This window comes from Mauremys mutica, chromosome 5 (assembly GCF_020497125.1).
Source record: "Mauremys mutica isolate MM-2020 ecotype Southern chromosome 5, ASM2049712v1, whole genome shotgun sequence".
In the NCBI taxonomy this organism is placed as follows: Eukaryota; Metazoa; Chordata; order Testudines; family Geoemydidae; genus Mauremys; species Mauremys mutica.
Window position 1 is genome coordinate 129,667,383 of NC_059076.1, and position 131,252 is coordinate 129,798,634.

General features: G+C 43.0%; 2 protein-coding genes across 6 annotated transcripts; both read right to left on the minus strand.

The window, feature by feature from the left end:
* Positions 1–37,673: 37,673 nt before the first annotated feature.
* Positions 37,674–71,538, minus strand: CD8B (CD8b molecule). 4 transcript variants are annotated; one of them, XM_045017569.1, is made up of 7 exons: positions 70,874–70,993; positions 45,957–46,030; positions 45,671–45,848; positions 41,824–41,913; positions 40,997–41,089; positions 40,271–40,307; positions 37,674–38,104 (listed from the first exon to the last, which is right to left on the minus strand). In XM_045017569.1, exons 1-7 carry the CDS (start codon positions 70,878–70,880, stop codon positions 38,092–38,094), a joined length of 492 nt encoding a protein of 163 aa, XP_044873504.1. In that variant the 5' UTR covers positions 70,881–70,993; the 3' UTR covers positions 37,674–38,091. The 4 variants fall into 4 exon arrangements, with proteins under 4 accessions (XP_044873504.1, XP_044873503.1, XP_044873502.1 ...); XM_045017568.1 differs by lacking the exon at positions 70,874–70,993 and adding an exon at positions 71,495–71,538 and having other exon boundaries at positions 45,671–46,030; XM_045017567.1 differs by having other exon boundaries at positions 45,671–46,030.
* Positions 71,539–83,128: 11,590 nt separating this feature from the next.
* KRCC1 (lysine rich coiled-coil 1) lies at positions 83,129–121,175 on the minus strand. 2 transcript variants are annotated; one of them, XM_045019742.1, is made up of 7 exons: positions 121,016–121,175; positions 93,877–93,983; positions 89,411–89,518; positions 89,147–89,321; positions 88,115–88,393; positions 86,858–86,957; positions 83,129–85,707 (listed from the first exon to the last, which is right to left on the minus strand). In XM_045019742.1, exons 1-7 carry the CDS (start codon positions 121,158–121,160, stop codon positions 84,903–84,905), a joined length of 1,719 nt encoding a protein of 572 aa, XP_044875677.1. In that variant the 5' UTR covers positions 121,161–121,175; the 3' UTR covers positions 83,129–84,902. The 2 variants fall into 2 exon arrangements, with proteins under 2 accessions (XP_044875677.1, XP_044875678.1); XM_045019743.1 differs by lacking the exons at positions 93,877–93,983; positions 121,016–121,175 and adding an exon at positions 93,588–93,710 and having other exon boundaries at positions 83,130–85,707.
* Positions 121,176–131,252: the final 10,077 nt, after the last annotated feature.

The following is a 131,252-nucleotide window of genomic DNA, read 5'->3' on the forward strand; positions in this document are numbered from 1 at the left end:
ACTGGCTTGAGAGGCCTGGATTCTGTGCTTAGCTCCGCTGCTAGCTCACATTGTGATGTTGGTCAAATTACTGAGCAGCTGTGGGCCTTACTTTCCACATGGATAAAGCGAGAGTAATGACAGTCGGTGCCTTTCATAAAAGGCTGGTATAGCCCACTGGTGAGTGTGCATTACAGGTCCCCTCTCTGCCTGTCTGTGACAGCCTGGCTCTTTAGCTCAACCTTTGCCTGGCTGCACCAAGGGTCGCACTGATACAGCTACACCGACAGCTGTAACACGGGCAAATCCCGGGTTAGATGAGGGCTGGTCAAATTTATGCAAATTTATATAGATTGATGCAAACTGAAAATCTGCTGGGTGTTTTTGCCTGCAGATGTTGGCAGGTATGCATTGTCTGCATACTAATATAACAGGCTTTCTCCAGTTCTTATAGTCTCGTGGGGCTTTAGGAATATTAGTAAATTAAGCCTCAAAGTATTATCTCCATTTTACAGATGATGAAACAGAGACAGAGAGAAAGAGAAAGAAAGAGAGAGAGATCAGTGCGGCCTCAGGTTAGAATTGTGTTAAGCTTTGCAAGATTTGTGTCTTAGCCTTTGTTTTAAGCAAAATTATTATTTTATTGACATTCTGTGCTGCAGTGCTATCTTAAAAAATAACATTTTGTTTGTAAAACAATCCCATATCCAGAGCCACAGACTCTGCTGAAAGGGAGCTAATCTGAATTAATCATGCTGAGTCCTGACCTCCCTGCTCTGTGCCAGCTGCCTGAAGCTAATTTCCTGGGGAGGCCAGAGCAGTGAAACAGCTCAGAAAAGAATTGATTGTGTTGTTTCATCTGTCTCTGGAAAAGTCAAGTATCATATTCCCAACAATGGCACTCAGTTATTATGGCCATGGGAGCCATATTAGCACCTGGCTAGATGAACAACTGCCTCCCAATGGGAGTAGGTGGTATTGCACCCTGCAGTATGGAGCACATGCTGTAGATATTGCAGGGTGGCGTGGTTGGCAGCTGGGGCACTATTGGTGACGCATAGCCCCATCATCCTCTAATGACCATCTGCTTCTGGGGTGAGTATGCAGAAAACACAAGGCATCACATTGTCAAGCTATATGTACTACAGAGGTGACGTGATGGTGGAGCGTGTGCGGGGTCACGTCCCCCCCGAATTTGCTGCTTGGCTTGTACTGAGCATGCTCACATGAACTGAGCATGCTCAGTAACACTGCTGAAGCCAGCTGCCCTCACTCTGCCCCTCCACTATTGGCAGACGTGTCGTTTTGGGTGTTATCCCGTGGTAGCTATAGTTTTGATGGTCAGTATTACCATACTAAATCAGACCATTTGGTTCATCCTGCCACTGACAGTGCCCCAACCTAGCGCTTTTGAAGGCGATTCCCTCTTCTCTGTCTAGTCAACTGTATAATGTTGAACATGAGTAAAAATTCCTTCCTTACTGCTCTAAATGATCATCCTATGCCCTGCAGCATGAGACATGACTGTCCTTATTTCAGCACTCCTAACTATTGCTATTCTTGGTTATTAAAATCACCCATCAGGAACTCAGAGATTAAAAAGAAATTGAAGATTTTGATATATTATTTCCAAATTTAGCGAAGTCTCAGGTCACAAGCTTTATGCTTGGAACAGAGAAAAACAAACCCAATTGCTAAGACCACAATTGTTTGACTTTTCCGGTGTCAAATGTAATAAAACTGTGGTTTATGCGCTAGCTAGCTTGCTGCTCCCTTTCCTTTGCAAACTGCAGCACTAAAGAGGTCTTGAGAACGTCAAATGTGCCACTACCTCACTAGCTCTTTACTTTAATCTGTAACAGGCAAGTCATTTCTTCAAGGCAACCTCCTCTCATCAGGCTTCTCTTCCCGATGAGTGGGCTCCTATCTGTTTGACACGCACCTCAATTAACTTTCCCTCTTCAGTAGCACTTGTCTTTTGCTATTAATAATGTGGACATGGTGTGTTTTTCTGAGTTATTTTTATTTGGGACTTCTACAGGTGTCATTGCCAGAGGAAGCTGTGTGGTCTGAACTGCTAATCACTAGCCCAGGAGCCAGAAACTCTTGAGTTCTAACCTACCATGTGTTATTGACTTGTCTTGGACAAGTAACATCCGGCTAGATTCACAAAGGGACTTAGGTTGTTTGTATAGGGCCTAGCGCAACGAGGTCCTGGTCCATGAGTAGGGCTCCTAGGTATACAGTAATAGAAATAATAAGTCTAACATTTGACATTCATACAGCCACTCCTCATCTGTCACCTAACTCCAGTGGGTGAGCATGAAGCAACCTCAGTCCTGACCCTACCCTACAGGTAGCGAGCTGCTTGGAGCCCTTGTTCACAGCTAACCCCTGTGGGAGTCTCAATCTAGGTCTTGTCTCGGCAGTGGGGCCCAGTCTGGTAGGCAGGTGCTGAGCATGCCTAACCTGCACAAAGGCAGCCAGGAATTTGTGTGTGTCCCACCATAGGCCAGTGATTATGGCACTCACCAATGGGACAGACCCAGATTTAAATCCCTCCTCTGCCTGATTCAGAGCAGGGGTTGAATTTGGGTGCCCCACATTCCAGGCGAGTGGCTGCATCAGCTGGCTCTAGACTCAGTCTCCCATTGTTTCTCTCTGGCCCAATGCATATTTAATTATGTAGTAAAAGTGGAACAGCTTCAACAGGAGAGACTGAGAGAGCCCTACGGACCAGAACAATGGGAGTCAGGCATTGTGGATCTGGGCTCCATGCGTTGCCCCTTTCCTCTGCATTTCACTGCTGGCTAGCATAGGTGGCTCCCTGATCAGCATGCTGGCTTCTGTGACTCCCTTTCTTAGGTGCCTAACTCACCCTATTCAATGCATGGAGCTGCAGATTCCACTGGGTGGCAGGACTCCTAGGAGTTAGCGTGCCTGTAGCAAGGCGGTGGGATCCCCCACCGCCCTGTGGAGGGACGAGCCTCCCCTAGCACCAACGTGGGCGGAGCCTGTGGGTCCTGCACCTGCCCCCCAGAGGGCAGGGCGCAGGACAGGAAGTAGAAAAGAGCAACTGCAGAGCTCACTTGAAGGCCAGTCGCCAGAGAGGCCAGACGCCTGTGGCCTAGCTCCGGGCTGGGACACACCGGCAGGCTGCGGCTGACATGAGGACTGGCCAGGCCAGCCCAGCCTACCCCTGGCCAGCTACCCCGAGGAACAGCCCAGCCTACCCCTTGCCACCTACCCTATAGATTTCTGTAATCTTATGACCCGGGTTACTAACCACAAACACACCCTCTCTCCCACCCACTGCTTAGTCCTGTCACCTGATCACGAGATCACAGCTCATTTATCCTAATGCATCTAGCTAGCCCAGCTGGTTAATTTCAGTGAGGAGAAAGGCATACAGTAAAGGTGAAATTCACCCCTGTGCACAGGACTCCTGCTGGCTCTCTGCACGGAGATGAATTTCACCCTTAATTATCAATATTGCAGAGCTGAAAATCAGCAGGCTGGGTGGTGATTTGCTAACTAGCCCATCTTTTTGGTAGTGGTGGATTTTTAATACTGAAAGCAAGGGACTGCCAGCACAGCTGGAGCCAGGCAAAGTGAAGGTAGATGCTTTTCAGCCTTCATCCTCTAGGGGGCGCTGGTGACTTTGGACTGGGTAAAGAATCACTTGAAGAGTGAGTTTCTTCTGGCACTGAACAAGGACCTTTATTAGAAGAAGGGAAACAGCATAATCTGTCAATCTACTCTCTAGCGCCCTGTAGAGCTTTCACACAGAACCTTCCCCAGCCCCCTTAGGCGTGACTCACTGCGACAGATTTAAAGAAACAGTGCACATTATCCTCTCAGAGTTAGGAGCTGAGTTCTTCAGTCTCTACAGGTTTGGAGTCTCACATTCCCTTGATGGCCCCATAACTTTGACCCCAAAGACCTTAGAAGGAAACTCTGGAAGGTGACCCTATGGAGTTTCTGGATCCCTTTGTGGATCTGGTGTGTTTATTTTTCCATGGGGGGTTTGTTATGAACTTCAGTTATTGTTAGTGAGGATTGGGAGGCTGCTTTGAGTTTAGACTGGATCATTATTTCTAGGGGAACTGGTATGAAAGATAAAAAAAATACATTCAGGAGCTTGAACTAAGAAATTGCTGATGTGTTTCCAGTACTTATACCAGTGTGCTGCTCTGTATCACCAGACCCATCTATTTTCCAGTATTATTAGTGACTTCAGACTGACTTGTGGAAATATAACATAAGAACGGCTGTACCGGGTCAGACCAAAGGTCCATCTAGCCCAGTATCTGTCTACCGACAGTGGCCAATGCCAGGTGCCCCAGAGGGAGTGAACCTAACAGGCAATGATCAAGTGATCTTTCTTCTGCCATCCATCTCCATCCTCTGACAAACAGAGGCTAGGGACACCATTCTTACCCAACCTGGCTAATAGCCATTTATGGACTCAGCCACCATGAATTTATCCAGTTCCCTTTTAAATATTGTTATAGTCCTAGCCTTCATGCTATTCCATCCTCTTTTCACATTTTCTTGAAGAAACGTGTAGAATTATCTCAATAATAATAATAGTCTCCTGGGGCCGGAGAATATTAATGATCTGGATGCTGGGATGGATTGCACCCTCAGCAAGTTTGTGGATGACATTAAGCTGGGAGGAGAGGTAGATACGCTGGAGGGTAGGGATAGGGTCCAGAGAGACCTAGACAAATTGGAGGACTGGACCAAAAGAAATCTGATGAGGTTCAACAAGGAGAAGTGCAGAGTCCTGCACTTAGGATGGAAGGCACTGCTACAGGCTGGGGACCGACTGGCTAAGCGGCAGTTCTGCAGAAAAGGACCTGGGGATCACAGTGAACAAGAAGCTGGATATGAGTCAACAGTGTGCCCTTTTTGCCAAGAAGGCTAACAGCACATTCGGGCTGCATTAGTAGGAGGATTGCCAGCAGATTGAGGGAAGTGATTATTTCCCTCTATTTGGCACTGGTGAGGCCACATCTATAGTATTTCATCCAGTTTTGGGGCCCCCACTACCGAAAGGAAGTGGACAAATTGGAGAGAATCCAGTGGCGGGAAACAAAATTGATTAGGGGGCTGGGGAACATGACTTACAAGGAGAGGCTGAGAGAACTGGGTTTATTTAGTCTGCAGACGAGAAGAGTGAGGGGGGATTTGATAGCAGCCTTCAACGGGGTTCCAAAGAAGATGGAGCTCAGCTATTCTCAGTGGTGGCAGATGACAGAACAAGGAGCGATGGTCTCAAATTGCAGTCAGGGAGGTCTAGGTTGGATATTAGGAAAAACTATTTCACTAGGAGGGTGGTGAAGTCCTTGAAAGGGTTACCTAGAGAGATGGTGGAATCTCCATCCTTAGAGGTTTTTAGTCAAAGCCCTGGCTGGGATGATTTAGTTGGGGTTGGTCCTGCTTTGAGCAGGGGGTTGGACTAGATGACCTCCTGAGGTCTCTTCCAACCCTGATATTCTATGATTCTATGAAATACACTCTTAGAAATAATATCTTCTTTCAAAAATACAGAGGAGATTTTGTCTTGAAGCAGCAGTGAATGGAACATTTCCAGTGCTAGTGACAAACCCCCTTAACTCAATATTAAAAATAGTTTCAGTTTTAGCAATCTGAACATCATTATTATTATTAATAACAATAATGATCACTGTAATAAATCCTTCTGTAAGAAAACCTCAACTGAACAAAGACCTAAATCTAATAATCTCTCACACACATGGGAGGGGAGGGATAGCTCAGTGGTTTGAGCATTGGCCTGCTAAACCCAGGGTTGTAAGTTCAATCCTTGAGGAGGCCACTTAGGGATCTGGGGCAAAAATTGGTCCTGCTAGTGAAGGCAGGGGGCTGGACTCAATGACCTTTCAAGGTCTCTTCCAGTTCTAGGAGATTGGTATATGTCCAATTATTGCCTTTATTACATCTATTGTTACCCCTTTTGACCTGAGTGACTAGTCAAAGTTTGGGACCTCGGTGGTTGTTTCCACTAGAAGGAGAAATTAATGACAGAGCCAGGTATTTGATGCAATCTTGTATATTTACGGAAGATGTATATAAAGTCCTGTTTGCCTGAACACAGTAGGAATAACTCAGCAGGAGCCTTTTCCTTTGCTTGTTGTTCCAAAACTGCCTTTCCAGCCAGCACTCTGTGCCTACAAAGTGTTCTCTCCTTGCTTTCTCTCAGGGCAACCTTATTAGCACTTCTGTTACTGTCTATTTGGCTTTCTGGCCACTTCTGTTTCTTTCTCACATACACAGAGGCCTAGTCTGCACCTACAGTGCTACAGCAGTGCAGTTGCACTGCTGCTGTACTTTAGTGAAGACATCACTGCACCAATGGGAGAACATCTCCCATCAGTGTAGTTAATCCATCTCTGCGAGAGGCAGTAGCTATGTCAGTGGGAGAAACTCTCCTGTTGACATAGTGCTGTCTACATCAGGGGTTAGGTCGATATAACTATGTCACTCAGGGGTGTGGATTTTTCACACCCCTGAGCGAAGTCGTTATACTGATGTAAGTTTGTAGTTTAGACCTGGGCACAGACAAAAACAGGTCCACCAATCAAAGCCCTAGCTCCGGCATTTGAACTCCTTTTGCCACATGATTCAGCTTCTCTACTCAAGTTTTTCCATATGCCTATGTTTTCAGTACTACTGTTATTGTTCCAGCCACGTGTTTACAATTATCCTGAATGAAAGGCAGTGGTTATGCCCAACCCACAACAACATGGTGTAGCCCAACCCAAAACACTGTATAAACATACTGTGACACTCTATACCTTGGGGGAGCGCCCTGTAACCCCCATATTCCTCATCTATGTATAACTGTGATATTGCATATAAAGCATGCCATGTGAGGTATCAGGGGAAAGGTTATGATCCACTGAAACCCACTGTTCCATCTAAATATGCATATCATTAATGCATATGAAGTTATGAGTACGTGTTGTATGGTTGTCACTATAATATGCTGTGAGTTGGGGAATTGCCCAAATATTAGATCCCCAGAGACGAGGACAAGGAAGCTAACCAACACCTGAGTGGGTGTCAAACAACCATCAACAGCCATTGTCCTGCAAGAGAGCTACAATTCAATGACTCACTTGCACAAGGCCACACCAGCGGAATTGCTAAACCTTGCCTAATGACTCAGCAATGCTCCTCAGACATGCCTGGACTTATGTTCTCCAAACACATGGACTAAGGGTATGAAACAGAACACAATGGCCCCATCGTTATGGGCCTTTTCTCCTCCCCGCTCACCTATGCTGCAAGCAACAAGGACACTGAGAAGACTGAAGACTCCAACAGAGGAGACTGGCCCGGGTCTCAAGGGTGAAACCTGTGTACTATGAACTGTAATATCCAGTGGGGTAAGAAAATCTGCTTAATCTAGATGTTGCCCAGTCTAATAGGCTTGAGAGTTTAGACTGCGTGATTATATTTTATTTTATTTTGGTAATCACTCTGACTTCTTGCATATCATTTATAATCACTTAAAATCTATCTTTTGTAATCAATAAACTTGTTTTACTGTTTATCTTTACCAATAAGTTTGTCTGAAGTGCTTGGTAAATCTGCTCAGGTTTACAAAGGCTGGTGTATATCCACTTTCCATTAAGGAAGTGGGGAACCAATTAATAAACTTGCATTGCTCAAGAAAGGGTCTTGAATGGTACAAGCCAATATATTCCTGAGGTACAAGGCTGGCAGCTAGGAGGATTTGGCTGGTGCCTGTGTGATTGATGAGTGGCTCTGGGAGCATGCATGCAATCTAGCTGGGTGTGGGGCTCCACAAGTGGTTGTGCGTGCTGAGTGATAACAACACCTGGAGGGATTTGCTGCTTGTCACTAGGAAAGCATTTTGAGAGACAGCAGGGATGCTCCCAGCTAGGCTTTAGTTGGCCTCCGTAATATTCCCCCTTTCAGGATAGTGTGTCGGCCTTTTCAACCGTGGCCCTTGTGTGGTAAGTGATGGTAAAATCAAAGCAGGAGCAGAACATCGCCCACCTGAACTGCCTCTGGTTCAGTCCCTGGGTCTTCAGTCCATATAGACCAGTACTGGGCACTGGTCTCCTTCAAGGTAGTGACGCCACTCTTCAAAAGTGGCTTTGGTTGATGGGAGGTCCTTATCCAAGCTCTCATAACTTTGTTCCATGGAGGTGAGTTTCCTGGAGTCGTAGGCATAGGGGTGTGATAACTGTTGGGGACCGTGTCACTGAGAGAACAGTGCCCTGGTTGCCATGTTGGACGCATCGGCCTCCACAATAAAAGCCCACTTAGGGTCAGATGTGCCAGGCAGTGGGTCGTGATGAAGGCGAGTTTGAGTCATTTAAATGCATTTTGGGCTTTTGGGGATGAAATAAAGCTGGCATTTTTTGTGGAGGCGGGCAGTTGTAGGTGCCATTTGCCCTGAGAAGTATGAAATAAAACACTGATAAAGATTGGCAAAGCCTAAGAAGTGTAGTTTCAAGGCCTGATAGTTCACACAAAGGCCTAGGTTCCCATCTTTCTTTTTGCCAAAAAGGACTGGAGCCCTGGCAGGGGATGTAGCTTGAGAAATAAACACTTTGGCAGGGTTTTCTTGGAGTTATAGCTGCAGGGCAGATAACTCTGGTTCAGCCATTATGCAGACTCGACCATAAGTGGCCTTTGTCCTATGTCACGGATCTATAAGGCAGTCCCAGTGTGGAGGTAGGGTGTCTGCATTCTTTTTCTTAAAAAATGTCTTCGTAAGTGACAGGGAGGTTGGGGATCAATCCTGAATGGGGGCGACATCTGCCCCACCATCAGAGCTCAGGTTACCTTTAAGGTTGGTGTTGCTTCATAGTGAAAGGGTCTGCCGGGTCTGAAGACCTGGTGCTGGTCGCTGCAGGTAGCTCTGCTGGCAGAATTCAGAGTGAAGCTGATTTTTTTGTTCCTGCCAGAGGATGTGGGGGTTGTGGAGAACCAGTCACGCGACACTGAGAATCAGGGGGAAATGCAGGGAATGGATTATGCCAAACTGCAGCGTCTCTCCGTGTTCTTGGATGGTGAGTTCTGGGGGGCCTGGTCTCTCCTGTCCTCAAGTCTCCATGAGGTCTGGGGCTTCCACCGGATATTTTTCTTGCTGCTGTATTGAAGATTGGAGATGACCAAAATTAGAGAAACTACAAGCAGTATGGGACTGATGATACTGAGCAGAGGCATATAAAAGTAGGCCATGTCTGGTCAGAGATCAGAGCACATATAAAGGGCAAAATAGCACACTGGAAGGCATAACCAGGGTGCTTGTGGGAATGGACTAGTGGACCAACCTCTATCTATTGTTGTGATTTGGCTATGGTCATGTGTTTTCATTGCAGTTAGCAACATGCAGGATAAGCTCATTCAGAAAGCATGGTGGCTGCGTCACTGTATGGTGCAACTACGACATGGCTGAGGCATGCTGAGATATGGATACAGAGTGTGTTAAGGAGAAAAACGTATAGTTGAACCTGAGTTAAATCTCCAGTGAAGACGCACACACAGAAAGCTGCTGTTTAAAAACAAGAGAAAAATTAGGCAAACCGCCAACCAGCCAGAGAAATATTTCCTTCTTTGCCTCAAATGTGGAGTGTCTCCCTTGAAATTACATTGGCCCAAGGCTTAGGATGATCACTACTAGTGACAGGTTGTACGATGCTGCTGGGCTATAAATGTGAAGTTTATATCACTGAGAAGGAGAGATTCCTAGTTTCCAATGGGATGCACAACAGGTGCTTCTAAATCTGGTGTGTCCAAAGGTTACCCAACCTTTCAATAACAAGAATATTATGCATGGAAAAATTATTATACATAAATTTTAGAGGTTTATAAAATATTTTAGTTAATTTTTTTCTTCCTCTGAGACCTGTACCATTGGACTCATGATATCAGGGCAGTTGGTGGGAATTGGGGACTAGTATGAATTGAACATTGAAAACTCTCTGAGATATTTCTAAAATATTGTCCCCACAAAATACATGGCATTAGGATGAAATTTATTAATATTAGTTTGTGATGACCTGCATACGTCTTCCCCTCCCCAACCATTTCCTCACTCTCTCTCTCCAATAAAACCTTTATACCACCCCATCATATATTGTGTGTGCCCCATGACAATGTTTTAGAGAAAAGTTTGATTACTACTATTTTTGATATCTGTCCTCCTATAATAACTATGAGCATCATAGTCATCAATATCATCACACATAGTACTTGTATAGTGCTTTATAGTTTAAAAGATTCTTACAAACGTTGTCTAATATATATAAATACATGTAGACCATCAGACATTCAGAATTGCTTTGAGATCACCCAGCTTAAAAGATGATACATAAGATTTTATTACAATGATAATCTTGAACAAACAGTTCATTGAAAATCTCCACCTCCGTTCCCTATAATAAATGAGAATACTCTGAAAGACAATTTATTTTTGAGTTTACATGTTCACATCACATCTTGCTATCATGCACTGCAATGAAACTCTGGTTGTTGGTTGGACACAAAGAAATTTCCCTTTCACAGAATTAATCTTGAAATTTTGCCAGGTTACTCCACCATCTGATTCTCCATCCTCCAAACCACAAAAGCTGAACAAAAAATGGCAGAGAAAGAAAATGTTCCTAATTCTTTAATGTGGTTTCTGTTGCTTAGAGAAAGAAACCACTTCCTGGGTATTTACATATTCAGTATGCAGTACCTGCGTAGCATCACTTGGATGGTATGCGGTTTTCAAACCTTAATTGTTGGTCGTGGAATCAGAAAACAAAATGCAGGGAGAAAATGGATCAGCTTCCAGGGAAATTTATTTTCGAAGGCACAAAACTATTTTCTCCCGGCCACAGGCCAGGCAAGAGGTACTGGTTAGGTATTTAAGAAATGCTTTATCTAATGAAGGATAAATGTTCTCAATAGCTTTGCAGCTTTTCTTTCTATTTCACTGGATTTTCCCTCAGTTTCTTTCTGTCTCTTGTTATTGCTGGTGGTATATAGAATTTCCAGCCCCCCGGGATACTTTTAGGAACTGGGTGAGGAAATGTTTTATTTTAGCAAGGAATCCCTTGCTGTTTTGATTTGTTTCTTATGCTAGGCAATTCGGGGCCAAAGGAATCCCTGGTTTTGCTTACTCCATTACAGTTGATAGCATTATATCAGCCGTGAGTCTGACCCATTTTGTTACTTACATTATTGTCACAAAAGCCAGCTCCAGCAGTCAGACAATGAAGTCCACTGACAATGCAACTGCTTTTATCCTCTCCCGCAATGGAATCCTCCAGATCACTTCTGAAACACAGAGGAGGCCAAAACCTTGAGTCTGGTGGTCTCTAAAACAGGGTAAGTGATGTTGGCATGTGAAAGTGAATGATCAAAGCCACTTGGCGGCAGCAGGTAAGGATCATGAAGTACCTGATTGAGAAGAGGACACTATCTACTCTTTCCTGTCCTGAAAACCAGCCAGTGGAAGATGCAGCTGTATTATATGTAAGTTTAGGGCAACAGTCTGCCTTGGGCTGTTACCTGGAGTTTTCAAAACCCAACGCAGTGGTAACTTAACTGTTTTTCTCCAGGCGGTGTCAGGAATAAATCAGTGGGGACACAGCTCCTCTGTTTGATAAATGATTGATACAAACCTGAGTGCCTGTACCTAAAACTACTCTGTTATTAGGTCTCAAGCACACACACACACACACATGCTATAGCAATAGGGTCAGAGCACCCCAAACATTATAGCTGACTAAAGTCTGAGATGGTTTCGAGTGATCACCAGCCGGGCTTCAAGGTGAGATTAGATGTCAGCTCTTTGCCCTAAAAGAAAAGCTCCCTTGGACTGCTCCAAAATGTATTCTTTTGCTGTATCTTTATAGCTAACTTGAACAAAGCACATAACTCATAGTGACGCCTAGTGGGTCACCGTAGTAACTCCTAACGGATCACCAGTTCTTCTAGTTTCAACAAATTGCTCGTGATCTCTTATCATCAAAGCATTTCTAGTATTTCTAGTCATAACAACAATAAAATGTATATGTCAGGGGCACTTAAACCCATCTGGTGGTCCAAACATTCCTTCCATTCTCATGGTATAGTCACTGTCTGTCCCATCCTCCTGTTCTAATTAGCAAAACTGCAATCATGCAGCTGTTTGGCCTTGCCTCTCAGAGCCCTAATGATTATTTCTAGCTCTGCGGTATTTGGCTTTCAGCTAGCAGTAGCTGGACACACAAAATGGCTGACTGCAGTTTGGTCAAGTTCTGTGGTTACAGGGAAACTTTGGGAATGCTGAGGGACTGTGCCAGGACTGCATTGTGGCTGGAGCATGTTTTACACTCTCTGTCCAGCCTTTTTTGCTGGCTATAACCCCAACTTTTCTAGTTCCCTTCCAGCATCTAACACCAGTGAAGGTGCTGATCAAAAAGCAGGGACTATGCTCCCAACAAAATTCTAGCCAGTTCCTGACAGGGCAAAAACTGGGTAGAGGGATGGGTTTGAAAACCATTCAGCAATGTGGTTGTGCTGGACGGTGCTGTCTGGTGGGACATGGCATTTTAACAACAGGTTTTGAAGTTCACTCTGGAACCTGACTAGGTTCAGGAACGAGCAGCAAAAACATTACAAAATGTTACTCAAGATACAACTGAGATGCAAAATTTGGGTCTAGGTTTGGGTCTGGATTTTGAATTCTCGGCAAAGCACAAGGGTGTTTGGATTCAGGTCTCTGGCCTGTCTGTATGTGTTACACCTGAATGTTTTTCAAGATTGGCTATTGGAAGGTGCTTCAGGACCTGGTCCATCTGGAGGTATAGGCCAGAGAACAAGGACTGTTCAGTTTGTTGGCAACTCTGAAATGCTGAAAAAGATTCACATCGGGTTGGACCGAAAACAAATTTTCAAAAATTTTGGCAAATTGAATTGTTGAAAAAAAAAAAGTTTTGTTTCATTTCAATGAAATGAAAAGAAAGTCCTGGGAGGGGGGCCCTGCAGCAGGAGATGGGCTATTGTTGCTACTGGCAGCGTTGCGCTGAGTTCAGTCAGCTCATTGTACATGGTCCATTCCTTGTGTACTAACCACAGCAAGCAGAGCAGCCTACTTTAAGCGCCCTGTAGCTCTTAGGGTATGTCTACACTGCACTGTAAACCTGGGTCCGTAAGACCCGGGCATCTGAACTCAGGTGCTTCCAAGCTAGTGTTTGAGCATCCACACTACAATGTAAACCTGGGCTTACAATTGCTGGGTCTCACAGCCATGTTTACGCAGCCATACTGCACTATGCAGACCTTCTGATTCAGGTCTGTGGCTTGAGCTGCGTCCACACTGCAAAAATGACAGGGCTTGGACCCAAGTCACAGCAGGACTCAAACTCTGACCTACCTACCCCTAGTAGGGTCCTAGGATCCAGATCCTGAGTGCTTGCTGACCTGAATCCAACTCATTTGTGTGTGGATGGAAGCGGGGCTTGGGCTCAAACCTGAGTCAGAGCCTGGGCTTTAAGTGCAGTGTAGACATACCCTTAAGGTCCTATGTCACAACCACCATCCTTTCAGCAAAAGGAGAGAAATTGGGCAAGACTCCTCTCAAAGCCTGTGAGTGCTGCCCCTTCCCTAGCTGGAAGCGGTGTGGCTCTGCTAGCTCTCCTTCCTCAGAGCAGAGTGAGCTGACTGCAGAGCTGCCAGTCCTTACTGGCCCCAAGAGCCGTGAAAAGGCTCAAGACTCCTACAGGACACAGCACATCATCAGCACCACTTGGCTGGTGGTCGGCGACATATTTTATCCAGCTTGATTCTTTTCTCCAAACCTCTTTTGTTTAAACATTAAACTGGTTTAGTTTTGTATGTCGTATGGCTCTTTCGCTGGGGATCACACCCAGAGGGGTAGCCTTCAGGTCCTACTTGTTTCCTTGTAGCGGAGCAGACCTATAGCACTCTGGTTTGCATTTTTCCGTAGAATCGAGGAGGCTCACAGAATTTAGCTCTTAGGAAAGAAGAGTGGCTGGGGAAAGCTAGTCCACCCGTTGGGTGAGTGGGTCAGCGTGTGCTAGGCCGTGCCTTGGACATTCTAGCCTGACTTTTAAAAAAAGGTAGGAATTTTAGTGCCTGGGCAAGGGGTTGTACAGAGGGCCCAGGAGATTGAAGTCTTGCCTTTCTACAGAACGGGTCCAGCATGGGAACTGGCAGTACAAGCTTCTCCCCATAGCCCTGCCAGTGTGCTTCAACTCTGATCAGAGGCGGATCAAGGTTTCCCCGTCCCTTTTGCCTGCAGCCCCGCCCACAGCCCCACCCCTTTCTGTCCCTTTCCTGGCCCCCCCCCCTTCCACCATGGGTCTCCCTCATTCCGCTCCCACACTTTGACCCTGCAATCTGCTTGCTTTCTCCCCCCACCCCACTGCTGCCCCAGGACCGGAGAAGCTTTGTCCCCCTGCCCCAGGACCACAGTGGGGAGGGAGAGCTCCCCCAGCCCTGAGGCCACGATAGGTAGTGAGAGCTCGTCCAGTCCTGGGGCTGCAGCTTCCTCCCCCCACCCCTTGCACTTCTGCGGGGCCTGGGCCCTGTTGGCCCAGTGGCTAATCCATCAATGACTCTGACCTGGATGCACCAGCCCTATGATAACAGCGGAGTGCAGTGTCCATGACCCACACAATCTTTGGCTTCTGTGCTCATCCTGCCAACATGTGTGGAAATGCCTGTCTATTGCACAAGCGTGGGAACCAGGAACTTCTCTGTTCTGATTCTCGCTCTGGTGCTAACTTCTCTTGTGGCCTTGGGCAAGGCACTTCGCCTCTCAGAATCCATTTGTGCAATGGGGATACTGCTATTTACTTACCTAATGCACAGGGCAGGAGATTGATTAGCTGGCACTAGATTCTGCCACCCTTACTCCCGCTGACTTGTAATTTACTCCCAGGATAATCTCAGGGCTTCACTTGCCAAGCAGCCTCCCCTAGTTCCTTCTCCCTTTCTGATGGGAGCATCTCAACAGCAGTCCCTAGTCTGCTGGGGCCGTGATTCGGAGCAGCCCTAATATAGGCCATGTGAGAGGAGGACGGCTTCTTACTCACAGTTCACGCTATGCAACAGTGTAAGGGGTGGGGCAAAATCTGGTTCCAATGATTAGTTATTATCAGAGCTGGCTCTGAAGGCTTCTTACAGTTTAGATTCCCCCCCCTGCAGATAAGTTTCGCCGTGTGCTGACCAGCGTACAACGTGGCCAACGTTCTTCAAAAATTCAAAATCGGGAAGAGAAACGTTCATGGAAAATGTTGAAACATTTCTGCAAAGAATTGTTCGGCATTCTCTGACCAGCTCTGGCGATAGCTATTGTTGTGGCAGTGGTAGGTATTGTGAGGTGGACACCTGCGTACTGGGAACAATTCCTCTGCTTCTGTTTGTCATGTACAACATTCCCATCCTTTGTAGTTCGGGGAATATAGGTAGGCAGCTGGTGTGCTGAGATCATTGCCTGTCATGCTGACCAGTGTTGTCTCCTTCGTCCTCCCTGTATGTTTGGCTCCATCTGTTGTCTCTTGTTTTATGCACAGATTGTAAGCTCCTTGGGGCAGGGACTGTTTTGTGTTTGTACAGCACCTAGCACGATGGGGTCTTGGGCTAGCCCTAGGCCTCCTAGGTGCTATGGTGCTACTACTAATATAAAATAACCTAATAATCCTTCCCTTTTGTTATTCTTAAATCGTTGTGGCACTTGCCAGACTAATGACACCACTTAGTGCTAACAGGGATATTTTCTATGACAAACACAGTTACTATACAGTGGAATTTAAATAGCTGAGTACAATGCTCTGGGCTGTATGGGATATTTTCACTCACTGGGGTGAATGACAATCTGTGATGAAAAATTCATGTCTTTTATCTCTTATTAAAATAAAATGGCTCTGGCTGTGCGGTCGCAGGGGCAGAGACATGCAGTGGATAAAGTGACTGATTATTGTTGTTTTTCTTTGGAGCTTAGCAAACCAAAATCCTTTCATCAGCTGCCTTTAAACACATTTTGGAGACAGCTTGCTTGCACCGAACCAACATAATAGAAGAGACAGTTTCTAAGAACACAAGAAGTGGCAGATTAAGATGTAGCAGCAGCTGCTGTGCGGTGTGTCCTACATAGCACTGACCACATTAAAGCATGCAGTCAGGTGTGCAGTGCACACTGATATTGTAGGTAATAGCTGGCAAGGCATATCTGGTCATGTTGTGACGCTCAAGAGGCCTTCCCGGTGCAAGTCCTTCAAAGGTCAGAACTTCTGTAATACAGCTGAAAAAATATTTTTATTCATTATTGTTTAGTTTTTGGGCCTTGCCTGTATAATAGTCTCATCTGTTGCACCGATGCAGCCATTAACTGTCACAAAACCCCCAGGCACGCGTGGTAGATGTCTGTGGTTAGATTGTGGTTCCTTTGTGATCGCAGCAGAGCAAAATGGAGGATTTGAGAAAGTCAAGTGAATTCTAAACTCAGGAGACACTCAGCACAATGGTATCAACAAAACCCCGTGTTATTGAAGGAAAGGAGAACGGCTCTTCGTGCACTGAAACCCCACTTGAAAAAAATGGATCCGTTATGTAACTTTCTTGGCTGGAGAACATAGCTGTTTGGGTTCAGTAATTACTGGGTGAAGTGTGTTTGGATAGGAAGCTGCTTAAAAGGTTGGACTCTAATGCGGATGTTAACAGTGAGCTCATTGCTTTTATATCAATAGATCAGCACAGCTGACTGTCACACATTCCATACCTCTGCCTTAACTCTTCTGAGGTCACTGTTAAGGTCTCCTTTTTCCCAGCGGAGGGAACTTTCCCTTAGGAACAGGTATTTGATGAGTTGTTTTCGTGCCCCAGAAGTGGGTGATGGCGTTTGTGCCCCAGCTGACTATTTGGTGGGTTTACCTTGGTGCATGTTTTCTTTTATGGCTAAAATAGTAGGAAATGCTCTATAGACCAACATTCCTGATGTATCACTATCATCTTAGGAATCAGTGTATGAGCAGCAACAGTTTGGCCAAAGGGCTGATCCCAGAGTATTGTAGATTTCTTGCAAAAGTGGTACAAAGAAACGTGAGACAATCCAGTGAGAAATTACCAAAAGGGCTGATTTTCTGAACTCTTGTTCTCTCTGTGTCAATTCATTTTTCAATAATCACCATGAGAAACTCAAACCGGGCTCAGTTTATATACTATGGTTTGGTTCTTGCTGTTTCGTTGAGATCTTTACAGAAGAAAGATTTAAAGCTCCTGTTAAACTGAACTGTGTAATGCTATTAAAACCTGGTTACGCTACCAATGCACCATAATTAGGGCCCTAGCAAATTCACAAGCCATGCGCGTCACAGACCGTGAAATCTGGTCTCCCGCCATGATATCTGGTCTTTTTTGTGCTTTTACCCTGTACTATACAGATTTAATGGGGGAGACCAGCATTTCTCAAACCGGGGGTCCTGACCAAAAAGGGAGTTGCGGGGGGTCACGAGGTTATTTTAGGAGGGTTGCGGTATTGCCGCCCTTACATCTGCGCTGCCTTCAGACCTGGGCAGCTGAAGAGCGACATCTGTTGGCCAGGAGCCCAGCTGTAAAGGCATCGCCTGGCCAGCAGCAGCGCAGAAGTAAAGGTGGCAATACCATACCATGCCACCCTTACTTCTGTGCTGCTGCCTTCAGAGCTGGGTGGCCAGAGAGCGGCGGCTGCTGACTGAGGGCCCAGCTCTGTAGGCAGCAGTGCAGAACTAAGGGTGGCAATACCATACCGTGACATCCTAACATCTGTGCTGCTGCTGGCAGCAGCTCTGCCTTCAGAGCTGGGCTCCCGGCCAGCGGCCACCGCTCTCCAGCTGCCCAGCTCTGAGGGCAGCGCAACCAGCAGCAGCAGCACAGAAGTAAGAGTAGCAGTACCGCCCCCACCAACTCCTTTTGGGGTCAGGACCCCTATAATTACACCACCACGAAATTTCAGATTGGAAGAGCTGAAATAATGAAATTTACCATTTTAAAACTCTTATGACCGTGAAATTGAACAAAATGGACCGTGAATTTGGTAGGACCCTACCCATCATCATAAAAAATCTTTGTACCAACATTCAAACCAAAGCTTGTGTTTTAAATAAAGGCCCAATACTGCTCCATTGGGAATCAATGGCAAACTCCTAATGACTTTCTTTGATAGGATGGTAACTAGGTTCTCCGTTTACATGCTTGTTTCCTTCTAAGAGCGCCCAGTCCTGCGGAGTGCTCAGAATCTCCAGGAGAGGCCCAGCCCCTGGCAGGATCAGGCCCCAAATATTTCAATTTCTGAGTGATACTTGCCAATGATACAGATGTTTTCCTTTTTGTGTCCAGGTCATTAATTGTTCATTAGATACAACTAATTGGTCAAGCAAAGCAAAGTCTAATAATTCTCCATTTATAATAATAATAATTCTCCATTTGTGTGCACAGGATTCACATGCTGGGTACATTGCACCTACTAGTTTGATGGTTCTCAGGCCATTGCTTGGTTTTTTTCCCCTTCTTGCCTGATGTGGGCACCCGTGGAGTCAGCATGTTTAAGGAGTAGGATTCTTTCCGACAAGACATTCGCACAGTTAGTTTTGTATTTATGTTCTATGATAGACCTGGTGGTGGTTCGGCGTAGGGACATTTTAGCAAAACAAAAGTACAGGGTCTGTCCATCCGTGTTTGTGTCTGTAGGGTTGGCTATTGTAGATATATGGACAGTTCCCCGTCTGGGACCATGTGAAGTGTGCTGGATGTTGTTGGTTTATGGCAGGTGTTTTTTAAAGGGCGACACGAGTGATTCATTTACTGGAGTTTTCACTAAGAGACATGGGTGGTGCGTGGCTAGGGCTTAAGTGGGCACAGACCACCCAAATCTATTTTGGGAGCCCCCCACCACATTGTGCGCATGGCCAGGTTGGCAAGCAGAGCCCCATGTTTGGTGGTGCCGGAGCTGGAATGGGGTCAGGGTGTCACTGGGGGAAGGCCCTGCCTGCGCACTGGATTCCCTGTAGATGGAACTAGATTCTTCAGTCCATACAGGGAGGTGCTGGCTCCTGAGTGGTGCTACCAGGGAAGGATCTCTGCGACTGGATGAGGGTCCCAGGGAAGGGGGAGATCCAGAGAGGATTGGGAAGGGGAGGAGACCTGGGGGAAGGATCTTGAAGAGATTGCAGGGAGGACAGGTGATGTTGAGGGAATTGGGGAGAAAGCAGAGTCCTGGGGAAAGAAGAGTGATCTTGAAGGGTTGGGTGGGGGCGGGGGGCAGGAGTCTCCAGTGGAGAAGGGGAGATCCAGGTCCAGGAAGAGGGTGGGGCGGGGGTGTCACCTATGTATGGACCTGTGCATCAAGTGATGCTGTGGCGGGCTCCTCCCAATCTGCCAGCAGTGAGAACCAACGGGCTAGAGCAGGGAGTCAGGCCCAGCCCCGTGGGACAGGAGCTACTGCTGCAGGGTGAGCATGGAGTGGGCTCCGTCTCCCCAAGGAACATTTTCACCAGCTGCTTGTGCTAAGAGAAGACCCCCGCCCCAACAGTTAGGGCCTGCTACTTTAATTGGGTCCAGCTTGAAGGATCTTGCTACTATAGGTTTGGGGGAGCCCTGGTTAACATTTGGGTGTCCATATGTACCCTGTGCATGTTGTTTTCTATATACTATATTTTGTTGGAGGTTGCAAAATGGCCTTTCTGTCTGGTACAATCTGTATTTTACCTATAATCTATATATTACATCCATGGCATACCCATCAAGAAGTTAGATAGCAACATTAAGTACTCGTGCTGCAGTGTAGCACAACTTCATTTCTTCCAATTCTGAACAATAACACACAAGAGCCCCAAAACAGAGAGAGAAAAAGCAGGCTGCTCCCTGAGGCAGCGAGGCACAATTCACCCCACCTTGCTTTTAGCTGGCTCTTTCCAGATGGACTCCCACACTTTGGTACAGAGCCCCAACACCTGCAAACAGTGATAGCTTCTGGTTCCCACAGGCCTCAATACACAACACTGTATATGTGTCAACTTTGGCAGGAAGCCTGCCCTCTTGTTTCCCCTTTGGTTTGTGAAGTGTTAATCCTGTCAGAGTTTCTGTAAAGAGAAGAGGGGAAGGGAAGGAAGGTTGCTCTGCAAAACCTGCGTACATTGCCGACAGCTTGGGGGCCAAAACTGTCTCTCTGACTCATTGTCAGTAGGCAAAAAGTATCACAAAGGCTAGAGACAGCTTTTACTCTCAGGTCTTGTGGTAACACTGAGGAGGAGAGACGGACAACCAGCTCTTTCTGAAGTGACAGCTTGGGAGCATTTTAACATCTGGTATTTGCTGGTCTTCTTTTTAGGTTAACCATCAGCCACTATGTATTTTCATTGTGTGTGTCTGTGTGCGGGTTGCATGATACAGTTATGTATATAGATCTGTATTTTGCTAAATGACCTAAATAAGTTAGTGCAAAATATTTACTGCTAAAGCATTTAAGATATGGTGAACCTTAAGGAAAACAGCTTGGGTTTGATTACTGTAAAGTGCAGCTGTAGCTTTGCCTAATGTTTCAAAGTGGTTTACATTTTATTTATTAAATAAAAAGTTGACCATCTTCATACATTGATATTCCATTATTTAAAGGCACAGTAAAATAGAGTACCTGCCTATACTCCCGTGTACCTTAAATTCTGAGAGTTACAGGTTTAATTTACCGAAAGGGCATAATCTGTGGTAAGACTAATAAAAAATGTGCTCAACTCCTTTACATAGAATAGCTTGGCCAAGAGAGAACAACTAATGTTTTAGTTAACTTTACTCAAAGGTTAGATCAGGGGTAGGCATCCTATGGCACGGGTGCCGAAGGCGGCACGCAAGCTGATTTTCAGTGGCACTCACACTGCCTGGGTCCTGGTCTCCGGTCTGGGGGGGCTCTGCATTTTAATTTAATTTTAAATGAAGCTTCTTAAACATTTAAAAAACCTTATTTACTTTACATACAACAATAGTTTAGTTATATATTATAGACTTATAGAAAGAGACCTTCTAAAAATGTTAAAATGTATTACTGGCACGCGAAACCTTAAATTAGAGTGAATAAATGAAGACTCGGCACACCACTTCTGAAAGGTTGCCGACCCCTGGGTTAGATAATTTGTAGCTTTGATAGCAACTTAGCAGATAATAAAAATATGGTTTTGTATATTTCTAACACAGGTTTCTTTTAAGCTAGGCTGTGTGTTTTCTATAAAATATTGCTAAAAAAAGGATGATTGTGTTTGTGTACTTTGGGGTTTAACTATGCAGGTACGGGATTTATACAGGATAATTTATATAGCTTTTGTATATGAGATAGCCTGATTTTCTCTAAAATTGTTATAAATCCCTGGGTATAGGCAGTGCTGTGGCTGTCTGAAAGTGTTCCTCTGCATGTGTATGTTGTTTCTGTACTGATTGCACTTGGTGTTCAGATGTGTCCTCTGTGTGCGTATATTTTTCTAAAACACTGAAATATTACTGAAATATTGGAGAGGAGCTAAAATTGGTAAAGCCTGTCTGTTACGTAAAATCTTTATACACATTAACTTTTGCACAGAGACTGCCCTGCACCGTTCCCCATTATTGTGAGGCGTTAAGCCTATCAGAGAGGGGGGAGAAGGAAGGTGACCATGATGGAGTGGCAAGTCCTTGCAGGTCTGGCTTCAGAGAGTAATTTGCACCTTTCCTTTGTGTTTTATACAAACTAGGTTCCTGTATTATGAAGAGGGTTGGAGCCTTGTAAAACAACATTGCTGCCCTGAAGGTCAGACAGAAACCAACTTTTTCCTCAAGGAACTTTTCTTAGGAGTTTGGGACGGCTTAATATCTGCTGCTTGCAGTTCTACGGTTAATTTGTTAGGCAGCACAACCAAGATTATTTTTTCTAATATTTTCAATGTGTGTCTGTGGGTGACATATCTGTAAATATACAAGTTCGTTTGTAAGTAGGTTTAAAGAAGTGTATCTATAAAATTGCATCTATAAACTGGTTCAGATGTGTGTGTGCTGTGGATGAGGTGTTGCGGGGTTGTTTGTGTTATATGCTTTGCTGCTGAAAGAATGTTAAAAGAAACTTGACTATATGTCGGGGTGTTTGCCTCTGTGTGTGTGTTCGTGGGTTTAGAAGTAAGTTAGATTGCACTATGTGAAAACGTGGACATTTTACCCAATTCCATCTCCCTTGAGAATAGATAAATACATTTTTTTCTCAATTTTTGTCCTGCTTGCATGACCTTCAGTTTTAATAATGTAAGTTCTAGAACATTACAAGTGCTTTTTCCATTCACTGGTACAAATATACCAAAAAGGCATATGTTTATGAGCTTGCACATATTTTCTGTGTGGCTTTAAAATCAGATATGGCTTGTGTGTGGATGTTAGAAAATACATGGAAGGGTTATTTGAGGGGCCAATCCCCCAGGACCTGTGGTCATGGTGCTAGGCACACATCCTGTTGTGCTGATGATACATAAGGAGAGATGTTTGTTTGGAATGTTTGTGACTACACCCAGTTTGCATCTTGTCACTTTGATTGCAAAAATAAAAAAAAAAATCATCCATGGAAACGGGATTGAATAATGAATGTGAATAAAAGAAATACAAAAAATGGAGCAATTTACTGCCTGTATTAGATTAACAGTTGAGTTATTTGGGGGGGGGGATGTGGGCCAAATGGGATGAATTGATTTTTTAAACACTTTACAAAAGCAATATAAATACCTGTTGCAAATATAGCTTATAACGTCTCTGCTCTGCTATATTTCCTTGCCTTTTACACTTACATCCTCTCTTTTAATACCTAAGTAAGGAAATTACATGTGCTATCAGCAATTCTGTTTGTTTTTAAATAAAAAGTCTAATATTAGTTTTCTAACAAAAATGTTTAATAAAAATATATAACTCATTACAAATATATAACTCAGATTATTGTGCAATTATCACTATAAATACCTGGGTCTTTTCTCGCCAGGTATTCACATAGGAAAATGCAGTGGGGTATTTTAGTTCATATATAGATTTATGAATGTCAGTTTTTCCTTAACAGGTGTCTCTGCACATTTTTTAAACACCGCTTCCTCAACATTCTAGCTGATCTTTTTTCATACTTTTAGCCATGTTTCTTTATCACTTTTAAGGGTGGTGCTACTTACTAGTAATTGGTTTAAGAGTTCTGGGCTATACACCTAAACCCATTAACTTCCCTCCCTAGATAAGGGGGACCTTGCTAGTAAAGATCAGCTGGTGGAAGGGGGCATGTCAGGCTGAAGAAGGGAAAGGGTTTAGGACACAACATCACATCCAACACAATGTCATGTGCAGCATGGCACGAGGTCTGGCGACGTCGTCACTCTGAGCCATCAGTCTTATTTTGATATTTACTATGTGTATAGTACTCCTAGCAGAGTCCCATGATAGATGTTGTTCCATTAAACTATGTGAGCAAAGTACCCTTTTCCTGTGCATACTGGAAACATGGCACCTCGGACTTTCAATGTGATTGTTCTTGAGGTTGCTACTTTGAGCGGAGTATGAGAAAAGAAACTGAAAATATCTGGGCACAAGGCTAGTTTCATCAAATGTCCTCTGTGTGTGTGGTTTCTTTGTTTGTGTGTTTTCCAGGAAGAGTCTATGAGAAAGAAGGTGAAACTTGCTGCCAAAGTCTGCCTTGCTTTAGCAGATCTTTGCAGTATTCAAAGAAAATGTGCTGCATTGATAAAAAGTAATGGTTACATGTGTAATCAGCACTCAAATATTCATAATTTCTATTAAAATACATACACGTGTGTCGCCAAACTAGATGTAGGATTCTGGAGTTTTGTTGTCCAGCTCAGCCAGCACTGCAACCATTATACTGAATGGAGACGAAAACCCTTTTTCTAAAAATCGCAACAAAGCAACATTATATTATTCAGGGAAGTTTGTTAACATAGTGCCCCTTGTTACTACAATAGATCAGCATCAGTTTGGAAGATGGTAGAGAAATAAATGCACGGCAATTCAGCCCTTAAATAACAAAGAGGATGGAGCTAGTCTGTCCTCTGTGGTGGCAGATGACAGAACGAGGAGCAATGATCTCAAGTTGCAGTGTGGGAGGTCTAGGTTGGATATTAGGAAACACTATTTCACTAGGAGGGTGGTGAAGCACTGGAATGTGTTACCAAGGGAGGTGGTGGAATCTCCATCCTTAGGGATTTTTAAGGCCCAGCTTGACAAAGCCCTGGCTGGGATGATTTAGTGGGTGTTGGTCCTGCTTTGAGCAGGGGGTTGGACTAGATGACCTCCTGAGGTCTTTTCTAATCCTGATATTCTATGATTCTATGATGCTATGAAATAGTTGCTTCAATATTCAGTTACCATGGTGATGGGCACGATGTAAGAACCTGACTAGAATAAAGGATGAAGCAGTAAGAACTACAGTGGTCCCTAAAAGGAAAATACCAAGTGTTTGCCCTTTTCATTTAACAAATCTGCTTCATTTTAAAACCGACCAGTAATCTTCTGACATCAAGGCAGTTGCTCGATGAAGACTTCAATGAAATATCATTTAATATCCCTATGCTACAGACTTTCCCCACCCAGAGGAATGAGGGAGGACGTATTTTTATGGGAGTGATTGACAAGTGTAGCAACTTTTCAGAAGTAATATATCTCTAATATGGCCTGATCCTGAAGGGAACTATTGAGCGCACTCAGTGCCTGTGGAAGTCACTGAGAGCTCAGGGGAATCATGACTTCACAGTGTTGTGCCAACAGAGGTGCTGAGCACCTGAAACTCTCACAAAGGTCAATAAGTCAAACCATGAGGTACTAACTCAGCTTTCCTTCAGTCAACACGGAGGTAAATTTCCTTGGCAATCAGCGGGGGCTTGTGTAAGACAGGAATTCTCGACTTGGCCCAATGGAACCTGCAGGTGCTCATCGCCTGTCAAGATCTGGCACAGCGACAATGTACTGTTTGGCACAAAGGGTGTGATCCTGTGCTGACCACCTCCTGGAAGGTGATGAGCACTCGCAACTCTCATTGAAGCCAGGGGCGCTCAGCACCTTGCAGGATTAAGACCCTTTATCGTTGTTAAGGAATGGAGTAACAGAAATAGGGCCTGATCCTGTAAATTCTGACTTTGGGCCATACTACGGGTGTCAAAGTCAATGGGAACTGAGGATGCTCAGCCCCTTTCAGGAGGTGAAGTCAGAGACACCACGGTGGCAAGCACTGCCCCTAGTAGTACGTATGTACAGGATTGAGCTCAGATTAATACAGATCTGTATGCCACAAAACATATAGACCTTCTTAACAGTAAGAGTTCTGGGAACTAGGAATCTGAGTCCTAAATCTTGTGTTGACAAATGTTCTCTGTGGCCTTGGACACATTTTTTAAACTCTGCATTATTTTCCCCATCTATAAAATGGAGCTAATGATATTGATTTACCCCTCTCCCAGGATGCTCTGAGGATTCACTGACATTTGCAAAGTGCTCTGAACATTTGTTAGTGAAATAAAGGCTCAATATTCTTTTCTCAGGCCAGCAGTAGCACAGATAGTAGTTAAGAGATCTGCCCTAGTAGGTATTTGATCACAGATGCTTTCTCTCTCTCAATGCAAAGAATCGTTGAGAATAGATATTATTATTATGTTACAGTCGTGTCCAAAGCCTGCAGTCAAGACTGGGACCCCATTGTGCTCGGTGCTGTACAAAGTCCTAGGACGATACGGTCTAGGACCAGCGTGCCCTTTAAATCAGGGGTTCTCAAATTAGGGGTGGGGACCCCTTCGGGGGTCATGAGGTTATTACATGGGGGGTTGCGAGCTGTCAGCCTCCACCCCAAAACCCCCTTTGCCTCCAGCATTTATAATGGTGTTAAATATATTAAAAAGGGTTCATAATTTGTAAGAGGGGGTCACACTCAGAGGCTTGCTATGTGAAAGGAGTCACCAATACAAAAGTTTGAGAACCACCCGACTGCCCAAGCAATTCCATTGTGCTTACAAAACTTTCCCTGTTCATTCTGGGAGCCTTAATTGCTATGTACGAACACAAGATCTTTGTTCGAGGAGTTGCGTGGGATATTAATAGCTACGACCAGTGGGGAGTTGAGCTTGGAAAATTGAACCAGAACTGGATTCTGATGCTCCAGTGACATCTCATGAGAGGTCAATAAATGGGCTCATTAACTTCATCAAGACGCATAAAGCTTGACCTGAAAGATTCAGAGGACACCACCAGTCTAACTGCTGAACACCTAGATCGATGTTGTAGTAATTGCTTTTTAGCTACTTTTAACCAAAATAGCACTTTACACGTTCTTTCTGAAAGTGGTTCTTTCTGAATGCGGCCCTGCTTGTCAGTGGAGAGAGCTCTTCAGATGCCTTTTGTGTTTTCTTTTCATCCTTATTTTTTGAAATACTTTGTGTCTTGCCATGTCATCTCTGGTCACATCTTTAAGAATTACATTGGGCTGTAACTGGTACAAACCCTGTGTTTAGTCAAAGTGTGATGGGGGGTGGGGGGGTTACCTCACACAAGGCCTGAGGAAGTCAAAAGGGCCAGTTCTTGCCAGCAAGTTAAAGAAGTATGGGCTAGATGAATGGATGATAATGTGGATAGAAAGCTGGCTAGATCGTCAGGCTCAACAGGTAGTGACCAATGGCTCCATGTCTAGTTGGCAGCTGGTATTAAGCGGAGTGCCTCAAGGGTCTGTCCTGGGGCAACGTGCCACTTTCTCTGTAACAAAGGAATCTACAGGCAGTACAGGCTAAAAGAAGAAACTACCAATCATAGTCAGTGATCACTGAAAACCAGCAGTGGTGGAAAATAAACCCTAAAGTTGTTAGTGCTGGTCCTTGGGCCCATTCCTGAAATGTTTTGTGAGGAGACCTGGATCAGGTGCATTGTCCCCCAAACTTCCAAAGATCAGTTATAATTCAAGCCAGCTGAATTATTTGCCTGAGTGAGGGTTTACAGGATCAGGGCCTTAATAATCATAGTATCTCACACATAAACATTATTCACTGACACAAATGCAAAGGCTGAAACTCCTAAGATTGCAGTAAATAAATAAAAAAGTACTTTCACTTGCTTTTCAAATGCTTAGAAGTTTCTCAAAAATATTCTTCTGGCTGGGAACGGCCCAGTTTTTGGTCTTAGCCCAAAAATGAATTCTGGGAAAGTTTGATATCTAGATGTGTGTGTGTGTGTCTGCGCGCACGCGAGTGTGTTCTCCATTACTTCCATGGTTTCTCTTTCCCTACAAATAACGCATTCCAAAATTTGGTTTAAAAAAAAATACACGTAATGAAAACATCAGTTTTAATGCACATTCAATAAAATTATCTATTACATATTTAGCTGTATTATACATCTACTACAGGGTTAGTGTTGCTATTGCCTATGCATTAATTAAAGTACTTCTGTGGCATGCAATATGATTTACTGTTCAACAAGCTGTGCAAGAAGTTGTTGAACTACAATTTGGGAGCTCAGGTTGAGTTGCTTGTCCACTTTGACTCCTGAATCCTTTCCAGGATAGGGTCCCCCGACATTTCTTGTTCCTAGATATATTAAATTGCATTTTGTTTGAATGTGCCCAGTTTACCAAGTGATCCAGATCGCCTCTGTATGGTTGCCCTGCCCTCATCATTATTTACAACGCCACTAATCTTTGTGTTATCTGCAAATTTTATCAGCAGTGATTTTATATTTACTTGAATGTCATTTATGAACATGTTGAATAGTGCTGGGCCTAGGACCAATCCCTAGTGAAAGGCCTGCTTCAGTGATGATTCCCCACTGATGACTACTTTTTGAGATCTGTCATTTAGTCAGTTCTTATTTAACGTGTTCATTTACTATTGTACAGTGCTAGCATTTTAATCAGAAAGTCGAGCGGTACTAAGTGCTTACAAAAGTCTAAGTATATTACATCTGTGAAGTTACCTTTATCAGCCAAACTTGTATTCGCATCAAAGAATGAAATCAAGTTTGTGTGACGTTCAATAAAATCATGTGACCGGCATTAATTCTATTCCTAGCCTTTAGGTCTTTGTCAACTGAATCATGTGTGAATCCTTTGCTTGCAAAATATTTCATTTATCAAACACTGTGTTGTCAGTAAACAAAAAAAGTTGATAATGATTTCAATAAAAAATTTGGTCTAAAAATAGTAAATTTTTGCATAAAATGGAAAATGTAGATAATGGCAACAGTTTTCCATGAAACATATTGTTTTAAACATCTGCATTTTTGACAAAAAAGTGTTTAATGCAAAAAAATTTCAATAAGTTTAATTTACATCTAACAGATAAGGTTGACCATGGAATCTTAATCTGGCCCCCTTGTGTGTGTATGTTACAATGGTCTTTAATTACATGCTCGTGTATTATTTTTTCCATGGGACCCCCTGCCTCAATCAGTGCAAAGGATGGACAATGTGCAGGGAATGAGGAACTGTCCCAATATATCTTTTTAACTTCCTCATTCAGTGTGTGGCCCCAGGCCTTAGTTACTGCTTGTCATCAAACTCTGGACAGAATAAGGGATAATGAAATTTTCTGTGTTGCTCATCACTATAATACCTGAGCCTAACAAACTTTAGTAAATTTATCCTCAGCCCTGGGGAAGTGCTATTAGCCCCACATTTGTAAAATAGGAATGAGGTACAGAGAGCCCACATGGACAGCTCTCCCCCCTTCACTTCTCTATGGCTTCGCCCAGCTGGGACCACCACAAGGATCCAAAGAGCCACAAAGTCCCTGAACTCCTACTGAGAATGGGGAGGGAGGAGAGGAAAGTGACCAGAAATCAATTACCTCTTCAGTCTTTGAAGGGGAAAATTTAAAAAGGAGCACCAAGAACCTGAGAACCTCACTCACTCACTCAGCAGGGACGCCAAGCACCTGGCAATACAGACAGTGAATGGAAGTGGAGGGGATTCAGAGATGGAAGGTGAGGCAGGTGCCAGGAGTTGGCCGGGCTGAGTCATTCAGGGGAAGAAAGCCAGTGAGAGACACGGACCCCTACCATCCATCTGCACACCCCTCCTCTTGGGCAGGCATTGGGGACTGGGTCTGCAGGGTGATGGACATGGTGCTGAGTTGGCATGGAATGCTGGGGCTCCAGCCCAGGCGAGGGGGCTGAGATGGGGTGAGGTTGGTGCTAACCTGGCAGGTGGAGTGGGAGGCTGGAGTTGAAGTGCAGCATCCAGTTGCAGTTGATGATGCAGTAATAATTGCCCTGCTCCTGCTCCTGCGCCTGGAGGGACGTCATGGTCAGTCGATAGTTGCTGGATTCTTTCCTCACCTTAAAGTGTGCGGATGATTTTCCATTCCCCATTGGTGCTGCCCAGGACAGGGAGGAAATGAACAAGATGAACTGGGGGGCAGAGTCCCTGCTGGTGCATCCAGGACACGCCGCTGTCGGACAGGCTGTGGTCTGAGATCACACACTCCAGCTCCACTCAGGCTCCCAGGGCTAGGGGGCTGCTTCTGCAGATCCTCACTCATTTTGCTTCTCTGGCCCTGGGATCTGCAACAGCCTGAGGGAGAGAAATCCACCCAGCATGGTCATCAGCACAGTCACACCCATCCACAGAGAGTGTCCTCAGCACCATCCCAAGCTGTATTCTCCTTACTGGGGTCTCAGACCTCACTCAACACTCCATCCATGGAGACACTCAGAGTAGTGAACTAAGAACATTGCACAGGGCTAAGGGATTAACATGCTCTCAGGCAGATTCGGATGATCAATTTCAGCTAGGATTCAGGTCTACAGTGTGCTCAGTGAGCGCCCTGCTGCCCAAGCTCAGTGGATCACCTCAGCCAGAAAAGCCATCTGGGTGAAAGATCAGGTTATGCCCACGCTTATCAACTAAAAATGATGTAGTATTTCCATCATCATTGGGTCAGATTCTGATTACAATTACACCGGTGTGTATCCAGAATATCTCAAATGATTATACTGGTGCAGAATCTGCTGCATTTGTTCTCATTTTTGGTTCCTCCATTTGGCTAGATCTCCACGCAAGGCATCCTACATTTCCAGTACTAGTTACTGTTCTAAAAGGAAACATTGCCATGGTTTAATAGTCATGAGAAAAAACCACAAAGGAAATGAGGCTGGTCAGCTTCTCTCAGTATGGCATGTCCTCAAAGGCAGTGCGGATGAATAACAGCAATCTTGCTGAGTTGACCCAAGATATTATATGTGTTGGTTTCACCCATGCATCCAACGATATGATCCTATGCTGGCAAGCTCTTTGCAAAAGCTATATTATCCAGGACCAATGACTTGTGTTGTGTGAAATCCACCAAGAAAGTCCCATGACTCTACTGATAGTTTTGTAAATCTTGTGGTTTTTTTTCTCTTAATAATTGGTTTCCACCCTCCAAAATAGGAGCTGAGCACTGTTATGAGCAAGTCTTTGGCTTTCTGCACCTGGCTTATTACGCAGAAGGAGAGGATGAAATTCTGGGATGTCTTGTGTTGCTCAGCAACAGTTCCCAAGACCTAAAGGACACTGATTTTCGACATAGTTCATTTTCTTGGCTGTTATTGATTTCCATTTCCTTGAACGTTGACAGATCTCAGGCCATAGTTACATGAGAGGCGTTTTTTCCATTTGACGTTGTGATCAGACACCCATTTTCCAGTTCATGCTGGGAAAAGAGCATCTTTGACCTTTGAGGCAGCATGTAGTTGTTATTGTGGCTGCTGCTTTGGAGAGCTGATTACAAGAAAAGAAACTGAAAATGTCTATAGCAGTTGGGCGAATTCCACCAGGCATGAAAGGATGTTAATAGTGTGCATCTTGTTTTGTTTAATTAGTCTTGTAGCTCTAGTGCTAGAAGTCTGAACGGAAATGCAGAAGGTCCATAGATCAAACCATCTTGATGATGGGGAGACTGATAGTTACAGATCATAGAATTTGTTTTCTTTGAAAATAAAACAACGGATTTTACATACCAAAAATTACCTTAAATAAATGTATTCAAGTTGCTGAGTCAAATACTCAAAAATTAAGAAATACCAGATGTAGAGTTGCTTTGCAACCTTAATTTAGCCCCCTTGTGTGTTTGCGTTTATAGTCTCACACTTTTAGACTTTAAGTATATGATCACATACTAGCTTTTCCACAGTACCTCTGGTTCATTCAATGCACAGGATGGACCTGACCTGGGGATGAATCAGAGTTGTGTAGTGAAGGCGGCTGTTGTCTGTAGGACCCCTGCCTCATTTGTGAGTATTGCAGAAGGTGGAAGGTGTGAAGTGAATGAGGCAGGACACTGCAGGAGGTGAAAAGATAGTCTCATGATTAAGGAAGTTGAATGATGCCCTGGAGAACTGGATTCTACCCCTGCCTCTGCCATAGAGTGCCTATGTGATGCTGGGCAAGTCTCGTAAAACAAAATGTTCACAGCTGGCAACTAATTGTGTCTTCTTCTGGCTGCCTGCTTTGAGACACCGGAGATCTGATTTGCAGACGTGCTGAGTGCTCGTGTCTGCATGTGAAGTCAACTGGAGCTGTGCTTTGAACATGTACCGCACTATTAAATTGCTAAATACTTTGGAAAATCAGGTCTTAGGTTATCTCAAATCGGGCACCCAAAATTAGTGGAGGATTTGACAATTTTATCCTTACTCGCTCCCTGCCCAGTTTCCCCACTGTAAAATGGGGCTAATAACACAGGAGTGTGGTGCAGAGAAATTCAGTCTTCATGAAGCAGGAAGGTGCTACGATGAGAGCACCAGCAAAATGCCTAGGAGCAGATTAAGAATTGTGCATTCAAAGCAGCCTTTGGATGCTATGCAGTCAATTCGCGCTGGACCTCACACTGAATGAGGAGAGAAAAAGAAATAATAAAAAAATGACCCAGTCACTGAATGTGGCAGGGGTCTTATGAAAACCTATTGTGATCATGTAATTAATGACGGTATCATCATGCACATAGCCAAGGGGAGAGAATTATGGTTGGACAGCCAGTCTTAATGTGGGTATTTCCTAACTTTTAGAGCTTGACTTTGAAACCTCAATAATGTTATTTTAATGTAGTTTTGCAAATGTAATTTTATATCGCCTCAAAAATAAAATGGCTCCGGCTGGGCAGTCACAGGGGCAGGGCTGGGCAGTAGATAAAGTGACATGATTATTATTGTTTTCTTACAGAGCTTAGCAAATCAAAATCCTTTCATCAGCTGCCTTTAAACACATTTTGGAGCGAGCTCACTTGCACCAAACCAACATAATAGAAGAGACAGTTTCTAAGAATGTAAAAAGTGGCAGATGCAGATGTAGCAGCAGCTGCTGCGCAGTGTGTCCTACATAGAGTTTACCACATTAAAGTATAAAGACAGGTGTGCAGCACACACTGATATTGTAGGTAATATCCAGCAAGGCATAACTGGTTACCAGCTTACCCTGAAAAGCCCTTCCCGGTGCAAGTCCTTCAAAGGTAAGTATTTCTGTACTGTAGCGGAAAACAATATTTGTATTTGTTATTGTTTAGATTTGGTCCCTGTCTGTAAAAAAGACTCACCTGTTGCACCGATGCAGCCATTAACTGTCACAAAACCCCCAGGCACGCGTGGTAGATGTCTGTGGTTAGATTGTGGTTCCTTTGTGATCACAGCAGAGCAAAATGGAGGATTTGAGAAAGTCAAGTGAATTCTAAACCCAGGAGTCACTCGGCACAACAGTATCAACAAAACCCCATGTTATTGAAGGAAAGGAGAATGGCTCATCATACACTGTAACCCAACTTGAAAAAAAATGGATCAGTTATGTAACTTTCTTGGCTGGAGAACATAGCTAGTTCAATAGATTTTTCCGTGGAGTCTTTGGATGGCAAACACAGAGTGTATGGGTCTGACCCTGAAGTCCATAGGCAAAATTCCAATTGAAACAAATGAGAGTTTTGCTTAAGTAAGGACTTGGGCCGTGTATTTGAAGGCAGGGTTGGGCCCTATATTTTAAGGTCCCATTTGGCCTATGGAGCTGCAACCGTGAATAGTTAGGTGTGAATTTCTCCATAGAGATGAAATGGAAGAGAATATTTTGAATGAAGCAATAAATGATCTTTAATGTGGGGAGCATCTAGTGTTCAAGGACCCAGATCTTTGTTGCGTTGTGACAGAGAACTTTGTTCCTCAAAATATTTTTTTGCAATTTCTTTGGGTTTCAAGTGACAGTTGTCAGAACTGCATGCAGTGTGTAATAGCATCTTCTTGTGCTCTGCTCTTTAGCTAGGTGGATTTTTGCATTCCTACGCAGCAAATTTTGTGAGAGCACGCCCGTGCGCGTGCGTGAGAGAGCACACTTAATTGTTAAAAACTCATTAAGTCACATTGTTAGTGGGGAGACCAACTGCAAATGACTTAATGTTGCAAACTACTGTTAAAGTGTACATGTGCAATACAAAAGGAAGGACAATGTATCACCAAATGCTTTGCTCATTCAGGGCCTGAACTAAAATCTGCTGGCTCCCTTTGGCATCAGTGATCAAACCCAACGATAGTTTAGTATAATAACTCTTCATAAGGCACGAGCTGAACATAAGGTAGCATAAGTATAATGAAAGCTAAGTAGTATGAGACCTCATGTCAGCATCGGCTGTTGAAGCACGGTGGGAGGTAGAAAGGGTTCACATGGGGATTAGGACGTGTGCAGCGGAGTGAAATGTGACAGTGACGTTCTACTGGATGTTACTGCTAAAACAATGACATGGGTCAGGTGAAGGAGGAGTGTGTGAAATCACAGCTGGAGCCTATACTGCCTGTACTCCATCACCTCCGGTGGCTTCCAATTCCTCACCATAAAGGCTGCAAGAAGATGGAGTTCTTCAAATGGAAGACAAATAGTGAGACTCCAGCAGAAGGGAGATTGATTCTGAGCTTTCTTCTCTAGGTAACACTTTGTGAGGAGAAGTGCTGCAGAGAGGAGAAACTAGACCGGATTGGACCTGTCCTAAATGGCGCCAGATCAGACTTGAGAACCTACAATCTCTGCTCACATAAAAAGTTTTGTATCTACAACCTTAAAAAAGGAGAGGGGCAGTTCTGCTGCCTTTGAAATCAATGGCAAAACTCCCCTTGATTTCCCATGCCATTGATGGATGCTGTTCCTCTTTTTTGTTTTAAGATTCAAGGGCCCAATCCTGTGAGAGGCAGAAAATCTCCAGGAGATGCCCAGCCCCTGACAGAATCAGGCCCCAAGTGTTTCGATTTCTGAGTGATACTTGAAAACAATACTTTTCAAGGCATTTTGTAGATGCCACTACAGGTCAAGCTGGCATTCAGCAAAAATGGCCAGATCCTGCCAAGTGCTCAGTCACAACGTGCATCCGAGTCAATGGGAACTACAGGTGCTCAGCACCATCAGGATTTAGCCTAATGTTTATGTTAAAAAAAAAGCAGTCCTGACAGGTAGTCTCCATGCACCTGGCTCCGAGCCAGGAGCTGCTGCATTATGTGCAGCATCTGCTTGTTTATGGCATTAACAAGAAGCCACTGAGCTGGTGCTGCTGACCTCACCCTGAAACTACCAGCTGTGCTTGAGGAATGCAGGCAGCCCAGGTAGCAATGATGGGAAAATACCCTGCCTGGTTAGTGGTGATTCATCTGAGTAGCTTGCGAGTCTTCTTGGAGGAAACTCTGAAAAACTGTGTAGGATTTTAAACACCATCAGGAGGTTCTAGTTTGACTAAGGCTATGTCTGCACTGCAGCCTATGTGGGCATAACTTATGTCGCTCAGGGGTGTGAATAAACCACCCGCCTGAGTGACATACGTTACACTGACACCTGTGTGCACAGCGCTATGTCGGTGGGAGAGCTCTCGCCCGTCGGCATAGAGCGTCTTCAACAGACAGGCTGCACCGGTATAGCTGCTTCTCTACTGTGCTCTGCATGGCCCAGGAGCTGGCTTGTAGAAGCCAGTCTCTTCTCAAATCCTGCTGTAACAGTGCAGTAGGACTTCTCTGCAGTTTGCCTATGAACTGCTCTCCAGCTCAGCCTCAGATGTTGGGGGCCTGTGATGTACTGTGCACCACCTGCATTACATTACCTTCCTTCAACTTCAGTGCTTCCCAGGGTCAGACCCATCTGTTAACAGAACCTTTAGCAGTGTAGGTTAGAGAGCCGGGTGCCTCAGAGGGTTTCTCTGCCATCCTGCCAGAACAGAGACGCTGGCTGCGCTTCCATTGAAGTGTGTCAATAAAGATTTAGGCCAAGCTTTTCAAAGTGACTAGGAATTTTTTGGATGTCTGACTTGAAATGCCTTAAAAGAGCTTAATTTTCAGAGAGTGGATTCTCTGCACTTTCTAATAATTGGGGCCCTTTATGGTGTCTCAGGTTGGGCACCCAAAATCACTGGGCTCTTTAGAAAATCTCCACCTTAATTTGGATGTAAAAGCAGGACTGTTTATGCTAACTAAATATTAATGTACTTAAATACTGCTAGTCACCATGCTAAAAGATACCTATTGCAGAGCTTCGACACTGCAATCTCTCAGCAATGGCCCCTATTTCAATATCTTCGATAACAACTGCGACTAGCTGCAACTCTTCTGAGTCAATAAAAGAAGCATTGCAGAGTATTAGGACCTGATCCCAAACACAACATGGGTGCAGGGCTTACTAGTGCATACATTTCCAATGGGCTAACTCATGGTAGGAAGCAGGAAAGGTGGCAATCAGTGGTTTTCAGAATCAGGCCTTAGATTGTCAAGTCGCAGGGACTTTTCTTTTAAAGTCCTTGGCTGTAAAGTAACGTATTGTGGTGCTTTAGAAAGAAGAATAAATATGATGTCAGTTAATTATGTCAAACATTTAATAGGCTTTTAACAATAGTGTGATGAGATATTCATAGAATCTCAGGGTTGGAAGGGACCTGAGGAGATCATCTAGTCTAGCCCCCTGCTCAAAGCAGGACCAATCCCCAGGCAGATTTCTGCCCCAGCTCCCTATATGGCACCCTCAAGGATTGAGCTCACAAAACCCTGGGTTTAGTAGACTAATGCTCAAACCACTGAGCTATCCCTCCCAGCCTCAGTAAATATGCTCTTTGGCAAATTGGCATTTATTTAACAGAACTCGTGCTCACATACTATGGTGATCAGCACTATGGGAATCCCTGAGCTAGTGAGATGATGGGGTAGGTCTATCCAATACACTCAGAAGAAAGTGAAATATCTTACGTAGGTTTTTCCCTACCCACCAATACAAGTATGAGTCTTTCCTTTCCACCCACAATGTGGAAATGAGGTTTACTGGCTCCCTTTCTGTTTGACTAAATGCAGGTTAAAACATCGGTGGCTACTGCCTGCATTGGAGAAGAATTACCCTAGGCACAGCTCTGGGGATTACTTCCTGAAAAACAACCACCCACCCACTACGTGTAAGAAGTAAGTATGAAAGCTATTGTGCATACTTCATTGAGGAGGCGGTTGGTGGTGATGGTGTGTGGAGGAGAGAACCGCCATGTTCTAATAGGCCAGAAGAGTATTGCTAACAGGTTTGGAGCATAGAATCCATGGGCACATGTGAAACTAGAGACCATTTCTGGAGGGAGGCAGTGTAGCTTAGTAAACAGGGGGGCACTAGACTAGCAGGCAGGAAACATGGGTTCTATTTTGGGCTCTGCTATTAACCTGCAGTGTGATCTGCCCTCTGTATCTGTCTTGTCTATTAGACTGGAAGCTCTTCAGGGCAGGGACTTTGTCTTAAGCCTCGTGTACACCATTTTTATTCCGCTTAAAATTTTTCATTGAGGGATGTGATTTGTGACAGAATGAGTACAATACCCTGCATTTACAGGAGTACTCTGATGCCAATATTATTGCATCCACGCTAAGGGGTTGGACCACTTTAACTAGACCAGTTTGGACCTTATTTAATTAAAACGGCAGAAAACTGTGTTTAGAGAAGCTCTTGCTATATTTTTATAGTGTCAAATAGCAGGGTCCCCAATCTCAGCTGGGGACACTTGATGCTACAGTAAGACCAATAGCAATTTATTCTCCAAGCAACATCAGAGAATAGATGGTCCTAGGCCTAGATTGATAAAGTCTTTTTATAACAGCACTCTTGGTCATGAAGTACATAGAACTCAACAAATAATTGTTGTTGGTTTTTTTAGTTCGGCAGCTGAAATGAAAACTTTGAAAAAAATTACATTTCATTTTGGGTTGAACTTTTTGTTTGACCTGCAATTTTTTTCATTTTGTTTCATTTTTCAGTTTTTTTTAACCTCTTGTTTTTTCTTTTTCAAATAAATCTACCTAAACTTCTAAATGAAATCTTTCCGAAGAAAAACTCAAAACATTTCATTTTGAAAATATCAAAATGAAACCTTTGGACTTTAAAAAACAACATTTTTTCCCCTGTTGAAACTGTTTGCCAAATTTGATCCACATTTGTGAATAGTTTTGGTTGGTCTGAAGCTGCTTTTTTCAGTGAATAAACTATTCATCCATAAAATTTTGCCGAGCTCTATAAATATATTGAGAACCACTCAACCTCCTAGATAAGTGAATTACTGATTCTGTCAAAAGGCTGTTCTGAAAGTGACCTGCACATTCAATAAAATTCTAATCAATTGGCTTTAAGAGAAAAAAAGAATCTAAAATCCGCTCAAACGCTAGTTTATTAGGTGGAATTGAATGTATAGAGTGCCATGAAGCTCTGCAGAAGAATTTTTCAGTACATTGTACAAAAACACTATTTACACACTATTGTACATGACAACACATACAGCAAACTAGCGGTTATTCCTGTAAGGTGCTGAGCAGCCCCAAAGCCTGATGACTTTAGAAGGAATTGAAGGCATGCAGCAGGAGGCAGCTCAGCTGGCATTTTGCGGGACCTGACCCTACAATTTGTAAGCTGTAGTAAGTGAGAGAATACTAAATATAGCTGTGGTAAATCCCAGAGAACAAATATCTACTCTGCATTTCAAGTCTCAGATTGTTTTCCATAACATTCCTCCTGGCTCATGTGTTCCAGGTGTTGATCTCGTGTGGCATTTACAGTAGCCATCTGATGTGCAACACGGAAGAATCCTCCAGGTATTCATCTTACTTAAAAACCCTAAAGTACCGGGAGATACAAAGATGTTAATCCTCTTGGCAAAGAGTACATGCTGCAAAGCACAGAGGTCCAGATCCTCCAGGTATTTGGGTGCCTGACTCTCATTGGTTCCAGTGGGATTTACATGCCTAAATACTTGGAGGGTCTGGGCCAAAGTCCAGGAACAAAATACTGCCCTTTTCAGACTCTGCATTACTAGAGTCCTAGTAATAATGAACAAAAAACAGCCTGGCAAAGGGGAAACTGAGAACAATGAACAATCAAACATGATGGTGCTAAGCTAGCAAGTCAATTGTGACCCAGAACAACAGTATGTGCTGATCCTACATCAACAAGGGCTGGACAAGCAAAGCTACCTGAGGAAGCCTTTCTATGGCTTGGTTTCTCTGTAGCACAGAGTCTACATCCCACTGGCCTTACTGACATGAGAAATCCCACGACGACAATGTCCTGCGGGCCCTGTATGGAACTGGGTGGTTTTCTCCCTGAGCCTCAAGGCGGAGCACAAGATGGCTGCTTTCCCAAGCAGGCTGTCTGGGGGCTGCCCAGTACTGGTTGCTGCCTCCCATTTCATAAGTGGCATCGTGGGCATGGAGCAGGATGCGCTCAGCCCTTCCCACTCAATAACAGAGGCAGTGTGTGTGTGTGGTTGTGGCAGAGACACTCTCCTAAGCTGCAAGGTCTGGGGAGCACGTTCTGGGGCACTACCAGCTCCTGAGCTGAGTCTAGCAGTCCCTGGAGTGGGAGATGGTGTTCCTTCTGTCACTGCCCTACTGTGTACCCTGTCCACCCAGCAGACTCCTATGGACTGGGGGCTGCAAGAATTGGAAGAAGGGAGGCAGCCACCTGGACAGGCTAGCAGGGCAGGGCAGAGAAGGTGCCCAGGCCCCTGGAGCTCAATGGGGCTACATGCAGCTCTCAGAGCTGGAGTGAGAGTCCGACTTTCAGGAGGAGGAAGTTCATAGATTTTTTTCTGCTTTGTGAACAACCTCTGTTCAGGTTCACCAAGGGCCCATGGGAACATTTTCACATGGCTCTGCTATCATGGAAAGACTGTCACTGTGGTTCATCATTCTAGCCTACCCCCCTGCCACTCTGTTATCCCAGGCTTATCAAGGGTAGCGTTAAATAGCCAGATTTCTGGGGCTTCCTTTCCCCTTCCCTTAGGAGACCATTCCTCAGCTTAACAGATCTCCCGGGTAGGAGCCATCTTTGGACAACCCAGCTCTTCCTTTTTGACTTTCATTCAGTGGCTGCCAGTCATGCCTCCTTCGCACTCAGTAATCCCTTGCTGGTTGAGAAGGGGAGCAGCTGTAGATTAACATCATTTTTGGGTGGATAAACTGTGCTGAGTTTTGCCCACATGCCACACCTCACTTCCTGTCACGTACAGGGGAGGAAACCACATCCAGAGCAGCTCTCGGGATATCCGCTCGGGTAGGATTTAAAATGTGGCCAAGGCATAGAGAGACTCCAGCTAAGTTTGCACCGGCTGGATCTTGTTTGCCAGTGGCACAACTTGGGAACTGGTCTGTAGCCACGTGATGTGTCCTACGTCTCTATGGACCATTTAGTGCTACCTGCAGATGGGCCTGAGTTGAAAGTTCTGATTCAGATCTGAGTCCCTTCGAGCTTGGGAGTAGTTGAGGCTCTGGCTGTAATATTCTGTCCAGAGGCCCGAAGCTGTGGCGAGTTCTGCCCTGAGAGTTTGCTTTCAGCTCCTCTCTAGTGATAACCGGCCCATGCTTAAGCTTTCGGCACATGAAACAGCCAACACTTGGGGAGAAAACAAAGAGAAAATGCCTTTTCTGGGCCTAGCAATAATGGGGTGAAAACTACCCCACGCTGCAGGAGACAGCCAGAGGGGAAAACATACAGACTGCTCCCCTTTCCTATGGGATGCCTTCATTATCAGAGTCGAAGGAGTTGCACAGACACACTCGATTCTGTGCGGTGCTGAGTGCTTCCTGTTAGGTGCTGAGAGTCCTCAATTCCCACTTACTTTAACAGGAGCTGAGGACACACAGCAGCAAACAGGAGGTGCTCAGCACCTCGTGGGATCGTTCCCCCGCATTCGTTTTCGTTAGCACTAGCTCACGCATGAGAAAAGCGCAGCTGTGCTCTTTGCAGCGTACGGGGCTGCAGAACGCAACCAAGAGCACTTACTGTTTGTTGAAATGAAGCCGCAGTCTCCTGCGCAGGCCTGAAAGGAGACAGGCAACAGCTTAGGTCAGGAGAACAGTTCCTTGGCTCCTAGCGCTCTCACCCCACAAGGGTCTCTCCTGAACTCCTGATATTCCCTGCTCCCACTCCCAGACATCTCTGCCTCCTCAAGACCCCCTCCCCTTTCCCCCACTGGAGCTGTCCCGCCAGGGATTCCCAGCCTGCAGCTGCTCCTTGAGGCCCTGTCTGAAGGGTGCGGATGCTCCTCTATGCTGAGATGAGGAGCAGAAATGTGGGAGGGCTGCCATCTTGGCTGATGCACCTGGTGTTGAACTGGGGACCTCCAGAGCTAAAAACGTGAGCAGTTGAAGCGCCGTAGCTGGGGGTTGTAACAGACACATATTCTCCATGGATCAGCGGAGAGAGGGGCCTGTAACACATTCACCACTGGGATATGTGTGCACACAGCCCCAGCCTGCATGCATTTGGGGGGGATCCCTGTGGGATTTGGGGTGGATGATGGATTTCCTGCGAGACCTGTCTCCCAATCCTCTGCTTCTTTCCCAAACGGATCTTTGGACCCACAAGAAGCTCTCTGCAGGGTGCTGGGGCAGGGGAGAGTGCCCCCTTCTGAGCAGGAAAGGTGAGTTCCACGCATGGAGAAACCCCCCTCAGAGGCGTGAAGAGATCCGGGAGCAGCGCGACCCATTTGCTGTGCCCAGCACTTACGCTGAAAGCGACGGATGGCAGCAACCAGAGACAGCAGTAAAATAACAGCACATGCCACTAATGGGGCCCAGATGAAGCCGCTGCAGGAAGAACCTAGAAACCAAAAGAAACATACAGTGCATATTACAGATAACAGTAGCAGCTGGCAGACTGTGCCGGCTACACACAGTACCTCTGACAGAAACTCTCCTGGGGCGTGGGAGGGGGCATTGTGCCTCCAGATCCACACACAGATCTGTCCCCTTTCACGCAGAAGGGGGCTCAGATTCCTCAGGGATACAGTCCTGCCCTTCTCCTCCACCCCCATGGGGCCCCTCCACTTCTCCATAGATCCAGGGGTGGGGGTTGGGCAGGGACTGAGTGGGCTGTGTGCAGAAGTGGACAGGCCAGGGTAGGGGTAGCCCTGAGCTGTATTCTCTTTTCCTTAGACTCCTCCCTGGAGAGGAGGATCCCCCTTTGAAGCAGGCCCCTAGGGCCAGGGGCAGTCCCAGGTATTGAGGCTCTGTCAGACACAGACATGAACATAACTGCTATTAGCATCAGTGGGAGTCACGTGCCTGTATCAAGGGGAGAGACCGGATCCCTGTGTTTTTCTGTACCTTGCATGTTTCAGTGAAGTGTTTCATGACTCTATGCCAGGGCCCAGAGAGTGCCCTCCACTTCAGTGGAGTCACCCCAGAGTTACATCGGGGCAGCTAAGGAAATGGAATATATTGAGGCAGCTTCATTCCTAGTGTGACTCCGTTGGTTTAAACCGAATTGCACTCAGGATCGATTTGGCCCATGCTACTTTTTGCAAAGATGCCCAGCGAAAGACAGTGCCCTACCTTTCATTTTAGCAGGAATTATGCACCTCACAGGTTTCGTCGGGGGCGGCGTATTCTCTGTAGGTTTTTCAGTGGAAGGCAAAGAGTCGACTGAAATGATTAAAATAGGATTAATGTGACATAGCACAGAAGACATTTAAACAACACATTAAGAGTAATGAGGAAAAATCTTTGACAATCTTTAGAGCTAAAAGGACCCCTCCCCCCCAAATGAACAGAATTGTTGTAAAATCCCAAAATGAACGGAACTGTTACACTCTTGTATCTCTCAATAACTTCGTATAGAAAAGGTTGAGGCTTGGCAAGTGGTTAGGTCATAATATGGGACAAGGAGTTTTGACATTTAGGCCAAGATTTTCAAAAGTGACCCCTGATTTTGAGTGTCCAGATTGAGACACCTTAAAGGATCCTGATTTTCAAAACAATACTAAGAATTTACTCTCTGAACAGCAAGGCCCTTTAATGTGTCTCATGGATTATTATTAGCATCTGTACCTTGGAGCCCCCGTCATGGACCAGGACCATGTTGTGTTAGGGGCTGTACAAACACAGAACAAAAAGATGGCTCCTGACACACAGCTTATAATGTCAGTCCAAAACAAGCATCGTCAGATGGATACAGACAGGTTGACTGAGGCGTACAAGGCAGCAGATATTATAAGGCTCTGGTAGCCATAATTGTTTACAGGATCTGGTCCTAAGATTGGGTTAACACATTTTCTGCTATATTTCCAAACCATATCTTTTTAATATGGAGATATACCTATCTCATAGAGCTGGAAGGGACCCCAAAAGGTCCTTGAATCCAGCCCCCTGCCTTCACTAGCAGGACCAAGTACTGATTTTGCCCCAGATCCCTAAGTAGCCCCCTCAGAGATTGAACTCACAAGTCTAGAGTTAGCAGGCCAATGCTCAAACCACTGAGCTATCGCTCCCTCTTGCATTTTACAGTATCACAGGTTATTATTTTCCACGATAGTTGAGAAAGTGGGGGAGCTACCAGAAATATATTTCTGCACAAAGCCCTATACTGGGGCTTGATCCTGCAAAATTCTCTAGTCTACCTTTAGCTCATATTGTCTTCAGTCTAATATGGACTGAATATTTTCCACATGTCTATCATAAGATTTTGGCCTGAAATCCATCATGATAGTATACAGAGGCATATCACATCAAACCGATAGAACGCAACATTCCAAGGGGATGTCAAAGCATCTCTGACTCTGGTCCCTTGTCAGCATATAGAAAGCTCTGCTTGGAGTAGTTTTTTGCTGATTATAACAGTGATTAAATAAGGCCCATGGCTTATTATTGACTATATGAGTTATAATTTAACATATTTATCTCTCTAAGAAGTCATACCAGAAAAACCTCTAATGACAAAAAACAACCAATCACCCAAACAACCCCCCGCCCCATTATACAAATACAGATAAAATCTGATCATTCAAACACCAGTTAACCAAAAGTCTGGGCTATGCAAAGTTCATTTCTTTCCCTCTGGAACTGAAATTCATATAGAAACTACAATTTATTTTAATGACACGGACAAGCCAAAAGTGCCAGATGTCCCATGAGGCATCTGGATCATTGGGATTTACCAGTATAACTCCTTTCCTATTTTTGTTAAACTACTTAACAATAAAGAATCCTGTGGCACGTTATAGACTAACTGACTTGCATCTGACGAAGTGGGTATTCACCCACGAAAGCTCATGCTGCAAAACGTCAGTTAGTCTATGAGGTGCCACAGGATTCTTTGCTGCTTTTACAGATCCAGACTAACACGGCTACCCCTCTGAAACTTAACAATAGACATTAAAAAAGTGAAATCAAAGAGTATTTTGTCATGGATGCCAAAGGAAAAAAGAAAAAAAACTCCCAGTGAAGCGTGATTTTGCTTACATATGATAAGGGAAGCCCTGTTTCTTTAACTCAATCTATTGGGGCTCAGCTTTAAATCTGAATGTTTTCATTCTGACTGGACAACAGCAGCAAGTTTTCGAAAGCACTGTTTTTGTGTAGGGCACATTACTCTGGCTGCTCAGGTAATTCTCCTCTGTCTTCAAAGAGCTTTTCTTTCAAGTAAGCAAGGAGAGAAAAGGGACACACTTAGCCAACGCAATGAGAGTAAATACCAGTGTATTTATTTGCAACAAGAAAAGGATTGGAGATTCTTCAAGATGGAAGACTGTGAACATTTTAAAGCCAATGGCCATAATTATATCTCTGCTAAACATACACTTTAGATTGAAGGTTATCACCACCTTAGGACATACATAGCTCCAAAGTGAAGCCATGAGGAAGGGTTTTAAACACATGATCATGTACTGTGATGAAAGTGCTGTGCTTTTTCTACCCTTTGCTACATAGTGGAAAAGCTGTGGATTGAAGAGTATTGCTGAATGTCTGAGAATTTCAAAGAGATTCTTTAAGGCCCTACAATAGGATCCTATAGCTCAAATCCTTAAGCCCACATAAAGTCCCACTGATTTCAATTTAGAGCTCATAAAAGGTTTTGGTCTGATGGCCCTGAGGACGGAAATTCTCTGTTTATGCACAGAACAGGCACAGGCCGCATTGTCAAACCAGCAGTCAGAGCCATGCGGGTGGACCCTGTGCTTCTAAGGAGTGCCACAGATTTCATCAGCAGGGCATCAGGGTCCTGCTGGATCAGACTGCAGGAATCAGCAGTGCAAGCTTCCCCGCACAGATACACCAATGTGCCTCAACTCTGACCTAGCGGGACCAGCTCCAGGAATCAGAACGTAGGTCAGTCTCCATGGCCCCATCAGTTCTGAGCTGCTTTCCCCGCTGAGACTGCCAACCAAGTTGCCAGGGTGTGCCAGTTCACACGGGGTCCTAAACAGTCCCTGGATGGTGAGAGCTGTCGGCCGTTATCAGCCTGTCATGACTTGCCAGGGGAGAACTGGATATGAAAGGCTCAGTATCCCATCACCAGCCCTGTGAGATAGATGTCCAGCTCCCCTATGATTTAATGGGGGTGCTAGGATATCGGTAAATGCCAGGTGAGAAACAGAATCAGTGCGTGAGAATGAACTGTGAACTTAAGTGGGGAAATAATCCAGGTTAAGAGCAAAACCATCACTGGAATTAGAGAAAGATAATAAACGTGAATCTTCCAGGTCTAATAGGATTCCTTTGAAAGGCTCCTTTACACAACAACGATCAGAGCACAACAGTGCTCATGCTGTGATCAGGACTGAAAAATGGACAGTGGTGCAAGGTTACAACTTATTAGCAGCCTGATAACACTGGAAGCAGTTTCCCTACATTTTACAGTCATAGGTTCTAAGGCCAGAAGGGACTTGTGATCATCTAGTCTGACCTCCTGCATAACGCAGGCCATAGAACCTCCCTGAAATAATTCTTGTTTGAACTCGAGCAGATCTTTTAGAAAAACATCCAGTCTTGATTTAAACAATTCCCAGTGATGGAGAATCCACCACAACCCTGGGTAAATTGTTCCTATGGTTAATCTCCCTCCCTTTTGAAATTTCACTCCTTACTTCCAGTCTGAATTTGTCTAGCCTTGTATTCAAGCCAGTGGTTATTGCTATACCGTTTTCTGCCAGGTTTTCTGGCTAATATAGTCTCTAAGATCTCTTCAAACACATTCCAGGGTCCAAACCTTTCATGCCTTGCTCATGTGGATAGTCTCGACGAAAGCAGTGAGAAAGGCGAGCAGGATTTAGGCACCAATTTGTGCCCCGTTACCTTTTCTCTCAGGGTTATTTTTATTATTCTAACCTTTCTATTGTAGCAGCCTCTCGGCCAAGCCCTGTGAGATTTTGGAGTGGATGCGCCAATCTGAAACAGCACTTACCCACGCTAAGCTCCGTTCCATTGCCAAAGAGCAGCTCTGAGGAATGGGAGACAGCGCAGTAATATGTGCCAGCGTCCAAAGGCTGAAGCTTCCTGATCTTCAGAGTGTATGTGTGCCGAAAGCTTCCTTTGCTCACATTAAACCTGTCTTTGTCGATGTTGTTGGTGATGGTGTGTTTCTGAAAAACATTTGAAAATAGTACATACTGGAAGTCTTGGATCTCCTTGCTCCATCGGTACCAATAGATCCCTGATTGGGTAAACTGTTCACTTTTCAATGCACAGACCAATTCCATCGTACTGTTGTTCAGAGCTATAATACGTGGTGGAGTCTGAAATATAGGTGGGGTTTTCTGGCAACCTACAAGGAAGAAAATAACATGTTTATGGTCAAGATATTTATTTCTACACATGTTAAATAAAGGATTTCTTCGTGAGCTTAGTAGTTTCTCTGTTCATGGAATTATGGGGGTCACAAATTAGAGATATAAACAGACCTATTAGGAAATCTAGCCCCTATTTCATGCCAGTGGTGGATTGTTCCCTATTAATCTTCTTGCCATCCCAACATTTTGTAACCAGCACCTAGATACTACCATGGGTAGTGCTCTATTGATACCCATATAGACAGGTAGAGAAGATCACAGCTAGCTAGCTCTATTTCTAGTCCGTTGTCCAGTCCGCTTTTAAAAATCCCAATCAATGGGGATTCCACATCTGGCTTAGGGAAATTATTTTTTTTTGCCTTTCCTTCTCTTCGGTGCTTTGCCATTCTTTGGGCATGTTTCAATTTCTTTTGCCAGTTCTTTTCAAGCTTCTTAGCTTGTTCGTTGGATTTTCTCTGCCTGCAAAGGCAGCAAAGAGGCTGAAGATGACTCCAGATAAAGTATCAAAACATGTCAAAAGAAGAACTACAGCTCACTCAAGTGATAAATGCAGCAAGAAACACACATAAAAATAGAAAATATACTGAAGTATGGGAGCTGAAGGCACTTGGCTCCCCAGAGGATCCAACCCGCTATGGGTTTTTATGCATTAATATACATTTATTCATACTGACAATTCTACCATGGGCCAGATCCTCAGCTGGTGTTAAAACAGTGTAGCTCTACTGACATTAGTGGAGCTCTGCCAATTTATACCAGTTGATGATTTCTCCAGACTGCTGCTGTTATTTAATCATGGATGAATACAGCCAGAGACTTGGTGGTTGAGATGGGCAGTTATTTCGCTTATTCTCTCACCCGTTGCATTCGATAGACTGTGTGGATTTGGAGTTTTGCAAGCACCTGGAGCTTGGGAAGTCACAGAATTAAAATAAAATAGATAATAAATAAGGGCCAGATGTTGATCTCTTCACTCACATTGAGTAGCACCGTACTCTGTGAATGGTCTCTTAGAGGCAGATTCAGTAATACTCTTATGCTCAATGACTCCCACTGAGCTCAATGGAACTATTTAGGACTAGGGTGCTACTTAGTGGGACTATTGGTTTTCAGTCTTGCCCAGTGACTTCAATGGGAATATTTGTGGAGAAAGGTGCTCCCCTTCTTGAGTAAAAGTATCCTACTCTGGCCTTTTTACTTACTGTTCTTAGAATTTATTTTTGAGACAAGCAAATGATTCCATGTCGTGAATCTTCATAGCTGGAAACATGAGCAACAGCGGGATAGGATACTGAACAATAATATTAATGCAACGTTGCCAACTGTCATGATTTTATTGTGAGTCTCATGATATTTAGTTTCAGAGTGGTAGCCGTGTTAGTCTGTGTCAGCAAAAACAACAAGGAGTCCTTGTGGCACCTTAGAGACTAACAAATTTATTTTGGGCATAAGCTTTTGTGGGCAGCTCCCATCCTTTCATGTATTTATACCTGCTCCTGTATTTTCCACTTCATGCATCTGATGAAGTGGGTTCTAGCCCACGAAAGCTTATGCCTAAATAAATTTGTTAGTCTCTAAGGTGCCACAAGGACTCCTCAGTTTTTTTGATGATATTTTGTGTTTTTCTTAAAGCCCCAGTGCCTGGAGCCAAGAGATCATGTGAGAATCTCAGCTTTCATTACAAAAGTACCATTTTTAGCCTACACTATTGCTGAGGAAAGCTGGAAAATGTCACTCCACAGACTCAAAAACAAGCAGGAAAATAAAAAGGAAGCCAATTTCATTTTCTCATTAGTGAGCTTTATATCTACTTTGCGATTTGCAGGGCTTGACTCATGGTTTTTGAATGCTTAGGGTTGGCAATACTGAACTCAGCCTTTGGAAAATATTACCTCAGTTACAATTCTCTGCCTTGGTGTGCAGGTGTGTGTGTGTACAGGCTTCGGCGAGAATAATAGATGGGGACTCAGTTTTTCAGCAAACAAAACAACAAACTCTGGATATGATGCAACAGAGTAAAAACAACACTGAACAACCAAGAGCCACTTATTTCCTGTGCATGTTTTAAGGGCCTGCCCTTGGTAGTCTTGTCTCATATTTCTTGCCCCTTTACTTTAAAGTGCTCATGTTCCTTTAAAATCCTGGGCTCATTTACAGTAACTTTTGGTAATAATAATGCTTAGGCCCCTATCCCGCACACTAATCCACATATGTGCGCCTAAATGGTGCCCGACGGATCACAGTGGGTCTCCAGGTGGAACCTCATTAACGTGGGGCATCATGCGGATGAAGCAGGCTGCCTGCTTGGGCCAGCTTTCAGGATCAGTGTCTTGACTTTGATACAGGACTTTTGACCTTCCTAATGCTTTACAAATATTGGGAGCCAGACAGTTTTCAAATTGGTATAAGTGGCTACAAGTCCATTGACATTAACCAACTCTGTATTTGGTGTGCTGTATTGAGGAATTTAACATTCTAATTTTCGATTCTCTATCGTCTGGGTCTCTTAAGCCAGCATTGGCTTAGCAATATGCTTGCTTGATCTATGAATGCATCTGGAAGGAGCACCAAAACTATCCTTATGATAAACAAAAAGCCAAAGCCGGTTGTCCTTATCCAAGCAACATTTCCATTGGGTCACTGGGCATTTTACCTGAGCGGAGTATGGGCAATATTTACTAGCAGAGGAAATATTTCTTGCCTTCCTCATGTTAATAGTCCCATCGATGTCAATACACTGAGGAAGGCAAGCAGGATTTAGCCTATCATAAAGATGTGGCCTGTGACTTTGTAGTATGATTCCCGTTGTCTCTCTCAAAAATCTCTGACAATGATGAAGTAAAACCGAAGGGAAGGGACACAGACAGCCATGCTGTAAATATAACGTGATGGTGAACAGTATATTATATTTTCATGTATTGAAGCCCAACCTTGCAAACCCTTATTCTGGCAGATACTTCCTGTTCCTGCAAAGTCTATGGGACCACTTGCATAAAGGTTTTCAGGATCTGTCCCATAGAGAGCTTGCTGGGTAACCTTCTCGTTCATAGATCCCAAGGCCATAAAAGACCATGGTGATCATCTAGTCCAGCGAGTCTCAAACTGTGGGTCGGGACCCCAAAGCGAGTCGCGACTCTATTTTAATGGGGTGGCCAGGGCTGGCATTAGACTTGCTGGGGCCCAGGGCCGAAGCCAAAGCCCGAGGGCTTCAGCCCTGGGTGGCAGGGCTCAGGTTATAGGCCCCCTGCCTGGGGCTGAACCCCTGGGGCTTCGGCTTCCCTGGCCTGCACGGTGCCGCTCAGGCTTTGGCTTTTCCGTCCCCCACCACACACACACCCCCACACCCACACCCGGGGCAGTGGGGCTCAGGCTTTGGTCCCCTCTCCTGGGGTCATGCAGTATTTTTTGTTCTCAGAAGGGGGTCGCAGTGCAATGAAGTTTGAGAACCCCTGATCTAGTCTGACCTCCTGTTTAACACAATCCATGGAACTTCCCCAAAATAATTCCCACAGCAGAGCTTTTAGAAAAAACTTCGAATCTCAATAAAAAAATTTTAGTGATGGAGAATCCACCACAACCCTTGGTACATTGTTTCAGTGGTTAATTACCCTATTAAAAATCTACGCCTTATTTCCAGTCTGAATTTGTCTAGCTTCAACTTTCGGCCCTTGGATCATATTATCCCTTTCTCTGCTAGATGGAAGAGCCCATTATTAAATATTTTTTCACCACGTAGATACTTATAGACTTCTCTACTCGTGGTTGTTCTGTCCTTCTGAGTTATGTGGTTACCCCAACATTCATAAAAAGAAAAGGCCCATTTCATATTGCGGATGGGATTTTTCAGAAGCGCTTAGCATTAACCTATCTCTGCTCCCATTGAAGTCAATGGTAAAACTCACATTGACTTGAATGGGAGCGGAGTTAGAACAATGCTGAGTGGACTTGAAAATCCCCTCTGGAGTAGTCTATAATGGCGCACTTCTCTTTATAAATATTAATTTGCAGTCAAAGTCCATAATAAAAACCAGTCCATTTTCCTCCCCCACATTAGAGGTATTTAGCAGTTTCTAATGTGCACACTGATTGTTTGGAATTTCTCAAGATGTGCATGTGTCCAGATTCCATTCGTAACTTGTCTCTGTCATCTCATAATGTATTAATTATTCCTTTCATTGACTCCCCCCATTCTGTCCTAATTTACATCTATTGTGACCTCATTGTAATCAGTGGGATCGCAGACGCTGTAGAATAAAGTCAGGGGAGAATTTTGCCCTGTTTCTGTTCCTGGAAAGAATAAATAAAATGGTTTGTGGTGCCTGATCTGAAAAAAATGGGTGACATAATCTGCAAGCTTATGGTGTACTCAACATCTGTATCCTTATAATAAACCAAAAATAAAGCATTTTTATGCAGTATATAATGTAACTATAAATAATACTGTAATATAGGTATATAATATACCATCCTACTACGTACATATAATTGGTATTTCTATAGCTCCCAACACCTTGGTATCTAAATGCTGATAAAATGTATGCTATACTGTAGCTGTGATAGCCTATGACTATGATATAGTGTATATTTAATCAACACATCCTATATCTATGATAAAACATGACATCCTATATCAATATTTTCTGTGATTCTAGGGGGAAAATCCAACAGTTACACTGGTGTAAATCTAATCTATCTTTGTACTTATATGACCATATTATCTCGACACCTGAAGCTATATGCTGATTTAACTGATTACAGAATTTAACCTGATGATTCTTGAATATACTATATTCTAAACCAATAACATCCTATAATATGGCAATCCTAATAGCTCTGAAATAAAATAATCCCAAATTATGTCTAGAACATTAGTCTACAATATTACACATAAATATGTAATATTGTACATACATATGTAACATAAAATATATTACATCTATAACCTACTGTAATGTATCTACATTATAAACACCCCATGCTGTAGCTGTGATATAACATGATGGAGGGGAGAAGGTTACAGAGTTACTATAGCACTTTGCATCCTCCCAGTCTCCTGCACTTCGAGTTAAGCTCTAGTTAACACTCTACCAAGGCCTCGTCGTGTTCCTCTGTTACCTGTGATGTGTAGAGAGAGGTAGAGAAAGAGCCACGGCCACTCCATCTTGGACCTGAGGGCACCTGAGAGTTTGTGACTTTCAGCCTGGAACAAGAGCGCTTCTGAGTGTGCTGAAGCAGAAGGAGTGGTTGGGGCGGGCTGTGTGACACAGCCCACAGCCTGTGTTTGAGCTGCTTCTCATTAGCCTCATAGCAAGGCAGCAGGGAGGGGATGATGAGGGACACGTGGTTAATTGAGTTATTTGTTTGCTCCTTTAAGACATGTAAATTGTATATAACCCGCCTGGAAGTGGAAAACAGACCTATCTGACCCGTCCTGTGTTCAGACAATGACCTGGACAGTGGATGTCTCTGTAGCATGGGAATATGAAGTCCAATGCTATTTCCACATAGATTTGCATATATGGCACTTTCTTTGGCATGCAAAGTGTCTCATCCATCAGCTCCCTCTCCCCACACTTACGTGCTCCAGCTTCTAGCACTACAACCTATTGGCAGCAGGGTCTCTTGCTGTACCAGGGAATTCTGTAGCGACTCACTGACATCAATGGCATTCCACGGGTATAAATGAGATCAGAATCAAACTCTGCGTTACAGAGTCAGGGAGCTAGAGGCATCCTTCTGGCACTCTGGCCCCTGCTCCATCTCCAGTGCTGAGCTTGCCCACTTCCTCTTTCACACCCCAAACCTTCTGATACTTGTGAGAAAAGAATTGGTCACAGGTTTTAATCGGAAGGGGGCGGATGATTAATCATCTGGTGGTATCTTCCTTGGTGAGTCCCCAGAAACAACTGCCAGATGGATGGCAGAAGAGCTAGAACAAAGGAGAGGTCCAGATGGAAAGATGGTGAGCCTCTCTCCAGGCCTTGCACAGAGCTTGCCTGACAATCAAGGACCAAACCATGCCTCCAGAAAATCCCACAGAATCCTACCAAGCTTTTGGTCACAGACAGTGCTTAATTTGTGCCGGGGCTTGTCAGGGCTGAGCTCTGGCACCTCTAGGCTTTGCCATTCATAGCCCTGGCACCTCTGGGCTTGCCGTGTCAGTTATGATAGTAGAAAAATTGCTTGAGCCCTGCCACCTTTTTCATTACAAATTAAGCACTGGTCCTGGATATTTTTCCCTTGACAGCTTCTTTTTCTAAAGCACTGTGGGCCCCGTTCAAAGCCCACTGAAGTCAGGGGGAGACTTGTCAACTTCAGCAGGCTTTGGATTGGGCTTTGTATGAATAGGCTGGTCATTCTTTTAACCTTGTGCTCGCAACAGAACGGGTCAAAAAATGTTTTGTGGAAAATTTCCCATTTTCTCTCTTTTTTTCATTAAAAAATGTCCAGGTTTTTGAAGTAAAGAAACAAAAATGGACATGTTTTTGGTTTTTTTTCAATTATGGTTCCCTCCCGCCCCTTTTCTCCCCCCTCCCCTTTTTCCATTTTGCCACTGAAAAGAAAACAATAAATGAAAAATCAGCTTGGGGTTTTCAGTATCAAAAGATGCTGGCTTTATAGGGTTTCATTTTTAAATAAACAAAACATTTACTGCCATTTTTTCATTTTAAAACGTTGACTCGCTGTATGATTCACAAGGAGAATCTACCTACTCAAGCTTTGGTATGAGGTAAAAATAGCCTTTTAATTTTCTACAATGGGTATTTTTTCTGGACCTGGATAATGCTGAAGGTGAAGCTTACTCTCCATTATCCAGATACCAGAGGCATTAAAAGAATTACAGGAAGTTTTGACAACAAGAGCAAGAAACCTCAAATACATTTAGTGGCTGACAAACCCACAAAAGTAAGGAAATTCTGCTAAAGCTCCCCTCAGTGTGTCTGGGTGTTGCTGTGTTAGACATGCCACTACATGGCTTAGGTGCTGTAATATCAACCCATAAGAGATGGTCTGAAATTTTGGCAATATTTATGCTTTTAATAATGAAAGGTCCCCAGATGAAATCACTGTTTTACATGGGGGTTGGCGGGAGAGTTCAGCAGTAACCATCAAACTTCTGTATCTTCATGTTTACCAAAAAATAAAAAAAAACTAGTCATCATAATTTTATTTCTACAAATCCCATCCCTATCCCTTCTACTGGGGGCTGAGAAAGCTCCTTCTTAGAGCTGGCAGAAAAATGGGGAAATGATTTTACAAAAAAATTTCAAAGCTGTTTCTATTTTCTGGGTTCAAAATATACTTCACGTTCATAGATTCACCCAATACTTCCTTTTCCGTGAAATTTTAATTTTTTTTGGTTGAAATATTTTTGAAAATAAAACTGGATTTTTGGTAGATAAAAAGTACTGAAACAATTTTGTTAAATATTTTCTTAAAATTTTTAATACAAATGGAAATTGGAAAATTTTGATAAAAAGAATAATGGAAAGTTTCTATAATGTTGCCTTTTTTTTTTTTTAGGAAGAAACGTAGTGTGAAAAAATTCAACCAGCTATACTGCAACGAGTCTGACAGTCCTCCACACTAATCTGAAACATGAAGTGATGGATGAAAATGGTATTATTCTCCTGTCCTGCAATGAGTCAAAGTCTTCACTTGCAAGTCTCATCTTCATGGGTGGGAAGAGTAAACAAGGTCTTTGGTCCTTTTCGATCTTCCACTTTAGTCTGTCTGGTGTCAATGGGTCTTCCTTTTTGAGCAGGACGTACCACCTTCTGTTGGACACTAGCATTTCACTCTATCTAATGTCTCTCTCCTGTCTGGTGATTTACACAGTTACAAAGCAAATGCTCAGACATTATCTTACAATGTGGGATACAGAGGTTATGATTGAGATTAAGGCAGACATTCTAATTCTAATACCTATTTTAATAATACTAGCACACAGGTGACCCAGACTGGTTCCAGCCACGTATTGGTCAGTGTTCAGTGGAGACATGGGGATCTGAGCATGAGCTGGTACCTGGTCTACCAGCGTCACAGTTGGGTTTCTGTGACACTACCTTTGCACCTTGAGAAATCCTGAACCACCTGGAAACATGAGAAGAGGGAATCTTTCCCTTGATTTCTTGGCATGTGCTATCCAAGGAAATTTAGTGTCAATTAAAAAGATCCTCAATTTTTTGCTACAATGAAAGCAAAAATGGAATGAAATATTTCAGCACTGTAAACATTAACAAGACCTGTTTTCAATGACATTGTTTAATCTATGAGTGAATCCATTGCCGTAACAAGGAATTTTTGTGCCCGAGGCAAGGGCCGGCTCTAGGCTCTTTGACGGCAATTCAGCAGCGGGTCCCTGAGTCCCTCTCAGAGGGAAGGACCCGCTGTCATATTGCTGCCAAAGAAGCGGCGGCGGTAGAGCTGCCGCCGAAGTGCTGCCAATCACGGCTTTTTTTTTCCCCTCCGCCCGGCCTGGGCGGTAGAGCTGCGCCCCTCCTCTTTGCGCGCCCGAGGCAAGTGCCTCACTTGCCTCGCCCTTGTTACGACACTGAGTGAATGTTATACAATTCTGCAGCCTGTACATGGAGAGTCAATATAGGGGATTTAAAGATTCTTGAAGATTAATTTCCTTGGCTTGCAATCCCATTTTGTGGAACTCTTTATTGCATCAGTTGCAATGCTAGAGAGAACTAGTTCTACCAGACAAATCCTTTTAGTCTATTGTGCTATTAAACAGCACATTTGAGTTCCCCTACAGTGATCACAAAAAAGCTAGTCTAAGGCTGTTTTTTAAGCTAGTACTTTCCTACTTGTGTGGGTTTGGTTTTGTTAGAAGAAGTTTCTTTTCAAATTTGTGGCAAACATACTAGCTGCAGAACTAAATATGCTTTCAGAACCAGCTTGGAGATCTGAGCCAATGTGTAGGAAAAGCATTGAGTAACATCAAAAGCTTTGCTTCCCAATACACCAAATGCCAGATTCTCAGTGGCTGTAAATCAATGTAGTTCCATTGACTTCATGGAGCTATGCTAAGTTGCATCAGCTGAGGAACCTGGCCCTATATCTTATGGATATTTTCATTGTTGTATGCAGTGTTGTTGTAGCCATGTCAGTCCCACGATAGAAGAGAGACAAGGTGGGTGAAGTGATATCTTTTACTGGACCAACTTCCGTTGGTGCGATAGAGAAGCTTTGGAGCTTACACTGAGCAATTCTTCTGGTCTAGGAAGCGTATTCAGAGTGTCACAGTTAAATATAAGGTGGAACAGTATTTAGCTGTGACACTCTGAGTACATTTGCCAGACCTGCAGAAGAGCTCAGTGTAAGCTCCAAAGCTTGTCTCTCTCACCAATAGAAATTGTCCAATAAAATATATTACTTCACCCACTTTGTTCTGGCTATTTTCACACAGTTCAGTATCTTTTTGAGTTAAGTTGTTTCTTTTTGAGTTAAGTTGCATTTCAGCTGTACGGGGGAGTGTGCCCTTTAAAAATTCCATTTGTTTGTTTCCCTTCTCTGTTAATGGTAGAATGGTATTTCTTCTGTTGGGACACACTCCCCCTGTTAATACACACTGCATCGAGGCTTATTTGAAAAGAATGGTGTCCCCTGGGTACTTCTGCAGAATTTGGGTGACATTAATAACGTTCCTATAATGAAGGATTCCACCTGGTTATAAGTGCATTTCTCAGAACTCGCAGAGGACTGGTGCCCTTCCAAATTTTTTAATTTGTTTGTGAAGCTGAAATCAAGTGCTTTTCTAGCCAGGCTCAACTCAAGCATTCAGAATTTCATAGTGTGAAGGGGTAAAATGTTTAGAAGTTTCTAAGTGCTTTCAATGAGACTTCGAGTCTTAAGTCACTGAGGCATTTTTGAAAATCTTATCCAGTGTATTTACTCCCCCACCCACACCCACACCCACACCCACACCCACACCCACACCCTCTGGATGTCTTAGAATCAGTGCTTAATTTGTAATGACAGAGATGCTGGTGCTCAAGCAATTGGCTGCCAGGGCTCAAGCAATTTTTTTTTTTAACTTTCATAACTGACACGGGAAGCCCAGAGGGGCTGGGGCTATGAACTGCCAAGCCTAGAGCTGCAGTGGCTCCGCGCTGGCACAAATTAAGCACTGCTTAGAATAACGTATTACCATTACAGGATTGATTCCGGGATGAGTTTATCAAGAGATATTTGTAAAAATATCTAATACAATTGCACATCTGAGATTTTATTTAAAGACGGGCATGACATTTCATGGATATGGCAGCAGCAAAGACCCATTTTTGAATCTCCTACCACACTATGTGAAATCGAGAGCATTTCCAGTGCCATCAGGGCAGTGACACTATTGTAAATCTGCTGGAAACGAGAGCAGAATCAGCTCATTACCCTTTCCTGTCTTCTACCTTTCTATCCATTATAGTGTCTCTTTTCCCTTTTCAAGTGATACACTGGGGACGATTTAGTATTTAATCTCCATCACACATGACACTTTAAACATACCTAAGACAAGAGTCCCTGTCCAAGGACTTTATGCTTTAATTCAGACAAGAAAATATGATATAGAAGATAGTTCATGCCCTAATTGGCAAGGGGCAAGCTGTGGCAGCAAGATCAACATGGAAAGGTTATATAAAAGTAGTTTTAAAACCTAGCAATCCAACAGTCTTGGCGCTTACCAAGTGGATTGCTCTTCCAGGCACACAAGGTCTGTAGGGAGTGGGAGAAGCAGGTGAAAGAAGAATTTAGGGTTGGGATGAAGGAAGGGAAGGAAATAGGTGTGTAGAGAGAGGCACTAGAGGGAAGGCTAATGCACTGGACTGGGACTTACATAAGCTGGGTTCTAGTCCCTGAACTGCTGTTGGATAAGTTGGGTAAGTTGCTTTCCCCCTCTGTAAAAGGGGGTTAATGAATGATACTTACCTCCCTTGGTAAACAGGGCTGGATTACCCAATAGGCAGACTAAGCACATGCTTAGGACACCAGCAAAGCAGGGGGCACCAAAAAAAATGAGATTTAAAAAAAAAATTGATATTTCAAAAAAAGCATCAAAGTAGTCATCATGGGAAAAATCAGAACTTTGTTACACTTCCTTACACTCCACTGCACACACTTCCCCCGCTTTTCTGTTCTCTTTTTATTACTTATCCCCACCTAAACCAGGGGGGGCGTCCTACTAATGTAGATCGAAATTAATGCGAGGAAATCAGAGACTGTAACTGATCATCCTACTCCCGGTGGTAAAACAGACGTTGTTCTAGAAGGTGTGGATGTGTCAGAGACTGAACCTGCTCATGCTGTAAATAATAGGAGAAAAGATCCTGGTATGTGGGTTGATTTCAGTACCGATGATGTAGCTTACTGGATAGCTCATGGACCAAATGACTGTCAGCACCACACTGGGCCATTTGAGAAATCACGTCGGACTTTTACCAATGGCAAACAAACAAGATATTGTCCACAAAAAATATTTTTCGGCATGAAAGCGAATGGTGAGAAATACACTCAAGAATGGCTACTGTATTCACCATCAACAGGGGCTGCGTACTGTTTTGTTTGCAAGCTTTTTGCATATAAACCTTCAACATCCCGATTTGCTGCAGATGGATTTAGTGACTGGCGGAATACTGTTTTAATTGACCAACATGAAAATAGCACTGCTCACAGGGATTCAATGTTGACACGTTTAAATAGAAGACAGGGCTTTGGATTGACACAAAAATTGGAAGAACAAATTAAAGGGGAGCGTGAATACTGGCAACATATCTTGCAGCGTATTATAGCTGTTATTCAAACATTAGCTGAACGTGGTCTGCCTTTCCGGGGATCAAATGACACATTTGGATCATTGCAGCATGGAAATTTCTTGGGACTGTTGGAGCTTGTGGCTCAGTTTGACCCATTTTTAGCAGGCCATATCTCAAAATATGGGAATGCTGGCAAAGGTAACCCAACATACTTATCCAAGACAATATGTGATGAACTCATTGGTCTAACGAGTGACAAAGTTCGTTCAGCTATTGTGGATGAAATAAGTACTGCTGGGTACTTCAGTTTATCTGTCGACTCTACACCTGATCTTTCACATATTGATCAGTTGAGTATTGTACTAAGATATGTGTCTCCCACAGATAGAAAACCAATTGAACGATTTAGAACAGTCCTCAATTTGAAAAGCCACACTGGTGAAGAAATGGCAAATCAAGTACTGCATTATCTGCGCCAAGTTTGCAAAATAGATTTCTCAAAGTGCAGAGGTCAATCTTATGACAACGCTGCCAGCATGTCAGGGTGTTATCAAGGAATGCAGAAGAAGCTTTTAGAACAGAACAAATATGCCATAGTCATACCATGTGCTGCACACTCTCTCAATCTTGTTGGCCGCAGTGCTGTTGATTGTTGTCTGGTGGCACTAAGGTTTTTCTCAACAGTCCAGTTACTTTATACATTTTTCTCTGCCTCAATACACCGGTGGGCAGTTCTTAAAACATATTTGGCCAATGCTCGTGTGTTGAAATCTCTTTCTAATACTTGCTGGGAGGCACACGCAGTGGCAACAAGTGCAATTCTGGAGTCCAACTCAAAGATTGTGGATGCATTAGAAAGTATAGCTGAAGACCAATCACAAAAGGGAGAAACTATATGAGAGGCAGAAAACATTGCAAACAAGATGCAAGAACTAGAATTTGTATTCATGTTGACCATGTGGAATGAAATTTTACAACACTTTAACCACACAAGTCAAGCTCCCCAAGAAAAAGAATTGGATTTGAAAACATGTGCAGACCTCTGTCAATCATCAGCAGACCATTACACACTTTGAGGAATGATTTTGAAAGATCTGAAGACATATCAAAAGATATCTTGCCTGATACTAACTACAAAGAAACCAAGTCCTGCAAGCGAATCAGGAAAAAACAAGCAAATGATAGCAGTGCAACAGAAACAGCATTGAATCCTAGACACAAATTTTGCGTATCTACTTACTATGCTATAATTGATACACTTGAAGCTCATATGAAGAGGAGAGGTGAAGTGTATAAAGAAGTATCAAGTAGATTTTCTTTTCTAAACGATATGGACTTATCTGACAAACAATATTCACAAGGTTCCCAAAAGCTAGTTGACTCACACCCTGTTGACTTGAACGTGAATCTCTGTGGAGAAGTACAGCAGTTCCACTGTTATATGGGCACAAAGTTTAATGAAACAGGAAAAATGAAATTCAGTCACATTGATCTTCATGACACAATATTGAAAGACAGAATACAGTGTGTATTTCCAAATGTAGAGATCGCACTGCGTATTTTTCTAACATTGATGATTACTAACTGCTCCGCAGAACGCTCTTTCTCTCAGCTGAAAAGAATAAAAAACCCTCAGAGAACAACAATGTGTCAGGACAGACTTGATTCACTTTCCCTATTGTATATGGAAGCGGACATGCTTCATCGACTCAGCTTCGATGAACTTATCCAGAATTTTGCAATCAGAAAGTCTAGAAAGAAGGTATTTTAATTTCAGCATACATGTAAGTTTTGTGTCATTTCGAAAAATAAAATTTTATTTTACAGTATAGTATTGTTTTTAGTTTGAATTACATATGGGGGAGCACCATAATCTTTTCAGTGCTTAGGGCCTCTAAAGGTCTTAATCCGGTCCTGTTTGTAAATTGCTTTGAGATCTACTGATGAGAAGAGGTAGATATGATTGTTGATGTAAAATTGTGCACAATTGACCTGGAATTTGATGTAGTAAGAGTATTATATATTATTTGTATTACAATAGTGCCTGGAAGCCCTAACCGAGATCCGGGCCCCATTGTGCTAGGCACTGTACAGACACATGCTAAATGACGGGTCCTGCCTCAAAGCGCTTACAGTCTATATCCAGCCAAAGAGAGTGTGTGGGGAAGGAATGTGATCTCCATTTTACAGATGGAGAACTGAGGCACAGCGAGATCAGGTGACACCCAGAGTCACACAGCAAGTCTGTGATAGTAGAACCGACCGACCCTCCATCTCCTGGGACACCAGTGCAGTGCATTGTCACAAGAGAATTTTCTTCTTGGTAGGAGACAGGATTCAAGTGAGTGGATGCAAAGTCCAGCGACTGAGGACGAAGGAAGAAGAGGATGATCTTAACAATGGTTTTACAGAGAAGAAATACAAGAGAGCCAGAGACTGAGAGGTTGCCATCAGGGCTGATGAGAGGGGTGGGGAAGCCGGTACAAATTACTGGGGCCCGGTGGTCAGGAAGGGGGCCTGGGGCCCAGCTTCCCCGGCCCAGTTTATCTGGTCCGCCCTTGCTGGGTGGCCCGAAAAAAATTTTTCACCGGGGCCCGAACCTGCTCTTGACGGCCCTGATTGCCATGCTTAAAGCAAAAGATGACTAAGGTACTTATATAATAGGGAAGTAGAGGAAAGAATGGAGTCTAATGATATTATGGAGGAAAAAGTCCCAGAACTGAGTGACAGCCTGGATTTCGGGGGTTAGGGGAGAAGGATGCAACATGAGATCTGAAACTGCATGCACTGTCTCATGACTGCCATTTGCAATATTCACTTTTCACTCTACCAGTGACACGACTCTCCAGGCCTGGCGCTGAACAGAGAGGTACAATGAACACGTGGCTATTGAAGGAAGTGGTTTCTTTAGCGATGATAACTCTGTCGGCTCTCTCAGAACTTCCTGTCATGCTCTTGCAGCTTCGGCCCCCACCCCCACCAGCAGTTCAGTCAGGGTGGCTACAAGAATCTGAGACTAAATATCTGCCGGCAACGTTTTTCTTTTGGTGGCATGGCAAATGGGAACCCACACAAGAGATAAAGCTGCAGTGCTTGCGAACAGCTACAGCTAGCAGAGGGAATTTTGCCCCCCCCCGCCATTTCCATAGTATCTGAACACCTCAAAACCTCACCACAGCCTGGAAAGGGAGGGACGTGCTATATTTACACATGCAGTTGCCATGCCCGCGTGGGCACCTCCAAGAACTCAGGGCAGACCTGTGGTCAGCCTCACTTATGGAAATGAGTTCTTTACTACTGAAATGAGCTGGGTGAGGAAGCCCAAGGTCTCTTCTTCCCCACCATCAGCAGTTGAGGAGATTTGTAATGCTGAAGCCCTTTCCGCCTCTCAAGTGTCCTAGTGATCAGTTCACCAAGGTGGTTTGGAAACGAAACTTAGTTCAGGCTACTTGCATTAGCATTTGGTAAATATGGTATTAAAAGGCAAGAACACAATCTAGTTATTGGCCTAGAAGCAGGAATCATTGGGTGAAATTCTCCGGTCTGTGTTATGCAGGTCAGGTTGGATGATCGTTCTTGTCCCTTCTGGCCCTAAAATGAATGAATTTCAATGAAGTGAAAGCCGTTTCTACGCAAATCACAGAATAATGTCACTGGGGCTTATGCAACTGTTGCAACAATGAAGGGCATTAGATACAACTAAGCCATGGTACAATAAAAGGGAAGAATGAGTTAAATCTCTTAAACAAAGAAGACATTCTGAATTAATTATCCTACAAACTGAACTGAAGAATGTCCACTGGGATATCCATGTAAAAGTAGCAGTGAAGGGGTTAACCCCCCTCCCCCATTTCAGAGAGGCCATATTTGAATGCAGGAAGGTGTAACTATTATTTATTGTTAGTGTTGCAGTAACCCCTAGATGCCCCCACTCCGACCAGGAGCCCTTAGGGACAGCAGAATCCTTGCCCCAAAGAGCTGTCTCTTCTCCCCCTCATGCAGAATAGCTTAGCTACAGGGTTTGGTTTTGCTGCAAGCCATAGGTGCCGACTCAGTGGGTGCTCCGGGGCTGGAGCACCCACAGGGAAAAATTGGTGGGTGCTCTGCATCTACCAGCAGCTTCCTGCCCCAGCTCACCTCCGCTCCGCCTCCTCCCCTGAGCACGCTGCGGCTCCGCTTCTCTCCTCTCCCTCCCAGCGCTTCCCGCCGCAAAACAGCTGATTCGTGGTGGCAAGCGCTGGGGGGAGGGGGCAGGAGGGGAATGCGGCGCGCTCGGGGAAGAGGTGGGGCCGGGGCGGGGATTTGGGGAAGGGGTCCAATAGGGACAGGGAGGGGGCGGAGTTGGGGTGAGGACTTTGGGGAAGGGGTTGGGATGGGGGCGGGGCAGGGGCAGGAGTGGGCAGGGCCGGGGGCGAGCACCCACCGGCGCCTGGAAAAGTGGGTGCCTATGCTGCACGCCACAGGAGAGTGTAGATCTCACACAAGCAGGAGAAAGGAAAACAAATCTCGCTGTAACACATGGGCTCCATCCCATTGGTGGCAACTTTAACTAGGCTCTTTCCCATCCCCTCCATGCATCTGGTTACGACTCCTCTAGAATGCAGTTGTATGGGGAGTTTGCAATGTAAGGGTTTAACACAATAAACATGTACTAGAATATTACGTCCAATCAGTTTTTGGAACCTCCATGCATACATAGTTCAGCTGTTTACTGATGAGTGAACAATGCCGAGGCCTGAATGGCGTTACTACTAGAAAACATTTAGGAAGTGGACAACATGTTAACCTATTAGACAACCCATTACAAAGAAGTACTCCAGTATTCTACGGGATTGGTAAACTATCGCTTATAACAGTGTCACAACACTGTTTAAGGCTATTACTGTTGGGGTTTTCTGAAAGAGAAAACATGGGAGGGGGGAGAAACGTTTTAAGTGGGTCTGGTCAAATAGTTAAACAGACAAATCCGTGACACATTCATATTTTCATGACTAAAAGTGCCAAGCTTGGTTTGCCACATTTCGCAGGGTTCTGCGATTGGTTATTCAGGAGTATTTGGATGATCACGGTGCACGGGTGAAAATGTTTGTGAACTATGAACTTTTCAAGAGTTTTAGCATAAATGGTTACTGGTCTGAAAATTCATAGTGGGAGTTTATTGTTCTCCAGAAACTGGACTGTCATGGTTCCAGGGCTAGCTGCACCTCTACCGACCTTCTGATCTATTTGACTGTCCACTCCCTTTTGCCCATAGCAGTCTCACAATCATTGTACTCTCAGACCAGGACCCATTGTATCCCATGTACACCCACCATTTATCACCTTACAAGCCCATGTACACCCACCATTTATCACCTTACAAGCTGCTGTGTTTCCTCCCAGAGGTGACCAGTGACAGTGACCAACGACTTGCTTAAAACAAAGTATTTACGTTTAGTGATTGGAAAAAAGCATCAGAAGAAAAAAACATTTTAAAACTACAATGCTCACTAAGGAGAGCACCTGATCCAGGATGTTACTAGTGGAGTTCCTCAAGGTTCGGTCTTGGGACCTCATTTAATATTTTCATTAATGTCTTTGGCTCAAAAAGTGGGAATGTGCTAATAAAATTTGTGGATGACAAAAAGTTGGGAGGTGTATACCAATATGGAGGAGGACCAGAATATTATACAAGGATGCCCTTGAAATCTGGAATAATAAAAATGGGATAAAATTTAATAGCACAAAGTGAAAGGTCAGGCACTTAGGGACTAACAACAAGAATTATTCTATAAGCTGGGGATGTATCAGTTGGAAGTGACAGAGGAGAAAGACCGAGTATGTTGGTCCGTCACAGGATGACTATGACCTGCCAATGTGATGCGGCCCTGAAAAGGGCTAATGCAATCTTAGGATGTATCAGGTGAAGTATTTCCCGTAGAGATGGCTGAACACTGGAATTTCCATTCTGTGGGAAATTCTGATATTTTGATATTTGTTTTTGTCCCAAATTGGCTGCATCAGCACATGACTCACAACAGCTCAAGCAAATGTCAAACTGAACTGGAAAACAATATTTCTATTTCATAGAATATCAGGGCTGGAAGGGACCTCAGGAGGTCATCTAGTACAACCCCCTGCTCAAAGCAGGACTAATCTCCAGATAGATTTCTATCCCAGTTCTCTAAATGGCCCCCTCAAATATTGAATTCATAACTCTGGGTTATGAATTCAATTCAAGCCACTGAGCTATCCCTCACCCCTGAAATAGACAAATATACCTATCTCCTAGAACTGGAAGGGACCCCGAAAGGTCATTGAGTCCAGCCCACCGCCTTGATTTAACAAACTAAAATGTTTCAATTTTTCCAATGGAACAATAACAATATTTCAATGGAAAACTTCTCACCAGCTCTGTTTAAAAGCTTCACATTTTACTTTTAAAGTTAAGTATTGCCATAAAAGGTCGTATCTAAAACTTTAGGGTGTTTTATACAAAAAGGAGAGGAATCAAAAAGTTGTTGGATGCTATTTTAGTGAATGACGTTTGTGATTCTTTTTACAGGGAAGGAAAAAAAATAACTTTTTCTTTTATGCTTCTCTGAGCTGAAATGTCGTTTGTGAGACAAATTTTTGTTTTTGTTTATGCAGGTGCAGTTTTGCACCAAAAATTTAGGTCATTGTACATCAAGGACTTAAACAGCTAAGTAATGCTAAATTGTAGGTACAAAATTGCACCCTAAAAGAAGCAGGCTAGCATCAGAAAATCTGGTATGTGTCAAAGAAATGTAACAAGTCAAAAATTAAAAGCATCACAAATGAAAATAATGTGAAATTTACTGAGATCTACTAGAAAACTGGCAAGCAGATTTCTTTACCAATAGGATCAAACATGCAAGATACACACTGGGGATTTACACAATAGCATTTCAGAGTCTCAGTGTTTATTACAGGTGACAGGTGCAAGGACTGTGGATATAGAAAGCTGCACAATGAAATCCGGTGCACTGCCTGTGACATTAGTTTGAAGAACAGCTGTTAAAATGAGTATGCTTAAAAATGATAATGCAACTAGTGTTATTTAGCATGCAACTGATACTTGCAGGGGGAAAACACTTATTTAAAAATAATTTTAGAGAGAGAAAAAAATCCCAGCAAGGGCAGATGTAACTTTTAGAAGAGTCAGTATCATCCAATTGCTTTTTTGCAAAACATTCAACAAGACTGAAAATTCTCCATTTTATTCCACAGAGTAGAACTCAGAGCTGGTATCGTGGGTCTGACTACTTGCACAGGACTCCCGCAGGTTGAAATGTTATGTAGTAGGTGGAACTTTGAGGAGCTTTCTGATCCGAGAGAGAGCACGGAACAGTGGAATTGAGATCTGCCATGTGGATCAAAGATCAGGGTTTTAAAATTGTTTTCTACCTTCATGTTTTAAAATAACTTGGCTCTTTTGGGCACAAATTTCAATTGGTAGTTTGAGGCACCTTATTAATTAGAGACTCATACATCTAAGCCTACACTGCTCCCAGCCCCATTAAAATTAAATGTACCATAAATAAAACCCCATAAATATAACAAAAGTTGTTTGTGTGACCCTCTAGCCCAGCGCATTAGCTCCCCATGTGGCTGCATTCGCTTGCCTTACTTCTTGTTTTTCTAATCTTTCCGGTGTTTGTCACCTCCACCAGCTTGTTTCAACTTAGGCCCTGATCCAGACATTGACTCCATGGCCCAAATCCTCACCTGGTACAAATCGGCATATTTCCACCAACTTTAATAGAGCTACGTCAGTTCACCCAGCTGAGACTATGTTAATCCCCCGGTCCAAGCCCCAGAGACTTCTGTGCATGGGGGTACCAGGGTCTGTTCGCACAGCCAGTTGCAAGACTGGGGCCTTGGAGTGTTAACTCCGCAGGCAGGGACTCAGTCTGTATTTGTGCTGCCATGCATGTCTAGAGCACTCTCCGAGCGGTAAATAAATCATAATGATGCTGCTGGTTACTACTGGGAAAGTGCCTGCAATTCGTGTGTTGCTTTATGGACAGTGCAGGGAAAAAGAGGTCCCTCCTCTAAACAGTTAACCACCTGGGTAGGAGACAGAGATGGAGGAAGGGGGATGGAATCATCATAGCAGATTCCAAATGGATCAATCTCTGGCAAGATGCATAAAGTTGTTTGCTTGCATATTCACTTTATATCCGTCATTGGTACCATCACGATCCATCACTGTTGCCACCAATGCACAGGACACTTTTGTAAGGTTTCATTGGTCATTTTCACCTTAGCGACAAAGAAACTCTTGGTCATTTCAGTTACACGGACAACGGACCAGATTGTTGCTGATCGCTGGCTTTGGTATAAACACCCTCACCCACACTGAACCTGCCAACTCCAGAAGACAGGGGGATGGAATAAACCATAGTGGCTGAAAAGCAAGGGTTTGCCTCTGCCATGCCTGCTCCATTTTAAATGTATTTTTCTTTAAATGATCTCAAATAATTTGTTTTACTAACTCGCATCTAGGAAGTATAAACAAAGTGCAACCTTTATGGGATGTACACTTGCAGAAAGCTTTAAAAAAATGGAAATGTTTAATATAGTGTTTTTAGTAAATACATTGCTCTTTAAGGAGCAGAAATATGACACTTCATGAGAAGTAATAATTAAGGCAATGAAAATTATACGTAAAATTAACCAAGTAAATAATAATAAAAAATTGCATAGTCTCTGTAGAAAATAAAATGCCCAGGAAAAAAGAATAAGGCCTAATTGATGGGGGTTTTTAATGTAATTTGAAGTAGATTGATTTATAGTTCACTTGAGAAAATAATACATAATAAAACAAACTTCATTGTGCTGAAACCTGTTGCATATAATTGGTTACAAACTTTTTACCCTCTGCCTATTTATCCCTTTATACAGTGTATTTACATCTTTAAACTAAGCCTCAGAACCTCCTATTATCCCCATTTTACAGATGGGCAAACTGAAGCACAGATGAGTTCAGTGACAGCCCCAAGCTCTTGCAGGTAGTTAATGACAAAGTTATGCTTGTATCAGGCTAAGCAGAGACAGAGAAAGACGATCTTGAGTTCCTAAATCCCAAGGTCTGGATCATACTTGTAGTATCAGCACAATTTCCAAGTGTAGCTGAACCTATTGAAACTAACTAGCAGATAGCAGAGCATGAAATCACCACTCTGAAACTGCAAATAGCTGCTGCCATCTATGGGTCAAAACTAGTAATGCACATAGATTTGGAAATACCATAGAAGCAATAACGAGGAGTCATTGTGGCACCTTAGGCCTGGTCTACACTAAGGGGGGTCGAACTAAGGTACACAAGTTCAGCTACGTGAATAGTGTAGCTGAACTCGAACTACCTTAGTTCGAACTACTCACCCGTCCAGACGCCGCGGGATCGAAGTCCGCGGCTCCAAGGTCGACTCCGCCACCGCCGTTCGCAGTGGTGGAGTTCCGGAGTCGACCGGAGCGCGTGGGGAGTTCGAACTATCGCGTCTTGATTAGACGCGATAGTTTGAACTCCGAGAAGTCGAACTCTCCGTGTCGACCTGCGCGGTAAGTATAGACCTACCCTTAGAGACTAACAAATTTATTTGGGCATAAGTTTTCGTGGCTAAGATCACTTCATCAAATGCTTGGAGTGGAAAATATAGTAGCAGGTATATATATACATAGTACATGAAAAGATGGGAGTTGCCTTACCAAGTGTGGGGGGGTGTCAGTCTAACGAGACAATTCAATTAACAGTAGAATACCAAGGGAGGAAAAATCATTTTTGTGGTGGTAATGAGGGTGGTCCATTTCAAACTGTTGACAAGGAGGTGTGAGTAACAGTAGGGGGAAATTAGTTTTTGTAATGACCCATCCACTCCCAGTCTTTATTCAGGCCTAATTTGATGGTGTCCAGTTTGCAAATTAATTCCAGTTCTGCAGTTTCATGCTGGAGTCTGTTTTTGAAGTTTTGTTGTTGTTGAAGAATTGCCACTTTTAAGTCTGTTACTGAATGACAAGATAGATTAAAGTGTTCTCCTACTGGTTGTTGAATGTTATGATTCCTGATGTCTGATTTGTGTCCATTTATTCTTTTGCGTAGGGACTGTCCAGTTTGGCCAATGTACATGGCAGAGGGGCATTGCTGACCAATGTACATTGGCCAAACTGGACAGTTGCTACACAAAATAATAAATTAACACAGCTACCACTCTGAAACCTGTCACCATAGAAGCAATGAGGCGCTAATACCTAGTAAGGGACTGTATGCAGTTTACTAGCGTGCATTTTAAGTGAATTTAGTGCTGGCAAAAGGTGGAAGGCTAACAGCTCTGGAGGTTGGAATCTCTATTGATCTGTAGAGCAGGCAGTGGAAGTATAAGTTTCCTCATATTGTTTCACACCTCAGCTAGAGGGACTATTTGTAGGGATGACAGGGTAATTCAGTTCCTCTGGCACACTCATTCCTTGCTCTTTGTGCTAAGGTAGCCAAACAAGACTGCCAGTTGTTGGGGTTTGTGATGTGAACATCTGCCAACTAGGAACTGGAGTGAGCCCATCGACTCATTTTCTTTAGGCCACTGAAGACCCATCAGAGGGCAAAAACTTTCTGTGACTACTGACCAGACCAGACAAGTCAAGTCTGCAGGCTGCATGTAAGAGGCCCCATTACCACCCTGTCATAAACAGTTAGTTAAGGGTTAAGGTTTTTGTCTACCTGTAAAGGGTTAACAAGCAGTACCTGGGGACACCTGACCAGAGGACCAATGAGGGACAAGATTATTTTCAAATCCCTGTGGAGGGAAGTTTTTTTCCCTGTTCTTTGTTTTCTTAGAGAGTCTCTCTTGGGTATTAAGAGAGTCCAGACATCTTAATCAAGTCCTCCCAGGTTTCTGCAACAAATTCTTCTATTCAAGCTAGTGAGTATTAGCAAGGAACTAGTATTCTTATACTTTTATTTCTGTATTTGCAATTCTGTGTTTTGCTATAGAATTTCTTTAAGTCTGTACTGATATTGCTTTTACTGAGAAAGGGGGAGGGGGAATTCTCTCCAGAGATTGATAAGTTTAGACCCTGTATTGTTCCATTTTGGTTACAGAGACAGTGACTTTTCTTTTTATTCTTTAATAAATTCTTTTCTATTAAGGACTTGGTTGATCTTTCCTTGGGTGGATTCTCAGGGAAAGGGGAGGGGGAGGTATCCCTCTGTAGTTAAATCCCGGTGTCTCTCCTAGGAAAAGGGAGGGGGGAGGAAGCAGGGGGGAATGGTTTATTTCTCCTGGGTATAAGAACTCCATTGATTTGGGGCTCTTGGGATCCCCTAGGATTTTGGGGAAGGATTGTGTCCCAATCCACATAATTGATTGGGTGGTGGCAGTTTTACCAGATCTAAACTAGGATTTTAGTTTAGAGGGAAACCAGTGCAGGTCCCCACATTGGAACCCAACAGCTCTAAGTGGGGGTGAGACCTATGACACACCCAATTACCAATGCCCTAAGCAGTCTGCAATGCACCAGTTCCCCTCCCCATATAACCATGTAAAATACCCACTGAAAATACTCAGGCTAGTTAAGCAGTTAGGCCAAGTTTAATTCCCTTTGGCACTAATATTCACAGCCCAGCAGTATGCATTGTTCTAGTTCTGGCCATAGTAACTAAAAATGACAGTAGGTGGGAAATAATTGAAGAAATGAGTTTAGAAACAGCAGTTCTGTATTAACCCTTTGAAGTCTGAAGGTTTTGTCTACACTGGGACATCCAGGAAAATTAATCCAAATTAACTAAAGGAGTGAATTTGAAGTGGATTAGTTAACCTGCACTAAATCCCTGGGAGGATGCTGTTATTCAGAATTAAAGTGGCCATAATTCAGTTTAGTATAATTCACTGTGGAAGTTAATTAAGATAAACCAAACTAAGGTCACTTTAATTCTGAATGAGGGTGTTCACACTGGTGTTTAATGTGGTTTCACTAATCCACTTCAAATTCACACCTTTAGTTAATTCAGATTAACTTTCCTGGATGCATGTAGACAAGTCCTCTAACTGTAGCTTGCATCCAGGAGTTAAGCTGCTTCAGAGAAGAGCCATTGGTTTGAATGGGTCAGAATAATGTATAAATAGGCTTTCATGGCACCTCTTTGGAGAGGGACCGTGTGCTGTGTTCCTATAACCTTCTGAATGAATTAAGGAGCCAGGGACTGAAAGTTTATTTTGTAATGGTTACAAAATCAGTAATTTTGCTTAGGGAGCCTATGGTCTATAAAGTATACCTGCATAAGTCAGACTTAATAGGAGCTTAATGCTCAGCCCATGCACAGAAGAGATCCTAGTCTGGCTTGTTACAACAGCATTCAGCTATTCACCTGTGTAGTTAGTGTAGATTGGAAGATCTTATCACCCTAAAAAGAGACAAAAAGACCTCTACTTCTTAGGTGTCAATTAGCTGCTCCTGCATATTCTTCATACAGCTGGATGGGTACTGTGAGGTATCTTCTGTGTTCTACTACCTCCTAGATCACCAGGAGCCTTATACACTAACATACTGTTCTAAGCTTGATGGAAATATCTCCTTGCCAGTGTTCAGATGGGCAACTAGCTGCTACATTGAATAGATCTAGCTTTGCTTCCCCCCTCTCCCGGCTTCCAAGAAATCCCCCAAGACCCACTTGTTCCATGAAGCACTCAGGCTAGCGAGCCCCTTCTGCACTCTGTGTCTGAGAGTTGCATATTGCTCTGTATCACAGCCGCTTATGGCGCCAGACTATACGCTATAAGGTGTGGGGACTCTTCTTTATCCAGCACATTCACAGTTTGGCCAATGCCAGGCAACATTAACAGCACTATATAAATAACTAAATGGTATTTGGCACTGGCTAACTCTTAAAGGGTATGAAAACCTAGGCCGGCTTCTTAATGGTGAAATCTCCACTTCGGATATTCAAGTCTAGGTCCTAGAGTATCTAAGGGCCCTGGATTATTGATAATCATCATCACCACCACCACAAATGATAAATACCACAGGTTTATGCCAGTGTATGAATGTGTGACACTGTGCACTCACATATCATGAGCGCCTCCTGTCAGCTGGGTGTGGTGCTGCAATCTTCTTTTTCTCCTGGCACCCCCTGTAGGCTGTTGACCTCACTAGGCAGGTCTTCAGTGGCTCAGCCCTCCGTCCAAGTCACACACAGACAGTAGGCGTGAATGAACCCTTTCTGGGGTACTCAAGTCCAAAACAAACACAAAGATCTTCCAATTCCCTGGCTCAAACTGGACTCCGCCTCTCCTGCCTGAAGGTACCTTCTCTCTTCAGCCCCTCTTGGGCTCCTTTAAATCTAGCGCCTTTTCTTGGGTTTTTAGTAAGGAATCTTGTCATCTCTTTGGGATTTAGGGCACCTCCCCACTGGCCTGGTAGGGGCAGACCCAGGCCCACTCCACTACTCCAGGTCCCAACCCAGGGACCCTGTAAACAGCAGCCCTGGACTACTTCCTTTAATAGATGTTGCTGCATTCCCTGGGCTGCTTCCCTCTTGATCCCATCACATTCACCCGTTATCTTAGGGTTACAGTCTTTGGGTTCTGTCTGGTCCCTGTTTGAACAGGGTCTCTCCCAAGCTTCCACACCTGGAGAGTTTCTCTGTCCTATCCCTGCTTGAGCATGGTCTCTCCCAATACGCCTTGCCTGGAGAGTTTCACAGTCTTCTAGCCCTACATCACCCTTCCGGTTCCAGCCAGGAATAGAGTTGCTCAGACCCTGTAGCTTCTTTTATCTGAGCCTGTTATTCTCTGATTGGCTGCTTTCCTGCAGCCTTTCTAGGCAGTGCTGGAGGACCCACCTTCACTGCTCCTTTCCTGGGGCAGGGTGTGGTAGGACTACAAGGTCTCCAGGAGAGGCCTCAAAGCGTCTCGTACTCTCCATCACAGAATGCAACATGGACTTGTGTATCAATTTCAGGAACAGTAAAACAGTTACTTAACACCCAAACAGTCCAAAGAAAATAAAATGTTTATTTCTAGATTAAGAACATCTATAAATATAATCATAACATTTATTAAAGTTCATGAAATCTGATTTAATTTAATACACAAGGCAAAAAAATCAATCATATTGAAAACCACAGCATTGCAATTATTGTTTAAAAACAGGAATAAAAATTTTACTGAACCCAGGAAAATCCATTGGTGAACAAGTCCTCATTTACAATGGTGTCTAGCCGAGAAACAAAAGAAGCCCAATCTTGCAAACACTTCTGCACACAACTAAATTTTCTCAAGTGTTTGAAAGACTTGAACCCAATTAACTAATTGTTAATTATGAGACAGAGACTCAAAGGAGATACAATCATAAGAACATAAGAATGGCCATACTGGGTCAGAGCAATGGTCTATCTACCCCAGCATCCTGTCTTCTGACAGTGGCCAGTGCCAGATGCTTCAGAGGGAATGAACAGAACAAGGCAATTTATTGAGTGATCCATCCCGTCTACCAGCCCCAGCTTCTGGCAGTCGGAGGTTTAGGGATAGCCAGAGCATTGGGCTGCATTCCTGAATATCTTGGCTAATAGCCATTGATGGACCTATCTTCCAGGAACTTATCTAATTCTTTTCTGAATCCAGTTATACTTTTGGCCTTCACAACATCCCCTGGCAATGAGTTCCACAGGTTGACTGTGTTGTGTGAAGAAGTACTTATCTTTGTTTTAAACCTGGTGCCTATTCATTTCAATGGGTGATCTCTGATTCTTTTACTATGTGAAGGGGTAAATAACACTTCCCCATTCACTTTCTCCACACCAGACATGATTTAATAGTCCTCCTTCATATCCCACCCCTTGGTCATCTCTTTTCCAAGATGAACAGTCTCAGTATTTTTAATCTCTCTTCACAGGGAAGTTGTTCCATACCCTTAATCATTTTTGTTGCCCTTCTCTGCACTGTTGCCAATTCTAATATATCTTTTTTGAGATGGGGTGACCAGAACTGCATGCAGTATTCAAGATATGGTTGTACCGTGTATTTATATAGTGGCATTATAATAATTTCTGTCTTTGATTATCTATCCCTTTCCTAATGGTTCCTAACATTGTCAGCTTTTTTGATGGCTGCTGCACATTGAGCAGATGTTTTCAGAGAATTATCCATGATGATGCCAAGATCTTTCTTGAGTGGTAATAGCTAATTTAGAATCCATCATTTTGTATGTATATTTGGGATTAATTTTTCCAATGTGCATTACTTTATAATAAAAATAAGCAACTTTTTAACACTTTAATATACAATGAATATTAACAGTTATATTTGGCTCTTATATAGCCCTTGCCATCTGTAGATCTCAAAGTGCATTAGAAAGGCAGGTACATAACTATATCTCAGTTTTACAGATTGGAAAAATTCAAGGACCCAGAAAGGACCAGTTATGATCATCTAGTCTGATCGCCTGCATAACAGGCCAGCGAACTCACCCAGTAGTTTGTGCATCAAGCCCATAGCTTGTCTGAGCTATAGCATATCTTTTAGAAAGAAAACCAGGCTTGATTTAAAGACTTCAAGTGATGGAGGATCCATCACATCCCTAAATAAGTTGTTCCAATAGTGAGCTACCTTCACTCTTAAAAAATTGCACCTTATTTTTAGTCTAAATTTGTCTATGTTCAGCTTCCAGCTACTAGATCTTGTCGTGTCGCCTTCTGTTAGATTGAAGAGGTGTTTACTGTCACAATCTCTTCCCCACGTACGTACTTGTAGACCATGATCAAGTCACTTAACTAGAACTGATTGGAACATTTTGGACTAAATGAAATTTAAATGACATTTTGAGAGATTCAGTCTTTCTATCGATCACACCTCTATAGCCTGGTGGTGAGGCCACTGGGATGTGGGACATCCAGGTTCAAGTCTCTTCCCTGCCTGACTCAGAGATCTGGGATGAAAATCTCTTCTGGCAATCAGAGCAGAGACTTGAATGGTGGTCTCCCCTATCCCAGGCCCTACCCACCAGGCCATAGAATGTGTCACACCTTCTAGGATCAAAAAGCTCAGGTTTTACTTGAAAATGGACATTTTGACACAATTCTGTTTTCACAAAATCATTCCGAAAAGTTTTGGTTTTGTTCCAAAAAGTTGCTACAAAACAGAATTATCACCCTCCAGCCATCTCTAGTCATAACCTCCACTAGGATAAGCTAACCTGGGTCAAGGTAGGTCAGCAGGTGTGTAACAGAGCTAGGAACACTACCACCACTGATTTTAAACAAGTAATTTCAATGAATTTTCTGCATCATTTAAGATAATTTTTAGTATCAGGAAAACATTTGAATAGGGGATTATTTTATTGATGTGGCTGCTTGGTTTCTTCTCTGCTATCACTTTGAGCTCAGCCCCTCCAGTTCCCCTTGAAACCTTTTAGACCGATTTCACTTCCTGTGTGAATTTCTCCTCCTCAAGCTTCAAGGCTTTGCAAGAGCTCTTACATTTTTCATCCTCTCTAGATCCTTAGGCTCTTCTCTTCCCTCTCTCCTCATGGATCCTTTTATCTACTTCTCCTATTGTTAACTTTAAGCCTTTTTTCAAACAGGCTCCTAGGCCTGAACCAGCCTTCTGCATCCCACACACCAAAACAACTTAATCTCCTCCTTCAAATCTTCCACTGCTGAAAAGTCATTGCTTTGGTGAGAACCTTCCTGTGCTTCTCCCACACAAGGTCTCTCTGCATTTCTAGGCCAGAATTGCACAGCGTATTATATTTGTCCGAGTTAGATTATAATCTGAGCCAAGGACCTTTTGTCCTTACACATTGTGTAAAGCAGTGCACATATAAGGCATTCTATGAAATAAATAATGATGATGGATGTTCATAATCTGATGTGTATGGGATAACTCTTTGCACCTCACTAGTGCATAAACTGATTTTATTCTGAAAAGTGATTAGGTAGAAATGACACCACCTTACTCAGTGGATCTGCTCTCTGTTAATGTTCAGAAACACAAGGGCTGGCTTTAATGACAAAAATTAAAAGATTTTACTCCTGCTAGTCCTAGTAGCCGGGAATAGGGTCTGAGGTTGTATATCACTCAGTTCATTGTTAGTAGTAGATGTTTTACATTGTTCCAAATCATGCCAAGCACTTCATAGGATGTACAAAAAGGGACATGACCAAACAAGTGAGGGTAACAAATACAATCACATGTGATGTAGCATATGTGCATGCACAGCATGACCGATCAACAGGTATTATAAGCATGTAGTACTCTGGGGGAATTCTGCACTACTGCACGCACACATAATTAATAAGCCATGCATAATTTTATTTTTTTGTGCGGAAAAAGGCTTCTGCCTAAATGTTGCTGCAGTTCTGCCTTTTGCCCACCAGAGGGCACTGTGATGCTAGAACACAGCAGCTGCTCCCAGCCAGCTAGGGAAGAGAAAAAGCCTGCCTTCTTCACAGTGCCTGTCAGGCCAGGTCAGAATATGGGGGCTATGGGGAGACAGCGTGGGGTGCTGGGGGGGTCACAAAGGGGAACATAAGGGCTAGTGGGGAGGACAGACTGGTCTGACTGGGAGTGGAGGCACAGGGCCACAGGGGGAGAGAGGTGCAGGGCCACATGGTGATGGGGGAGGGTGCTTGAGCTACACAGGGACAGAGGGTGGCTGAATGGGGACACGGACATATGGAGACAAGGGGAGGGGGTACAGGGACACATAGGGACAGGAGAGTGGATGGGTGGGGACACAGTCACACAGGGATGGGAGAGGGGTGCAGGGCCACATGGGGATGGTGGGAGTGCGAGTCTGAGCGGGAGTGGAGGGACACATGTGGATGAGGGGGGAGAGGTGCAAGGACACATCAGGGACAGGAGCAGATGTTCCTGACTCAATGGGAGAGGCTAGGGGTCAGCCAGGGTCTGCATGGGGGAAGTTCCCTAACAATCCTTTCTTGCCACACACACCCCCAAAAAAAACCCCCAAAACAACCACCCATTCCATACATTTCTGCCCCTGACCCAACCACCCTCCAAGTTCACACCCAGGCTTCTTCCCAGCAATTTACCTCCCTCGGCTCCTCAATTACCCCTGACTCCCCCAAACCTTTGCTCTGCTTCTGAGAGGTGCGGGAAATGGTTCTGTATTGCAGTTTAAATGAATTATTACTCAGAATTCTGAATTAATATGCCTAGTAAGGAATCTATTTGTCAAAAAACATTTCCTGAATCTTTTTTGTTGGTCTGTATTGTTACAGACATACTTGCTGACAGTATTTTGAAATAAATGACCAAAAATAATTGAAACTGGTGGGATTATATTGTGTTATTTTCACAAATAAAATATGCAGAATTTTAAAATACTGTGCATATAATTTTTAATTTTTTGTTGCAGAATTTTTTATTTTTTGGCGCAGAATTCTCCCCAGAGTAATGTAGATATAATTGTTTGCTCATTTCTTGAGGGCACAACTGAAGAAGTGAGCCTCAACTATGGACTGGAAAGAGGGTTGTTGCTTGGTGGACCAATGAGATCATCTGGATTAATGTTCTCAATAGAATTAGTTAGAAAGTTGGGCAACTCATCTTGGATGCTGAGATAGCCTCTCGCCTCTGTTGTTTCTCTGCTCTGTACACCTGTAAAACACAAGAGAGGCTTTGAAATCCACTGAAGTGTCTGAAATCTTTTTGAATCAACATTAAGGTTGACATATGAGCTACTCCATAGGGCAGATAGGTTCAGGGTTGACACTGAGGAAACAAGAACCTTTCCCCCTGTAAAGTATTTAAACACATTGCATCTGTTTTTACTGGGGAGCTGAATGACTGGAATTATATTTTAAGATGGGGACCCAGTGACCTCTTATGAATTCATATATTTTCTATTCTAAATCCTGAAAAAATAAAAATTAAAACAGCCTTAAAAGATGTTTAAAAGGACACTACCAAGTTGTTTAGACCCATAGTCAAGAGGTTTGCAGAGCCAAAAATGAATAAAATTATTTTCAGTTAAAAAACGGAATAAAAATATTAGGTATTCCCCCTACAGTGATGGGCACTCAACTCCAGCAGGAACTTGCTGGTGCCTAAAAACCACAATGGACTAGAAGCAGCAACTGAAATCAACAAAGCCACTCTCCCTCTCCAAGCTGAACGAAGCAGAAAAAGAATACAATTGGTGGCAAGGTCATTAGATTTCAATATGAAAACTGAGTGTTCAGGGCTGTAAGTACAGAGATTTTAAAATATTTTTAAATGATCTTATAGTTACAGCATTCCTTGCAATAATGACAGGATTGAACATAAATTAACAGGGCTGGGGGGGGAAGGTAAGTGATGTTTCCACCTTACTCTCTTGAGTCCGGCCTACACAGAGATTTGAGATCAGCAGTAATCTTACATACAGTGGGCCCTGATCTGCCAATCTGATCCATGCTGGCAGATCTCACACTTTTGCAGTATCCTATGGACATGAGTCCATGTGAATCAGACTGCAGGATCGGGGCCAGTCTGTGGTCACCAATATTCGCAGGAGTGTGAATCAAAGATGGAGTCATCTATCTACTGTAAATATACCTGGCATTCTAAGCTCAAAGCAGGGATGAAGGCCTCTCCAGCACTGCTTCTGCAACCATGAAAAAGGATGTGGCTGACATCAGCATGATGTGGAGAGATAGGGAGGAAGCATTAATTCTGAATATCCTTAACTTTGGCTATATTCACTCAGAACTGTAATGTTAACTTAACAGGTTCCTTTTGTTTTTTTTAAATGCTCCTGCAGAGCATTAGCCCCTTGTAAATGCATTCAAAGGACACACATACAGATTAGAACGGCAGTAGAATATCATAGAATATTGGGGTTGGAAGGGACCTCGGGAGGTCATCTAGTCCAACCCCCTGCTCAAAGCAGGACCAATCCCCAACTAAATCATCCCAGCCAGGGCTTTGTCAAGCCTGACCTTAAAAACCTCTAAGGAAGGAGATTCAAACATCTCCCTAGGTAACCCATTCCAGTGCTTCACCACCCTCCCAGTGAAAATGTTTTTTCTAATATCCAACCTAAATCTCCCCCGTTGCAACCTGAGACCATTACTCATAGACTTTAAGGTCAGAAGGGACCATTATGATCATCTAGTCTGACCTCCTGCACAATGCAGGCCACAGAATCTCACCCATTCACTTCTATAACAAACCCCTAACCTATGTCTGAGTTATTGAAGTCCTCAAATTGTGGTTTGAAGACCTCAAGCTGCAGAGAATCCTCCAGCAAGTGACCCGTGCCCCATGCTGCAGAGGAAGGCGAAAAACCTCCAGGGCCTCTGCCAATCTGCCCTGGAGGAAAATCCCTTCCCGTACTCCTTGTTCTGTCATCTGGTACCAATGAGAACAGTATGGATCCATCCTCTTTGGAACCCCCTTTCAGGTAGTTGAAAGCAGCTATCAAATCCCCCACTCATTCTTCTCTTCTGCAGACTAAACAATCCCAGTTCCCTCAGCCTCTCCTCATAAGTGATGTGCTCCAGCCTCCTAATAATTTTTGTTGCCCTCTACTGGACTCTTTCCAATTTTTCCACATCCTTCTTGTAGTGTGGGGCTCAAAACTGGACACACTACTCCAGATGAGGCCTCACCAATGCAGAATAGAGGGGAATGATCATGTCCCTCGATCTGCTGGCAATGCTCCTACTTATACAGCCCAAAACGCTGCTACCCTTCTTGGCAACAAGGGCACGCTGTTGACTCATAGAATCAGTCTGATTGAATATCATTGTATGAGCCATCATATGTACCATGTATCAGAACAATAGGAAGAGTTGTGTACTTTATACAGCTAGTCACCAAAACTAATACAAATACACGTCTCTGTGTGTATCAGATTAAAACAGACATTACCAGAGACCTGCAACCACCACACAATACGAGTCGGGGGATGTGGGGAGGGAGCGGGGGAAAAAAAATCAACAGACTTACCATACCTCCATAGGCAGGCACCAGCATTATTCAATGGTGAATGCGACAAACCAAGCCAGCTAGCATAGCACAGCAAGTGGTGGGAAGCTCATTTTCATGGGCCCACTAGACAAATCAACACACATAGGGCAGAATGAGTGACTTTAAGATGTCACATCTGCAGCATTTCACAACTATCCTTGATCTTACTAAGATCAGAAGGTTCAAATTTGTTCAAATCCATTTTTAGGCACCTAAATGGGTGGCCTTTGATTTTCAGAGGTGCTGAGCACCCACAATTTCCAGTGAAGTCAACTGAAGCTGCACGTGATCAGCACTTCTGAAAACCAAAACAACTGATTTAGGTGCTTAACTTTTTACTTATTATTACTATTTAAACACAGGGGTTAGAACAGTTGAGGCTCAGGTTACATTTCTCCTGTGATCCATCAATGCAACACAGGCACATTCTGGATCATACTCGATACATACATCTTGCTGTTGTGATCACATTAAACTACGCTCGCTCTGCACTTGTGGGAACTGCGGTAACACCAGAGCCCCTCAATGTGAGCAAAGACATGTAAGTCATTTACCTGTGTAACAGTTTCTCTTTGTATGCCCAACACAGGGTTACGGTATACAGCTTTATAAAAAGATGTTTGTTACAGTTATGCTACCTCTGCTAGATAACAAGCCTGACAGAACATATTACATTGTTACATATATATGCCTCCATCCTGCCGTCTTTCGTGCCCTTCGATAAAATGGAACTAGTGGTTTCAATCAAGTTGCCAGTGCGATACAGGCAAGGCTAGGAGCAGTCCCTGCTATTAAATCGTCACAGATATTGGTGTAAAATAATAGCTCAGGATAAAAACTACAGCAGACCAAACAGTCACTATAAAGAAAATAGAGACTGGACATCAGCACAAAAGTATATTCTGAATTTCTTATTCCCCACTGACATTAGCTTTCCTGTTTTGTCACATATGAAGAGAAGGGGGACAGCGCGAAAGGGAAGAGCAGGAGGGGTTATGCCACCGTGACTACGACTGCACTAAATACTGTACGTACCTGATGCCTTGCAAGCACCCGCTCCTTACAGCCAAGCTGCACACTGTGCGCACAGCGTTGCACGTGTTAGCCTACATAACACCTTTGCCACATGAACGGCTGAGGAGACAGTGGAGAGAGAGAGGAGTGTGGTTGATGTGTGTGGTCTGCCCATAGCTCTCCTCTTTCCTTAGGATGAGAGATTGTTTTCTTTCATCTGCTAAGCTAGAAAAGAGAGAGAGAGAGAGAGATGCAAAATACATAGAGAAGCCAGTTTAGGATCTAGGCTGACATTCTCCCTCAGATTTGAGGGCCTGAATCTTATTTACAATAGAGCACTTCTACATCAGTCTGGGAGTCAAAGCATCTTAAAATGGATGTATATATAAAGTATGCCAGCATTAAGGCATATTGCCTACGTACTGGGACAGAGCTGCATAAAAGGGCCTTAGCTTAAATGAGAATCATGCCCTGAGAATTTTCATCTACTAATAATTCAGAACTGTACTGTACCCTCCAGGTCAAAAAACTGCACGACGGTGAATAATGGATGTGGATTTCACAGACTAATGCATGGAGGTTTATGCCTGATTTGGCCTTGTATGGCACATTAAACCAAGAGAGAGACGAGCTAAGATTATGCATCTCTATCCCTTAAATGTCTAGGGCCTGATCCTGATGAACTTCGCAAAACTTCCATTGACTTCAAAGGGAGCAGGGTTGGGTATAAGGGCCTAATCTTTCAAGGTGCTGAGCAACCTTACCTCTTGTTGGAGTAGTCCTGTACTTGGGTGAAGACTTCAGGCAGAACTGTAGTCACTCAGCACCTTGTGGGAGTGGGGCCTTAATGAGATAATGTGAATGAAGCCACAACCAGTTTGGCTGTATGTGGAGCGTGTGTCAGGTGACTTGTTAAGCACACTGGTTAAAAAAGGTGTTCAAGTTGAGAGCGGGCTAAGCAAGCACAGGAAAGCACTATGCATGAGCAGAAAGGCATTGTGCAAGTTTCACGTCATGGGTCTGCCAATTACTTCAGTCCTGACACGCAATAATCCCTTGGTAGAGGAGACGGCCTGTTTGTGCAGCAGAGAATTTCACATTCTAAGATGAGATCAGCAAGTTCAGTTTGACTTGGGACACAACTAAGGGGGCCCACATCTCTAGAGGTGAAAGAGCTGGCGCACGAAGCCCTACGTGTTCCAAAAGCAAGGAGTGATTCTGGGTGCTCAACTTGAGACACCTTAACGAAGCCTGATTTTGAGAGAGCGAGTCCTCAGCATTCTCTGAAAATCAGGGCCTTTTAAGAGGTCTAAAAGTTTGACACTCCAAAATCACAAGTCGAGAATTTAGGCCTAACTTGCTGCTCCAATTTATCACGTGCAGCTCGTCGTGCATGGAACAACAGCAAAGCTGGTTATGTGCTTTTCCTGTAGCTCTCAGAAATGAAGACACTTCTGCATTTATTGAAAATTTATCAGATGGCATTTCGACCCAACTTTTGATCTGACAAGAGTGACTGACAAAGTGAGTTCATTTTTCTTTTTGCTATAGGTTGAACCTTCTCTAGAAGGAATCGTTCTGTTTGTTTTTAAGACTTTCTGCAGAAAGGGAAAAAAATGTGGCATTTATGCTCATTTTTGGACATCACTGTACATATCTATCTTTATTTATAGACATTTTTATAAGCCTATAACCATAGTATCTGCACTTCTCACAAAAATTAATGGATTTAGCCTCACAACCCCATGAAACTATCATCAGCCCATTTTTACAAATGGGGAAACCAAGGCAAGGAAAAATTAAGAGAGTTGCCCGACGTCGTACAGAAAATCTGCGGAACAGTTGGGAAGAGAACAGAGATCTCTTGAATCACAGCTTGATGCTTTCGCCTCAGTACTCTGATGGATAAACACATTTTTTAAACCAAAAGTCACTAACTTTTAGAGAGATCCAAATACAGATGGTGGGCTCCATTTCATGATTCAGAGGTTCAGGGTGTTTAGAATTATAAGCTCCCCATTCTAAAGAGGTATTACTAAAAGCAATAGAGCATAAAATAAATAAGAGAAAAATCCCTAAACTAATTGACAATCATCATTTAGCTACTTCACTGAAATTTGGTCCCATTTTTTTTAAATGCCGCTAAGCATTTTTACCACAGCAACATGAGTAATAACACAAATGTTACTTACAATAATTTTTGGAATGCTTTACTGTCAAATTAATGTCTTATTCTGATAGTTGAAACATTCTGAAAATTTGTTCACCTGATATATTTTTATATCTATGGTAATATCCCTATGCAATTAGACTAATCCAGAAATAATAAATAAATAAATTGTACTGCTTATATAATAAGTTTGAACTAAACAGTTATAGGAGCTAGTTGAAGGGCATTATATTCAGACTATATACTACATTTAAAATAGAAGACCTCTTAATCTTCACTTTATAGAGATTCTGCCAGGGGAGGCTTTCAGGAGAGATTTTAAAGACCTAGATCCTGACTCAGCAAGGTAGATTAAGTGCATGACTAAATGTAAGATGTGAATAGTCACAATGTACCTTGCTGAGTTGGGGGCATATGAGGTATATTCAGAAGTTCACATTTATCTTTAAATTGTACACCGTGCAGCTTTCAGATGACATAATTCTGCTACATATTCTATTTCACAGTCAACCAGACTTTTCTCCTGCTCTTGAAAGTACAGGAGAGAGGTCCTATTTAGTCATAGCCTTTTTCAAACATATCTGTATTGGATATCACAATGGATATTTTAATATACCACATACCAGGTAGAAAAGACAGGTGGGCACAGAAAATACTAAAATCTACCCTAAAGATACACACTAGTTGCACTCACACAGCACATTTCAGCTGAGGACCACCACACTCTTTACAAACAGTATAGCTTACAACCCCTCTCTTAGAGGTAATTATTATTATACCTAATTTACGGATGGAGAAACTGAAGTGCAAGGTGAAGTGACTTAGACAAGGTCATGTGGCAAGCCAGTGGCAGAGCTGGGAATGGAATCCAGGAGTTGTGATTCCCAGTCCCTCATTCTAACTGTTAGATTATCCTGTCTCATATTGAACCTACATTCAAGCAGTCCTAATGCAACCATGAAGTTCAAAGTTAAGACTGAAAATCTCCCACAGCTCAATCTTACTGGGCTGATATACAGCAGCTGTCTGTCTAAAGACCCTTGCCATATACAAGTTTAGAAAAGAATGTGTTACAGATTAAGTCCCCGATTCTGCAATCAGATCTGTGCAGACAGAGCCCTGAGCCTGCCTGGAGCGCCACAGACTTGAATAGGTCTCCATGCAGATGTCATTGCTCATCCGTGCAGATCTGATTGTAGAATCGGGGCCTTCGTCTGTGCCTCACCTCCGAATTCCCATGCTTTTGTGGTTTCAATTAGATTCATAACCTAAAATTGGCATACTTTCCTTTAGTTATTAACAGTATCGAGATGCTTTTGCAACTAGGGAAGAAAAAAAGCATGATAGTGGACAGTTAAAAACAGTATATATGGTAAATATGTACTTGCAATACACAATAAGTTTTTGGTTTTTTTTTAAAATAGGCTTGGTAATTGTTTAAAAAATGGATTGTCATATAAATACCGATTGAGGCAAATATCTGGAAAAAATATGAACCACATTAATTATTTATATAATATGAATGGCTAGAAAATTATAACATCTCCATATAAAATAGAGATCCATATCACATATGCTGGATGAGAACATTTGATAAGTAGCATGTGAAGTACTTACATGACAGACCAATCACTCTTTGGGTGAGCAGAACAGCATTTTAGAGTCAATTTTACACTCCTAAAAGTGAAAGAATGACAGCAAAGGAAACACCTATCCTCCTTTAGCCAAAAACCCCCAGACATCACAGGCCAGTGGTTTTCAACCTTTTTTTGTTGTTGTGCAGACCCCTAAAAAAAATGTCAAATGAAGGTGTGGACCCCTTTGGAAATCTTAGGCATAGGGAGTCTGCAGACTACAGATTGAAAACCGTTGCCATAGGCAGACACGGTGCATGCCCCTCCCCCACTCCTTTGCTAATGTGAGACTCAACCCTGCCATAGAAGGACCATCTGTAGGGGTGCAAAGGTAGTTCCAGTCTCAATGGCCCATTGAACCCAGGACCTGAGACTACCCATGAGAGTAGCACAAAGGCAGCCTGAGAACGCCTGCTCATTTCATGTACCACAGGACACCAAATATTACATTAGTTCTCTATCAAAAGGATCTAGTTTCATATTGTGAATGAAGAGCTAAAACAATTTTATTTCTTAAAAAAAACCCCGCAAAGTTGTTGTTGAATTTTTCAAGCATTGTTTGTTTGTTTGTTTTTCAAATCAAGCTCTATTCCACCACTGGTAGTTGCAGATTTTAAGTAAATTATCTTGAATCAGACTGGCAAACACTACTCAGCCTGGAATTACCAACTGAAATTGATGTTGCATATGGTACGTTATCAGTATTTCCTAAACTAAAAATTTGGATCACGGCTATGAGAAAAATATACTGGACAACATATGTCTGAGAATCAGTTACATGTTTAATAGACTCTCTCTCTTTTCACTCAGAACTGGGTGAAAAAAATAACAGTTGTAAATAATTGGAACCCAAAAAACCTAAATATTTTTCACATTCCCCTTTAAAAGCCTTTAGTGAAACTGGAACAGGGAGGTTGGGAACACTATGTACTTGTCATTTATTTTACAAGATTCTGCATACTAATGGAAGAATAATCAAATTCTCCATATTAATGCCAGTAATATGATTTGGAAGAGACAATTCATTGTAATAAAACTCCAAAAGGAAGGCTATAGCTACTGACCCATATTTGAAGCACATTCCAGGACAGATTATAGGCTTCAATTCATGTTGTTGTATGACTGTTGTGTGTATGAGATTATTAAAAGCTGATTCATACCTACTACCCAATAGTTTCAGAAGTCAGGCTTTTTCTCGCTTCCACAGAGTGGGACAAAAATTATTGAGTCATAACATAGTACACCATGGTTAAGAGAGACTACAAAAAATACCAACTTCATAAAGTTAATCAAAACCTCTATTAGAATCCCAGGATAGATTCATCCCAAAGTATCTCTTCTTCTGTTTTTCCATCAGGCTGTGGTTTCCTTTTATCCTTTTTGTGCTTTCTACTCTCCTTCTCAGTGGGTATTTCTTTAATTCTTTTGTCTTTACTGTGCTTTGATTTTTTCTCGTGAGTTGAATCTATATCAATCTTTCTTCGCTTTTGCATTTCACTGTCCTTTCCAGAATCTGTGTCTTCACTGTTTTCCTTTTTCTTCTGCTTTGTGGCTTCTTTGTTGTGTTTCTCTTCTCCTTCCCCAATGTGCCTTTCCCCTTCTTCATGTTTCCTTCGAAGCTTTCGGCCTTTCCTATAGGAACGGGTGCTATTATCAGAAGAGATGCGTTTGTAGCAGTCACTGGATTCTGCAGATGATAGGCCATAGCTGTCATCTTTGAAAGGGATCACCTGAGATGTTTGCATTTCTGAATAATATTCCTTGCTGTCATGGCATTTAGCCATGTTTTCTAGTCTTAGCCTATTCTCATGAGCTGGTGACCAGCACAGCGATCTGTTTTCAACAGCATGTGATGACATATATGTTTCTGAGACGAGGATGGAATGCTGTCCTTGTTCAAATGTAACATTGGAAGATACAATATCATCACAATCATTTACTGCTTCTGACTCGTAGTTTTCAAACTCTTCCTCCTCTGCTTTTCTGAAATATGTTTTTGGTTCCAGTCCTCTAGCTTTTTGCACTTTAATGTAATCTTCTAATTCATCTTGAAAGGAGTCATATGTTTTCTTTGAATTCTTTATGAGGTTGACAACCATGGTTTCTCTGCAAGAAACAGATATAAAATCTTAGTTACTAAAACTAATCTACTTTTTGGCCTGTTTCCTTTTTGAACTATGGTAGAATGTCTGGTAAAGACTTTTATGTCTTCCTGGTTCAGATGTGGAATGTTACATAGTACATGTATACCTAAGTAATTAACTAAGAGGAGAAGATGCCTTGAAAAGCACTACATAAGTGCTAAGTATTATTATTAAGACCAGCAGTTTTGTCTTGTTTTTTTAAAAGATGTAACTGGGGGAATGACTAGATGGGAAAGGAAAGGAAAGGGAAAAAAGGTGCGGGGGAGGGGAAGGAAGAAAAAAAAAAAGATCCTCTGTCTTCCCGGCTTTCTGAGGTACAGAATCCAGATAGTAAAGGATTATACCATACGTGAATGTAGAGAGAGATTAAAGCCACAAACTGTTAAACTAGTGGGACACAGAGATTTAAAGACTTTCTCTATCTGGATTGTAAATAACTAGTTTTACTATATTATTTATATAGGTTGTTCAGGTGTTGGGCATGCAGCAACTTTCATGAAGGTCAATGGGAGCTGTGGGCTCTCAACATTTTGGGGGGGATCAGGTCCTAAATTGCCATGGCAATGGTAAACAAGGGTGATTGAGCACAGAAGGCTCCATACTGAAGTACGTGGTACTGCCTCCATGTGGCAAACTTAGTAAGGCAAAACTGTGCAGGCCTTTTCCGCTGGCAAGGAACATCCGGGGGAGGAGGGGAAGAGAGAGAGAGAGAGAGAGTGTATGTGTGTGTGTGTGTGTGTTTTTTTCCCTCCATAAGCTGATCTGGGGAGTGGGAAAGGGAAGGAGACGATATTATCACCCAATGGTAGATGCATTTTTGATCTGAGTGTGATTTTTACATTGATGGCATCTATTTAAGTAAGAAGAATAAATGTGCAACATCAAAGCCAATTAACAGAGCAGCCACCAGAGGATGCTGCACAAGATGTGCACCCCCTCCACCCCTTCTACTCTTTAACAGAAACTTGAATCAGCAGTGCAGTGGTGCAGCCAGAGATATACAGTAGGAACACAAAAACAGCTATACTGGGTCAGACTAAAGGTCCATCTAGCCCAGTATCCTGTCTTCCAACAATGGCCAATGCAAGGTGCCCCAGTGACAGAAGACTTACTTAATCTGATGTTTATTTCCTTGCATGTGGGACTGGTACATTTCTATAGACGTAAGAGTGATGTTACATATAGGACATATGTAGTTACCAACTCCAACTGCTGAAAGAACAGAGAGCTGCAGGTTAAAGAGATTGCAAAGAAACAGCAAAACGCAAAGCACATTTGATCTATTCCCTTCTGCAACTGCCATTTTATAGAGATGGCATCCTCCTAAAATCTTCTACAGACAGATGCAAAGTTTTTGCAGTGAACAGATTTTGTTTTCTTACACTTACATGAGAACTTGAGTCTGTGATAGTAAACCTTAAAGCATACAGTATATTATGGGCATGATCTAAATGACGAGATTATTATTTATGGACATTGATGATTATCTCTCTATGATATTTCTAGGGTGTCTATTACCTTGGTACCTAAGTGCTGACAAGAAGGATGGCTGTGCTGGAAATTGAAGTATTATTGTAAATACATGGTGTGTATAAAGTATAAGCATTCACAATATAAACCGGACCATCCAGTCTAAATACAGTAGTATTAGCTTAGACAAGGGCATCTCCTGAGTAGAGAATACTGGATGATGCCTAGAGAAATGTCAACGTGGTACATAATGGATGTAACACATGTAGCCTCAAGTGAATACATGGTAAGGTCTGAGGAGGAAAGCCTTGTGTTTTACTAAGTCACATAATTTCCGTCCCTCATTAGAAGCTGAAGCATCAATATTTCCAAACACAGCAAAATCAGTAAATAAATGCCCCACCTCGAAAGCTAACAACCTAATCTATCAGGCAAATTCAGCAAACACACCCAACCCCAACAGGCTATTGTTTGGCATCAAAGTGTATTCCTCAAGTTTATTTATGATCAACCGCCTGATACATCTAATGAGATCTGAAATATATAAATGGCAACATTTGAATAAGGAGTCAGAACCAGTTCTTGCGTTCTAGTATAGGAAGGGCTGGAAGTTCACTCACATAGGGCCAGATCCAGCTCCCATTAAAGTTAATGAGAGTTTTGCTGCCAAGTTCAATGAGAACTGGATCTGGACCTCCGTGCCATGAGGAAATATTTTCCAAAGCAAAGATGTTCAGAGACAATAAAATCTAGCAGTAGACAGCGCAAAGGGAAAGGAGAAAACAAATTAAGTCCAAAGCAGAGGAATGAGCCTTCATTTCCTTGCACAAATCAGACACCATCAAACATCCAGCTACAATCAATGAAGACCCTGGAATAATTCCCCATAACTTACTTACCATTTGCACTGGATTCCGCAGGAACAGCTTCCTCTCCCATCTCTGCCATCATCTTCTTCCGTGCTTCGTTCCTTTTGTGCTTCTTGCCAACATAATGTTGATGGGCCATCAATGGATTATTGAAGGGAGCTGAGCAGAGCTTGCAATACTTGTCTGGATCATTTAAATCCAAAGCAATGCTAGAGGATGACGTGGACTCTTCAACATTAGAATCCTGGGAGAGCTTCTCAGCTGAGGGCTGCTGTAGTGCGAGAGATGTAGAAGGACCAGCAGTGGAACCTGTTAATAGTACAACAAACAAAAGTGTGGAACAGTTCTTTGGAACCATGTAAATATAAATACTGAACTATTGGCGTCGAAAAGGGAGAGCAGAATAGCAGCCCTGTGGCCTACAGACTACAGTGTTCAAGAGAGAACATAATCCTCAAGCTCTCTCATCTCACAAAGGAGAATGGGCTCACCAGGCACGTGAGCTTCTCTCACCACCAGGTCACCTTCTTCTAGCTCCTGCAGGTATACTGAGTGGGTGGCAGGAGAACACAAAAGATACTTTAGGTTTCAGCCCTAGGACTTGCACAAGGTGCTAGTCACAGTTGTGTGTTCTTGGATTGATTTTCTTAATAATTAGTAATACTAATTTAGCAATTAGTATAATGCCTGCTAAGGGCTGCAATCAACCCTCACAATACCCCAAGAGTAGAAGTGTTGTTATTTGCATTTCACAGATGGAGAAATGGAGACATTTGCCTCCAGCCACAGTCAATAGAAGAGCAGGGATTATAACTCCAGGGTCCCTGACTCCCAGACCTTTGCTATGGATTTTCTGACTCTGATTAAGCAACAATATCTTCATTCTTTCACTTGATGGCTGCATCTTGAGTTGTCATACCTTCTGCCACACTTCAATACACTCTATAAGCACAGATAAGTAGTAGTGCTGGGAAGATGATCAATGCCTCATTTGATCTGTTTCAGAGACATGACAATAAAATACATGCACCATGTAGAACACGGAGCCCATTTAGTTCTCACCTGTTTGTGGTTGAGTGCTCTGTGCAGGCACTTGAGGTTGGTCTCCTGATAATTGCTTCAGCTTTTTGGCATGTATTTTTCCCAGGTAATGAGACTGAGCAACAACTGGAGAAGTAAAAATCATGTTGCAAAGATTGCAATATTTGTTTTTGTCCACTACTCCACTCCCATCCACCTGAAACCAAAGACAAGCATTGTTGAACACTTGTAACTGAGAAGAGCTCATTTAACATCTTAGCCAGAGATCTGAAGAGGAAACGTTACCTGAAAGTTCACATAATCTTGTCTCTTCTGTTTGCCAGGTTCTTGTCCATCATCTTGTTCACTGTGCATTTGAAAATAAAGGCGAACTTTCTGAGCATGCTTTTTGCCCTGGAAAGAGAAAAAATAATCCATTAACAAGAACCCATGTGCTGATTTACCCAGAAATTAAGATTTGCTTTGTCAAAATCTGAGAATCCCCCTGTTCATTCCCTTCCTTCATGGTCCACGGAGAGAACAGGAAGCTCTGCACTGCCCTCAGCATGCTCATAATACTTGCAGCTCTGCATTAAGACAATGACTATAATCTAAATCTCATGTTTCAAGGCTTCAGCTGGTTACCTGAAGGGGTCAGGAAGGAATCCTCCTCCCCCTCATCCCTGTATCACAATTGGCCAGATGTATTCTGGGTTGGGGGCTTTTTGTTTGTTTTTTGTTTTGCCTTCCTCTGAAGCATGAAGGATGGGCCACAGCTGGAGACAAGACACCGATGCTCTGAGGTGGTTCAGATAATCCTCTCAGATGTTTGGAGGGTACGTCTTGTTCACATGCTCAGAGTCAGATAATCCAAAAAAATGTACTGGTCCATTACTAGATGGAAATTGTAGAATTATCAATAATGATGCAGAAAAGGCTGAAATGTCCAATAAATCTCGTTTCCATATTTGGGAAAAAGCAGATCATGTAGTCATATCATACGATAACGCTTGTTCCATTCCACTAGTACCTCAGGAGGATGTTAAACACAGCTTCTAAAGTCAGACATTTTTAAATCAGCAGGCTCAGATACCTTGCATCTAAAAGTTTTAAAAGGAGGAGCTCACTGAACTGTTAGTATTGATTTTCTATAATTCTTGGAACACTGAGGAAGAAGTTCCCGAAGAAAGCAAATATTGTGTCAATGTTTATAAAGGGAAAATCGGATAACCTGGGTAATTACAGGCTGGTCAGTCTGACACTGATACCTGGCAAGATAATGGAGCTGCTCATATCGGACTTGATTAATAAAGAATTACCAGAGGGTTAATTAATGCCAACCAACATAGTGTTATGCAAAGTATATACTGCCAAACTAACTTGATAACTTTTTTAGATGAGATTACAAAGATTGGGGGAGTGGTGAATAAAGAAGAGGACAGGTCACTGACAGAACAATCTAGATTGCTTGGTAAACTGGATGCAAGAAAACAATATGCATTTTAATCTGACACATGTAAATGTATACATCTAGGAACAAAGAATGTAGGCCATATTTATAGGACGGGGGACTATCCTGGGAAGCAGTGACTCTGAAAAAGACTTGGGGATCATGGTGGATAATCAGATGAATGTGAGCTCCTAGTGTGATGCTGTGGCCAAAAAGGCTGACATGATCCTTGGATGCATAAACAGTGGACCCTAAAGTAGGAGCAGAGACATTGTTTTACCTCTGTATTTGGCACTGCTGCAATATTGTGTCTGCTGCTGGCGTTCACAATTCAAGAAGGATATTGATAAATTGTAGAGGGTTCAGAGAAGAGCCATTAGAATGATTAAAGGATTAGAGAACATGCCTTACAGTGATAGACTCAAGGAGCTCATGATATTTAGCTTAACAGAGAGAAGTTTAAGGGGTGACTTGATCACTGTCTAGAAGCATCTAAATGGGGAACAAATATTTGACAATTTGCTCTTCAATCCAGCAGAGAAAAGTATAACATGATCCATTGGCTGGAAGTTGAAGCTAGACAAATTAAGACTGGAAATAAGGCGTACATTTTTAACAGTGAGGGTAATTAACCATTGGAACAATTTATCAAGAGTTGTGGTGGATTATCCACCACTGGCAATTTTAAAATCAAGATCGGATGTTTTTCTAAAAGATCTGCTCTAGGAATTATTTTAAGGAAGGTTTATGGGCGGTGTTATACAGGAGGTCAGATACACAGGACGTCAGACTAGATGATCTAATGGTCCTTTCTGGCCTTAAACTCTATGAAACTATGAAAAGCTGCTTTCACACTTACAGATTGTATTGATATAGCAAGAGAATCACAACCGGACAAAGACTGTGTAATAATATTTATTAATCATAGAATCATAGCACTGGAAGGGACCTCGAGAGGTCACCTAGTCCTGTCCCCTGCACTCATGGCAGGACTAAGTATTATCTAGGCCATCCCTGACAGGTGTTTGTCCAACCTGCTCTTAAAAATCTCCAATGATGGAGATTCCACAACCTCCCTAGACAATTTATTCCAGTGCTTAACCACTCTGACAGGAAGTTTTTCCTAATGTCCAACCTAAATTGCTCTTGCTGCAATTTAAGCCCATTGCTTCTGGTCCTATCCTCAGAGGTTAAGAGGAACAATTTTTCTCCCTCCTCCTTGTAATAACCTTTTATGTACTTGAAAACTTATGTCCCCTCTCAGTCTTCTCTTCTCCAGACTAAACAGACACAATTTTTCAATCTTCCCTCATAGGTCATGTTTTCTAGACCTTTAATCATTTTTGTTGCTCTTCTCTGGACTGTCTCCAATTTGTCCACATCTCTCCTGAAATGTGGCGCCCAGAAATGGACACAATACTCCAGCTGAGGCCTAATCAGCGCAGAGTAGAGTGGAAGAATTACTTCTTGTGTCTTGCTTACAACGCTCCTTCTAATACATCCCGGAATTATGTTTGCTTTTTTTGCAACAGTGTTACACTGTTGACTCATATTTAGCTTACAGTCCACTATGACCCCCAGATCCCTTTCCGCAGTACTCTTTCCTAGGCAGTCATTTCCTATTTTGTATGTGTGCAACTGATTGTTCCTTCCTAAGTTGAGTACTTTGCATTTGTCCTTATTGAATTTCATCCTATTTACTTCAGACCATTTCTCCAGTTTGTCCAGAACATTTTGAATTGTAATTCTATCCTCCAAATCACTTGCAACCCCTCCCAGCTTGGTATTGTCCGCAAACTTTATAAGTGTACTCTCCATGCCATTATCTAAATCACTGATGAAGATATTGAACAGAACTGGACCCAGAACTGATCCCTGCGGAACCCCACTCGTTATGCCCTTCCAGCATGACTGTGAACCACTGATAACTACTCTCTGGGAGCGGTTTTCCAACCAGTTTTGCACCCACCTTATAGTAGCTCCATCTACATTGCATTTCCCTAGTTTGTTTATGAGAGGGTCATGTGAGACAGTATCCAAAGCTTTACTAAAGTCAAGATATACCACATCTACCGCTTCCCCCCTATCCACAAGGCTTGTTACCCTGTCAAAGAAAACGATCAGGTTGGTTTGACACGATTTATTCTTGACAAATTCATGCTGTTACTTATCACCTTATTTTCTTCTAGATGCTTGCAAATTGATTGCTTAATGATTTGCTCCATTATCTTTCCAGGTACAGAAGTTAAGTTAATCAATAATGCTAATATGTAGTACTTTTATAGGGGTTTCTGTTCAAGGATCTAAAAGCAATCTTTACAGTCATGAGTTAATCCTCACCTTAGTGAAACAAGCATCCCTTCCATCTCTCTATAACAGATGGGGACAGGACAGGCTGGACAGGCTAAGAAACATACACAAGATCTCAGAGAAAGTCTATTGTACAATGAAGACGAGAACCAGGCTCTCACTGCTTCCCACTCTTGTGCCTTAACCACAAGGCCATTCTGCCTCACAATAGGAAGGATCCTATGTTTTTCAGTTCCTTTTTAATTAATAGAATCAGACTTTAAGGTCAGAAGGGACCATTATGATCATCTAGTCTGACCTCCTGCACAACGCAGGCCACAGAATCTCACCCACCCAGTCCTGTATCAAACCTATGTCTGAGCCATTGAAGTCCTCAAATTATGGTTTAAAGACTTCAAGGTGCAGAGAATCTTTCAGCAAGTGACCCATGCCCCACGCTGCAGAGCAAGGCAAAAACCCCCCAGGGCCTCTGCCAATCTGCCCTGGAGGAAAATTCCTTCCCGACCCCAAATATGGTGATCAGCTAAACCCTGAGCATGTGGGCAAGACTCACCAGCCAGACACCCAGGAAAGAATTCTCTGTTGTAACTCAGATCCCACCCCATGTAATATCCCATCACAGGCCATTGGACAAATTTACTGCTAATTCTGAGGTGCCATCTCACACCACACCCTATGCTGGTAAATCACAGATTCACATAGGTTCCAGGATACAGTAGTCACCTGCTGGCCAACATGTCATTTGCCTGCTCTGAGCTGATACTATCCAAACGGATGCCAGGGCTTCAGAGGGGCAATCCCAGGCTGTCCATACAATGCCACCAAAGAGAACGAGATGTTGCTAAACACAAGTTCGAGGCTGGCTAAAACATTTAGGGATCTGGGGCAAAAATCTGTCTGGGGATTGGCCCTGCTTTGAGCAAGGGGTTGGACTAGATGACCTCTGAGGTCCCTTTCAACCCTGATATTCTGTGATTATGTAGGAGGATACTGACATATGCTTATGGCTTACCTCATAATGTGAAATTCTTTGTGACTCAAACTGCAGCACAGCCCCACACACTTTACAGAAGGTGTCTGTGAAAAGATCTTTTCTCATCGCCTCATCCAATGTACCACCTAAAATCAAAGGTTAAAGAGAGGAGCAGTCAGTAACTAGAAGGAGAAAGATTTTCATTTCTTTACTTAAGAGACATAAGAACAGCCATACTGGGTCAGACCAAAGGTCCATCCAGCCCAGTATCCTGTCTACCAACAGTGGCCAATGCCAGGTGTCCCAGAGGGAGTGAACCTAACAGGTAATGATCAAGTGATCTCTCTCCTGCCATTCATCTCCATCCTCTGACAAACAGAGGCTAGGGACACCATTCCTTACCCATTGTGGCTAACAGCCATTAATGGACTTAACCTCCATGAATTTATCCAGTTCTCTTTTAAACTCTGTTATAGTCCTAGCCTTCACAACCTCCTCAGGTAAGGAGTTCCACAGGTTGACTGTGTGCTGCGTGAAGAAGAACTTCCTTTTATTTGTTTTAAACCTGCTGCCCATTCATTTCATTTGGTGGCCCCTAGTTCTTATATTATGGGAACAACACTTTCTCCACACCACTCATGATTTTATATACCTCTATCATATCTCTCCTTAGTCTCCTCTTTTCCAAGCTGAAAAATCCTAGCCTCTTTAATCCCTCCTCATATGGGACCCATTCCAAACCCCTAATCATTTTAGTTGCCCTTCTCGGAACGTTTTCTAATGACCGTATATCTTTTTTGAGATGAGAGGACCACACCTGTCTGCAGTATTCAAGATGTGGGCGTACCATGGATTTATATAAGGGCAATAAGATAAGACATATCAGGGGCTGTTGATGTTCACATATTTACATCCAATGCAAGATGATGAAACAAAGGTCCATTCACTGAACTGTGATATATTAAAGCAAGAAATCACATAGAGCCTGGTTATGTTTTCAAAGGACTATTGCAAAGCTACCTAAACCATCTCACCCACAAAACTGCGGCTCTAGTGGACTTTCAAGGTATTAGTTATAGAAAACCAGAAGTGTGCCTGGACCTTATAAAAATAAAGAGACAGCAAAGATTCTGCCCTGAGGGCTTAGAGTCCAGTTCAGATGGACTGGAAACAGTCTGAAAGGAAAGGGATGGGAACAGGCCCTTAAATAGGACTGAAGTAGTACACAGGTCCTATGCTAGCCCTCTGCACAGGGATGAATTTCACCGTCAGTGTGGGAAGGCTTGGCAAAAGAAGTGCATTTTGAAGGAGATTTGAAGGATGATGAGGAAGTGGCTAGACACATGAAAAGAGGAAGGCAGTGAGGCCTTGTCAAGAAAAGTTGCACTAGTTTACCTTAAATTGGTTTTTAAACTGATTTAGTTAAACTGGGGCAAACCCCTCTGTGAATGCTTTTTTTCCAGTTTACGGGTGGTTTGTTCTGGTTTAGTTTAACCCTCGTTGACGTGAGGTGGCCTGCACTTGAAAGTAAATTTGGATCAAGGTATGGCGCGAATTTAAAGCACAGTAGCTGTTCCATGTGTGGACACTCTTGTCCCAGAGAATCTTATTCTCATTTAGCTTAATCCAAAGTAGACTGTGCTTGAAATTCACACTTAATCCAAATTAATTTTCAAGCGTAGATAAATTCTTAGACTAAACCAAAAAATGCCCCTCTTAAAATGAAGTGAGAGTGTCCACAGAGGGGTGTACATTGGTTTAAATAAATGGGCTCAAATTCACACCTCTGTTTAAACCCTTCTTGTGTCAACAAGCCCTTAAAGGGGAGCATGGAAGTGGATATAACAAGTGCAGTTAGGAGGGATGTTTGGGAAGAAGAGAGGAGGAAACACAACCAAGCACTGAATTGGCAGGTCCTTGAAGATCCCAGTGAGGAGACTGAAGCAAAGAACTAGAGCAAGTTTTAATGTCTCCATTAAGGGGTGCTCTCACAAAGGTAGTAGGTGGAAACGGCCCTTGGGGATTGGAGTCACCAGTGGAACTGCAGCTGCCATTCAGCAACAGGAAAGGAACATCCGGGGGAGCATGAGAAAAGAATGTGCCAGGTAATATGTCCAGGAGCACAGGGGATGAAAAGGACCATGTGGGTAGCCAGATGGTCTGTATGACCACAAATGCTAGGGGAGGTGTTAGGTCTACGAGATGCTCTCTGTTAGGTGGTGGTCCACACTATGAAAGTTTGAGATCCCCTGGCTATGAATGTTTTATTGCTCTGAATGATATTCCCTCTGCTAACGCTAGGGAGAACAGTCATCAGCTTATCTGTGCATACAAAATACCCCTGTTAGAAAAGAGTGGTTTTAGACATATTCAACAATTCTCTTAATCAAGCATGCATTTAAGTACAAGCAGTACAACGTAGGAATGAACTGACACAGCTGCAGTCATCTCCCTGAAAAGGGACACCATTTGTGGCTCCTACAAAATGGAAGCCTGAAACATGGGACTATAAAACCACTTTGCATGTTGCTTTTATATCAGTTTAGCAATCCAAAGAAAAGCTCCTACCACAAAGTCTTGACGCACTCGTACAACGTGGGGATTTGCAGACGCACAAATCTTTATTATTGTAGCTACGCACATGTACAGCCCTGACTTGCACACAACTACTGGTTGATCTATAACTGCAATTCATGCGCAGGGACCTTGAAAAATGTGGCCCTTACAGTCTCTTGGGTTGGGTTCCCAGAATGACTATGTGATAAATGTTGCTTTTCAGCAAGATGCCCGCCACCAGTCATTGGCTCAAAAATATTATTTCCAAATACAAACTTTACTTTCAAACACTTTTCATGAGTTACATTGGCCAGATGCTTAATTCTAATCATGTTTTTCATTTCTCTAGCACTATCCATCCAGTGGCTGTAAAACACTCGGAGATTCATGATGTATTTAGTCTCATCCCTGTCAAATGGAGAGAGTAAAATGACTTGCTCCGAGCCACACAAGAAGTCCAACTCAGAGCTGGGAAGAGAGCCAAGATTTCATGATTCTCAGCTCTGTGCTTTAGTACAAGCCTACCTAAGTCTCCGAAAGTTACGAACTTTCAACAAAACTGGATCAGTTTGCATAAAGGAAGGCCCCTTATCCTGCATAATTCGCAAGAGCACTGAACAGTAAAAGGACGTCTACACTGGGGAAATATATATGGCAAACTCTTTTTTAAAAAACTGAATTGGAATGTAAGGGAATACACGTGATAATATTGCCATGGGCAATGGCTGCCTTATTTGCCATTGGAAAATGTTTGCAATATTTCTTGTTTTGAACAGGGAAACTCGGACAATCTTTCCTGACCCACTCAAGAACATTAGTTGTAAATATGGTCTCATGACTGTAGATCCACATTGCACGGATTTCTTAGCAGAGAAAAAAGGCATGCAAAAATGTGCTGTCAAATATTTCTATAGCACACCTATGAATCCTGACATGGAGTGCGAAAGCAAAAGAAATGTAGTGTTAGCAGCAGTGAATATGGATCTGGTGGTTTCAGGGAACAGAGTTGAAACAATTAACTGGATGCCATAAAGTTATGTTTTACTATTGTACGCCTACAAAAAGCAAACACTGATTTGATATTTGGTTTTATAAGGAATAGCAGGTCTCCTGAGCTTCTAGTCCAACAAGAAGTACTATTAATAGGCAGTCACTTCTTAAAGATATGTGTTTAGATTCTCAAGAGAGTGCAGGGGATCGGGACACAAATCTTCCACAAGTTTTAATGGAAAATTTAAATCCCCTGGGCTGCTTTGAAAATCTTAACCATAGTACTTGAACTGTGCGTTGCCTGAACCGCACAGAGGCTGGCTTACAGTGGGCATTTTTTACTTCTTGTCAATGCAATTTGAGGTGGGCTCTGTGTAAAAGTAGAATTTTGTTGCCATAGGTTTTCTTATTCTAGATTCTTCTTTCTTCTATCATTTCAAAGCATACTGACTACATAAAAAGGTCTGACTCTATGTGCTATCATTAGTATAGTAAGAGCACCTAAAAATTCTGTCATCAAAATTTTCAAAAATGAATTCTGAAGTTCCCACATCCGAGAACAAATGGCCTGTTTTTCCAACAGCGCTGGGTGCCCAGCAGCTCCAATTGATTTCAGTGGGATAAAAAAGTCAAAATATAAACGTAGGACTTCTGCTTGAGTTCTGAAATTCAATTCAGAGTTTATAAGCAATTCAACTATCTTGTAAAAGTCTGAACGAGTACATCAAACTCAATATATCTGTTAGATTTTTATGGTAGTGCCTACGGTCATGGTATTTAAGTGCTGCACAAAATTAATGGACATTATTACATGACACTCAAATGGCTTTTCTCACTCCATCCTTCTGGGAGCATAAGATGACAGCCACCCTTATCAAAGACTGGGGATCAGTAAGGTTTGATTTTTTTAATGTGCAAAAGAATGTATCTTAGTTATGTTTCAAGAAATTGGAGTTTGAACTATTGGTATTTTTCCATTTATGATGTCTATGATTCTGCTTATTTCTAGATTGCCCTTTTCAGCTAAACACGGAAGTGTATGATTTTTAAGCTTCTCAGTCCTAAAAATAATCACACGGAAGCCTGGTTTACACCTAAAATTTAGGTTGATCTAGCTACGTCGTTCAAGGGTGTGAAAAATTCATACCCCTGTGCAATGTAGTTATGTCGGCCTAAGCCATGGTATAGACACAGCGAGGTTGACAGAAAAATTCTTCCATCAACTTAGCTACTTTCTCTCACAAGGGTGGATTATCTACAGCGATGGAAAGACTATAGCTGTGCTGCTGTAGCGTAGACATAACCTAAGGGTCACCTGAGAAAAGTAACTGCGTATCAGGTACACTGTGTTCTTTCCCTTTCTGGTGCTGGCAAACAGCTAACACCTGCTGGCTGGCTACTCTCTGTGTCAACCAACTTTAACTTTACATTATAAGCACTCTGGGGAACAGCAGATGAACATTTCCCTCTGGTGATTGCCAAGAAGTGTTACACTATAAATGGCATTCTTAAAACACATGTACTTTTTTAAAAAATCAGAGAATGAATGGAGTGCTGCAAATCAAAGTCAGCACTGAGACAGGTCCATTTGCAGTCCTTATCTCACAGATAAGAACAACAAAAATTAAAGGTGGAAGAGGGTTATAAATTGATCTAGTCCATTCCCCTTTCAGAGCGGGTTGGGGGTCAATACAATTTACTGATGCTTCTTGCTAGTCACCCTACCACTCAGCTGTATGCACACAAGCAATGATGTGCTATTACGTGTTGTTAATTTCACGTTGCTATTAAAATGTTCCAAAGGGAAACTGACTAATCCTACTCAGTTTTATTTTGTTGCAGTGTCAAACTGAGTCAAACTTCCAAAAGGACACAGACTAGGCCTAGTCAGCTTCCCCTCTTCATTAAACTCAGATATTGTTTCAAGTTAAAAATGACTAGGACACAGGAATTGCCACACCAGATCAGACTACAGAGGGGTAGCCGTGTTAGTCTGTATCAGCAAAAACGAGGAGTCCTTGTGGCACCTTAGAAACTAAAAAATGTATTTGGGCATAAGCTTTCGTGGGCTAGAACCCACTTCATCAAATGCATGGAGTGGAAAATACAAGAGCAGGTATAAATACATGAAAAGATGGGAGTTGTCTTATCAAGAGTGAGGTCAGTCTAATGAGACAATTCAATTAACAGTAAAACTTGAATTAATTTGAAAACTAGACACCATCAAATTAGGCCTGAATAAAGACTGGGAGTGGTTGGATCATTACAAAACCTAAACCTAATCTCCTCCATACTAATTTTCCACTACTGTTACTCACACCTTCTTGTCAACTGTTTGAAATGGGCCACTCTCATTACCACTACAAAAGTTATTTTTCCTCCCTTGGTATGCTACTGTTAATTGAATTGTCTCGTTAGACTGACCTCACACTTGGTAGGACAACTCCCATCTTTTCATGTATTCATACCTGCTCCTGTATTTTCCATTCCATGCATCTGATGAAGTGGGTTCTAGCCCACGAAAGCTTATGCCCAAATAAATGTGTTAGTCTCTAAGGTGCCACAAGGACTCCTTGTTCTTTTTGAAGATCGGATGAGTAGTCCATCTAATCTGGTGTCCTGTCTCTCACAGTGGCCAAAACCAGATACTTCACAGGAAGGTGCAAGAAACATTGTAATGGCCAATTGTGAAATAACCTGCAATACAAGATTTTTTTTCTAGCTGTCAGTCACTTGTTTATCCCTGAAGCCCGAAGGTTTGTGTGTTTCTGGACAAAAAAACCCCCCATAAAACAATGAAGATTAAGAAGCTTTCTATATGGGTAGGTTATACCACAACTGCTCATTGCAGAGTTTCTTGCATCTTCCTCTAACGCAGCTAGTAGAGGCCATTGTCAGAAATAAATATTGGATTAGAGAAACCACTGGTTTAATCTGGCATTGTAATTCCTATGTTTTCTCTTAGAACATTTCTAATCTTTTTCTGAATCCTGCTATGCTCTTGTCCTCAATGATATCTTGTGGTAATGACTTCTTCGGGTTAACTGTGGCTTGCATTAAAAAAAGAAAAAAATCTTACCAGTTTTAAATGTTGCCTTTCATTTTCAGTGAGCGTCCCCCTGTTCTTGTATTATGCAAAAGAATAAATAGTAGGACGTGATACACCCAGACGATACCATTTTTTATTTTCTATACCTCTATCATGTTACATCTTAGATCCCTCCTTTTTTAGTAGTTCCTATCTTTCCAATCTCTCCTTAAAAGTTTCCATACTTTTGATCAATTTTGTCTTTGCTCTCCAGACATCTCCTCCCTCTCCTATTTTAGCTCTATCTTTTCTCTGATAGGGTAATCAGAATCCAGGTGAGAATACATTGATATAGTGGCATAATGTTCTCTGTATTATTTTCTATTCTGTTATTTGCACATCTTAACATTTGTAGTATTGCCAACCCCAAGTGTCCAAATTAAAAAAAAAAAAAAAAAGAGTTGAGCTTAAAAATAAAATAAAATAAAAATATGAGACTGATGTAAGTATCATGAGATTTTAAACAAATAATAAATTCAGGATTTTTGGGTTTTTGAGCCTTTAGGGTTCATATTCGTCACACCATGATGGCTAGAAACTTTTTTTTTTTCAAATGGAAGTTGAGATTTTCAACTAATAAAATGACAAGGAGGCAAGACTTTTGGAGAGACACTTAATATCATGAGTCTTCTGATACAATCATAAGAACTGGCAACATCCGTTTACTCTTTACTTTTTTGACGGCTGCTGCACAGTGAGCAGAGATTTATATTGAGTTGCCCACAATGACAAATAGGTCGTTTTTGACTAGTCATAGCTAATTTAGAACCCAGCAATATACATAGGTAGTTCAAATGATTCTTTCCCATGCACATGACCTTCCATTTGTCAAATTCCCATGATCAGCATTTTGCATTCTGTTACAAAAAACTGAGTAGCATTAGTCATCATCCCCCTGCAAACTTCTGATATGTGACGCATGGCAAAAAGTCAGGAATTTAAAAACAAAACAAGAGGAAAGGGGGATATATAGCATGCAAAGTTGCAAGTAATATTTGTAATGGGATTTTTAAAAATATTATCTATATGGTAAATCTGGATGAGTAGGTTTTCAAACTAGGCTGGCAAACTGTCATGCTCATTTTGCTAGATAGCTGAACAGTCTGATTGTTTTGTAGAATTAGGCCAATGATTTTTTTTAACCTAGTTGGCTAAAGACTGGCCCCTAAATAAGCTTTGTCTAGAGAGAAAAGGTTAAGTCTAGGTCTGACTTAGCGGCTATGAGCTTGCTAAGCCTGACAAACTCAGCTGCCACTCCCCTCCCCCTATACACACTGTAGATGCACAGTAACACTTTTAGCTTAGTAACCTGACCTGCTGAAATTGAGCCAAAGGCATTAACATGCATCTATATTAGGAAATGGGTTAGCTAAGCCCAACATAACTGTACCCACTTTTCCTAAACCAGACAAGGCCTTAAGCAGCCTGATTTTCAAAAGGTACTGAGCACCTGCAGTTCCTACTGAAGTCAGAGCTGTAGATACTCAGCACGTCTGAAAAAAAATTGAGCCATTTCCTGGTGCTGAACTTTAGGAACCTAAATCTGAAAGTTTTGGCTTTAAGCATATGAAATATATTTTACCTTTGTGTCAATGCAGATTTTTAAGCAAAATATTTGCCCAGTAGTATGCTCCCACTATCCAGTGTGTAACATGATCACGCAATAAAAACCTGCAGACCAAAATTCAGGAGTGGACGCAGCTTCACTGAAATCTAATCTAGCCAGTACATCATTAAGGCTCTTCAGGGTGGCCTATGCAATCTTAGTTCAGTTCTTATTGGGCAAGTGTGCACATCACAAAACCAGTGCATCGTCATTCCTTTTGGCATTCCCAGCAGAAATGGCCAGAACTGAATGGGCTGGAGAATGAATTTACCCTCATCTCCTTACAGCAATCCCTCAAGAATGCTCCTGACGCACAGTGGCGGCAGAGTGGAGAACCATGCCTTGCCACTGCCTATACTGAACCTCTTCTGTGGAGAGTGAACAGAGGGCTTCTGTCTCCAAGACGGCACCTTTTATGACAAATACACTTTAAAACACCCAAACTGCCCACCTTTGCATCAGACAGCACCGTTAAGGAGAAACATTACAAAGATACTGATTGCCATTTTGAACTCAATATTTTGTCCATGACCACAAAAACTTTGTGAAGCATTCCAGGGCATGGGCTCAGATCGCTCTGAACTAACATTGTCGTTTAAAGACAATTCTCCCTCACAAAACAGACAAATGACTGTTCCCCACAAAGCGATTGGTCCTCATTTATTGGACGTTTATACTGATAATGAGAACATCCAGACTTACATTAGATAGGATGAAAACAACGTCTAGGAGGGATATAAACCCTCCTGCTTTCGGGCACAAGTCAATCAGTAGCTGCCTGGGGTTACAAAGAAACTTCCCCTCTGGATAGGTAATTCCATAATGGTCCACTATAAAGTTTCTTACACATTCCTCTGAAGCACTCGCCATTGTTAGAAGCAGAACACTGGGCTAGCCGGACAGTTGGCCTGATCTGGCATGGCACTTCCTATCTGCTCTGTTACTGACTTGTTATGTGACCTTGGATAGGTCATTTAAGTTTCTGTCTCTGTTTCACCATCTGTAAAATGGAGATTGTAATGTTTACTCCCCTATCCCTCAAACAGGGTCCGTGAGACTCAGCGTTTTGTAAAGTCTACTGAGATGCTCACAAAGGAAGTGCTATAGAAGTGGAAAATATTAATGATCAGCAATATTGGGAGTAAGGGAGTGGGGAACAAAGTAAAGAAGGGTAAGTTTGTTCCAATCATCATCTTCCTATTCCAGGGTGATATCCTGACCCTGTTGAAATCAATGGGGAGTTTTGCCATTGATTTCAATGGGGCTGGAATTTCACTCCATATGTTTATATATGATATTTAATGAGGAGATTTGGAGATCGTCATGGTCATTACCCAATGTATCCTCAATATCCTTGGGAAATACAGAGCATTGATTTTGTTCTGATCTTAGTGATATTCCAAGGAGACAAAGCAATAATTCTTGCCTGTGATTTTAGGGCTTACTATATTTGATCTCCAATAACGCCCCTTCACAAATGAATCAGAAGTATATCTGCATAACTTCACTGTAACTCCTGAATAGGTAGCTGAACAATCATCTTCTGACACTGCAGTTACAGCTGGTAAGATCAATTACCATTGCCACTAGAAGTCACAGGATCTGGAGTGCCAGGTTATAACGACCGTATTTAGGGACTTTAAAAAAAGATGTTTAGATGAGCCTCTTTGGCTAATGCCTGAGAAAAAGTTTTGACTGCATCAATGTATGTGCCCACATGAAGGCAGAGTTAACAATCCAGTGTGTGATTTGTATTACGGCAGTCCTAGTGACACCAATCAGGATTACAGCCTCTTTGTGCCGGGTGCTGTACAAACATAAGAAACAGTCCTTTTTCCTGTTTAAAACACAATGCATGGGTGTACAACACAATGGAAGGGGCATGAAGACAAAGGTGACAGTTACAGAACACAGGATTGCATAAGGTAACTGTGGGTCTACATTCCCACGGGCAGCGAGATTCAGAGTCTGAGTCAACTGACTTGGGCTTGTGCTACAGGCGTAAAAATAGCATTGTAGACATTTGGGCTCGCATTGGAGCCTAGGCTCTGAGACCCACCCACCTTGCTGTGTTTCAGAGCCCAGAGCAGCAGCGGGAAGGAAGCTTTCCCTGCTCTTATCCACGCCATACCCGTTCTGTTGATATAAATAACTTCAATTGGGCAGTAATTACAGAATCCACCTGTTTTGCTGGAGGTGGCGGCTGGTGGGAAAAATGAGGGAATAATTGAGAGTTTTGATTCTCTTGCTATATTCAAACAGATTTAGATAGACTGCCCAATCCTACCTAGTGACTGCATTTGTATTAATCATAAGGAGATCTAAAGCACTAGATGGGTGCTTACTGGTATTATTTTATATATCAAAATGAATATAGCTGTGTCAAAAAGACCTGAAATTCACACGCAGGAAGAAAAAAAAAATCCAAGTGTTAGTTCAATTATGCAAAGGCTAATCGTGGGATATTTGTGCATTTCAGAAGAACAGCTGAAACTAATCCAATGTTATAAATTCAAACCCCAAGTTGCCCAAATAAGTTATTACAGAGGGTTGGGGTCCTAAAGCAGAGAAAAGAGATGAATCTAGAGATGGATTCAGAAGAGGCAGAAAGGTAAGAAAGCTGTTCCAGAGAGTGGAAACAGCAGGGGAAAAGCACCCCCCAAAAAAACCAAAGAGTAGGGCAGTGAAATCAAGCAATCCAGGACCACAGGATCAAGCCAGCTTGTTACAATTCACTATTACTGAAAGTCTGCTCTGTATTTCCCTGTTATTCTAGAAGAATTCACAGACCAGATACATTAATAAAGCCCTCTGCAAATGGGCCCACCAGAGAAACAGAACCATAGGAGAATGGAAGGAACAGAACACCTGTCCTCCAACAGTGACCACTTGGCAATGGGCCCCAGAGAACTGGCTAACTGCACATTGCTAACCTTCCTCCATAGTTTCCTGGTGCTACATCATATTAAAGGCAACTAAGCTACACTTATTACACTTAATATTTCTGTAATATTACTTATGCATATAATTAATTGCTGTACTTGCCACAGTGACGATGTGCAATTGCAAATGGGAGAGGATGTGGTTTAGGTGACAGGGAACGGGAGAGTTCATGTTCCTAAAGCATATTAAGATGTGACTGTGCGCCACGCTATGGAAAAGTATGAGAACTCCTGAATGAGGACAATTTAATCACACTATCACACCCCATAATACATACTATCCTGAACCTCAGCACTACTTGACTGATCACTGCCTTTGGCATCATGCCCTGCATGCCATTTATGTACAATGTTCCTGAATACACACATTGCTGTGCTTCTAATGTAGATATAACTATAGACACTGCCCATTTACCAGAAATGTTTACTGCCCTTTTACATCCTGATTATTGACGTTTACCAGGCATCCATGTGAATCAGGTCTCAAAATGATTCCTTTTCACCCAGGGTTCAGGTTATTGTACTTGGCCAAAACACCCACAGACAACGACAACACCTTTCCCTCTTATGCCCAGTTATGGGAAAAGACTTGCACCGATAGTGTAATGATGGCAGATATGGACATGTTAACGCTAATCACAAGGAAGGGCTCTTAAAGGCTGACATTCAACAATCGTGCTGTGATGACTCCAGAGAAACACAATGCTGCCATGGCTCAATTAATATATATTCCCAGGCTCAGAATTTTGGCATGCAAGTCAGTTATTTAATACTCTGAAAAATGCATCACTACTTTAATAAGGAGAACCCATAGGAAGCACAACAGGATTTGGTCCAACGGCAAAGTTTGCAGTGAAGCGAGTTTAACTGGACCTTATAGGGGCTAGATGTAAAGTATGTTGTTTTGAAACATATATTCTATGGGCAGTTTATATTTTGAAAACTTTTAAGCACCTGTTGAGAATGCTAACAAACAGTGCCAGTTACAATGTGAACTCCTGGTACTGAGACCAGAACAAATGTGGACAATAAACAACTCATTTCACACAGGCCTCTCTGAACAGTCCTCAACTGAAGAGATTTTTGTCCATTCTGACCATGTTTTGAACTATGATCTGGAGGTGAAATGCTCCAGATCCCATTACCAATCACACCATCCAAATTACTACCATGACTACTAACTGTATTAATAATGGATTACTAAATGTTTATATAAACATCAGTATATGTTAGTGGATAGTGTTTATATTTAAATTTTGGTGTGTTAATGCTGTTCTGTGCATTAGTGACAACAGGATAAAAGCAAGACATTTCACACCAGAGTGTGATGTACTATACAATATGCAATACCTATGCAAAAGAGGGCACAATAGGGTAAATTAAACCAGAACTCAGTTGTATTTAAAAAGGAGAAACAATTGTCTTGTGGTTAAAGCACAAGACTTTCACCAGGACAACTTGGTTCTAGTCTCAGCTCCACGACACGCTTGTTACCTTGGGTAAATCACCTTTATTTTGGGCAAAGCTTTTTGAACAGCAACTAACTTTTTAAATCTAAATTCATACTATATTTAGGTGCTAAGAGTATGAGCAGTACTGGACATATGTCCCTGTTTTAGATATGTGGCCCACTGAGTTTAAAAGTTCCAGCATAGGATACTCCTTGTTGATCCAAGTAGCCTCTGCTTGTATCAAACTGGAGCATTGCATGATGGGACTTGTAGTCCCACAGGCCACAGCCCACATTAAAGATGAGGATGGCTACAATCTGCTGTATTTCATGCCAATAAATCTGCCAGTGTGGTCACCCTTTGTACATGAGACATCTCTTAATCAATTAAAATAGTCTTGAATTTTTGCTAGCAAAGAGATATTCCCAGGACAGAAGGTACAAAGTCAATAGAGTTTTTACTTGATGCAGAGTTAGGGATAATTGATAATGAATGGCAGCTGAGGGACCATTGAGCAAATTTACAAGGGTGGAGTTTGCCAAGAAAATAAGTGAGCAATGGGGGAAAAAAAACCACACACACACTCTTCTTAATACCACTTCCCAAGGACTGTAATCTTGAAAGAAAGCCATTCTCTTTGTATCTATTGAACAAAACTCCACCCCCTAATTCAGTGCTCATCTGCTCTCAGATGCAGAACTTGTCTATATTACCTTGGATTCTACTGTTTCCCTTTATTTGCATTTAGGATCTTACCTTCTGAGCCCAACTCAGAGAGAGAAGTCTAATAATCTGAACCCAGGAGTGGGACACAAAATATTCACATTCTAAACTTACTCTGAGCCAAATCTTATGCTTTGATAATCATTACAGAGATGCTGAAAAATTCTTAACTTAATATATTACTATAGCATTTTGGAAGCTTTTTGAAGATTCCTTTTACAGCAAAAACAGACTTCCCAAACACTTTAGCTATGCTTACATCAGTGATTGTTCTCTGATCCTTATAAAGGTAACTGCACATCCATCTCCCAGATGAGCTTGGATTTAAAAAAATACGACTATATGAAAGATATAGCAATAAATACAGCAGGTTATCCTTATGCTTTAAAGACCCAGAATAAATGTAATTCATTTGTATGCCAAAATTCTAAGCATTGTTCTTTATTAAAAGACATTCACTATGAAAGTCTTTAAATAACAATTCATCTCCTAATGTTTATTTTATTTTTATAGAAAGCTCATTTCCACAGCAAGCAACGATCCATTATTTCCTACTAGAACCCATTATCCTTAGTTTGGGGTAGTATAATTTTTAACCACAGCTAAGTGTGGTATCACAAACAAATTATCATGCGAGAAACAAATTCAGATGAAGAGGAGAGACCCAATTGTACTTGAACAGATACATACTCAAATAAACCAATCATTCTTGGCAGCAGTAGCTCTTGTACATACACCAGTAGCACTGTACCCAAAGCTATCAATGAGGTACACTAGTTAATGGCAGATGGTCAGCCAGCAGACCAAATAACACTTTTGGGGGAGCCTGCATAAGAAGGGTCTTAATTTTTCAAAATGATCAGTTAATTAAAAAAAAAGACATTTTCTACCTGATTGTAATGCCAAGTACAGTATTGGGCCCAAATATCACTGGCACCTATTTATAAGGCCATCATCAACACATTTTTATCATTTAAATTTGCTTTTACTTTTCTGCTGTCTGAAAATATCATTCTTAAGTTGTAAAATAAACATCTTTGTTCTTTTCTACTTAGTAAGCAAATATCTTGTTATGACTGCTTGAAATAAACAACAATTTACTTCCTTGTTCTATTTTTATTCATGTCCTTAAACTGCACCCCGTAGATTCAACATGAGCAGTGCAGGAGTCCGTAACTGCTTGAAAGCCAAAACTGGCAATACAAAGCAGCTTTGGTGTAGATCCTAGTGGATTATAACAATTTAAAGGCAGCTTAAGCCACTTGATTGTAGCCCTTTGAGAGCATTTAGAAAGAATGCAGAAGACTCTACTTTTTGATCCACTTTATATTAATCTTTAATCTGACAACTACTAGTGATGAGAAGTCGTGGGATCATAATGGGGAACATCAATTATTACACCTCTACCCCAATATAACGCTGTCCTCGGGAGCCAAAAAATCTTACCGTGTTATAAGTGAAACCGCGTTATATCGAACTTGCTTTGATCTGCTGGAGTGCACAGCCTCGCCCCCCCCGGAGCGCTGCTTTACCACGTTATATCCGAATTCTTGTTATATCGGGGTAGAGGTGTACCAAAATGGAGACACTCGATGAGGGTGGGAATGCAAAATCCAAAAGAAGAGGAATTCACACTAATGTACTCAGACTCAGCATTTATATATTGCTTTTCATCTACAGAACTCCCAATGCTTTTTGATTTAGCATTATCATCACCCCTATCATACGGGGAGCGTAAGAGGTGCTTAAATTGGGCATCTCCACCACCTCCCCAAATGGACAGTTTTGAAAACCCAAATGGACAGTTTTGAAAACCCAAATGGACAGTTTTGAAAGTTTGGGCCCAGCTGAATAGCCTGCTGCAGACTCACTGTCCAGCAATAGAGTTAAGAGACAAGGATTCAATTCCTGACACACTGTTCTCAGCTACCCCATTGTAGGTGTATGCTTTGCTGCATTTGTTTTTAGCCTTGTAACTATTTGTCTGTTCCTCCTTTGGCACTGTGCTTTGATACAGCAATTAAAGCAGTGACATATGCAGGTACTCAAAAAAGCACTTTATGAAATATTACTGTACTAATTTATTTTTGCTACATGCTAAAAGTTCTCAGACATTTCTCTTAACTTTGTCCTAACAAAAGTGTAGGGACAGATACTGGAGGTTAAGATTTAGAGAAAACTTTTGGAGATCCCCATGAAAATTCTGATTATGTCATTTAATAAGCATCTTCAAGATGTTTTTAAAATTTCTCTTTGCACGCAGTTTATTTCCACTTCCCTTCAGGCTATGTCTACACTACGCGGTAAGTCGTCCTACGCTATGCAACTCCAGCTACATTATTCACATAGCTGGAGTTGACATAACTTAAGGTCGAGTTACCGCGGGGGCTACACTGAAGGAGGTTGACGGGAGAAAATCTCCCGTCGACTTACCTTACTCTTCTCGTTGGGGATAGAGTACAGGGGTCGACTGGAGAGCGATGTGCAGTTGATTTGGTGGGTCTTTACTAGACCCGCTAAATCGACTGCTGGGGGATCAATCTCAGAGCATCGATCCCCACAGTAGAATAGACCTGTCCTCAGTCTTCAACCTCTAAGAAGCGTAAGATTAAAGGTGGTAGGAGAGTATGTTGTTAAAACATTAGAAAAGTTATACTGTAAACATGCTATAGTTTTGTGCAGAAGCTTTTTGATCAGAGTGTGAAGGAAAAGGAAGTGTGCTCAACCTCACTATTTCCAACAGCTCTTCTTCCCTGATTCTCAAGGATAACTTGCAAGAGTACAGAAATCTAGAAGAGTGCAAAGAAAAACCTTGTACCAAATACAGCCCTTAGGCAAGAGGGGGCAATGGGGTTTCAGTTTGATGGCACCAATAAAACACGGTAAAATGAATTTCTGCTCTCAAATACCACAGAGACATGTATAGTATTAAAAGTCAGGACTACAACTTTAACATATATACGCATTGACTTCAACAAATATGTAGAGAACATGTTGACCCCAAAAGTGATTTTCTTATTTCACAAGCATTTTTACATGATCTTCTATTTGCTGCCTCATAGTAACTGCAAGAAGGAAAGGCAGAGGTTCTATTGTAGGAAATACTGGAAAACAAACTCTGTGGTAAGCACTCTCTTTCTTGGTAATTGTTTTTGGGAGGCAGAAGGGAAAGTACTCTCAACCATACATAAAAACATGTTCACTAGAAGTGCTAGAAAAATCAAATTATGTTTTCTTAACACCTTTCATCCCAAACTACAGGCATACAACACTACAGAAATACACCACCGCTGGGATGCAGTGGAGCAGCCAAACATGCACACAAGCCACTGCACAGCTAGTTAAAAGGGAACTCTTAAAGGCACATCAGGACAAATGCCCTATTCCTGTGAAAAGTGCCAAAGGTTTATTTTATTTATTTTTGAACAATGGAGAGCAGAGAGGACCTCAATTTTTAAGGTCTCATCCTGGTGACCAATTTAAAAGATGGCTGCAAGCTCAAGTGTGGAGTCAAAGAGAAAACTGTGTACCTCAGAGACAAGACAAAGCAGAACTAGACAGACATGGGCTTCAGCAGCTGGCTGATGAAAGGATGTGCTCCCTTGAGGAAAAATCTGAAACTGTTAACATATTTCAATTTTCTTAAATAATGTAGTCAATGAAAGTTTTTCAAAACCCAAGAGATTATAAAAAAAAGTGGAATGTTACAACTGTACTTTGTTGCTCTTCTCTGGACCCTAATTTCTCCACATCTTTCTTGAAATGTGGTGCCCAGAACGGGACACAATACTCCAGTTGAGGCCTAACCAGGGCAGAGTAGAGCGGAAGAATGACATCTCATGTCTTGCTCACAACATGTCTGTTAATGCATCCCAGAATCATGATTGCTTTTTTTGCAACAGCACCACACTGTTGACTCATATTTAGCTTGTGGTCCACTATAACCCCTGGATCCCTTTCTGCCGTACTCCTTCCTAGACAGTCTCTTCCCATTCTGTGTGTGTGAAACTGATTGTTCCTTCCTAAGTGGAGCACTTGGCATGTGTCTTTATTAAACTTGATCCTGTTTACCTGAGACCATTTCTCCAATTTGTCCAGATCATTTTGAATTATGGCCCTATCCTCCAAAGCAGTTGCAATCCCTCCCAGTTTGGTATCATCTGCAAACTTAATAAACTTACTTTCTATGCCAATATCTAAGTGATGAAGTTATTGAACAGAGCCGGTCCCAAAACAGACCCCTGGGAACCCAACTTGTTATACCTTTCCAGCAGGATTGGGAACCATTAATAACTACTCTCCGAGTACAGTTGTCCAGCCAGTTATACACCCATCTTATAATAGCCCCATCTAAGATGTATTTGCCTAGTTTATTGATAAGAATATCATGAGAGACCATATCAAATGCCTTACTAAAGTCTAGGTATACCACATCCACCGCTTCTCCCTTATCCACAAGACTCGTTATCCTATCAAAGAAAGCTATCAGATATGTTTGACATGATTTGTTCTTTACAAATCCATGCTGGCTATTCCCTGTCACCTTACCACCTTCCAAGTGTTTGCAGGTGATTTCCTTAATTACTTGCTCCATTATCTTCCCTGGCACAGAAGTTAAACTAACTGGTCTGTAGTTTCCTGGGTTGTTTTTATTTCCCTTTTTATAGATGGGCACCATATTTGCCCGTTTCCAGTCTTCTGGAATCTCTTCTGTCTCCCATGATTTTCCAAAGATAATATCTAGCTCCTTGACTTCAACAGAAGCAGAATTAGGCCAATGCAGAGTGCTTCTGAAAAAATCCCATTCTATATTTTCAAAGTGAACCACAGCGAAATCTTTTGTGGTAGTTGCCTAGATAGGATAGTGCACAAAATTACACAAACACTTTTGCATATGCTTGATTCCCAGGCATAGTCTCATTGACTTCAGTGGGACTACATGTGCAAGTTAAGTACAAGCATTTGCAGGTTAAGGGTAAAAAAACTGCTATATACTGATAAAACAAGAGTTCAGTGGGGATTGTTAGAACTGGTGCTGGCCAAGCCAGATCATAACATGGTTTGGTTTTGACTGCACAAACCCTGTTATAGCTCGTTGTGGCTGAAGTGAACAGGTCTTAGGCCCACCTTAATATACAGAGCAATGAAAAGTATTATACTTGACTTAACATATAAAGGACAAGCTTTTGGCAAGACTTTTCCTAGACAGGGTGTGCGTCAGTAAGCCTCTTCTCCCCGATACCCACCTCTAAAATGTTTCTAAGTGATGCACAACTTAGACACAAAAAGTTAAATACTGGATTTTAAAGAAAATTAAGATGAAAGCCCAATATATCAGCCGTTGTCATCCCCCAAAATGAAGGAGTCTTCTCTTACCCATGAAGTTATTCTGATTGACTCTGCCGTTTCCATTTCTCTTCCTCTATTTTCCTTAGTCTCATCATTTCAATCCATATTCTTTTGTTTCCATTTCTCTGGCTCTGGCGCACACTGTTCCAAGTCATAGTGAGCTCTGCTTATTACATTCTATCAAACCAATGACATCCTGATCAGCGCATTACAGCTGAAGCAAATTGAAACTAACAAGATTTTTTTTTAAAAGTTGGCACAGCAATGAAATGTCTAGGTCTTCAAGTCACTTTCACTGTAACACACAGCTCAGGATTGCAGGAATCACACATTGTCTCTTGGATATCTGCCTAGCAAGGAGTTATGCATTGTTTCTGATAAATGGGACATACAGCATGGTTTGACCCCAGCAAGAATTAACAATTTCTTAAAGGAACAATGAACTCTAAATGTTATATCCTAGCATCGTACATGAGGCTGCCCAAAGCAGGTTTAAAGAATCAACAGCACAAATAAGTTTTTAAAAAACTGCAGGATAATAGACCATGTTACTTCTCTTGCTGAAAGTGTCACTTTATTTTCTTTGGATGGCAGAACCATTTTGTTTTGTGGTTCTCATATCCTAAGAAGGTATGATAATACTAAAAAAGAAACATGGAGTATCATCTATTGCTATCAAACATTCAACAAAGATGAAAGTCAATGTGCACATTGTTATAGTTTTGTGCTTTTCTGGCATGTAAGAATTCCGATAAGATGGTTGATATTGTATTCACTAGCATCTGAAATAATATTTCTAAAGGACTTAACAGTTCTCATTTTATGTCCATTACATGTTTTGGTGAGAGAAGGGAAGATGAAATGTTCAGAGCAAAGATATTAATATACTGATTTAAGTCACACATTGTCTCTCTGTAGAGGGGTCATGGTTGTGATCCCAGAAAAGGTAAGTTGTTTAGAGCTCATAATGTTTTGTTTAAGTAGCAACAAGAGTATGAGCTCGAACCCTTAAAGTGCCAGGCTTAGGCTGTGTAAGTAGAGATGCCAGAATAGGTCCCCAAAGCTAAAGAACCCTTTTCCTATACAAATAAATTGTGTCATCATAAGTGACATTCATACCTACAGTTGTATAAGTTTACTTTGACATGGCTATTAATTAGGGCTGTTGATTAATCAGTTAACTCATGCGATTGTCACAAAAAAATTAATTGCAATTAAAAAAAATTAATCACAATCAATCTCAGTTTTAATTGCACTGTTAAGCAATAGATTACCAACTGAAATATATTAAATATTTTGGATGTTTTTTGACATTTTTATATATATTGTATTGTAACTGAAATCAAAGTATATATTATTTTTTATTCTAAATATTTGCACTGTAAAAATGATAAACAAAAGAAATAGTATTTTTCAATATACCTCATACAAGTTCTGTAGTGCAATCTCTTTGTTGTGAAAATGCAATTTAGAAATGTAATTTTGTTACGTAACTCCCCTCAAAAACAAAACAATGTAAAACTTCAGAGCCTACAAGTCCAGTCCTATGTCTTGTTCAACCAATTGCTAAGACAAACAAGTTTGTTTACATTTACAGGCGATAATGCTTCCCTCTTCTTATTTACGTCACCAGAAAGTGAGAACAGGCATTTGCATGGCATTTTTGTAGCTGGCATTGCAAGGTATTTACATGCCAGATATGCTAAACAGTCATATGCCCCTTCATGCTTCGGCCACCATTCCAGAGGACATGCTTCCATGCTGATGATGCTGGTTAAAAAAATAATGCGTTAATTAAATTTGTGATTGAACTCCTTGGGGGAGAATTGTATGTCTCCTGCTCTGTTTTACCTGCATTCTGCCATATATTTCATGTTATACCAGTCTCAGCTGAGGACCCAGCACATGTTGTTCATTTTAAGAACACTTTCACTGAAGATCTGACAAAAACACAAAGAAGGTACTAATCTGAGATTTCTAAAGATAGCTACAGCAGTGGACCCAAGGTTTAAGAATCCAAAGTGCCTTCTAAAATCTGAGAGGGACAAGGTGTGGAGCATGCTTTCAGAAGTCTTATAAGAGCAACACTCTGATGCAGAAACCACAGAACCTGAACCACCAAAAAAGAAAATCAACCTTCTGCTGGTGGCATCTGACTCAGGTAATGAAAATGAAAATGCATCAATCTGCTGTGCTTTGAATTATCATCAAGAGAACTCATCATCAGCATGGACGCATGTCCCCTGGAATGGTGGCTGAAGCATGAAGGGACATATGAATCTTTAGTGCATCTGTCACGTAAATCTCTTGCGACGCTGGCTACAATAGTGCCAAGTGAACACCTGTTCTCACTTTCAGGTGACATTGTAAACAAGAAACAAGCTGCATTATCTCCTACAAAAGTAAACAAACTTGTTTGTCTGAGTGATTGGCTGAACAAGAAATAGGACTGAGTGGACTTGCAGGCTCTAAATTTAACACTTATTTTGAATGCAGTTTTTTAGTACATGATTCTATATTTGTAAGTTCAACTTTCATGACAGAGAGATTGCACTACAGTACTTGTATTAGGTGAACTGAAATATACTATTTCTTTTGTTTTTTTTCCAGTGCAAATATTTGTAATAAAAATATGAAGTGAGCACTGTACTTCGTATTCTGTTATAATTAAAATCAATATATTTGAACATGTAGAAAAGGCCCAAAAATATTTAAATAAATGGTATTCTATTATTAACAGTACAATTAATTTTTTTAATCGCTTGACAACCCTACTACTAACATTCACCCTTTAGGCTAGTTCATGTCCATACACATGGCTAGCAGCCCCTACTATATATGCTGACAAGAACAGATAGTTATCATGAATCTAGTTTTCACTGTTACCCATACCAGCTAACAGAGAGATTTTAATGGTGTGAAAATGTATTGTTTGCAAAATTAACATTTTAAAGGGACATTAGTGAATGGAGGGCCTTAAACACTCTACTTCCTAGTTCAGATGAATGAATCCTCTTTTGCTAGAGGAGTAACCTCTAGCATTTTTAAAATACTTCTTATAGTAGCTGGTGCAGAAGACTATTGGAAATGAGGAATACCTTCAATATATAGTTTCACCCTGAGAGCTTTGGTGCTAATGAGTTTATAAAATGCTAAGTTTCAACTGAAGGCATGTGTAGTTACCCAAAAAACAAAAAAAAACCAACCCCACAAACATGAGAAAACAGAACTTTGTACCATTTCCCCCAAACTTACTCATCTGAAGAAAGTAAATGCTCATCTTCAAGAATTTGATTGTTAGTGTCAGTTTACCACCCATACTTAAGCAGTTTTATTACTCATAAGGAATCATTTTGTCACTATTATTTCTGTTAATCATTGCAGCAGACCTGTACTAATTTGCACTAGCGATGGGGTGATCTATTGTTAATTTAATCACTAATGCAAGTTTCAGAAATGTAACAATAAAACAATTATACACCACTAACTGTACTTGGTTAATTTAGACTTTAGTTCCACTTTAATTTGTAGTACTCCGTGTCCTAGCAAGTATTTTGTAGATAAATACATAAATGAAGCCTAACATGGCAGCCTTATTTACTATCTCTGCTATTGGACCTCTGGCAAGATGAGGTAGTAATGTTGTGTTTAGCTACGTTGGTATGTGTGATTAGCTACATGTTACCACACATGATGCTTTCTACAGGAGAATCTCTCTACAATCAAATGGTAAGAGGTGGTGAAAATTTTTTTACTGTTCTCTCACCCTAAGCCACAACTTCAAGATTAAGCTTCAGGACTCTATTTTGCAGGTCTGATGTATAAAATTTGGTTCATATTTGTTGTTAAAGAAAATTCCAGAAGATTTAGGACAGTGACATGCACTGCTTGACGAACTCTCTAGACCTGGCAGATAGTCTCCCTTCTATAATTTTTAAGAACTCAGGGTCAAGTACTTTGGCTCTATTTACATATCATACCTGTTCTTCGGTGCTGCTTCACGAAAGGACAGCATCTTTCCACTTACAGCAAAATATATGCAAGTCAGCCTCCCATTCACATCTTAAATGCTACTTGCTTTTAGACACTGTCATGGTGGGAAATATTTTATTTCACAGGGGGAACTGCACTGCCACATTCCTGCCATTTTCTTAATCTTAAAAAGATTTTTTTCTCCCCCAGGTGCAGTAATGGACATCATAGCATGTATGAGAAAATTGTCTACAGGGAGGCAAATGCACCAGGTGCATCAGGATCAGTATGTAGATCTCACTGCAAGAGAGATTAGGCATCACCAAAAAGTATATAAAATATAGACATGAGTCTCGAACTGTGAGAATTTGAATGAGTGAGATTTTAAATGTCTCACTGAAACATACAGCAAAATCCAACCTCACAAAGGAGAGCCTTCAAACTCTGGCTTAAAATGCATCACAGAGAAGAGAGAGTGACCCTTACCCCAATGAATGAGACTTGGCAGGCCTGACAGGGTATATATTTACACACACACTAGGCAGGCCTGACAGGGTATATATTTACATACACACTAGCTGCACTACAGGTTTGCTATGCTCCAGAGCCAAAAAGCACATCTGTTGCCAAGACGTGCTCACGTGGAAGGGAGGGAGACTCCCAGGTTAAAAGGAATAGATTAAAGCGGTGTTTGAAATTTCTCTCTCCTGTGACACATGGTTTTGCTGTGTGTGTTTCACTGAGATTTAAAATCTCACGCATTATTTTCTGAAATCTCCCTCATTTAAATTCTCGCAGCCCAAGAGGCCTGGTAAACTGTGGTTAGGTGAAGTTACTGTCTCCTCACAGGAGGGTCTGAGAGCCCCCACTCCTTCAGCCTCTGCTTTGCAATTACACCATAGCTCCAGCTACTACTTCCAAGGCTATCCCCAATGTCCCCTCTAAAACCTATCCCCAACTAGCCTCTTCTTCTCGCCAACCCCCACACCTTCCCTTTAACACTCCCCACCAGTCTCGCCCCTCTCCCACCACCACCACTCCCTCTCCCAACACCTCCCACCCCCAGCCAGCTCCCCACAACAATCCATACCTCCCCTCCCCCTTTCCACCCCGCCTCCTCCCACCCAAAAACTAACAGCAACCTTTTTTTTTTTTTTTTTTAAAGTACAACAGAAGCAGAAAGCCTGCCAATCAACCAGTGGGGCCACTGGAAGATCCAGGTGCTGAAGAAGCACTCTAGGAAGATAAGGCTTTGCAGAGAAGCCAAATGACTTCTTTGCATTGGTCTTCACTGCAGAGGATGTGAGGGAGATTCCCACACCTGAGCCATTCCTTTTAGGTGACAAATCTGATTAACTGTCTCAGATTGAGAGGTCAATAGGGTAGGTTTTGGAACAAACTGGTAAATTAAACAGTAATAAATCACCAGCATCAGATGGGATTCACTCAAGAGTTCTGAAGGAACTTAAATATGAAATTGCAGAACCATTAACTGCAGCATATAACATTGCTTAAATCAGCCTCTGTATCAGATGACTGGTGGATAGCTAATGTGACGTTGATATGGAAAAAAAAATAAAAAAGACTCCAGAGGTGATCCTGGCAATTACAGGCCAATAAGCCTAATTTCAATACCAGGCAAATTGGCTGAAACTACAATAAAGAACAGAATTATCAAACACACCAATGAACAAAGTATGTTGGGAAAGAGTCAATACAGATTTTATAAAGGGAAATTATGCCTCTCTAATCTACTAGAATTCTCTGAGGGTGTCAACAAACAAGTGGACAAGGGTTAGCTAGCGGATATAGTGTACTTGGACATTCAGAAAACTTTTGACAAGGTTGCTCACAAGTTTCTTAAGCAAAATAATTAGTCATGAGATCAGAGGGACGGTCCTCTCACAGATCAGTAACTGGTTAAAAGATAGGAATAAACAGTCAGTTTTCACAGTGGAGAGAGTAAATAGCGGGGGCCCCCAAGGATCTGTATTGGGACCAGTGCTGTTAAACGTATACCTAAATTATTTGGGAAAAGAGGTAAACAGTGATATGGCAAACTCTGTACATGATACAAAATTATTCAAAATAGTGAGTCCAAAATGGACTGAAGAGTTACAAAAAGATCTCACTAAACTGGGTGACTGGACAACAAAATGGCAGATGAAAATTAATGTTGATGAATGCAAAGTAATGCAATTGGAAAACATAATCCCAACTATCCTTACAAAATGATGGGATCTAAATTAGCTGTTACCACTCACAAAAGAGATCTTGGAGTCACTGTATATAGTTCTCTGAAAACATCTGTTCAATGTGCAACAGCAGTCAAAAGAGCTAACAGAATAAAAGATGCCGACTCTGTGGGTGCTTCAAGTGCTGGAGCATCGACGGAGAAAAATTAGCAGGTGCTCAGCACCCACCAACAGCCAAGCTCTCCACTCTCTCCCCAGTGCCTCTCCCTCACCGGCGGCCCTACTGATCACTCCTTCCCCACCTTCCCAGTGCCTCCCACCTGCCACAAACAGCTGTTTTACGGTGTGCAGGTCGGCTCTGGGAGGGCAGGGGAGGAGTGGGGATGGGGCGCACTTGAGGGAGGGGGTGGAAAGAGACAGGGCGGGGGCAGACCAGAGAGGGATAGAGGTGTCGCAGGGGTTTGGGGACAGGGGTGGAGTGGGCAGGGCCTGGAGCGGAGGGGACAGGGGGTCGAGCACCCCCCTGGGTAGAGGGGAAGTCGGCACATATGAACAGAATGTTAGGAACCATTAGGAAAGAGATAAATAATATCACAGAAAATATCATAATGCCAGTATGTAAATGCATGCTATGCCCACACTTTGAATACTGCATGCAGTTCTGCTCATCCCATCTCAAAAAAGATATACACCTCTACCCTGATATAACATGAATTCAGATATAACACGGTAAAGCAGCGCTCCAGGGGAGTGGGGCTGTGCATTCTGGTGGATCAAAGCAAGTTCGATATAACGCGGTTTCACCTATAATGCAGTAAGATTTTTTGGCTCCTGAGGACAGCATTATATCAGGGTAGAGGTGTATTAGAATTGGAAGCAGTACAGAGGAGGGCAACAAAAATGATGACGGGTATGGAACAGCTTCCATATGAAAGGTTAAAAAGACTGGGACTGTTCAGCTTAGAAAAGAGACTACTAAAGGGAGGACATGATAGCGGTCTATAAAATCATGACTGGTGTGGAAAAAGTGAATAGGGAAGTGTTATTTAACCCTTCGCATAACAAAAGAACCATGGGTCATCCAGTGAAGTTAACAGGCAGCCTGTTTAAAACAAATATAAGGCAGTACTTCTTCATAACGCACACAGCTAACTTGTGGAACTCATCACCACAGCACATTGTGAAAGCCAGAACTATAATTGGATTAAAAAAAGATTTAGATAAGTTGATGACAGATAGGTCCATGAATGGGTTTTAGCTAAGATGGTCAGTGGGACACAACCCCATACTCTGGGTGTCCCTAGCCTCTGACTGCCAAAAGCTGGGGCTGGACAACAGGGACTGGATCACTGTAAATTGCCCTGTTCTGTTCACTCCTTCTGAAGCATATGGAACCAGCCGCTGTCAGAAGACATGATATGGCGAGACCATTGGTGTGACCCTGTATGGCTGTTCTTATGTTCAACAGCCCCTCCTCCAGCCTCCCCTTGAACACCTCCTCCTTACCCCTTCCCTCTGTCAGCCCCTTCCCCAGCCCAACACCCCCACCCTTTTATTATCACTAGTCTTATGTTTTGTATTACTGCAGTATCCAGGGGGCTCAGCCCCATAGACTCCCCCCAGTGCAGCCCCCCCATCACCCCTGTGGTTCCCCAGTGTAGCCCCCCATCTCCCCAGACTCCCCCAATGCAGCCCCCCATCCCCCCTGTGGTTCCCCAGTGTAGCCCCCCATCTCCCCAGACTCCCCCAGTGCAGCCCCCCCATCCCCCCTGTGGTTCCCAGTGTAGCCCCCCATATCCCCCAGTGGCTCCCCAGTGTAGCCCCCCATATCCCCCAGTGCAGCCCCCCCATCGCCCCTGTGGCTCCCCCCAGTACAGCCCCCCCTCGCCCCTGTGGCTCCCCCCAGTACAGCCCCATCTCCCCACAGACTCCCCCACTGCAGCCCCCCCATCTCCCCACAGACTCCCCCACTGCAGCACCCCCATCTCCCCATAGACTCCTCCCAGTACAGCCCCCCATCTCCCCATAGAGACTCCCCCCAGTACAGCCCCCCCATCGCCCCTGTGGCTCCCCCAGTGCAGCCCCCCATCGCCCCTGTGTCGTACCCCCAGTGCAGCCCCCCCGCCTCTCCCTTTCACACGTACGGGCCCTATCACGCCTCAGCCCCAGGCCCAGGCCCGCCCCGGGCCCGGCTCCCCGTCCTCGCTCTGCCTAGTCCGGCTGCTCCCCGCCAGGCTCCGGCTCCGGCCCCGCCCTGTGGGGAGCGGGGGAGGGGCGGCCGGCCGGCCCCTCACTCACTCACTCACCTTCTCTCTGGACAGTGGGCACGGGGCGCGGGGCCCTATCCCTACCCCCCGCCTCCCCCCCCACGGGGGCCGCCGCCATGGGGGAGCCCGTGGGGCGGGCGCTCCCCGCTAGCTGCGCAGGGACGGCGGCGCCCCGCCCGGCCATCTTACAGCGAGCGCGCCTGCGCCCAGCCTCGAGAGCCGCCGGCGGGCGGAGCCTCGAGCTCATGCGGCTTCCCCGCCGGGCCACCTTAAAAAACAAACCTCCGCCGGCGCCAGGCCCCTTAACGAGAGCCGGGTCCGGCTCCTCCCGCAACAGAACCTGGTCCACCTTAACCGGCGCTCAGCTCCCCTTTAAGGGGGACCAGGCCACCTTAACCAGCGCCCTGTCCCCTTCAAAGGACTAGTCCTCCTTAAAGACTGGGGCGCATGAACCTTACAGGGCCACCCCGTAACAGCCCGTCTCCGGCTGCCCTTTGGCCCCGGGGATGGCCGGTCCCAGCATGCCTTGCGGCTGCTCCAGCCCGCAGGCCCTGCGACCAGGCGCCTGGGATGAAGGTCAGGCTGTGGGTACCAGCCCCTGCACCTCGGGCACGGGGCTGTGTTAACCCCCGAGAGGGGTTGTTGCAGCCTGTACTGTGCAGCCCCGTGGCCTGTCTCAGGGGCTCCCACGTTGCCCGTGTCTGCTCTGCCAGGGCTTTGGTTGTCTCTGGGTGGCCACCAAGACTCGCCCTCCAGCTTGCCTCTTGAGAGGTGCCTAGCAGAGCTGCAGTATTGCAACCCCCAAGTGTTCACATATCATCAGCTCCACCGGCATGCCAGGCTGCACGGCCACCGACTGAAACAGGCCGTCAGGCTCATCCGGCAGTCAGTGCTCTGGAAGATGAAGGAAATTAAAAATTGCTTCGGATTAAATTATGTTTAAGGTGAGCTCTATACTAGAGATGGGCCTGACCTACAAAATGGAGACCTATGCTTGGGTCTGGATTTTGAACACTACAAAGGTCAAGGGTTTTGGCTGGGTTCCCGACAGGTGGGCGATCAACCTCAAATGTGGATCTGGATACAGCTTTGGATTCCTCACTGCCAGCCTGTCCACTTTCCTCTAGTGGTTCTCAAACTTTTGCACTGGTGACCCCTTTTGCACAGCAAACCTCTAAGTGCAACCCATCCTTATAAATTAAAATCACATTTTTTATTTTTTAGCACTATTATAAATGCTGGAGGCAAAGTGTGGTTTGGGGGTGGAGGCTGATGGCTTTTGACCCCTCACGGAATAACCTTGTGAGCCCCTGAGGGGTCACGATCATCAGTTTGAGAACCCCAGTCTAGCACGTTGCCTACATGAGATTCACAGAGTTTCAGGGCTGTTGTAATGAGGCCCCTGAGGTTTTTCTTTGCCATTTGCTCGCTCATAATTAGAGAATCAAATTCCATAATTAATGATAAGTTAATTATAAATTGTATGAGCCACTTAAACACTGAGGATTCAGCTGTTGTGTTGGTGAGCTACTAGCATATCTATACCAGTGACACCATCACAGGACCTACCAGATCAGCCACACCATCACTGGTTCATTCACCTGCACATCCACCAATGTAATATACACCATCATATGCCAGCAATGCCCCTCTGCTTTGTACATCGGCCAAACTGGACAGTCTCTACGGAAAAGGATAAATGGACACAAATCAGATATTAGGAATGGCAATATACAAAAACCTGTAGGAGAACACTTCAACCTCCCTGGCCACACAATAGCAGATCTTAAGGTAGCCATCCTGCAGCAAAAAAAACTTCAGGACCAGACTTCAGAGAGAAACTGCTGAGCTTCAGTTCATCTGCAAATTTGACACCATCAGCTGAGGATTAAACAAAGACTGTGACTGGCTTGCCAACTACAAAACCAGTTTCTCCTCCCTTGGTTTTCACACCTCAACTGCTAGAAGAGGGCCTCATCCTCCCTCATCCTCGTTATCTCTAGCCTGCTTCTTGCTTGCATATATATACACCTGCCCCTGGAAATTTTCACTACATGCATCCGACGAAGTGGGTATTCACCCACGAAAGCTCATGCTCCAAAATGTCTGTTAGTCTATAAGGTGCCACAGGACTCTTTGCTGCTTTTACAGATCTAGACTAACACGGCTACCCCTCTGATACTAGCATGTAATTGATGAAATTATGGACAGCAGATGGTGCTATTTGATTTATTGATATAAGGGCAAGAGATAGAGGAAATTTTCCATCAGAAAATGCCAATTAGTTGAAAGCAAAATGTTTCAGTGGAAACACGTTGATTTTGCCAAAAGTTCATTTAGAAAGAAAATAAAGCATTTCAAATCTTCCATTTCAACCTTTTAGTAATGGAATGTTTTGATTTTCCATTTCAAAATGACTTTTTGTGTCAATTTATAAAAATATTATGGTATGTAATATAAAATTAAAAATTGAAATTGGAATGAAACATTTTGATTTTATCAAAGCAAGGTATTTCAAGCAACCTGAAATGATTTTTTTTGTTTGAAAAATTTTTCCATTAGAAATTTGAAATTTTTGCTTTCATTTCATTTTGGAATGGGAAAAAATTTCCCAGTCAGAGCTATCTGATGTTTCAGAAAAGCTAAATCTTCCATGGATATCTTCTTATTAATACTGGAATTTTAATTATATATTGTGACACTACAGTATGATGACCTACAAGTTCACTGAGTGGCAAACTTGTGCTATCTCTGATCAGCAGCAGAGAAATCTCGCTACTCACACAAACTCAAAAGCAAATCTTTCTAGAGCTATTCAGAATTCATGCTTGCTATCTGAAGACCCCAAAAGGCTGACAGACTGCTGTTTACTTTCAGTGGCCAAGGAGATGGTGCCACAGATGGTTGCACAAACACTAGTACAAACTGTGTTGAGGGTCAGAGGTCCTGAGCAATGGAGGCAGGAGTGGAAGAAGACAGCAGTTTCGAAGAGATTAGTTTGAATTGGAACAAAATCATTTTCAAAATGTTAGAATTTCCCGCAGAACTGGAATTCCAGCTCTATAAGTCACTTCCTCTTTTACCCTTTTCTTCTATTTTATATGCTTTAAGCTTATAATTTGGTAATATAGATACAGTAGATCAAGCTATATTATTTGATACAGTATCATATGGTATAATTTTATCACTAGATAAAATAAATCTTAAAGGTGTTTAAGTAGCTTTAATTTTCTGATATAGTTTAAGGCATTTTGTATCACCCTCCTTCAGTGTTGGAAAGTTATTTTGGCTTGGTACCCTGACTACAAAATATTGCAAATAGTTCAGACCATGCCATCTTTTTAAAATAGAAATGTGATCGATATGATATATACAATCAATCTTTAACAAAGGGATTTGTTTTGTATTAAAGAAGCTGATACGTTCAAATGGTACAGTATGTTGAAAAGCCAATGTGAAGTGTCAGTCTTTAAGATGAATCATCCAAAATGTTATAAGGACTAAATGACCATAAAGCCTGATTAACTATATGATTAGAGAGACAGGGCAGGTGAGCTAATATTTTCTATTGGCTGAACTTCTGTTGGTGCGAGAGAGAAGCTTTTGAGCTTACACAGAGCTCCTCTGACCTCTTCTGTAAAAGGTATGGAACCTACAGGTTTGGTGCCTCAGGGGACACTGCTCACCTACAGGCAGAAAACCAAACCTTACAGCCACAATGGATCATTTCCAGGTGGAAAATTGCACGTATGAGAACAGATCACAGGACTGCAAGTGGGAATGTCTCCCATAGCCCCACGGCACATGCCGCCTTCAAGACCTGAACCCACAGTACCATTATCAGATTGCTACGATGAGTTAACCAGGAAAGGCTTCCATTTCCTGCTATGGCCCAATGCCTACCAGATGAACCAGGGAAGGGTAGGACTGGTCATCAGCCTTCTAACAGGTCAGGCCCTAGACTGGGTGTCCCCTTTGCTACAGCGTGATCACCCCATACTGGCCAGTTGGGACACCTTCCTCTGGCAATCTTAGACAACCCACACCGAGCTTGCATTGCGGAGGTGGTCATTCAGAGACTCCTCCAGCCTCAGGGTGGGCTGCAAAGTATGCAGCCTGCTTTCAACGGCCTGGAATGAACTGGCCCAGCTATGCTAATTCTGTCTTGATCAAAGCAAGGAAATAAAAGATGAGCTTGCCCCATGTTGCCTCATGTGCATCTAGATGCACTTATTGAACTCTGCTTCCAAATAGACATCAGACTTAGTGAGTGGCAACTTGAGAGGAAAGGGATTCCACCCTGCATCCAGGCACCACACACAACCCCTGCAAAGGCTCCCTTACCCAAGCTCATGCAGGTGAACGTGGCATGAAACCAACTGGACCTTTCCAAATAGGACCAACAGCAGCATGACAACTTGTGGTTCTACTGTAGTGGCACTGACCACATGGTGTCCATCTGTCCCTGTGGTTCCAGGTAAATGAACATGCCCAGCCTCAGTAAGGGGATCAAGCCTAGGCAACATCGAGAAACTCCACCAAACCCCCTCCACCATTCTGGGCCGATACAGGAAATGTCCCCACACCTACAACTTCAATTACAACTCTGGCTCCAGGATTCTAGATAGATCCTCTCCCACTCCCCTTCCCCTCAAGAAGCCTTATTGACTCTGGGGTCAACAATAACTTCACGGATACTACTGTGGCTCAAGTACTCAGCCTACCCATACAGCCTAAGGCCACCCCTGATTTAGTTGAGACAGTGGATGGATTGCTGCTAGCCTCCGGCTCCGTCAGTCAAGGGTTTTGGAAGTGATGGTTGGGGAGCACTAGGAGCTCCTCCAGTTTAGCCTGATCCGGTCATCACACTTCTCTCTGGTACTTGGAATCCCCTGGTTGGCAAAACATGACCCGGATATCTCGTGGAGTGAGCACGCCATGACATTTAATTCTAAGTTTTTGCAGGAGAACTACCTCCAGACTTCCAAGCTTGAGCCTCCAGAACCTCAGGTTCGATGCCTTGCCTGGGCTTTGGAAACAGGGAGAGATGCCTGTGCAACAGAGCAGGCCCCTTTGCTGCTAGGGTCAACTACCACACTCCCAACAAAATACCAAGAGTTTTCAGATGTATTCAGAAAGTGAAACACAGACACACTATCCCTTCACTGGGAATATGACTGCCTGATCAACTTACAGCCTGGGCCACGATTCCATTTGGCCGAATATATTCCATATCAGACCCTTAAGGACTACATCCATGAGACCTCATCCCCTGTAAAAAGAAAGATGGCTCCCTAAGACTCTGTGTGGACTATTGTGTTCTAAACAAGATCACTGTGTGGAACTCTACTCTCTACCCCCGACCCCAGAGTTCCTGGATCAGGCAAGAGCAGCCTGGGTATTTACCAAGTTAGACCTCAGAGGGGCATTCAACCTATTCAGAAACTGGTCAGGGATGAATAGAAAACCGCTTTTTGCACTCAGTAGGAACACTTCATATATCTTATGATGCCTTTGGACTTACTAATGCACCCAGGACCTTTCAGCATGTAATTAAAGATGTCTTATGAGATATGATGGACCTAGTGCCATCCCTAGCTATTCTGGGGCCCTACGCAGCCCGCGAGGTGTGTGGGGGGGGGGACCCCGGCCTCCGCGGTGGGGTGGGGCTGGCTTGGGAGGCAGGAAGAACCGCCCCCCGCACTCACTGGCGGCGTGACTGGGACCGGGTCGCTGTACTTCTCACTGCCGGTGAGTGTAGGCCCGGCCCTGCTGCAGTCCTCAGGGGCGGGAAGAGGCAGGGCTGGGGCAGAGCAGGGGCGGGGGCCTTAGGGAAGAGGTGGGGCAGGGGCTGGAACAGCACGCAGCTGCGTACTTTGTGTCTGGGTAGGGATGGCCCTGGTTGCACCACTATTTGGTTGCCTGCTTAGATGACATCCTAATTCACTCTGAAGACCAGCCTATGCACAACCAGCATGCGCACAAGGTCCAAAAAGGCTCTGCCAACATGGACTCTGTGCTAAGCTGGAGAAATGTATCTTCATTCAGCCCACTGTGGAAATTCTTAGGTTACATTCTCTATGCCAAGGGAGTCTTTATGAATCTGCAGAAGGTGGAAGTGGTTTGCAAGTGGGCAACACCATGAAGCAATTGAGAAATTCGGTGCTTCATTTCTATAAATGCTGCATATGAAACTACCCCCAAATCCTGGCCCCTATAACTTCTCTGTGGGAAAACCTGCCCAGGTCTCTTGGACACCAGAAGCTCAAGAAGCCTTCACTCATCTAAAGGGAGGGTTCACCTTCACGCCCATCCTCGCGCATCCTGACCCAAGTCAGCTGTTTATCCTGGAAACCGATACTTCCACCATCGCCACTGGGGTAGTGCGGTCCCAAAAACAGGGCCTCAGCAAAGAAGTTCATCCCTGTGCGTATTATTCCCGCAAGCTCACTCCTGCCAAATACAATTATGAAATTTCAGACAAGGAGCTACTTGCCATCAAAGTGGCTTTTGAGACCTGGAGGCATTATCTTGAAGGAGCCAGACATCCAGTTCAGGTATTCACTGATCACAAAACTCTAGAGTACCTGTGCTCTGTGAAAGGTTTAACCCAATAACAGCTACACTGGGTTCTCTTTAAAAGGCGTCTTAAAAAATCTAGTTTGGATAACAGATGCCTATTTTAGCCTGTTGGACTATCTGAATACATTGATGGGAGATATCGGATCATCTGCCCAACTCCTCATGAGAAAATGGCTAAGAGCCAGATTGCAGACTTCATCATAATTGTTGCAACCTAAGCGGATTCAACGAGACACACAAACTAGCCTAAAATTGAGGCAAGCAAAGCTATTTCTTTGACAAAGGTGCAAAGACTTTATCACCACTGGAAAATCGAAAGACTGTTTGTATTTGGCATAAAGGAGCATGGAAACCAGCAAAGGTGACAGACCAACTGGTCTAAGATTTTATCTCGTTGAGACAAAGGAAGGAGATCTCTGTAAGAAAAACAGACAGGATTTGATGAGCACTAAAAGAAATAAAAGAAATGTACAGAATGGAAAATGGAACAAATAGAAATTGTGTCAACATCCAGCTCAGAAATGCAAGCGATGCCAGACCAGTTTACAGAATCTACTGAGGCTCAAGTGGACAGATCAAATTCAGGAAGAAAAAAAAGGGGGGGAGGAAACACACTGATACTCCCACTATTCTCTCTAAATGCAGAGTGATAAGAAAACCTGCTAGATAAAGAGACTAATTGTTCTAGACTCTTTAAGGATTCAGAGTGGAGTTATGGATGCTAAATTAAATTGATATATTTAAGTAAAAAAGTTGAAGTTCAGTTAAATTGTATGTCTTTATTTAAAAAATAAAAGAAGATGTAATGATATTAGGAACTTTGGAGTAGGAACCAAAGTTACCCACAGTGTTGGGGTGTGGGAATTATGTAGTGAGCATTATTAGCAGAAGCACGTTGCTAAGGCACTTGGAGCCAGGCAGGTATCTGTATGGTTTGACTTGGTAAGTAAATTGTTTACTGTTACTTAAAAAATCTCCAGTATCTTTTTGTATGTTATAATAGTAACTTGGCAGTAGCTGTTACACATACTATTAGTGGACCTGAATAATCGCAGTAGGCTTCCTACCTCATTCGGGCTTTTATCAATAGGTCTGAAGTAGATGACCCAGTTTCTAAAGAACTTTTACTGCACTTCTAGAGAGAGAGAAAAACTTTCAAGGCGTCCTAAAGTGGGGGGCTCTTCTGTCTTTATCTCCATTAACTGCAATGGGAATGGAGGATGTTCACCTCCACAGAGGATCAAGTGTTATGCTTTCTGTAAATGCTGGTAAGTCCTTGCTTGGTTCCCCTGACTCACTCTTTTTCATGTGTTAATGAATATTGTAGCTTATTATTGATTGATATAATAAATCATGCAGTGACCAAGCAGAGGATGTGTTTTAAATGGAGTCAGAGGGGTTGCATGTGTCTAAGTGAAAGCAAAATGTGGCTCAGTTACTACAAACTAGCACTTCTCCCAGGCCCTCTGAAACCACGGTGACGGGCATGGTATAAGAACCTGAATAGAAGTGTAAGCAGAGTCAGGATAAGCTCTACCCTGACATCTGGTGATGAATTATGGTGAGTGTGGAAAAGAATTTTCAGGGGCTGATCGTGTTTGCATAGGCACACTCACCCCACCTGGCATAGCCCATGGCAGCCTGGGATGGTTGCTTTGGCAGCTGTGGGATCTCCAGTTTCTTTGTTGTTGGGGCGGGAGGAGTGGAGTGTTGTCACCCTGATTGTGTGGATGAGGAACTGTGAAACTGCTTTGTGACAGGGAGTCTCACCATCAATTGAGTGACACTCGCTGGACAAGGGAGTGGGCTCCTTGTGTGAGCCAGAAGCACCAATTGCACCTCCTCCTCTCTCCACTGTTGAATATCAGAGCTGATTTTTGATTCCCTTAAGAATCTAAGTTACAGGTTACTGAGCTGAACTCACTAAAAGCTGAAATCACTAAAGAGCTGTGCTAACTAGTGGGGGAGCCTGAAGCTATATTGCAGAGCAGAGCAGCTGGCGGAGCGGAGCAGTTTGTGGGATGGTTGGAGCGGCCCATGGAGCGAGTGGAGCCAAGCAGTTTGTGGGGACGGCTGGAGCGGATCACGGGACGGCTGGTGGAGCAGAGCAGCTGGCAGAGCGGAGCGGAGCGGAGCAGTTCGTGGGGAAGGCAGAAGCAGAATCCCACGGAGAGGCAGGGCAGTCGGCCCCAGACCACGTAAGGTGCCCCTTTCTACCCAGGCTGGCAGAGGGAAAACCCCTGCAGATAGACTCTTGAACTCTGGGGCTGCACTGACCCAGGACAGAGACTTTTAGGTTGCAGGACTTTTGGGACTGTGGGTAATTTTTGGGTTGCTGGACTCTTGGGACATTTGAGATATTGGACTTTGGAGTCTTGGGGTGATTTTGGGGTTGCTGGATTCAAGAGCCCAGGGAAAAGGACACAGCCTAGCTGAGGTGTTTTCCCAATTTAATGCTATGCTGTTTATCTCACGTTATTAAACATTTTCTGCTACACCAAGACTCTGTGCTTGCGAGAGGGGAAGTATTGCCTCTTTGAGGCACCCAGGGGTTTGTGTAAGATTTTCCCAGGTCACTGGGTGGGGGCTCGAACTGGTTTGCATTACGTTGTAGGGAAGGGACCCCTATGTATTGAACCCAGCCCTTGCTGCTATCAATTCGGCCTGGCAGAAGGGTTACATAAGTGTGACTGGGGGTGTTGCAGGGTGCTCCTGCCTAGTGGTCATAGTTCACTACAGTGGCTGTTATGCCTAGTAGCGATAGTCCACAGAGGCGTCAGTCCTGCCTAGTGGCAATAGTTCAAGGTGGTGGCAGTCCCGCCTAGTGGCTGCCGTCTGGGTGGGAGCAGGGGAGTCCAGGCCTGCCTTTCTCACTGGGTTCCGACTCATGGCCCTGTGAGGCTGACTCAGCTGCTCATCTGTGTTTGTGTGGTGTGCAGCTTCCTGTCAGCTTCCCTGGGTCACTTTGTGCTCCAGTCCACCTACCATCTGGCTGCTGCCCGACTCTGGGGGACGTCGCCTTCAGGCTTTTGGTCCTTGTCCCCTCCAATGGGTGCTGTGGCTCCCTTTGCTTACTGTCGAAACTGGCTCTACTCTGGTCCTCCCTGGGAGATCCCAGGGTATGTCCTGCTCACTGGCTTGCCAGCTCCAGATCGAGCTTGCTTTTAAACCCCAAATCCCTCCCCCCACTCCGCAACACAGCTTTCACAATATCCTCTGGCAAGGAGTTCCACAGGTTGACTGTGCGTTGTGTGAAAAAATACTTCCTTTTGTTTGTTTTAAACCTGCTGCCTATTAATTTCATTTAGTGACTTGTGTTATGAGAAGGAGTAAATAACACTTCCTTATTTACTTTCTCCAATTTCTCCAGTCATGATTTTATAGACTTCGATCATATCCCCCCTTAGTCGTCTTTTTTCCAAGCTGAAAAGTCCCAGTCTTATTAATCTCACTTCATCCATACCCCTAATCATTTCTGTTGCTCTTTTCTAAACTTTTTCCAATTCCAATATATCGTTTTTGAGATGGGTGACCAGAACTACACACAGTATTCAAGATGTGGGTGGATTTATATAGAGTCAATATATTTTCTGTGTTATTGTCTATCCCTTTTTTAATGATTCCCAGCATTCTGTTAACTTTTTTTTTACTGTCACTGCACATTGAATGGATGTTTTCAGAGAACTACCCACAA

What these genes read in the sequence shown, in the direction of transcription:
- CD8B (XM_045017566.1), bottom strand. Translation starts at nt 51,216, where the DNA reads ATGGAGTGGCCGTGGCTCTTTCTCTACCTCTCTCTACACATCACAG. An exon ending in TGGAACGGAGCTTAGCGTGG is followed by an intron (nt 41,914 to 45,670) that starts GTAAGTGCTGTT and finishes TAATCATTTCAG; the next exon opens with TCGACTCTTTGCCTTCCACT. An exon ending in AATTCCTGCTAAAATGAAAG is followed by an intron (nt 41,090 to 41,823) that starts GTAGGGCACTGT and finishes TTTGGTTTCTAG; the next exon opens with GTTCTTCCTGCAGCGGCTTC.
- KRCC1 (XM_045019742.1), bottom strand. Translation starts at nt 121,160, where the DNA reads ATGGCCGGGCGGGGCGCCGCCGTCCCTGCGCAGCTAGCGGGGAGCGCC. An exon ending in GAGCACTCAACCACAAACAG is followed by an intron (nt 88,394 to 89,146) that starts GTGAGAACTAAA and finishes TACTATTAACAG; the next exon opens with GTTCCACTGCTGGTCCTTCT. An exon ending in GGAAATAAACATCAGATTAA is followed by an intron (nt 85,708 to 86,857) that starts GTAAGTCTTCTG and finishes TGTTTCTTGCAG; the next exon opens with AGAAACCATGGTTGTCAACC.